Source organism: Artibeus jamaicensis, unplaced genomic scaffold (genome assembly GCF_021234435.1).
Source record: "Artibeus jamaicensis isolate MK-2021 breed Jamaican fruit bat unplaced genomic scaffold, CSHL_Jam_final contig_332, whole genome shotgun sequence".
NCBI classification, from domain to species: domain Eukaryota; kingdom Metazoa; phylum Chordata; class Mammalia; order Chiroptera; family Phyllostomidae; genus Artibeus; species Artibeus jamaicensis.
In genome coordinates this window covers 20,644,486-20,754,343 of record NW_026521788.1, presented here as the reverse complement: position 1 = coordinate 20,754,343, position 109,858 = coordinate 20,644,486, and the positions used below count along the sequence as shown (strand labels likewise).

General features: G+C 37.3%; 1 protein-coding gene across 6 annotated transcripts; it reads right to left on the bottom strand.

Annotated features, from left to right (window-relative positions):
- Positions 1-23,449: 23,449 nt before the first annotated feature.
- Positions 23,450-109,244, bottom strand: TET1 (tet methylcytosine dioxygenase 1). Of its 6 annotated transcripts, none has more exons than XM_053664044.1 (12): positions 107,370-109,244; positions 92,492-92,545; positions 53,435-55,739; positions 49,830-49,920; positions 49,145-49,238; positions 40,921-41,132; positions 39,119-39,269; positions 38,701-38,787; positions 35,011-35,100; positions 33,309-33,446; positions 29,577-29,925; positions 23,450-25,078 (listed from the first exon to the last, which is right to left on the bottom strand). In XM_053664044.1, the coding sequence occupies exons 1-12, from the start codon at positions 109,242-109,244 to the stop codon at positions 24,084-24,086; spliced, it is 6,441 nt and encodes a 2,146-aa protein (XP_053520019.1). In that variant the 3' UTR covers positions 23,450-24,083. The 6 variants fall into 6 exon arrangements, with proteins under 6 accessions (XP_053520019.1, XP_053520021.1, XP_036986561.2 ...); XM_053664046.1 differs by lacking the exon at positions 107,370-109,244 and adding an exon at positions 92,763-93,035; XM_037130666.2 differs by lacking the exon at positions 38,701-38,787.
- Positions 109,245-109,858: the final 614 nt, after the last annotated feature.

The following is a 109,858-nucleotide window of genomic DNA, read 5'->3' as shown; positions in this document are numbered from 1 at the left end:
TGCCAGTACTACACTCTTTATAATTTTCGTAGCCTTGTAGAAAGTCTTGAGAAGTGAATCTTCCAAGTTTGTTGTTCTTTTTCAAGATTGCTTTGTTTTTTCAGGGTTTCCTGCAATTCCATAAGAATTTTTGGATCAGGTTGTAAAGTTCTGCAAAAGTGGCAGTTGAAATTTTAATGAGTTATTTGAAGCTGTAGATCAATTTGTGGAGTATTGCCATCTTTACAATATTAAGTATCGATTCCATGAATGTCGATGTCTTTACATTTATTTATCTTCTTTTATTTCTTTCAGCATGTTTTATAAGTTTCCGAGTTGAATTTTTGTACATAAATTAAATTTATTTTCCAACTACTCTATTTTTTGGATGGTATTGTAAATGGACTTGTTTTAATACCATTTTTGGATTGTTTATTACTAGTGTAAAGGAATAGAATTGATATTAGTCTATTGATCGTTTTGCAACGTTGTTGAATTAGTTTATTAGCTCTAATAGTTTGGGTGTCTGTGTGCATCTGTGTATTCGTCAAAGTTTTCTTTATTTAATATCATGTCACATGTCATCTGTTAATCGACATAGCTTTCCTTCTTTCTTTCCAATCTGAGCATGTTTTACTTTTTTTTTTTTTCCTGCCTAATTGCCCTGGCTAGAACCTCTAATCCAATGATGAGAAATGATGAGATCAGATTCTTGTCTTGTTTCTGAATTTAAAAGAAAACTTAAGTCTTTCACCATTAGTTTAGTCTGACTTTAGCTGTGGGCTTTTCAGAGATGCCCCCTATCAGATAAAGAAGGTTCTCTGCTATTCCTAGTTTATTGACTGTTTTCACCATTAAAGGATTTGATTATTTTCAAATGATTGTTCCTCATCAATTGAGATTATCATGAGCATTTTTCTTTTATTTGTATTAAAATGGTATATTATATTGCTTGAACTTTGCATGTTTAGTCATCCTTGCATTCCTGGGATAAATCTCACTTAGTTGTGGTATATAATCTTTTAAATATGCAGCTGTATTTGGTTTGATAGTATTTCGTTTCGAATTTTTGTATGTACATATATATGGTCCATATTTTCTTGTGATGTTTATGACCAACTTTGGTATCTGGTAAATACCAGTCTCATAGAATAAGTTAGAAAGTTTTCCTTCCTTCTTTTTTAAAACTGTTTGACCCTAGCTGTTTGGTGTGGCTCAGTGGATTGAGTGCTGGCCTGTGAACCAAAGGATGTCTGATTCGATTCTCAGTCAGGGCACATGCGTGGTTTGCAGGGGCCAGGTCCCCAGTATGGGGTGTGTGAGAGGCAACCACACATTGATGTTTCTTTCCCTTTCTTTCTCCTTCCCTTCCCCTCCGTCTAAAAATAAAAATAAATAAAATCTTTATAAACAATAAAAGTGTTTGAAAAGAATTGGTGTTAATTTTTTTAAATATTTGATCAAATTAAACAGGGAAGCTACCTTGTAACAGACTTTTTTTTTCTTACTTGATTGTATTTTTATTACAAATTCAAAATTTTACTTGTTATAGCTCTATTCAGATTTTAATATTTCCATAGGTGCTTGGAAAGCTCAGAAATTATGGGTGCTTAGATGTGGCCCCAAATGTAAGGAGCTTATTCCTTCCACAAAATGGAAGGAGCTTATTTAAATAACCATTTTCAAAATGGCTGTGACTAAAAGGAGAAAGAAACAGTAGCCCTAATTAAGGGATGTGGATTGAAGGGCAGTTTTTTGTTTGTTTTATAATACCAGAGTTCAGACTTTCTTAAAATACTGATAGGGAGGATCTAGTGTTGAGACTGAAGTTAAAAGAGAAAAAAGGAGTAAGTTTTCCCTAAAGATATGAAGCTCCTGAGGAGGAGTTGGTACAGAAACCAGAGTACACATGGAGGGAATTTGCCTTTGATTGCAGGAAGGACATTTTTTAATTGTAGTAATGGGAAGCAGAAGATGGGTACAGGTTGAGGTAGATTTATGAGGTACAGACGGGAAAAGGAGAGGATTTTCAGTCTGTGGTTTCTACTTCTCTGAAAAGAAAAGGCAGTCAACATTTGAGAACAAGTAGATTTCAAAGGTGCACAGAGACTGAGTGGATTAGATAAACAGTATTGTAGGCTCCGTTTTTCTAAAATATATTTTATTGATTATGCAATTACAGTTGTCTCAATTTTTCCCCTTTTGCCCCCCTCCACCTGGTAACCCCATTCACTCCAACAATCTCCCCCCCCCACCTTTTATTCATGTCCATATGTTGTGCATATATGACCTTTAGTGTTTCCATTTTCTATACTATTATTAACATCCCCCTCTCTATTTTGTACCTACGATTTATGCTTCTTAATCCCTACACCTTCTCCCTATTCTCCCCCTTCCCCCTCCCACCTGACAACACTCCAAATGATCTCCACAGCTATGATTCTGTTCCTGATTTGGTTGTTTGCTTAGTTTGTTTTTTTAGATTCAGTTGTTGATAGTTGTGAATTTGTTGCTTTTTACGGTTTATAGTTTTGATCTTCCTTTTCTTAAATAAGTCCCTTTAACATTTCATGTAATAATGGCTTGGTAATGATGAACTCCTTTGGTTTTTACCTTGTCCGGGAATTACTTTATCTGTCTTTCCATTCTAAATGATAGCTTTCCTGGATAGAGTAATCTAGGTTGTATGTTCTTCCTTTGCATCCTTTTGAATACTTCTCACCAGTCCCTTCTTGCCTCCAGTGTTTCTTTTGAGAAATCAGCTGATAGTTTTAGGTAACTCTGCTTTTCTTTAGTTGCTTTTATGATTCTCTCTTTATCTTTAACCTTTGGCATTTCAAAGATGATGTGTCTTGGAGTGGGCCTCTTTGCAACCATCTTGTTTGGGACTCTGTGCTTCCTGGGCTTGTATGTCTATTTTCTTCACCAAATTAGGGAAATTTTCTTTAATTTTTTCAAATAAGTTTTCAATTTCTTGCTCTTCTTCTTCTCTCTCTAGCATCCCTATGATTTGGATGTTGGCATGTTTGGAGATGTCCCAGAGTCCTCTTATACCATCCTCATTTTTTTCTTTCTGTTCTGGTTGATTATTTATTTCTTCCTTATGTTCCAAATTGTTTATTTGAATCCCAGCTCCATCCTCTCCATCGTTGGTTCCCTGAAGACTTTTTTTTTTAGATTTTATTTATTTACTTTTAGAGAGGTGAAGGGAGGGTGGAAGCAAGGGAGAGAAGCATTGATGTGTGGTTACCTCTCTCATTCCCCCTACTGGGGACCTGGCCCACAAGCCAGGCATGTGCTCTACACTGGGAATTGAACCAGTGACCCTTTGGTTCACAGGCCGGCCCTCAATCCACTGAGCCACATCAGCCAGGGCCCCTGTAGAGTTTTCTTTATTTCACTTAGTATAACCTTCATTTCCTCCTGGATCTTTTTTATATTGTTGCTGTATGAAATTAGTTCTTTGAGGGTCCTAATAACCAGTGTCTTGAACTCCGCCTCTGATAGGTTGCTTATCTCCATTTCATTGAGTTCTTTTTCTAGGGCTTAGTTCTGTTTTTTCATCTGGGCCATATTTCTTTGTCTCCTCAGTTTGACAGACTCCCTGTGTTTGTTTCTGTGTATTAGGTAGAGCTGCTTTGACTCCTTGTTTTAGTAGCATGGCCTACTATACAAAATCGCACTTGTAATTTGTGTGGGGTGAAGTCTTAGGTGGTGAACCAGGGCAGGGCAACCCGCTTTACCATTTTCTGGCTCTGTATGGGGGCATAGCTCAGAGAGGGGGCAATGCAGCTGCCTGGCTTCTGGAGGTTTCTCCCACACTTGACCTGTTTTCAGTTACTTCACTTATTCCCCATATGCAACTGGTGCCTTTCTAGCTGATGCCCTGGGGCTTAATCCCAGAAGTAATGGGTCTGTACTTGTTCTAAATCCAAGAAGGCCCTTTAAGCAGAGTCTCCTGAAACTCCAGCAGTTTCTTCCACTACCCTAAACCACTGGATTTTACAGCCAGAAGTTATGGGGATTTATCTTCCTTGCACTAGAACCCTGGACTGTGCAGTTTGGCTTGGGGCTGGGATTGCTTGTTTCCAAGGTATCCCCACCCTGATTTTTATTCACCACATGTGAATGTGAGAATGCCCTTTCCGTTGCTGTTGCCTCCTCTTCCAGCCACACCACATCCCCATGCCTGTCTGCCAACCTCCACATCTCCGCGCATCCAACCTGTCTGCATGAATGTGGTTTCTTTAAATCCTTGGTTGTTGGACTTCCATACAGCTCAGTTTCCTGATGGTTTGGGGTGTTATTTGACTCAACATCTAGTTGTAATTCTTTCTGTGGTTGTGTGAGGCAGCAAACTATGTCCACCTACAATTCCATCTTGACCGGAAGTGCAGGCTCTGTTGAAACTGTTAATTGTGACCATGTGACTATGAGAGTTGGGATTTTGCCAGCTAGGCAGGAATCTTTGGATAACCCAACTTTAGTACATAAAAAAGTCTTCTTGGCCATATGCCATGTGACTGTGCTTTCTTCTATTATATGCAATATGTTCATATGCAATAAACAAGTTGTCTCTAGGACTCCTGGAAAAGATGGTGGTGTAGATAAATGTGGTACTTGAACCCTCCCACTACCACATCCAAATTACAACTAAACTACAAAACAACTATCAGTCAGGTCCACCTGAAATCTAGCTGAATGGAAATTCTACAACTAGGGATTTTAAGAAGAAGCCACGTTGCCCTTGCCAGACAGTTCAGTTGGTTACAGCATTGTCCCCACTAAGTTTGTAGGTTTGGTCAGGGCACACAAAAGTATCAACCAATGAATGCATATATATATGCAGAACAACAAATCTGTCTCTGTCTCTCTCTCAAGTCAATAAAATTTTAAAAATAATATAAAAGGATGAAGAAGCCACACTGAGGCTTCTAGGAGGAGTAGAGATGCTGAACAAGACGGTCCCACATTCACATGTGGTGGATAAAAATCAGGAGGGCTGTGGATGTGCCCCTTGAGGAGTAAGGAGTCCCAGCCCTAAGCCAGGCTCCCAGCCCAGGGTTCCAGTTGTAAAAGCCAGCAAAGATTGTAGGTGAGTGAGAGAGAAATTTGCTCAGGTGTTCCTCATTTCTTTTAAAGGACCTGTACATTGACATATCTGGACTCACTTCCTCTGAGCTCCAGTGCTGGGGCAGCAGCTTGAAAGTAAGCAAGAACATACAGGGAAAAATGAAACGTCTGGTATCGGGATGAGTGCTGTTGGTGGGGGGCAGCTTTTGTGCCAGACTAAAGTTCTAGCAGAGGCCATTGTTTCCCTTCTGAGGTTCTCTCCCCTGCGTCCCACAGAGCCAGTAGGCTGGTACCATATCTGAGTCTCCATCAACCTGGCTCACACTATTCACCCTGCCATGGTGATTCCCTCACACCCTGCCCCACCCAAGATGTTTCCAGTGGCTTTTCCATATGAATGACCTATCTTGCTCATCGTTCAGACTTTCTTAAAATCACTCAAGCAAGCAACATCTGGCCTCAGTGAACCCTGTACTTCTTGCTAAGTGGTCCCAGGCCTGGCAGCAGCAGGAGACCTTCACCTGGGCAACTCCAAACCCAGCAAAAGTAGCAGCCATCAGCAGATTACTTTGTAGCTCCTGCTGGGTGAACTAGGCAGAACACAGATGGTGGCTGGCCTTCGCCTGCACCTCGCTAGAGGCCCCAGAGACAGCGCACCCAAAGGACTGCTTCGCAAAATACCTCCAAAGCAACATACATAAGGGGTAGACTCAGATGGCACTAGAGCCACATAAAAAAGTCCTGCTCTGTGGTGTGGACCCCTGCACAAATGATCCTCTAGAGAGAGGTTGGTGGAGAGTGGTTGCAGCCAGTCCTTCTAGCTAATTAATTTCAGATCAGTCTTTCCCACTGATGTGCCAATATTAATCAAGGATCAACTACAACAGGAGGGTGTACACAGCTCACGTGGGATATAAAGCGGGTGGCAGACCTGGAATGAACAGCTTGGGTGATAGGGGAGGCTGTGCCACTGAACCCTACAGAACACCTACTACATTAGGCCACACTACGAAGTCTGAAACACATAGCGGCTCTAACAGATACAAATAAACACAAGGAGGCTGCCAAAATGAGAAGACAGAGAAACATGGCCCAAAACTCTAGAAAAAGAACTAAACAAAATGGAGACAAGCAATTTATCAGATGCAGAGTTCAAAACACTGGTTATAAGGATGCTCAGGGATCTTAATGAGAACTTCAGTGGCATAAAAAAGGACATGGAGCCCATAAAAAAGAACCAGTCAGTAAGATGGTGGCATAGCCGTACATGGCTCACCTCTTTGCACAACCACATCAAAATTACAACTAAAATATAGAAAAACAGTCACTCAGAACCATCAGAAATCGAGTTGAATAGAAGTCTGACAACTAAGGAATTAAACCATATCCATCCAGACAGGAAGGAGGGGCACAGACACAGAATGGGCTGGTCCCACACACACGTGTAATAGATAAAAATTCAGGAGGGATATCTTGAAAGCAAGGAGTCCCATCCTCACACCAGGCCCTCCATCTTAGAGTTTCAGTGCCAGGAAGATAAATCCCCAGAAATTCTGGCTGCAAAACCCAGCAGGGATTGAGTTGGTGGAAGAAACTGTTAGAGCACCAAGCAGGTCCTCTTAAGGAAACCACACACGGATTCACCTACTCAGACTCATTCCCTCTGAGCCCCAGCACCAGGGAAACAGCTTGAAAGGCACCAGTGGCATATTGGGAGAAACTGGAGTGTCTGTCATCAAGGCAAGCAGATGCCATTGTTCCTGTTCTGAGCTCATTCCTCACAGAGCCACAGAGCTGCCAAGCTGGTTCCATACCTGAGACTGGCAAACATCAACCTGGGTAACACTGTGCAACTTACCTTGGAGATCCCCAGAGATTCCACCCCACCCAACTTACTGGCCCACCCAAGCTGCTTTTCCATATGAATGTCTGGTGTTGGCTCATGCTTCACAATTTCCTAAATCCTGTCAAATAAGCAACAAGCTTGCCTTAGGTCCAGGCCCAGAACTAGCAGCAGCCAGCCTAGATTCATATCTGGCCTCCCTGGGGATCTCCACATCCAGCACAAGTACCAGTCATCTCAAACAGCTTTATAGCTCAGGCAGGATGGCTCCATAAAAAAAACAAGTTGGGGCTGATTTTGACCTGCAATACCTGGGAAACCCCAGAGCCAGTGCACCTAGTGGACAGTTGCAGATCATGTTGATATACCATAACTTTAACTCTGTACAGATGATCCTCCACAGAATGCTGAAGTTGGTGGTCAGTGGTCATAGCCAAGCCTTGCAGCTGACTGGCCTAGGTAAATCCCTCCCATTGATCTGCCAACAGCAACCAAGGCTAAATTACAAGAGGAGGGTATACTCATTCCAAAGGAAGGGAGCATATTGAGTACTCGGTTCAGGTTATAGAGGAGGCTGTGCTACTGGATCCTTCAGGACAGCTATTACATTATTCCACACTACCAAGACACAGAATCAAAGCAGCTCTACCTAATACATAGAAACAAGCACAGGGAGGCTGCCAAAATGAGGAGACAAAGAAACATGGCCCAGATGAAAGAACAGATCAAAACTACAGAAAAAGAGCTTAACAAAATGGAGATAAGCAATCTACTAGATGCAGAGTTCAAAACATTGGTTATAAGGGTGCTCAAGGAACTTAGTGAGACCTCAGCAACATAAAAAAAGGGCCAGTCAGAAATGAAGGATACACTAATTGAAATAAAGAACAATTTACAGGGAAACAATAGTAGAATGGATGAAGCCAAGAATCAAATCAATAATTTGAAACATAAGGAAGCAAAAAACAACCAATCAGAACAACAAAAAGAAAAAAAAAAACAAAATAATGAGAATAGAATAAGCAGACTCTGGGACAACTTAATAGGTCCATGATTTGCATCATAGGGGTGCCAGAAGGAAAAGAGAAAGAGCAAGAAATTGGAATTCTAGTAAAAAAAAAGTGAAAGAAAACTTCTTTAATTTGGTAAAGGAAGTAGACATGCAAGTGCAGGAAGCACAGAAAGTCCCAAAAAACATGGATGCAAAAAGGCCCACTCCAGACACATCATCATTAAAATGCCAAAGATTAAAGATAAAGAGAATCCTAAAAGCAGCAAAAGAAAAGCAACTAGTTACCTATAGGGAATTTCCCATAAGAATGTCAGCTGATTTCTCAAAGGCAATTTGTAACCTAGAAGGGATTGGCCAGAAATAGTCAAAGTCATGAAGAGTTTTTAAAACCTACATAAAAAACTAATGACAGCAAACTTCCCTAACCTAGTGAAGTAAGTAGACACACTAATCCAGGAAGTGCAGAAAGTCCCAAACAAGGTGAACCCAAATAGGCCCACAGTAAGACACATCATAATTAAAATGCAAAATGTTAAAGACAAAGAGAAAATTTAAAAAGCAACAAAAGAAAAGCAGTTAGTTACCCACTAGGAAATTCCCATAAGACTGTCAACTGACTTCTCAATAGAAACTTTGTGGGCAGAGGGAGTGGCAAGAAATAGTTAAAGTGATAAAAAGCAAGGACCTACAACCAAGATTACTCTACCCAGCAAAGCTATCATTTAGAATCAAAGTGCAGATAAAGAGCTTTCCAGACAAGAAAAAAACTAAAGGAGATTATCACCACCAAACCAGTATTATATGATACGTTCAAGGGTCTTCTTTAAGAAAGAATATATATATATATATATATATATATATATATATATATATATAAAATAGCAATAAATATATTTCTAGCAACAACTGAACCTAACTAAACAAAACAAACCAGTAGAACAGAAACAGACTCACAGATACAGAGAACATTTTGACAATTGCCAGATGGAAGCAGATTTGGGGAGGTGGGGATGTCGGTGTAAAAGGTGAAGGGATTAAAAAGTACTACTTGGTTGTTACAAATTAGTCATGGGGATGTAAATTACAGCAGCATAAGGAATATAGTCATTAATAGTCCAATAATTATGTATGGTGTCAGATGGGTATGAGATTTATCAGGATGATCACTTATTAAGTTATATAATGTCTAATCACTAGGGTGTACACTTGAAACTAATATAATACTGTATATAAATTATGATTGAAAAGTAAAAAATGATTACAAAACTGAACTAAAAAAATAAATTGTCTCTAGCCGAGCAAGGCTATTTCACCTAGTTGAGCAAGGCTATTTATTCAAGAGAAATAAACTATAATTTTCTCAGACTTCATATTCCGCACTAAGTCATGAAAATTGTAGCATACTAACTTCTATGTATTACTTTGTTACAGAATAGAGAAATTCCACCACTATCAGTCCTGACCATCAAAGAGGGAGGCCATAACAAAGTGGAGAGGTAGTGACCAAATCATCACCTGAAGATAGAGCAGGGATGGGTGGAGGAAAGTAGGGGTTAAAAACAAGCTGTAAAGCCAGACTACCTAGGTTCAAATCATGGTTCTCCTTAACACCTGTGCTAATGCTGGGCATGCTACTTATGTTTTCTGTGTCTATTTCCTGATTGAGAATTACATGACTATTAAGCATGTAATGGTTTATACACTTGGAATAGTGTTGGCATAAAGTATTACAATTGTTATTCTGTTTTTCCTCAGATACATGAAAAGGATATATCAAGAAAAGCAATCTCATTGTTGGAGGCCTGGGAAACTGGTACAGATAACATCTGATTATTACCTAAGGTTACTTTAGTAGAAAATGAAAAGTCTTGGTGTTATGTTGAGATTTCCATTGGATCTTAGAAAAAAGGAAAACAAAATGTCTTAACTTGGATGAATTTCAAAAGCTAAATGAAATAGCTTAATTGTTCTATTTTCATAACATTCTGTGAAAGGCAAAAACTAAATGAAAGAAATCTGATCAGTCATTACCATGGGCTACCATGTGGGTAGTCAACTGAGGGAAAGGATACCAGGGAACTTTAGAGGACTGATGGAAACATGCTGTAATATGAGCCATCCAAACACAGGGGAAACTAACTAAGCATGGCTATTGAATACTTCAAACATGACTAATGCGACCAAGGAATGGAACTTTAAATTTTATTCAATTACTCAAAATTTAGACTTAAAATGATAATTGATTTAGTTTTGGAAAACTTTTAATGTTTGAAATAACTTGGGTATGTGTATCTACTTTTTTCATTGTAAATTTCATGAAACAGTTCAAATATTTCATATAAAAATGTAACATCTGAATTGACATGTACCATAAATACAAAATACACACTAAATTTCAAGGATTTCGTATAAAAAAGGGGAAAAAGATCTCATTGGTTCATTCCATATTAAAGTGATAATATTTTGAATATATTGAGTTAAACAGAAGTGCAATTAAAATTAATTTCACCTTTCATTCTGAAAATGTCTATATTAGAAATTTTTAAATTATAAACGTAACTGTCACTAGATTTCTGTTAGACAGTGCTACTCTACATCTTGACTATCTTGGTGGTTACATAACTGTATACATTTACCAAAACTGTTATCACTCAAGACAAATACCATATGATCTCACTCAAATGTGGAATGTAATGAACAAAATATAGCGATGAACAAAATAAAACCAAAAGCATGGATACGCAGAACAGACTGACAGATCTCTGAGGGGAGGATGGAGGTGCGACTGGAAGAAATTAGCTAAAGAACATATATGCATAGCCCATGGACACAGACAACAATGTAGTGAAGGTGAGGGTGGGAATGGGTGGAGCCAGGCAAAGAAGGGGAAATGGGGGTCAAATGTAATAGTGCCAACAGTTAAAAATTTAAAAAAACAAACAAAGGCCCTCATAGCACTCATGTAAAGGATGAATTCTACTATATGTAAATTATACTTCATAAGTATAACTTCAAAAAATGTTTTAAAGAAAATGGAAGGTTTTTGTTGAAAAATGCTACTCAATGATGTCTGTCTCTGAAGTTCTAGTGAAATGACCACACTGTAAGTTATAAAAATGTTGAGAAGTGCAGAGAAACAGATCTGTAACTCTGATGACATTGCACTGCTGAATTTATTAATCTGGAATCACTTATCTCTGGATTTCTTCTTTTAAAAAAAGATTTTATTTCTTTGTAGAGAGGGGAAGGTAGAAAGGGAGAAAAACATCAATGTATGGTTGCCTCTTATGCTGCCCCTACTGGGGACCTGGCCTGCAACCCAGGCATGTGCCCTGACTGGAAATCAAACTGGTGACCCTCTAGGAACTGGTTCCTAGACTGGCACTCAATCCCCTGAACCACATCAACCGAGGCTATCTCTGGATTTCTCATTATGTCAGAAAATAAATTTTCCATTGTTTAAGCCATTTTTAGTTGTAGCCCAGAGCATCCTAAATATAACTAGTGGACAACAGAGGTAGAAAGGTCATATTTTTCTCCACTAATGTCTTAGTACTTTTTGAATTTTGTACCATATGACATATCTTAATTACTAATTTTTTTTAAAAATTAGGGTCATTCTCTTTAATCTAGTATTTTAGTGTTTATAATAGAAAAAAGTCGGAAAAAATAAAATATTCAGTAATAGGAGTGATAAAATAATGGGACATCAACATGTTTGAACACTATGCAGGTATTAAAAACAATGTGACATTTGAGCTGATACAGGAACTACAGGAAGGAGCTACCCATATGAGGATCTGAAAGTAGAATCAGGGACAGGTACAAAGGCTTTGAGTCAGAGAAGAGGTTGGCCTTTCTAAGGAGCTACAGAATTCACGGTGGCCGGAGCAAGGTAAACGAGATCACACAGGTTGGCCTATCTTATCGTGGTAAATCAGATCAGCCAGGTCACCCAGAGCCTTATAGACTATGTAGTTTGGTGTCCTACTAAGTACAGTGGGAAGTCATTGGACTATCATTTTAAGCAGGGGAATGTCATCATCCTCCATCTGTTTTTAAAAGATTACTCTGGCTGTTGCCTAGAGACCATTAACATATAGGACCTAGAAATCATATCACTAGAGGAACATTGAAGAAACTGCAATTTGGCCCAATACTTAAAAAAATGATAGTTGTCTTGGATGGTGAATGTTTAGTTAGGGTTTTGACTGAGCTATTTAACAGAGAGTAAAATAATAGAAATGAAGACTTCTTTTTTCTCATGTAAAAAAAAAAAGTTCATAGTGTTATCAAGGGTGTTGGTCACCCAAGGACCCAAGTTCCTTCTTATTTTTTTTTAAGATTTAATTTATTTATTCATTTTTTTTTAGAGAGAGGGGATGGGAGGAAGAGAGGGAGAAAAACATCCATGTGGAAGAGAAAATTGTTGGGTTTGCCTCTCACAGTCCCAACCAGGGACCTGGTCTGCGACCAAGGTTTGTGCTTGACAGGGAGTCGAACCAGCGACCTTTTTGTTTTCTAGTGGGATGACGCCCAATCGACTTAGCCACACCAGTCAGGGCTTGAGTTCCTTCTGCTCTGCTCTTCTGCTGTGTCCTATAGTGGTGCCCATGTCTGTGTGGTCAGCCAACTCATGTGTTTCCCTGGTAAGCAGTCAGGAAGGAGGTAGAAAACATAGTCTCTAGCTGCTCACCTCTACCCGGGGAGGGGGCGCAGCAGGGGGATAATAAGTTGTTTCTGTTAGTAGGATTTACCAGGATACTGTAGTAGGGGAGTTAGGTTTCAAATTAAATGAATTTAAAGTAGCTTATTATCCTGTGATATTTGCTGTAATATCACTAAAAGCCTATTGTCAATATTATTTTTTTCATTTCAGGTTTTATTTTAAAGATTTTATTTATTTCTTTTAGAGAGCAGGGGAGGGCAGGAGAAAGACAGGGAGAGAAACATTGATGTGCAAGAGAAACATCAATGGGTTGCCTCTTGCATAAGCTCAACCAGGGACCTAGCTGGCAACCTAGCTGGCATATGCCCTGACCAGGAATTGAATCAGCAACCTTTCATTTACAGGATGAGACCCAACCACTGAGATACAACAGTCAGTGCCACTTCAGGTTTTTAAAAAAATATATTTTATTTATCTACTTATTTATTTGCTTGTTTATTCATTTATTTACATACTTATTAGAGAGAGGGGAAGGGAAGGTTAAAGAGTGGGAGAGAAACATCAATGTGTGGTTGCCTCTCACGTGTCCCCCACTGGGGACCTGGCTTGCAACCCAGGCATGGGCCCTGACTGGGAATCGAATTGGCGACCCTTTGATTCACAGACCCGAGCTCATTCCACTGAGCTACACCAGCCAGGTCCCACTTCAGATTTTAATAAACACTTTAGCATACTGTGTTCAGGATTAAGTTTATAAAAATAATGATAAACCCAAGGGAGAGCATGAATCAGTCTAGACCCAAGATTACCACCTTTGCCAGTTACTAGAGCTGTAACCATAACTGCTTAAGCTTCAGAACAAATCTATAAAATGGGATTACTAGGAGCTCATACTTAATATCATTACTGTGAGAATTAAAATAAAACAAAATGCAAGGTTCCCGGGACATAATTAGGATTCCAAAATGTAACTATCTTGAGTTTGGGAACTCAATCCATACATCTGGTCATCTTCAAGCATTAAATTCTAAAAAATACTATTTTGTAGAGGAAATAAAAATTAGACTACCAGGTGCAAAATAGAAGTATAAAATTTATTTTAAACCACCCACAAAGTTTTGTATAATCAGGAATGATACAATTTGCAATAATTTTTTTAAAAAATCATGACAAAGATTTAAAATATAATTTTGATTACAGTATTTATTTAGCCTTCTCCTTTAAAACAATTTTAAAAAAAGAAATTTTATGCTCTAAATAAATGAGACACAAGGAAAATATAATAGACAATTTCCACAACTATCTTTACATGTATGTTTCAGTACTAGTACATTTCAATGCATTTTGCTACATAAACATGAAGTCATGTACAACTGCTGTGCACCAAAATTTAGCTTAATTCAATCTTTCAAGTAACATGCAATTTCAACTCACAAGTCTTCAAGTACTACTAGTAAGTGTTCCCTTGTATATAAAGCACTACATGTTGTTCCTGAATTGAAATAATCATAATGATGATTATCTTTTTCCCTTTTACATGATGAAGTGCTTTTTCTTTAACCTGTTTCTCCCATATGTTAAGAACCAAAAATGGATATTGTGGAGTTTTTAAATCTTTTCCTTGCTGTTATATAGGGTATTTAATACAGTAGGACGGCAGTAGGTAAAAATAAAGTCCCCCAAAGTAGGAAATTAAAGGTGCAAAATAAATAGTAAATCCACTCCAAAGAGAGGAAGTCACCTTGAGACAGGAACAGTAACTAGTGAAATTGATGACTCTGTTGGGAATTTAGTGCTATTCTATCTATTTCACCGTGGTTTTGGATGCACGAGTTTTACTCCCACTAATGTCAAGCACTCAGTCTTCTCTGAACCAAGTATTGAAATGCATGCAAACCTACTGGTGGGTCATCATATAGCATTAGAGAAAATGAAGAAACTAGAAATCAACTCCTTTTCTTCTTTTAAGTAACTTTATGAGTTTCTCTTTAGGGAACACTTCATTTCTTAGTAACCTAAAGATGACCATCCACCCGTATGTCATAATGCAAAAGCTACCTTTCATTTTTACTATAAAACCATTCCTGAAAAAATATTTCTCTTGAAGCACCTATCACATTGTTATTTCATAAAAATTAAAAAAAATATGACCGTACCTAGCAATAAAAAATATTTAATCTTTTTCTAAAGAGCTGCTTTTGTAAAGTCCTATGCAGTCAGTCATTTTGTAATATCACAAACAGGCATTTGTTGGGATAGGCAGTTCCTGAACTGAGTCACCAAAAGTGGAATTTCACTATCCAGGGCAGTTTGGCTGGTTTGTTCATTAGTACCCTATAATGTAGTGATGGAGTAGCCAAAATATCTGACCTGTTTGTACCAATGAAGAGCTTACTAATTTTTTTACAAAGACATCTCAGTTTTCTTAACTCTCTGTGCAAAGGTATGTTTAATCTTTGAGACACTGTTCGTAGTTAGAAACAAAATGGAACAAAAAACCCAAACAAAACCAATTCAGATAAGTGGGAGACAATACTATCTTTTAGAGATGCTGACAATTTTATATTTTTACCATGAGGCCTGGGAACTAGAATAGTTTGCCCAGTATATTCTTCAAGAAACCTGGATTGCAATATAACAAATACATTAAATTTTGATTATGAACTGCTGACTGTAGTCTTTTAAAAATATTTTTTAAACAAATATTACTTAGGATGTTTCTCTCCCTTTAAGGAATATTATAGTCTTTCTTTACAAAAGTGTTTTTATAGGGGAAAATAAAACTCAATCTAAGCCCTGATGCAGAAGACCTGGGAATCTGGGGAGACTGTAACACACAAGAAAATAGCAGGTGAAGTGAAGTGGAGCTGTCCCCTCAGACTCACTCAGGCGTGCATGCCCGGGCCCTTCTGGCCCTCTGGTGTGGCCTGTGGGGCCCTGAAATTGGTTCGTCTCTGTTTAGGCAAGATAATAACTAAAAAGGATGCAATGGTCTGTGAAAGATTTCAAAATTTCTAGTCCTGGTTTTTCTTTTAGTTTAAATGTTTACAGTAAAAGTTATTAAAGGTTGTAGAACTTAAAAAACTGATCCTCAAAAAAATTTGCCTACATTATTTTGGATTATTTGTATTTGAGGTTCTTCTTTGACAAAATACTAAAGATGTAATTACTTAGAAAATAAATAGTGGAAAGAAAACACTTCAGAAGCATGTTTTGCATACAAGTAGGCTTTATGTTATTTTTATATCAGGTCTGACAAAATTTTTAATTCATAATGCTAAGTCACAGTTTATAGTGCAGAAATGCATTCAGCAGCCTGCAGATCATACAGATGGGTTGACTAGCTGTGTGACTTGGAGCAAGCCACTAGCTATTCTTGCCAATGCACAAGTTCCTCACCAATAAGATGGGAACATCCTTTGTCCAAACCTCAGTGCTGGAGAGAAAAAAATTAGCACATAATAAAGCAGTTTGATAGCCTAAGACATTACAAGGTACAAATATTAATTATGATTTTCTAACTATCATATTTGCTTTCCAAATGGATTCTCATTTTGAGCTGCTGTGTTTTCAGAGAAAACTGGTTCACAGTGGGGAAAAGAAACATGGAAAGTGTTTCTTGGTGTTGAGCTGGTAGAGTACTCCTGCAGGTTGCTGATAAGAACACAATTCTCTCTCATTTCTGCCCCTTAATTTCCCCCACTGAATTTAAAAGAGCTTCTAATGGCTGATGTTTCCCATCTTTTTTTTTAATTTAAGACTTTATTTATTTATCTTTAGAGGGGAAGGGAAGGGAAGGAGAGAGGGAGAGAAATATCAATGTATGGTTGCCTTCCGTGCGTCCCCCGCTGGAAGTTGGCCTGCAACCCAGGCATGTGCTCTGACTAGGAATCGAACTGTGGTTGTTTGGTTCGCAGGCTCGTGCTCAATCCACTGAGCTACACCAGCCAGGGCTGATGTTTCCCGTCTTTAAGAACTCTTTATTTAATTATTAACACATGTCACCCCAATAAATTCAATAAAGTTTAATAAAAATAAGATATTTTTAAAACTCTTCATATTACTTTATTTTTTAACCTTTCTCATCCAGATTATAGAATAATTCCTATTATTGTTTACAAACACATTCCAATGGGGTAAACTTTTAATTTTATTTTATTTATTCATTTTTAGAGAGAGGGGAAGAGAAGGAGGAAGAGAGGGAAAAATATCACTATGTGGTTGCCTCTTATGTACCTCATACTGGAGACCTGGCTTGCGACCCAGGCATGCGCCCTGACTGGGAATTGAACTTGTGACCCTTTGGTTCACAGCTGGCACTCAAACCACTGAGCAACACCAGCCAGGGCCTGATGGGGTAAATTTACATTAGAAAATAAGTACCATTCACAAAATTGGGCTGGGAGATAAGGAGAAAAACAATAAAAATACTGTCTCTTCTGTAGATCAGATCCATTACTAAAAAGTTACTGGTCAATTAGTAAGATGCATTATACAAAAATAAGAAAGCCATATAGATGCAGTGGTAGAATATTTAACTTCTTGTACAACTGTTTGTAAAACATCCCAACACTAAGTCTGGAGTCAAATACTGTCGGGACTGGGAAAGAGAACGCTCGAGGCTAACCTGTGGTCTTGTGATTGCACCTGTGCTTAAAAATGGAATTTGCCTCTAACTGAAGAGGACTGAATAAAAGCTCTTGATTTTGACCTTTTGATACTATTCCAAAAAAATTTTTGGAAACATATTTTAAAAGACAAATGACCAAGTCACTGCTATTCTGAAAATGAACCATGTGCATTTATTTGTGTAGGGGACTTGGAAAACGGAGGACAGAGACAGGGGGAAGCAATGGTTTTAAAACAAGTCAGAAGAATACAAACTGCAAAAAAGAATTAGAGTCCATTCAGAGACACTGTACCTTCAATAAAACTAGAATAAAAATAATAACAGAGTTTCTGGTCAGACTAAGTTTACATCTAGCCAAATTAGGAAATCAAATTACTTTCCAATATTGTTTTTCCAAAAATGCAAATGTTTCTGACAGCTGCAAGGTTTTGTTCTGGTGAACAAGAGAAAATGCCTTTCATAAAAGCAGATAGGGACAAAAGGCTTATTTTTAGAAAAACTATCTTTCTGGTGTTAATCAAGAGTTTCCAAAGTTGCACTGAAACACGGATGGAATAAATCAGCTAATACATTTAACATCTCATACCATTCCTGCCTTAGACTAAGTTTTGCTTTAATTTAGGGGACACCTATGGCTGAACAAACTAGAAAAATACTTGGGACCAAGGCAGGATGATGGGGTATCACAGTAAGGATGGGAAAGGACAGCCAACAAAGGAAACATATGTTGGACCTTTTTCTTCAGATTTTATTTACTTATTTTTATGTATTTTTAGACAGAGGGGAAGGGAGGGACAAAGAGAGGGAGAGAAACATCATTGTGTGAAAGAGAAACAGTTGCCTCTCGCGTGCCCCAAACCAGGGACCCGGCCTGCAACTCAGGCACGTGGCCTGACTGGGAACCAAACCAGTGACCCTTTGGCTTGCAGGTGAGCTCTCAATCCACTGAGCCACACCAGCCAGGGCGATATGTTGGACTTTTCTTTTTTTCTTAAGCTGTCTTTTAAATGTATTTTTATTTATTTATTTGTCGTTCAAGTACAGTTTTCTGTCTTTTACCCCCATCCCAGCCCCCCATACATTGAACCATTTTTTAAAGATTTTTATTTATTTATTTTAGAGAAATGAAGAAGGGAGGGAGAAAGAGAGGGAGTAAAATTCAATGTATGGTTGCTTCTAGCACACCTCATATTGAGGATATGGCCTGCAACCCAGGCATGTGCCCTGACTGGGAATTGAAACAGCGATGCTTTGGTTCACAGGCCTGCACCCAATCCACTGAGCTACACCAGCCAGGGCCATATGTTGAACTTTTTTTTTTTATTTTAAGATTTTATTTATTTATCTTTAGAGGGGGAGGGGAGAGAGAGAGAAATATCAATGTATGGTTGCCTCTCGTGTGTCCCCTGCTGGGAACTGGCCTGCAACCTAGGCATGTGCCCTGACTGGGACTCGAACCGCGATACTCTGATTCACAGGCCCATGCTAAATCCACTGAGCCACACCAGCCAGGGCCATATGTTGAACTTTTAAAGCTAGAAATACTAAAGATTGCAGGCTACCACAAAAGAAAAGCATTGTGGAGCCCTTAAAAAAGTGAAAAATAGGAGCGGCAAAAAAAGGAATACTTTTGGATTACCTGAAGGGACAAAATACAAGCCTTTCAAAACAACCAATGGTATTTGAACAGGTATCCATAAGAAGCAGGAACCGAGAAAAACTCATCTAGATATTGGAATGCAGAGAATTAGTTTGGAGAGTTCAATGTGGACAAAAAGAATGAATTCCTGGGTACAAGCTAGTTTCACCATCTCCAAAATTAAAAGAGGAATATAGTCTCTGTATATTCTAAGGAAACTCACACATTCAGCTTCTGATAAAGGACACACTGATTCTTTCTGAATCAAATTCCAGAGCCTTGGGTGGCATCATTTCCTAATCCTATTAGATGGCAGCTCAACATAGAGCATACTTTGATTTGGATAAATCCAGACTCTTTGAGGAATCAGGGCACTGAATATATCACTGGTTAAGGGTGCCATACTACTGATGTTGAGGTTACAGACTCAATACACGTGTGGGCAAGTTTAGTAGCTGTGCACAATAAGACAGTTTTATATTATGTTGACAGCCACATTAAAGTAAACTATGCAGGGACTTAATTGTGAGGCCAACTAGACAAGACATGTGGATAGACATGTGGATAGACAATGGCTACATAGTATATACAATGGAAATATAATTTCCCCAATCATTTCAACCATTCAATTTTTAAAAAAAGATTTTATTTACTTTTGGGGAGAGGGGAAGGGAGGGAGAAAGGGAGAGAAACATCACTGTGTGGTTGCCTCTCGCACACTCCCTGCTGGGGACCTGGCCCCAAACCCAGGCATGTGCCGTGGCTGGGAATGGAACCAGTGACTCTTTGGTTTGCAGGCGGGCACTCAGTACACAGAGTGACACTAGCCAGGGCTCAACCATTCAAGTTTTCATGACTCCTCTTGTATGCCTAATACTTGTTCCAGGGTGAATAAAAGCCTGTCCTGTATACTTGATATTTATTGAAATAGCAAACAAGACTATTGCCACATTTTATAGGATGTCTTAACAGGCTGCCTTGATGGATAAGTGCACACTGAATTTTCCATGCAAGTTCCAAGAAGCTATGAAGGGAGAGGAATCTTGAAGCTCCCAGAAAAAGAACCCAGAGCCATTTTGTTTTTGACTTGTACCAAAAAAAAAAGGTTATTTCCCATTAATAAAATACCTTATGGGTGATCAAATCAAGTGTTTTCCTATAGTCATTTTAACCACGAAGTGATCTTCATTTGACTCTTTGAATTCTAATTACAAAAATAGTTACACACTGACATTCAGGTCAGTTCTCTGGGGCCCAGCGATCGAACATTAGGATGTCCAAAAGTGTCTTCCAGGGCTGTGGGAGGCCACTGCTGTATTACCTTATTTCACAATTGTTGTCATAAATTTCTACAGAAGATCAGAACTCACAATTGAACTAAAACTAAACAAACAAACAAAAAAACGAAACCAGATTTCCATGCATTAAAAAGCTGTGAAATAGAAGGTAGCTATATATTATCAAAGGTCACATACAGCTACTGATATACTTGGCACATTCCAAAGAAATGCTGTGCCCACTATAGGGAGGTATTGTCATGGTTATCATGCAATGTCAAATTTTGCCCCAGATAAAAGATTTCAATATGATGTTTAAACAACTAAACTTAAATAGTTTGAGGTTTTTTTCATACATGCTATTGTGAAATAAATGATAATCAGTAGGAATCCATGGAAGTATCAACATTAGAAAGTAGCTTACTTCATATGAATTAAGTCAGTGTCTCATTTACACAAGGATGCATTCAACTAAGTATGTATTGGGGTTATGTCTTAAGCCAATTGCTTATGGATCTAATCTAGTAAAATTCTATATATAACAAATGAAATAATTTTGTCCACATGCAGATTGCATAGAGATGTTGGAAGGTTAAGATGCAAACTTTTTGCCAATGTCGCAAAAATGAACCTACAGCTATACGTTTTCAGTTAGGGTCACTTCCCAATAATAATAATTCAGTGATTTTCAGCCTTTTTCACCTCATGGCACACATAAACTAATTATTAAAATTCCACAGCACACCAAACAATATATATTTTTTGCCAATCTAACAAAAAATAGTTATAATTTTGATTTATTCACACCAGACGGCTATTGTTGTGTTGGGTGTTGTCATTTTTTAATTTGACAAGGTAAGGGAAAAGATGTCAGGTATTAAAGGTTTTAAACGTTCTTGCTGTGGCACACCAGTTGAAAATCGCTGATATATTTCAATTAGGTTTATGACGATGTATTTGGTACTTTGTGGATGAACTGGAGACAATGTAGTTGAGGCTGACAAGCACAAGAAAATTTCCCATGATAGCCTAGGAGCCATTAGAAACGGGATTTTCAAAGGCAGTATATTTTGCAGGCTTCTGCAATAGGCAGGAGTTATTCCATCATGGTTAAATTTGTAACATATTATGAACAGGTTGAGCTAACCTGGGAGTCATGTCTCAATGAATTCAATTATCATACCATGAACAAAGTCAGAAGACTGAAAACCCAATTTGAGTGCTACAAAAAAAAAGGTCAAACAAAAGTGATTACTATAGTAAAATATAATAGAGGTGGAGAAATGTTAGATAACCAGTTTTCTGAGTGAAAATGTCATTTCAAACAAATTTATTTCCTCGCTTCATGAAAAAGAACATTGTAACAGCAGTGTAGCCAGCAGACAATCACAATGGGGTAGAACATCACATAAGCAAGAGCTGTTAAAAAATTACAGGGCACACAATGGGATGGTTAAACTTATGAAAGAGTCCAACAATGCAGGAATCGTGTGTGATTCCCATCATCGGGTCATCAGCTGAGCAGGGCATTCATGGTGTTAATTACAGTAAGTGAATGGAGACATTTTTAGTTGAGACTAGATATTTTCATGTACTTGTTTTGGTTAACTGCAACTAATTAAAAAATACCAACATTCCCTATATCGACATTGGTGCTTCAAATTTAGATTGTTTAGGAATGTGTTTAAAGTTGGCGACCAGACCTGAATTGCTGCAGATATATCACATGGGTTGTTTTGAAGGCAATGTGCTACTTCTTTGAAAAATACGTGTGAGAGTGTTTTCTAAGACTTTATTTTTTCAAGTTTACTGTCATGGGTGGTGATTCAAAGAAAAAAGAAGCTAACACTTAAATTTTGCAGAAATTCAATAAGTGTTGAGTGGAAGGATGGATAGATGGGTGGATGGATAAAGGATCTTAAAGCTTTATCCATTAAATATGGTGAGAAAACAATTTCTAGTGGGAGCTAAGGCCTAAAACTAAAACAAAATATCACAAGGGTGTATTCTTGATAGTCTAATACTAGTAATATCTTATTTAAGCAGCTGAAACAATAAACAACCACTCGTTTATATACTTATGTGTATAAGAAACCTTAGGCTCACAAAAATAGACATGTTTTAAAACAGAAATCTAAGGCACACAAATTACTAAAATAAGTCAATGAATTACCCAAATAGGTACACATTCAAAAGCAGAAATCTACTTGTACAAGATGATGGTCTACCAATGAACATTTGTTATTTACAATCCCTTCATATTCCTTTACTTTGATTAGTCAAAGCTTGAAACTAACATTTTGCACCATATATTATTTTAATAGGTTATAATTTGTTTTTCTTTAGAGAGCTTGCTGGAACTGTTTGCTTTTGCACCAAAATTGTGAGTGTTAGCGGTTGTGGGCTTCCTATGGCATTTCCAGGGGAGAAGCACCATTAGCTTTTCCATACTCCCGAGGAATCTGAGACTTTAAATGTTGTAGCACCTCTGCATTTTAACAGAATCAAGTATTTCATTGTAATTTCTTCTTGTTCTAAATGTTTACTTTGGGCAATCCCATTTGTTTTGCTAAGAATCAATAAAGTAACAGAAAAATTAATGAAGGGACTAAAATAAATGGGATGCCTAGGTTCCTGTTACCTAGAACATAGCAGATTATCACAGAAGATGAGTTATCAGTTTCCGAAAACTAATATACTTAGAACTACGTTGGATTAGCTCTTTTGACTAGAACTTTATTTATAATATCATTCTGACTATTTGTTTGGGGTGTGTGATGATAATAAGGATTTGTTTTCAAAATATTTCCACAAAAATTTTATTCTTATTCTGTACCAGAATGACTTTCAGAACAAATAAAGCAATTTGGGATGGGTAGGGTACTTACTACTTAATTTTTATATTTTATCACCTTGAAACTTTAGAAGCATTTGACTCTTCTAAATCCTATTATATCCCGTCTCCTTTTGGAAACACCTTTCATGGATTATATTAAGAAAGCTACAGTGAGCATAAATTTGGGTCAATGTTGCTTAATAAATCAGAAGAGACCACTATTACTTAGTTCTCAAGAAAATGTTAATCAATATTGGTGATATGCTTTCAAATTCCAATTTTAGAGATAATTAACAATTTTTGCACGATCTATTTTATGTAAGTAGTTAATATTTGCATGAGAAAAAACACATTAAAACCACAAACCATATGCATGATTAAAATACATATTGCAGTTAATAAGATGGAACTCTACACAGCAAGAATAAATGATTTCTCTTGTATGCAAATATGCACAAACAATAGACAATAGGATTCTTATACTACGCTATTTCAAGTTACTTTTAAAAATAGAAAGTGCTTTTAAAATATATATGTACAATTTATGAACAGCCTCCAACCATTACTAACAATAATGAATTATTTTATACAGGAGAGAGAACTTCAAGAGAGAAAATATTTCATTGGTTTATTTCAAAGGAATATGCGTATTTTCTAGCAATGATTGGAAGATGTTGGAACAATGGCACCATGAAATAATAATTCAGCTTATTTTTAACTGTGTTGATGTGGTTAAGCACCAGGAGCTGTGTAGAGTTAACACTGTGAATCTTGATTTTACATCATAGCACATTACCTATTAAAATCCTCTAAAACTGACTCTTGTTTCATAGTAAACAGACTTAATTTAAAGCACCAAACTGAGTGATTCTATCAAGATTAACACCTACCCAAAACATTTCTTTATGTATTTAAAACTATAAAACTTTTATTTTCGCTTAAAATGTGCACCTTCTACCAATTGTCAAAATATAGTCACAGTTAAGAAATACCCACCCTTTTTTAAACCTCAGCCTTCAAATGGGTGAGATGAAGATAGAGTAAACGACAACATGACTTTCTTTTAACAGCACCTTGAAAAAATACACTGCACTAGCAAAGGCATTAAAAAGAGAAGAAAAGCCTTCAGGCCCAGTGGCTATAGGGCCCTGCAACAGTTGTGCCAGTGTAACAGGTCATAGTGATAATATTATCGTGGGTTAATGTTACTACTCTATGACAGGGAATTAGGATTAATTCATTAAATTCAGGAAAAAGCTGAGGACCCTCGTTTTTAGCTGCTAAATTTTTCAGCTCAGGGAAGTTTTTTTTTTTTTTATCCTTAGCTTCTTTAGCCTCATATTTAATCTTGTTTAATTCAAAACCATGTTGGGGCTCATTTAGGTTTTTGTGCTGGTAGAAGACAAGGGACAGGCGTGTAGGACGATTCCGGTTTGGGTGTCTGACCGGAGTTGTGGCGTGAAGCTCTCGCCGGGCACACTCAATCAAAACAGAGCCATGAGTGGGTGCTATCGCCACCCCACCAATGTTGGCATCCAAGAAGATGTGCTCACTATCTGACCAATACTCCTCAATTTGGGGAAATTTCTCCTTAGCGGGTGACAGGGGGTCATCTGACAGGGGGTCATCTGACAGAGGCTCATCTGCTTCAGAATGCTGCTCATCTTCTTCCACCACAGAGGAAGCAGGTTCAGGAGGAGAGGTGATGAGTGGGGGCTGCTGGTTTGGCTGGTTGGAAGTTAGCTGCTCAGGTGGACCAGTGGGAGGCTCAGCACAAGCCCGGAAATCTGACATGGGAGTAGACAAGGTGGGAAGAGGACTCGCTTCATGAGGCTGTGCGATTCCAGCGCCTTCCCCAGCAGCAGCACTAGCACCACTGGGTCCTGCAGACGGCATTGTGCAGTGGGGATCACTACCTCTTTCTGAAAACTCGCTCGAAACTGATGCATCATTCGAAGCAGTCTTAGGGGCACATGAGAAACCTGGAGTTAAGTTTGCCTCTTTCACTGGCTGAGGAATGGATGGGGTCAGTGAGTAGGTTTTAATGTTGTCTGAACCTTTGAAGATAAAATTGGGTTCAGTTTCACTTGTTTCAGGTTGCAAGGTCTCAGTTTTATTCCCTAAACAGAGAAAAGGACACCAAATGTGAAGGTAAGTACAAACTACTTTTGGTAATCGCTGTTTTTAAAGAGTATTTTTAAAGAGTACAAAGAATAATATAATAAAACACTGATAATGGCAATGTTGGCCAGTTAGGTTCTATTTACTTTAAGTCAAACACACATTAAAAATTGGATGTAGTTTGGTAGCTTTTTCACCCAACAATTTTTTAAAGAATTTCTTCACTGTCTAAATAATCATAAGTAAGTACACAGATTTTTGCCAGAAGGATATCCACTGTGTAAAACAGGAAGATACTAGAAATGACCTAATTGGCTCTGAAGTAAATATTAAAACCATACATTGGAATATATATAATGCAGGCGATAATATGATGACATATTTAACTACAGAAGGATATGTTTAGATGGATTTTAGATATTGCATGCTCTCATTTTTGGAATAGTAAAAGTGGTATTAGTTTATAAGTATTTCTGGGCAATGAAAAGGGTCATAAACTGGCAAAGTTAATAATTACTGAAGGGAAGTTACATAAAAATGTTAGCTGAAAAATAAGTCATTTGCAACCCTTAAAAACCCATGTGTTTCAAACTTGTTTCTTTCTGACTCAATAGAGTAAATCATTGTTATCACACTGGCCAATGTGGGCGACTGCTCTGAAATACCCGCACAAACATCACATCAAATGGAAATATTCTTGTTGAGGACATTCTCCCTGTTTGAAGTTTTAGAAAATTTTTGGAAGTGCAAAAACAGTAAATTTTACGAGCAATAAATAGAAAAAGTAAAGTGGCTATGTTTTAAAATAATTAACAATGTATAGCAAACGTCTAATTCAGAAGATCTGCAATCCACCCTCACACCCTGGCAATAGGACTTAGAGACACATTGGTTCTTGTTTCTAAAGAGCATTTATACATAGGACCCAGAGAGTGGCACGTCAGAAAGCCCACGCTACTGTCTGTTGCTTCATCTATTATTATACAGGTTAGGTTGTCAACAAATATAAATCCTGGGAAGGGAAGATTAAAGTAGTGATTCATCAAGTTGAATAAAATTGGTAAAAGATTTTATCGGTAAGATTACCTAGAGGTCAAGAGGTTATGGGCCAAAAATTGTACATATGGCTACTGACAAGCTATATATTATTTAAAAACTAGTACATAAAGATGCTATCTACTCGGGAATGCCACAAAGATGAAAATGATATAATTGTTATTTATAAGTAGCATGTAACCAGTTATATGAATCTTAAAACAAGATTTCAATATATGCCTATAAAATGAAGCTACAGGCAAATAGGAATAATTCCCTCTGCCTTCCTTCTTCACTGTTGCTTCACTGAATCTTTTCCATCATTACATAAATGTCTGCATTGTCACTTCTCTCATCTCAAACAATAACAACAACAACAACAAAAACAAATAAACAACATTTCTTACAAATATAAAGACCAAAGAAGGTAAGGAATACGCTCTAATTCTACATTTGAGTGTCAGTATAAATCCATGGTGTATTTTTTTTCTTTAGGTTCCTTGGAGAAATAGCTGATTTTAGATGTGGAGCAGGATTATATAAGATGAGCCAGGAACATCTTGTCAGAAAAGAAGCAATCAAAGATATTTGGGGCCATGAAAAAAAAACAAAACTCAGAAGCCAGCTTGGTAGGTTTCTACTGACTAAAGACAGAACAATTTGAGGATTGTTTTCAGAAAGCATTTTCAAATTTAGTTGGTAAAAACCTATTTAATATGCAATGTAATATAAACTATGTTTTTTTAAAAAACCACAAGATCAAAATGATACTAAATTAAAAAGAAAATGACCACATTAGAAGATGCTTGGGAACTGACTTGCATTCTGCAAACTGATGAATAAAGACAAACAGCTAAGCATCTACTCTGACTTTCCTATACGAACCATTCCTCAGAATGAACGAGTATTGATAAGGGCAATATTTCTTTTTAAAAGAAGATGAACTAACAAATGGAAAAAGAATAATAGACTTTGTTACTCTTAATGAAATAAACAACACAGAATATAAATTTACTAAAATCACTAGGTAAAAAGCTGATAGGGAACAATATAATCAGTGAATTAGGATGACAACACTTTACTTATAAATCAGGCTCAATATCAAAACAATATATACCATCAGACACTATGCATATCCTAATGTGAAGGAACAGAAATGTAAGAATCACAGATGGTGCTCTTGCCATACTAATTTTCAAAGAAAAAAACTGAAGTTGAATTAGTCTCTACAGGACAATCGTTTCTGCTATGATGAATAAAAGGAATGAGAGAGAAAAAGAGGAAAAAGTAAGCTGTAAATAGAAAAAAGGTATAAGAGACATATCAACTAAATATAGCGTGTGACCTTTTTTGGATACTGATTTACACTAACCAAATGTGAAAAGCAAAAAAGCAACTAGGAGACAAATGAAATAATTTGAACACTGATCAATATTAATGCATTCTTTGATTTTCTGGTTTTAGGTATTGTGGTTATAAAAATTCCTTATCTTTCATTGACACAGGTGAATCAATGGTTCATAGGATATGACCCCTGCAATTTCTTATAAAACTTTTTTAAGGGGTGTAGTCTGGGTAATGGTATAGGTGAAATAAGAATGGCTATGTATTGAAAAAATTTTAAGCTGGGGGCATATGAGGGACATGGGATTTGTTATGTAATTCAATCACTTTGTACATTAAAAAAAATTTTCTGTTTAAGGAAGAACCACAACTGTATAACCTTCACTTCATTCACTTCATCTTCCTTATAGCCAACCACAAAAAGCTCTCCCATTTTTTCGGTAAGTCTACTTTTTTCATTGTCACCCCACCCTATTGAAATAAACTCTGCCCTAGCAGTATCTCTAATAATAACCTGCGAATCTAATGGTGAGATAAGCTCAATCTTCATCTCACTTGACCCAGGAGCAGCAGTCTTTGATCTATCTGACCACTCCCTCCTTAAAACCCAGTACTCTCTGATTTCACTCTTACCTTACCAGACACACCAAATCTCTTTGCTGGTTCTTCCTCATCTCTAAAGCCTCTACAAATTGAGTATTCTCAGGATTTGTCCTTGATTAAACTTCTTTCCTATCTCCTTTACCTTCTCTGTAATTTCATTCATTCTCATGGCTTGAAAGGCTATCTCTATAAAAATGACTTCCTAAGTTGTATGCCCAGCTCGAAGCTTCGGTCAGAAACGCACTCTTCTTCAATTGCTTACCTAACATCTTAGCCTCGGTGTCTGACAGCCGTGAGCTCATCTTCCTCTATATCTTGAAAAATCATTTTTTCTCTCCCCATTAATCATGACATGTTAGTAGCTTCTCCAGGCCAATAACATCAGAGTAAACTGTGACACATTTTTTTGGTCCAGACTCCAAACAATCTATCAGAAATCCCATTGACTTTACCTCTGAACCATATCCAGAATCAGACATTTCCAATATCCTTATTAGCCACACTGGTCCAAACTCCATCACCTCATCTCTCTCCTGCGTTGTTAGGATAGCCTCTTTATGATCATGGTACTTTTCTATTCATTCCCTGCTCCACTTTAGTCTAGTTTTACCTAGTAACCAGAATGCTAGGTTTGAGCCCCATCATAACCCTTTTCTCTCCTGAAATCTCCAGTAAACGTCCTCTTACAATAAAGACTGAAGTCTATCAGCCACCTAGAACACCTGAGATGAGCTGCTCAGATCCCCTCTTACTGCTCTGATCTCATCTCCAACTAGTCTCATCTCACACTTGCTCTGGCCATACTGGCCTCCCTGCTTGCATCAAGAATTCAAGGGAAACTCCTGCCTCCTGACTTTTACATTTGCCATTTTCTGTTTAGAATGCTATTTCTCCAAATAAAAGCACTGCAGATTCTCATTTCCTGTAGGACTTCGCACAAATGCATCACTCTTAGTGAATCCTTTGGACAATCCTGTCCAAAATGAAATAATTTCACAGCACCATCTCCCTTCTTTTTCACAGCTACATTTCCAATATCTAGGCTACTTCAAAGTGGTGCTCAGTAATATTTGTTGCGTAGGTTGCTTAAATTGATGCTAAAGGTGATCAACGCAGACTTCAAGGAAGTGGTGTTACTTTATGTATGCCAAGGAGTAGGTCTTCAAAATGGATGTAGACCAAAAAAAAAAAAGGTATTTTTAAGCATTAATGGAAGAAAATATTAAGAAATACACAAGTCACTTTTTTGTTGACTTTTGGTTTTGTTAAGTATAAAGAAATATGTTTAGTGTCTTATATGTAGTTGAACAGTCTATATTAAGAACAAATGGCATATAAGAATAATTAGCTACCTTAATTGATTAATTAATATCTGACATAAAGATTTTCTTTCATAATGCCTAATTCCTAAGAGTAACAATGATAAAGGAGAGGAAGAATGCAGTGCAAAGGAAACTCCCAACATCTGCCAATGAAAGCTGTGCATAGAAAATTAGCACCCTCTATAGACCTTACCTAAAAGCAACGGTGATGAAGCCTTACTGTTGTTCGTTGTCAAATTATTCTTCCGCTTGTTTCGAGGAATGACTTTCTTCTCCACAACCCTTAGCTTATGTGCAAGGGCCTGTGTTATCACTGCTGCTCTTTTCTTCCCACATCGAGGAACCGGCTGACTGAAACAGGTTTTTTTCTTAGGGCAGGGTTTGAGGACCTCAATAGCCCCAGATTTGATCTTTGCTTCCATGCCTTCCCTTGAGCCAAACTCATCTGTGTCTGCAAGCTTATAAAGGGGTAGCACATGCAGCTGCTCATCCTCAGGAATAACACCAAATGAGCGGTTATCTTCTCGTGTTAAAGTACAGACCTGATAGGAAGAAAACAAGAAATGGAAGATATAGGTCCTGCACATTCACCTTTTTATTGTTGCTATACAACAAGGGATCTATTCTCTGATTTTTAATTGGTTACTACTGGAATATTAATTTTGATTAAGTGTCTTTTATATAAAGCCACCCAACATTGTTCAATTGTACTAATTTATTGTTTGTAACCAGACCATTATAATTTTGAGTTGATTTTGTAAGTAAATGACATTTTATATTTTATGTCTTTTATAATATTTTAAGTATTAAGCCTTCTTTATGTTCCATTTCATCTTAACTGCCTAAGTTAAGGAACAGTTACTGAACTCTTCACCAACTTCATATTAAATATTAACTATTAAGAAGATATTGCTTTAAAAAAAGATATTACTTGAGCCTATTTATACCCTATTTCTTAACATTTGGATAATGTCGCATTTCTTGAAGTAGAGGGAGCTAAATTATAATGAATTTCCTAATCTGCTATGTTTTCCTGTAGAATATTTTCACACCTATCTACAAGTGAAATCGATAGATTTTTCCCCTGCTTTTTTTTTTAAGAGTGATTTTTTAAAAGATTTTATTTATTTATCTTTAGAGAGATGGGAAGGTAGGGAGAAAAAAAAGGAGAAAAACATTGATGTGTGACAGATATATCAACTGGTTACCTCTTGCACACCCCCAATCAGAGACCTGGCCTCCAACCCAGTCATGTGCCCTGACTGGGAACTGAACCGGTGACCTTTCCAGTCACAGGGCAGAGCTCAATCCACTGAGCAACACCAAGCATGGCGCAGGGTGATTTTTAAAAAAATATTTTATTTATTTATCTATTTTTAAAGAGATGGGAAGGGAGAGAGAAAGAGTGAGAAACATCAATCAGTTGCCTCTTGCAGGCCCCCAACTGGGGACCTGACTGGAAGCCCAGTCATGTGCTCTAGACTGGGAATCCAATGGAGGACTTTTTCTTTGTAGAATAATGTTCAATCCACCGAGTGATACTGGTCAGGGCCAGGATGAATTTATTTCTTCAATAAATAAATTGACAGATATTAATGAAACAAGAAAAGAAGCACAAAAGATTACCTTTTCTAGTAGGATTTATATTATACCTGTTTTAAAGAAACAACTAAAATATTTTATCTGGATCAATTTTCTCTTTCTGTTCCATTTTGCTTCTATTATAGTTAGGAGCATATCAATAACTTTGCCAGACTTTATTTTGGATGTGAGATTGGACAAATTAAGAAAACTCTCTTTTACATAACCTATTTCTCAACTCTTTTCCTTATTTTATTCATTGTAGAGAAATGAAAATACAGAACTATAATATAAAAAATTCCTGATCTTTAGTCCTAATAATATTGTTTATATACTATTTTTATAATTTTCAAATGTCATTAAAGATTCATTAAAGGCACAACCAATGGTTTCATTATTTTTTATTGAAAACATTTTCCTAGTGTTGAGAGCTCTTTCTAAGATGGCAGAGATGTTATAAAAATGGAAATAAATAACATGGTCAGATTTGATTTACAACATTGCTAAGATTGGATGGATACAAGTGATAAAGTCAAGTAGGTTTGAAGTTTTAAAAAATCTTACTATTTTCTCAATGTTTATGGTTACATTTACCAGCAAGGCCTGAAAATACTGAAATCCAGAGGTCAATATTTAATTTTATTTTTTCTTTTTTAAAATAATGTATTTTATTGCTTATGCCATTACAGTTGTCTCCTTTCCCCCCTTCATTCCCCTATAAGGTCCACATTTTAAAATTTAATAACTTTAAATTTTTTATGTTAAAAATTCTAATCTTTCACTAGTAAAAGTATACTTCAATCTATTTCTTCGAACAGAGGGAGATGAAGGAGGGGCAAGGATAAGACATGAACAACCTAATAAGAAAGGTCAGAGAAACAGGGTAGAAGAACAATTGACAGTAGCATTTTAAGAATTCAGGTTCTTAAAGATGGGGAAATTTGGAATTATGCCATGTTCTAGGTACCAAGCTCACAGCATGAATAATGAAAGCGGTGGAGAAGAGCGAGCACTGCATGACATGGAAGAAGCACAAGCAAAGAGGAACCAAAATTTAGTTTGACTGTGACCTAGTACAGCCTGACTACAGATATTCCAGAATGAGGCAATTCAGGTAAAATGTACTAGCCAGGGGATGATCATAAATCACTCTTTTGCTAAGAGTCACCTGGGCAGATTCATAAAATTTCCATATTTGAAAATAACACCACTCTCAAATACTATAGTCATAATCAGTGCAGAGGAGTCATATGCAAAAAAGTTATTTGGGCTCCTTTGTCTATCTCCGACAGACTCCACTGAGCAGTGATGAATCTGACTGTGCATTTCAAATAACAGTAAGAGCCTGTAGATATTTCTGATACTGGGCAAACTGAAAAAATTGGCATTTCACAAAAACAGAGACAATTACTCTCCATTAATCTGTATCACAAGGTTAGAAGAATATAATTACTTGAAGCGAACTCATTTCCCGTACCAAAAAACTATTGCAAGAGTTTACCCTGGGTGTTTCACCTAATTTAAGTATCTCTTGATTGACTTCACACTTATAGGCATATGATTCTTTTCATGGCTATAAACACTGTATGCACACATAAATGCAAATATTCTAATAATTTTTGAATATTCATGTAACTTTATATACACTGGAATTAAGAACCAATTAAAAGCATTAAATAAATGATAAATTTGGCACAGTTTCCTCCTAAAAACACTAAAGTACATATGAAAAAAAGAAATATTAAGTTATTTAACTTCTTCACTACCAATTTAATAGCATAGAATAGTTGCTAAGTTACTTAACTTCTTCACTACCAGTTTGATAGCACAGAACAGTTGCTTTGAATAAACATGTCATTTCTACCTCCCAACGTACATCTCTTTAGTTATATATTAATTAAATATATAACTCAAAAGTTTCAACAAAATATATGTTGAAGGCACGTTCTCTTTTTTGTTTTCTTTTTTATCCTCACCAGAGGCGGGGGGGGGGAGAATTCTTCAGATTTTATTTAGTTCTAGAAAATGGGAAGGGAGGGAGAAAGAGAAACATCTTCGTATGATGGAACAATGATTGATTGCTTCTTGCATGCCCCCAACTGGGGACCTGGCCCACTACCCAGACATGTGCCCAGACCAGGAATAGACCCAGCAACCCTTCTGTTTGTGGGATGATGACCCACCCAATGAGCTACACCAGTTAGGGTGATTCTATAACATTTTAAAGTACTTCAGTAATAATGAACAGAACATACAATATGATTTGTTACCAGTCATATTTAAGGACCTCAGCCTAAGCAAATAGCAATGGATCTTTAGAATCCAAAGCCACCCAGGTACATACCACAGTGCTTCCATTATTCATGTTGTGAATGTCCCTGTGGGGATGAGCACAGAAGTCTAGGCAAGCAGTGACCCCAGAGAAAGGACGACCTTCTTTGTTGCCAAGCCGACAATCTCGGGCGACATGTTCATATTTCACCTAAAAAAATGCACAACACACAGTTTAAGAGATAGAATCAATTTCAGTGAAGAGTAAACATAGCGTCCTGACAAAGTTCTTAAATTATTTATGGTTTGTAATTTCAGAGATTTCTGAAACAAGTGTGCTATGGTACTGACTGTGTAGTTTTAATGACATTCAGGAGAGAGTCTGAGAACACAGGAGAGAAATGGTCATTACTGTGACTGAAGGCAGGGTGAGGACACTAACAACCACTGGTGATAGACACCACCCACTGGCGCAGCCTACATCATTCCATTAAGGACAGAGACTAATACAGTGCATGAATCGTGTATATAGAGTTTTAATGTGTATAGAAAGTAAATATATATGTATGTATGTGTGTATACATACATACATATATATACATATTTATGAGCCAGTACAGAAAGTGAATTTATAAAAATTTTAAATTAAAAACTGGAGTTTAATAGCATGTTATTCATAATACAAACACACTAAAGATTTAAAAAAATAGGAAATTATACTTATGTTTAAAACTTAAATATATTTTTATAAAAATGAATTCATAAGTGGAAAAACAAATTGATATTTCTCTTTTTCTCTCTCTAAAAAAAAAAATCCATGAATTACCCAAAAAGGCTACACTTATTTTCTATTTTGATACATGATTTATAAAAATTTTCTCCCATCCTGTAGTTGTCTTTAAGTCTGCCCCTCCCATTTTATCGAGATATTACTGACATATATCATATAAGTTTAAGGTGTGCAGTAAATGTATGTATTGCCAAATAATTACCACAATAAGGTTAGTTAACTTTTCAACGCCTTTGTGTAGTCGTAATATTTAAAATCTCTTAAAAACTTTAAAGTATATAATACAGTACTGTTAATTCACATGCATTATATCCCAGATTTTATGTATTTTATAGCTGGGAATATCTATTCTTTGATTAACATCTCACTATCTCCGCCCAACCCAATTATTACTTGATGATGTTTTTGAAGCACAAATTTTTTAAATTTTAGTGATTTTTTTTCTTAATTTTTTTCTGTATGGTCCATTGCTAGTGTATAGAAGTGCAATGATCTTTGCATATTGAGCTTGCATCCAAAAACCTTGGTGAACTCACTAATTACTTTTAACTGTGTGTGTGTGCACACATGCCACAGTATTTTCTACAGACAGGATCATACTACTGGCAACTATTGTTAGTTTTTGAGTGCCTTTATTATCAAAGAGAGCTGGACTACTCACATCCTTTTCTGCATCTATAGAGGTATTATATGGGTTTTGCCCTTTGTTCTACCAATATGGTATGTTACCATATATTGATTAATTTTCATGCGTTGAACCAATCACACATTCTTGTTTTTGTGTTTTAGAAATAATCATAATTCTGTCATGAGTGTTAATTAATTTACCATAATAGTACTTTAAAAATATTAGATAATTTTAAAGCTGTTCAATTAAAATAAACACACATCAACGTTCAAATTGTAAAGGTTTTCTGTAACAATAATTTTGTTTAAATAGCAATTCCAACCACATGTAAGAGTACCATAAGGTCCCAAAACATACCTGGTTCTGGTAAGCAACTGGAGCATACTGCTTATAAATTGGAGCTAATTCTGTGGCCAAACTTTGTAAATTCTCTTCAAGGTTTTTTTCCTGTAGGAAAAGAGAGTCCATAAAAGTTATTTCTTAACAACTTTTTTAGAGTGGATTTAAGGGTAAGGAAATGATACGTAATCAATGCACAGTTCATACTTACCCTAATGAAAGAGCTACCATAGAAAATAGCATGAATTATAGTTAAAGAAAATATATACTATTAGTGATTGTTAGGCTTTAGTTTTTTGAAACTAAAATTCTATGTTATAAGCTAATTAGACATCTAGGTGGTGTTAGTATTAAGTTGCAAAACTGTTCATGCTGCTAAAAATGAGAACATATTTTGTATGCATTTACTCAATGATACTAGTCACTTTAGGTAAATGAAGACAAAGTTGCTGCTGGCAAAGGGAGATGCCCAAGCAAAGAATTCTGACACAGTGCAACCACTTTCTGTAACAGAGATAGGAGAGCAACGTACCTAGGGCTCACACCATATATCAGATTCTGCACTAAGAGCGTCAAATGTAGTAAGTGGGCAACTGGTTGTCTAAAACCAGTGTTTTCTTTTCTACACCATAAAGGCTACAGGTTGAGGAAGATTTTGTGGGATGGTGAGGAACGTTAACATCATTATGAAAATCTGGATTGCTAGCCCTAGTTGGGTAGCTCTGTTGGTTAGAGCATTACCCCAATAAGCCAAGGTTGCATGTTTGATCCCTGGCCAGGGCACATACCAGAATTAACCAATGAATGCAAAACTAAGTGGAACAACAAATCAGATGTTTCTCTCTCTCTCTAAAATTGGTAAACAATTAAAAACAAGAATCTGAGATACTACTAATAACATTGTAGAAAAATAGAATTTTTCAAAGGAAAAGGGTCAGGACAAGAGACTATTAAAAATGTCTCTGCTGACAATATGAGGTCTGAGGCAGAGAACAAAGATTTCAGAAACAATAGTTGAAAGACCACTGTGATAGTTTTTCAGGCATAATTATAATCTGAAATCAAGTCAAGGACTTGGTAAACATTATCAGTCACATCAAAGGAAGACGGTTGAGGGGGAACAAAACAAGAATGAAGGAGGAATTTAAGAAGGTTTGCACCTTTGGTGTCACGTGAAATTTGGTGGATACCAACCAAGAACATAGAAAGACAACTTTCGCACAGAGCAGTCCCAATCTGATACTCATCAGATTATCATAAAAGCCAAAGCCATACAGCAATGCAAACATAAAAAGTTAGTTCTTGAGTGCTTCTAATGAGCCTCAGTGTTGATCATTGTAAACCATCAGTGATCATCCTTTTGGTTTCCTACTGATTTATGCTGATGCTTTCATTGAAAAAGAAATTTATATACATAGGGTCTATATCTAAATTACTCTGTTTCACTCATCTGTATACTTCATTATGTGTTACTTAATGTAGCTTAATAAATACAATCAGAGAGAGTTAGGATCCGACTCTAAAAATACTTCCTATCAATACACACATTAATTATTTTATTTATTTGAGGAAAACTGTAGAATTCTGATTTAAATGCCTATTAAAATATTTTTATTGTTTTCTAACACTTGAAATATTGGGTGGGGGGTGGTTTAATGGTGTTTTACTGCCAATAGAATATTATTAACTATCTAGTGTCACAAATCAGACTGTCATAAAATGTCTACATTTTTTAGTGGAAATGTTGGGGAAAAAAGAAGGCAAATAAAAACAAATCAAATAAAGATTGTATAGCTGACTATTGGTATAATTTTATGAATGTAAAGCTCATTCATATTGTAAAAACCCTGACTTTCTAATTGCTTCATTAGAATAAATGTGTTCAGATATAAAGGCTTCTTCTTATCAGAACTTTACCTCTGGGGCCTTAAGCCAACATCCCTCTACTCTTCTTACCTATAGCTGATCTGCAGGACCATCAAATCCACATCCTTGTCTACATGTACCACAGATTACTCCTTGAGCATCAGGATTTTTATTGACCTGATAATCCCCACTTAGAATTCCCCTAGGGAATCTCCAATGCATTGTGTAAAAACTAAATTCATAATACGTCATCTACCAACCTGGTAGTATTTCTGCGTACCCTTTTATCAAGAAATACCACCACTATCTAATTTTTTAAAATCTTCCCAGACCAACCACTGCTTATCAATTCCTCTGTCACAACCATAATCCAAGTTACTACTAACCCTTCCCTGGTCTATTTTCATAGCTAGCTCATTTAGCTAAACCTACTCTGGGCCAACTGCAATCCATTATTCAAAGAGCAGCCATAGGAAGGTCTTTAAAAGACAAGTGTAATTGTATTACCCTCCTTAAAACCCTTCAATGATCCTCCAAAATCCTGACATGGCTTACAAGAGTGAGACTGCATACATCTTACTCTCTCTTGCCTCATACTAGCCTCCTCTCACTTCCAGGAATGATCACTGATTCATCCTGTATCATAAGCCCTAGATAAATGTTACTCATTATGAATAATATCCATAAGCAAAAATTGATGTGGCATTTATTAATTATAAGAGTATCATTATAAATAAAAATTTAAGTCATGTCAATATTACTAATATATTTCTTTATACACTAACAGTTTCATCATATAATGTCTCGAAAGAAAAAACAATAGGTTAATTTTAAGGGAGAACTGACATTACATTATCAAGTGTTTTATATGTTTCTTATTAATTTTTTATACTTTTTCCCCCTAAAGGTTTAACGCACTTCTTGTTAGACTTCTGTGGTATTGTATAATCCTTTATATACAAAGGATGCTTCTCTCTCAGGTCTTTCCCTTGTTTTATTGCAATAGATAAAAATTCTAGAAAATACTAAATCATTTTAAGTACCTCTTTAAAGGGATCATTATTTATTTCATTATAAGCTTTTTTGAAAGATGTTATATTCATTATATTACAGATATAGTTGAATTAATTCCTGTTGTTTGTTTTCTCTTTTCTTTATTCTGTATCCCTAAGATTTCATAAATGGATTGCTTGCTTCTTAAATGTTTCCTTACAACTACTTCAGAGCTATAAATTCTACTTCTATTCATCTAAAAAAAACTTAAACATGCACTTTATTAAGTACGCTTTTCTGACTAGAGCAGTGTTTTCCAAGCTGTGGGTCATGACTAATTAGTGGGCCAAAAAGAAGGCAGTTTAGTAGGTCACAACTACTATTTTAAAAAGAAATGAAATTTTAGTAAAAATAGTAAACTACATCATAGAGATCCTTAGTAATAACTATATTGGATATTAACTTTTAATTTTTTAAATACTTTCTTTTGTTACATGTATTAGGACTAAGTCATCTTTTCTGATAATTTTGCTTAAATTATGTACTTGTATATATCTGACTATATAGTGACATGTACGATAAAATATGTTTACTCTTGGTCACAGCTCAAAGTTTGAAAAACACTGATCTTAGAGTTAATTGGTATCTAAATACTTCCCATTCCAAACAAAGCATAAAACATCACCACGCTTAGCTCTTGTACGTGCCCCACCCCCTCCCACTACCTATCCACCCCTAAGTTGTTAAGAGAATGGAATTATATTCATAGGTTGTTATTTTTTTATTTCAAAATGTACGTGCTCAACTTATTCAAACTTAACAGTAAGGTTGACTGATTTCTTTGCTCACCATGGCCTCGTGTCCCGGACACATTGCTTCCGGTTTCACGTATCTTCTTTCTGGAAAACGTCCTTTAGTAATTCTTTCATAGTAGCTCTGTGGGTAGTAAACTTACTGAGTCTTTGAGATGTTTGCAAATGCCTTTATTTACTCTTCCTACTTAGGCTGGGTATAAAATTCTAGACTCTTCTAACAATCATTCTCTCCGAGAAGAGGGGAGAAGGAGGAAGGAGCCAGGGACCACTGGAATTTGGGTTAACGAAGACTTAACCTAGTTTATTTAGAATTCTAATTTATTTACATAAGTATATATGTTTATTGTTTTGCCATTACTTTTAATACTTAATTTTTTACTATTTCGAAACATTTTCAAGAAATGCACTTACACATTCATTTGTATAAATTCAAAAGTTAAAAAGGCACTTACATGTAAGGGAGAGCTTGGATCAATTCTAAATCTTCTAGGGCTTGGGCTTCTACCAAATTTGCAGCCATTGAAATACATACTCCATGAACAGCCAAAGGAGAACGAAGCTCCACAAGTCTCTGGATCAATTCCTTGACATGTGCAGGTGCGACTGTAGGATGGTAATTGCAAGAGAATGAACTGATAAAGCAGGACAGTACTCCAGCCAGAACATTTCAGGACAGTATATAACTTTTGAAGTAGATGGCTAATAAACTGACTTTAAGACATCTGTTTTATTGCTTATTATAGCTAAAGTACTGTTAATAACACAAAGCTAAGTGGATGTGAAAAGAACTAATTTTTAAACTACAATGTTCGTTCAAGATTGTAAATTCAAATAAATGGTAGTAAAAGATACAGATCGGAAATGCTCATAACCTTGTTTAATTTGATGATGGTCTCAGGAGGGAATATAAATGGCTTAGATTTTACATCCTAGATCTGTTCCCTATCAGCAATGAAAACTACAGCATCTCATGTCCTCTTTGGACTGACCTTCTACTCATGAAGGACACACAAGTAAACTTGAACAAATGAAAAGAAAAACCATGTTATGGAATAGGAAGGTTCAATATCATAAAGATGTTCATTTATACTTTAATGCAATCCCATGAGAAATATCATTAGATTTATCTTAAAACTATATAAATATAGTACGAAGCCTATTTGGAACCACAAAGGAATAAAAGAATAATGAAGAAAGCCTTGAAAAAGAGTAAGAATGGCAAGCTGGCACTACCAAATATTAAAATATAAAGCCTCTATGATGTAAGAAATGTGGTACTCAGTACCTGAAAGGGCAGGACAACAATACAGCATTCTAATGTGTTTAACCAGCATTTCAAATTAAGGAGAAAAGTAGTACTCTTTAGAAAGTAGTGCTGGGATAAATGGAAAAAATATGATAGAAATGAGTCTCTTCTTCCTACCATTGAGTGGCATAAATTTTTAAAGACATGAGAGATTTGTGTTTTAAAGTATTCATGATTTCAATGTTTGAAAAGAAAACATTGGGTGAATTACTCTATAAGTTGAGAAATAAAAAATGTCCATAAATACCATTCAAAATTGAGACATAACATGGTGAAAGATAGATTAAAAATTTTTTGCAAAAGATGGCATTACAAAAGTAAAAAAGACAAGTGGTAAGCTGTTAAAAGCATTCACTAATTATACCACAAAGGGTTTATAGTCCCAGTATGTAAGAGTAGATTTCTATTAAGTGGACAATCCTTTCAAAATATGGGCTGGAATAATTATCAAGATGGTGGACAAAAAAACAAATAAAAATGGTAAATAGCTCTTAACAATATGAAGAAATTCTCCCATTCATAATATGAAAAGCGCAAAATCAAATATAAACTGATTAAATGGGCAAAAACTCAAGGGTGACAACATACTCATGGGCAAAACCATAGGGAAACAGTTATCCTCGGACATGGCTAGAGGAAAGGAAAATGGGACAATTCCCTGTGGACGATTTCCCTTTACGGGGAAAAAAAGAGGTCTCCTCCAGATTCTTGTGGTGAGTGGGATAAGATATTAAAGAAAGAAGGAATAAAATATTCTAATGAAGAATATCCTAAAATTGTCTTAACTCGCTAAGAAATCATGTCTCTCTTTAAAGAAATGGTCGTTCCTTTTAGTTGCACAATATTTAAAATCTTGTTCTCCCATATGCATAGTTGGTAATTAATTAACAATTTAACATTATAAATAGAGGTCTGAGTGTCAAAACAGTACAAAACACATATGATTACTTTTCATTGAGAGTGCATCTCCGGTCTGTGGGATGGCCATTGTATGACTTTAGGTTTTCGGTAAGCTCCGTATACAATCTGTCTGCCATGGGAAGAGGAATGCCTTCCCACACCATGATGAGTACCACAATCACAGCTGTGGAACAATGATGGCCTGGCCGCTGCTGAACCAAACAGAGAACTTTCTCTTCCTCGCTGCTTCTTCTTAAAACCTGCAGAAGCAGAATACATTCATTTATGGAAAAAGAAAACCTAAAGTCAAATGCAATGTATATTGCTTTCATAGCTCTGCAATACTGCATTTTATCTTTTAAAATCACTATTTCCCGAAGTGTCGAAGCCTAGAGGACCTTCAGTTGCCTTCCTGCACATAGCTCATCACAGAGTATCCCCGGTTACTTCACTAAGAACAGGCAGACCAGAAACCTGTGATATGTGGTTATTATTTGTAAAAGCAGGCCAAAGCAGTCTGGGTTTATTTCATTGTTGGTACAGTTTTGCAAAACAGGTATCAGAGGATCCTGGGGAAAAGAGTCAGTTGCTTTTATACAAATGTCACAACAGGACAAATCGAGCTAGATGAAAATAAACAAGGATTCCCAACATGGAAAATAAATGTGAGCAATCACATTTAGCATCTGAGGAAAGTTATGGATCTTTTCCTTGAGTGAATGGCTTACTAAATAGAATAATGAACATGTAAATCAATGTTCCTGTGATTCCTTTCCATGCCATTGCCAGGATTTATCATACCCATTTTATCATGAGATTAAAGAGTCCAGCTGACACGGTGAAAGTAAAGCACAACAATCAATTTTGAATATTTATCCATGTAACATGCACTACGTCATACCCACAGAGTGCTAAAAAGTTGTCAAAAGTATTTAAAATATTGCTCAGTGGTCCTAGTGCTATAAAAACAATTACATAAAAATGTTGACACAACATGAAATCATCCACCTGTATTTAAACCTCCCTCCCTGTAAAACAAGTTTATAAGGAAGACATTGGCCACATTAATTAGTAAGTAATTAGTAACGATAAAACTGCCAGTTCCTGGGAACAAAATTGAGCAACCAATAGCATAAAATTCCACTTTTGTGGCTAAAATAATATTATATGAACTGGAGATGAAACTTCTGAACTGAAGATGTTAGTTACCCAGCAGAACTTCCTTCTGTCACTGCAGACAGTAACAACCACCGCTACCAAGGAAGCCCCTGAGTAGAGTTTGTTTTAGGACCTTCCCCTTGAACACAATTATTAAATTAACATTTTAAACCTATATTTATATATCCTTCAGAGGCAAATAAGAATACATTTGCTTTTTTTAAAAAAGCTTCAATGGACAATGATGTATATTGTATCAAACAAAATTATAACAAAAAGAAAAAAAACAAAAAAACAAGGACTTCACTTCATAAGGGTGCCAGAAGGAAAAGATTGAGAAGTTGGAAATCTATTTGAAAAAATAATGAAAGAAGCCTTCCCTAATCTGGTGCAGGGTTTAGACATGCAAGTCCAGAAAGCACAGCGAGTCCTGAATAAGATGGATGTAAGGAGGCCCACACCAAGACACATCATCATTAAAATGCCAGGTGTTAAAGATAAAGAATCTTAAAACAGCAAGAGAAAAATCAGTTAACTACAGGGGAATCCTAATAAGACTGTCAGCTGATTTTTCAAAAGAAACTTTGCAAGCTAGAAGGGATTGGCAAGAAATATTCAAAGTTATGAAGAGCAGGGACTTATATCCAAGATTGCTCTACCCATCAAAGCTATAATTTACCATGGAAGAGCAGATAAATGCCTTTCCATCCAGACAAGAAAAAACAAAGGGAGTTTATCATCACCAAACAATATATGAAATTTTAAAAGGGACTTATTTAAGAAAGAGAAGATCAATACTAGGAATGATAAAATGCCAAAAATACAAATCTCTTAACAACTGAATCTAAAAAACAAACTAAACAAACAAAAGGAACAAAGACAGAATCATGGCTAGGGAGAGCATTTTGATGGTTCTCAGATGAGAGACAGGCATTGGGTGAATGGGTGAAGAGGTGAGGGTATTAAGAAGAGTAAATAGGTCCTTACAGAATAGCCATGGGGATATAAAGTACAATACAGGAAATGGAGTAGCAAAAGAACTTATAGGCATTACCCATGAACATCAGCAATGGTCAGGGGATTGCCTGAGGGAGCTGGGGGTGCTGGGTGGAGGTGGGGAGGTCAAAGTGGGAAAAATCAGGACAAGTGTAATAGCATTATCAATAAAATATTAAAAAAAGAAATTCCCTTAAAAAGGAATGAAGCAGGTAAGCAAACTTAAAAGTAGTTCTAATGGTACATTAGCAGACAACAGGTTTAAGTGAAGAAAAATGTTTTATTATAACAAAAACAGTCAGTGAAAAAGGTAAGTCAATTAAACATCTACAGACTGCATCAACTTCTTGGCTTCTGTCTAATTTTCATCACTAAAACATAGATCGGTTTTCTCACATCAGCAAGATACCACAGCCACCAAAGCAAACAAGTAAGCCACTCCCTTTATTACACTGACATGGTAATATACAAAGAGGTGCCAAATCTGGGCACAGAAAAAGGCAGCCCCATGGTACAGGCCAAAAGCCAAAAACAACCAAGTCAGCTATTAGGCAGAACCTTGGAGCAATGGAAAGGAACTGTCTTTGAAGATGACATTGTATGAATCCACATACAATGGTTTGAAACTATTTGGATACCTTGACTTCCTTTACACTTCACCCCAAAACTCTGGTCCAACATCTGACCAGACCAGGCTAAACATATTCAGTTGTATGTGATCCTACAGAGGGGACCCATCAACTGGTGCCTGATGTGAACTGCTCTGGCATAGTGGCTGTCAGGGCAGCCTGTCTGAATTCTCCTTCCTGCTCCTGCCATGGCTCCAAAGGCTCCACTGGGAAGAGGAGAGTGAATAGGGCATAATGTATGCAGGGAATTATATCACTCCTTCCACCAAAGTCTGCGTAACAAGATAACTAGACCCTGACAAATATAAGATTACAAGAAAAAGAGTAAAGCACTGTTAAGAGTAAAGGCAAAACGATGTGGGGGAATGGCTCAGAAAGTTGTGCTGCCCAATCAGAATTTGCTGTTTGCCATTTTGTGTCCAGCTATTTAAAAAGAGAAGCCAGCCCTGGCAGAGTAGCTCAGTTGGTTAAAGTGTTGTCCAGACATACCAAGGTTACAGGTTCAATCCCTAGTCAGAGCATGTTCAAGAATCAACCAATGAATGAGTAAATAAGTGGAACAAAACAAATCTGCCTCTCTCCCCCCACTCCCACTTTCTTCTCTCTCTCTCTCTCTCAAATCAATAAATAAAAATAAAGAGAAACAATAAACCTCTCCTTCAAGAAAAAAGGGCAAATGAAGCACAAAAAATTAGAAAAGAATTCAACCACTATCTTTTTTTCAACCATTATTAACAAAGAAAGTCTGCACAGAGAGACGAAAAATGAACATAAAGTCACACAATGTTTGAGTTTGGTATTAATTATATAGCAAATGTACACTATGGAAAAAGAAAAGTAAATTTGGGGCAATGCAATCCACTAGTTGAATGTTTATGAGATTCCTTAGTTTAAAATAATTGATCTTCATTTCCTCTTACCCCTTTTCTAATTTCATTCCTCCATAAAGCATCCATATGTAAGGCTTAATTGCCCAGGTATTGTTGAAAATAATCTGCTTCTAAGGTCCTAAAAACTATGCACACTATTGAGATAACTAATCCTTCCATTCTTTTCCATTTAACTCCTATCAAAAGTTCAAGTTTAGGGTGAACAACTTCAGTGGACTATTACTTGTAATGATTAAAAGTTTTTCATGCCTCAGAAAAAAGCTAGTAACGGATACCACAACAACACTATTTCTAGATACCAATTCAAATTTAAAATATACTAAAATATTCCTATTTAAGTTCCATATCCACTCACTCAACAAAAATTTATTAAGTATTAGCTATGCACTGGGCATTACTCTAGACACTAACAATGAACAATACAAGTATTTTAAGTAAGACCATTTGCAAAAAATAAATTTGATTAACATCATGATTTTTCAAGCATATATAATCACTCTAGGCCCATTTCATTCCTTTTCACAGACATATGGAATGAATTTTTGTTTTTGTTATCAGAATTATACTTTTGAATTGTCATTAGTAGATACCAAAATGTTCAATAAGTTGCTTAGCAACTGTGCTTTATTTAGTTCCTTATCACTGGATTTTTTTGTATTTGTGAAAGCTGCCAGATATATATCACTATATATCAAAATATTCTATTTAATATGAATATTGCAAAAGGGAAAATAAGAAAGTAATTTTGTTGCAGTTGCTGCATGGAAAATGCTAAATACTCTTCTTTGTACCCAAGAACCCTGGAAGAGGAGTTGAACCAAAAGACGAATTAAACAGAAAGTTGTTACCAAAATCTTTAAGCTTCAGACTTCATACATATTTTCATAAAATATAGTAGTATAATCCAAAATTCTAACAGTGAAATGATTGTTATTACATTAGAGGAGGTTTGAAAGAATAGAACGTTCATCCAAAGTCCCAACACTTAATCCACCTACCTTGTTCTTTTACATTTATATTTCATGAACTTTTCTGTTAATATATTCTATGAAAAAACGATGTTAATGTTTAATAGCATTATTTTGTAAAATAAGATTCACAAGATGTAATAGGTATGAGGTATATTGAATAGGACTAAGATAGATATATTTTACTAAATCAATGCAGTGTCTTACACATGGTGATATTTAGAGCAGAAGACATATATCGCGAGTCTCCAAGATGTCCACCATCTGCTTTTTATAGCCTTGCACAGTCCCCTTCTACATGGAATAGGACTTATTTGTGTAACAACTTCACACATGTCACAAAAGAAATTGTGGCTTCGTCCATGTTACCTTTTGATTGACTCTCTCTGGGAGGAAACCAAGCTGCCATGACATGAGAAAGCCCTGTAAGAAGCCTTTTAAGAAAGTGAGGCCTCTAGCACACAGCCATCCAAGAACTACAGGCTCCTGCCTGTAGAAGAACTTTTTAGAATATTCTTTTTAAAACACAAATCAATAGATACCATACCACTAATTAAAATATATTACAGGTTTCATGTTGTTTGTAAACTAAAACCCAAGCTCCTCATGACGACTCGTGAAACCAGCCATACATACTCTGGTTTCTAGCTGCTTTTTACTCCCCCCCCCGTTCCAATCTCAACCTCCTCAACTTCAAGGCTCCCCTTAGATTATTAAAAATGTACTCTCTCCCATGACCTCTGCACTGTTTTCTTTGTTCAGGAATACTCCTTACAATTTTGGAGGCATTCTTCTTGCATACTCAGCTCCTTTTTCATCACTCAGATCTCAGCTTAAATGTTCCCTTTTCAAAAAAAAAAACCCGGAAAAAAAAAAAACCCAAAAAACAAACAAACAAAAACAACAACAAACAAACTTCCCTTTCCAGATCACCCTTCCCTGATGATCCCATTCCTATTAAAGACAGAAGCAAGATAAGGACACCACATATAAACCAATAGAAAGTTGGAGTTAGTTTGGTAGACTATAAGTGTATTAAATGAGATAAATTAAAGGTATAAAATTTGGAAAGGAAAATAGATTACATAATTGTATATCTCAGATACACAAAAGAAATAAATTGGAAAACAAGAAATATGTAAACAGGATGGAAACAAAATTTTTAAAGACTCTGAAGGACAAAAATCATTAACAAATTAAAAGGCGTAACAAGTATGATGGGGAGACTAAATATCAACAAAATACAAATTGCCCTGGCTGGTGTAGCTCAGTAGCTTGAGCACGGGCTGCAAACCTAAGGGTCACCAGTTCAATTCCCAGCCAGGGCACATGCCTGAGTTGCAGGCCAGGTCCCCAGTACAGGGCACATTAGAAGCAATCACACATCTGTCCCTCTCTTTCTCCTTCTCTTCCTTACTCTCTAAAAATTAATAAATAAAAATATTTTTTAAAAAACAAAAAAAATCACCAAATTTTTTTGTGTAATATGATTCAAATAAAAATACCAGTAGGACTTTATTCTTGCAATGAGACAAGGTGATTACAAAATCATATGGAAAAATAAATAAGGCAATAGTAGTCGATAAATTTCTGAAATTTTAAAATGAGGAATTATTTCCGTTGCATATGAAAACATATTATAAAACCTAAATACTTAGAGCAGTTTGATGTAGATACAGGAGAGACTCAACACTGATGTAACAGATAAAAAATCTTCTAATATAAACAAATACAAATCAGTAGGAAAAAACAGACAAGATAACTGGGTAGTCAACTGGAAAAATATAAGTTGCTATTAACGAGCCACACACAAAAGATACAATATACTATAGCCAAAGAAGAAAAGATGAAAGAACTCTTAATCTTTTCAATTTAATTTAAATAACATGAAAGTTAAAAAATAATGACAAACCGAGGAAATCCATTTACAACTTTTATCACTAATGGTCAATTTCCTAAAGGAGTTCCTATCAAATCAATGGAACACTAATGGGGAGTCCATATATTATTTCTTACTTTAAATATTTTCAATCATCTTTGTTACCTTTTCAAAAATAGTGAATAAAATAAAATGAAGATCACTGTAGCTAATAGATTCACCAAAACTCTTACTCATGGAGGTTGACTTGTATGAGTGAGTGTGTTGAGGAAATTGAGAGGGTGCTTAACTTTCATAGCTGAGTTGAAAATAATGTGAAAATCAGTGCATAGCATGAACAGGCCAATCTACAAAGTGAGGAAATATTAGTTTACACCCACCAACCTCTACCCCTACCCCAATCATTCTCAGAGATTTTAGGGGAAGTTTTTAGACTTCTAGGGGGGCAGTTTACAAAATTTTATTCACCAAGCCTAGTCTCAAAACGTGTTAGTGATGGCTGGTGTGACTTTGGGCCAGTGCCTTCCTGTCTAATGACTGGTAGAACTTACAATTTTAAAAAATCTCTCTCATGGTAAAGAAATCCAGATTTAAGACGGCCTGGGGTGGTAGAGTAGCTTCAATGGTATCATCAGGGACGCAGTTATCTGTCTTTCCCCCACCATCCTTGGACAAACCTTCCACTATCAAGTCAATTAGAGGTTCCAAATGGCTGTTCGACCTCAAACCATTAAATCCACATTTTATAAATGTTGAGGGGAAAGAGATACACACAAGAGGGCATACTATATGATTCTTGTTCTATGGAGTTAACTTCTTTAAGAGCTCTTTATAGTGATACAGGTCAAAATAGTAGTTGTCTTCATGAGGAGTTGTTGACCCGGAGAGAATATACAGAAGCCTTCTGGGATGCTAGAATGATTTATATCATTACCTGGATAGCTGTTATGCAATAGAACTCCTGTACACTTAAGATCTTTACATTTTATCAAATGTAAGATAAGTGTCTAAACAAGGTGTATTCAACTTCTCTGAGCTTATCTGTATTTTACTAAGACTATGCTCTTCAAATAGATTGAAGCAACACAGTATCTGGTGGTCAGTGCCCAACTCTTGTTCTATTTTCAAAATGGAACAATCCATTTTGAAAAGTATGTAAATACAAAATACCCAGTTAGTGACTGGGCACCCATGAGAGCTTTGCCCTTCTTTTCTGGTACACACTACTATTTCTGTCCTTATTGTGCTTCCTTTTTGCTCATACCTGAGTACACTGATTGTCACCACTACTACCTTCAAAGGTTGAAAAGTAACCAAACCACAGTCTAATGGAGTAGGTAAAATTGTGGCCATTATCTTACTTTAGGAATACCTGGGCTCAAACCCTATCTTCAGTTTGCATTTAATGTTTCTCTTTGAAGGGATATAAAAATAATGGCTTTCACCTACTCCTTTTCTAATTCCTAACAGAGTCCCTCTGTGAGTATTTATGAGGCAATGTGTCATGTTCTTTATATAGTGTCTGATGTGTAATATAAGGTAGTAGTAATTTTTATTATTTATTATTTATTGCTATCATCATCATCAAATTAGAGCACAGGGATATTAAATGATTCTATGGCTAAGAATTCCAAATACACTGGTTAATATCCTTATGGATGTGAATATCCTACTAAGAATGTTCATTTGGCCATGAACAGTTTTTCAATTGAGAACTTCTTAAAGAAGCTGAATCCAATACAAAATACTTACCCACTTAGCGACTGGGCACCCATGAGAGCTTTTCCCTTCTTTTCCGGTATACACTATTTTTTCTATCCTTATTGCTTTTCCTTTTTCCCCATACCTGAGTACAAAACACAGTGAAATGGAAATAATTGCACTACACACTTTTAACATCTTAATATACACAAGATAACATTTACAGAAGTATAAAAATCAAACATTCCTCATCATTTATTTTTGTTAAACATTTAGTTTTCTGTGGCAGATATTTTGTTAACCAGTTGTTTGTTTACTTCTCCTTAAAATAGCCTCACTGCAAGATGGACAAAAAGGATGTATATAGTATAGATAGAGGTCATTTGAACTATTCTACCATTATTACACAATTATATATATATATATATATATATATATATATATATATATATATATATATATATATATCTTAATTTAGTACAGACAGTCTTGCATTGTCAGTGTCTTGTTGAGTGCCCAATGGCTCATATGGTAGCTGGTTCAACAGGGACCCCAGGAAACTATTCTTTCCCTGGGCCGTAAGAAACATCCAACTCATACTCCTCCAGGTTCTCCGTTCCCCTCATACTCCTCCAGGTTCTCCGTTCCCCTCGTGCTGGTGCGAAGAGAGAACTTCTCTGCCTTGAGCCAGGTCCATAGTAACGAATGGTTTTAACAGGGAAGTACATTTTCTCACCTATTCTCCATGATTTCCCTGACAGCAGCCACAGTTGGTCCTGCCCCAAGGTGTGTATAATATGGGCCTTTTTCTTTTTGTGTAACTCGATCTGTGGAAGGAAAAAGATTATGAGACCCAAGGTTTTACAGAGCTGTGTAGGGGCAAGGAAGAGGTGTTTTTACTTCCCCCCCCCCCCCAATTCAGAACAATGAATTTTGACAAGGTTTTGGCAAGCTTTCATAATTAAAGTTTAGGGCAATAGAACCTGGAATTTAGCTTGTTACTGTTCCCTTCTGCTCCTAATTTTTTCTTCCCCAGAAAAACAGAGGGGCAAGAATATTTTAAGATGTGGGTCATATTTATTCTCTTATCTCCTGCTTTAAAAAACTTATTAATAATTGCAGTGCAAAGTTAAAATTTATCCGAGTGATATATTTTTAAAGCATGGCCTCAGACTCCTATTGAGCCCCAAAATTGCACTGCTAAGAATTTATTCTACTCTTTGCTTACACATTATATAGTTATAAATTGAATGTACACAAGAATGTTCCTCATTACAAATATTTGAAATACCAAAACAGAGAGAGAGAGAAACACCCTTAACATCTGTCAGTAAGTCAAAGTTAAATAAATCAGGAGATGTTTATATAGTAGAAAACACTGAAGGTATTAAAGCAATGATATTTAAAAACATTGAAAAATCTAAGAAATGTATAAATTTTTATTTTTAATTTTTTTCAATTACAGTTGACATTCAATATTATTTTGTATTAGTTTCAGGTGTATTAACAAATTTAAGAATTCTTAAGATAAAAAAGCAAAATCCCTAAAATAGTGTTCTAAAGGACTTATGTTTTGTAAAATTTCAAACAAAATTAAAATCAGTATAATATTGCCCTGGCTGGTGTGGCTCAATGGATTGAGCACTGGCCTATGAACTGGAAGGTTGCAGGTTTGTTTCCCAGTCACAGCACATGCCTGGGTTGTGGGCCAGGTTCCCAGTTAAGGGTGTGTGAGAGGCAACCAATTGATATTTCTTTTGTACATGCTTCTCTTCCTCTCTTTTTCCTTCCCTTCCTCTATCTCCAAAAATAAATAAAATCTTCTTAACAATCAGTATAAGGTTAATTCATATAGAAAAACTGTACCAGAAGTTATGTCTTTAGAGAAGGAGACCTATTAGATGTTTGCATCATACTTCTGTACCATTTAAATTTTTACGAATGCGAATTACGCATATCTTAGAAAACAGTACTCTTAACTTGGTCTCTTAAAATCATGTCTAACTAGGATCACTGCAGAATGCATTTCTGGCCATGGGGTATCCAGCTACACCAAAAGTCATTATTGAACCATTTTAATTGGCCATCAAATATAACTTGGGATTAAGATCTGTACCTTCTTAAGCAACATACAATGAATAGATTTTAACTTATTGCTGGTGATCTGGAACCATAGTTCTTAACCGGGTGATTTTTTCTGAGGGAACATTTGACAGTATTTTTGGTTATGACAACTGGGTAGGGGTGTGTGTGTGTGTGTGTGTGTGTGTGTGTGTGTGTGTATGTGTGTGTGTGTGTAAAGGCCAGGAGTACCACTAAACTGCCTGCAATGCATAAGACAATCTCCCTACGACAAAGAAGTATTCTGTCTAGGTGTGGCTCAGTAGATGGAGCACTGGCTGGCCTGTGAACCAAAGGGTTGCAGGCCAGGTCCCCAGTAGGGGGCCTTCAAACCGCTGATCCTTTGGTTCACAGGCCAGAGCTCAACCCACTGACCCACACCAGCCAGGGCTAATGGCATTTTAAATTAGAGATCTTTTTCCCATTTATCATGATATTCAGAAAATCATTTTTACTTTTTTACTTCATATTTTTGAAACAACAGATGGTGAAAGTTACCAACACATGCTCTGGAGTTGGGACTGCCTGTCTCTGAATTACAGCTTAGTTATCTACTGGTGAAAACTTCTCTGTGTCAGTTTTCCTCATTTGTAAGACGGGGATAATAAGCTTTTTTTCTTTTTTTGTAAGGTTGTTGAAAACACAAATCCAGGGCATGGCACAGTGTCAGACTTGCAATAAATGATCTGGAATGGGTGTCATCACTATACCCTTCTGTCCTTGATCCTGGAACTTCTCAGTCTCCAGGTTCAGCCGTACCCAGACAGTACTGCCACCCTTTCCAGACTGTGAGATCCTTCTCAGAGGAGCCTATCCTTGGTGCCTGGCACATGGAAGGCTGTCAAAACTATGTGTTGAATTATAATTAGAAATGGAAGGATTCATTTCCCCAAATCAATGTACTTTGGATCATCAAGAACTGTAAGTCATTGCTATACTTCTCAATTTTTTCTACAGTGGTTAAAAAGTAACCAGAATAATATACTTTATCTCACCAAACAATCCTTTAACTACGCAGTTTGGAATAAACTACCTTTTTCTAATAAAAAGCCTTAGTATGTGATTTGGGGCACATTTTAAGAAAAAAACATATAATTAAACCTAGATGGGTTCAAAACAGGATATTTTACAAATTGTCCTATCATAAGTTGTATAAAAGCAGAAATAATGGGCTGCAAACAGCCAAACAAACTTTAACGACACAATCTCTTTAATCTCCTTACTTTTCAGCTACATTTAAGTAAATAAATTTCTTCTCATATTTAAGCACTTACATGAAACTTGACCATAAGGCACTGACTAATACTACAGGCTTAAAATTAAGCTTGCATCTGTTTCACATATCGAGCAAATTCTCATAAGACCTGTCTGAAAATCTTTACTCTAGCAAGATTTTCTCAGGGCTTTTAAAACACTGATCAAACTTTCTAAGGGCTTTTAAAACACTGATCAAACTAACTATTTGTTAGTTTCTGTATATTCTCTTTTAGTGATTCCTAAGGCACAATATATACAAACACATTAATTAGAAATTGGTCCACAACTCAGCTATTTCCACAAAACTATTTACTATTGTTGCTTGAAATAAGAAATCAATTATTTGTTTAAACATTTAAATATATTTTAAAACTGCGAAGGGTTTGCAAATTTTTCAACTGGCCAGAATTACAAATTTGTTTATATGTAGGCATCCCCTTTATATTGCAGATCATAAAAGCACTAGGTACTGAAAAAGAGATAAACCAGTTGGCTGGGGTTATCGGTGACACAGATACTTTCTACGGTGTTAAGTTGTACATATATTTTACATTCTCTGTGTGCATGTTATATATCACAACAGAAAAAATTTTTAAGCAAAAAACTTAGAGGTTAAAATTCTTTTGAATATAAGAAGAATGAACTGTAATAAAGTATTAAGGGAATTTACTCTTTTAATACGACAATAAACAACTGGAGAGACATTTAGCCTTGAGAGAAATCAGCAAACTTTCCACTTGAGAAAGTTTCCTAATTGTGAGTTGACTTTACAGTTTATCTGAGCAGAATCAATAAAGGTCCCATGGAAAAATGAGTATAGAATTATGTAGTCCATCTTAGCTAGAATAGGAGTAGGGCAAAAATGCCATATGTAAAATATAAACCAAATTTGACTTGGTCATGACTTAAAGCAATTCATGCAGGTAATGAAGAATAACACACACACCATACACAGGAACTTACCAATACAGTTGCAGGTCGGCAATTCAGTATCTTTTGTTTTGGATACCAGGTTTTTTGTAGAATTAGTAAAAAGGTTCATGGCATAATTATGACCATTATTCTGTGCATTGACTACTGGGGGACATTCTGATGCTCCAGCACTAGATAAACTGACGTCTTCATCACTTTTGGTAGAAACCACTGCAATTCCACCTGAATATGCTACATTTACATTCCTGAGAATTTGCACTGGGTCCAGTAAGGTCATATGAGATGGGCCAGGCCATACTAGCAGTCTCTGAGGATTGAGTTGGTCATTAACATCTTGCTGCAACTGTGTTTGGTCATTGTCAGCCATCACATTAGCACACTGATTAGTTGGAGAGGAGGGCTGGAGTAAAAGATGAGCATTCTGATTGACATTCACTGTTGGCTGTACCTGAGAAGTATAAACTTTTTCTGTAAACGACTGTCCATTGGATTCTGTTTGTAATAGGGATACGGGGAGAGAATCCAATGAATCAACCACCATCGTTGTTTCCTGTTGTGATTCAGGATTGTTTCGATGAAATTTTATCTGAGCTAGTGGAGGAAATAATTTTTTCTCTTCTGATGCTGAGCTTGTTTGAGTCAGTGGTTTGCATACTTTGGTTGTAGAAGGAATTGTTCCCAACAGAACAGGAAAATCACGAGTACAAAATTGACCAAATCTTTGAAATTTAGATGCCACCCAAATGTCATGTAACTTACTATACTCGTTTGACAACTGTTCCTGCTTTTTCTGGTCATTTTCTTGACAACTTGCGGCTTCAGGCTTCTTTTTCCGCCGATCTCTTGGTGGGGCAGGTTTTGTCTTTTTCTGGGTTGTGTTCTTCTGCTTTGTTAGGGGTGGGCTCTGATTATTTTGTACATTGGAAGGTGCTCTCTGTTGCATTGTTCCCTTCTCCTGACTGTGTGTGTGCTGTACATTACATTCAACAAGGTTTGTTGTTGTACTTTCCACATTATTTTCATTTGGTTTTATGTAATTGCATTTAATTATTGATGCAAGTTGTGTTAACTGTGTTGCGACATCTTCCTCTATTTTGCTATGAACTGTATCTTGACATAACAGATCGTCCTTTGAGTCCAGCTCTTCACTTCCACCCAGTGACTGGTTGCAGAGTCCTGGTTTACTACTTGTTGATGGCAACTGGAGATCAATTCTACTTGGAGCTACACTTTTATTGGTGTCAGTTATAGCTGAATTTGAATTTGGTATAATAAGAAATATTGGATTTTCCACTGTTGAGTATTCCTGTGACTTTGTGGATGCTTGGTTAGTAGCTGAGCTGCTATTAGACATGGAAATGATATTTTGGCCATTGAATACCACTGTGTTAAATGAACTTTGCTCTTCCAAAGATGGACACTGATTAAGGGTTTGAGGCTCCCCTTGTAAATTTGGTTCTTGGAGGTCGTCTCTCACCGAACAGAGGATAGCTTTACAGCTATTAAGCAAACTCGTGGTCTTCTGCCCTGTTTCTTCATCCTTCTCTGACTTCGATGGCGAGGAATTTTCTGAAGGGGCTTCTGAAAGCTGAGTCAAGGCTTCTATAGCAACCACTTGTTCTAGCGTTAATCTCCTGTCTTTTATTAGGAATTGAAGACTTGGTTGAACTGGAGATTCAAGTCTTGGTTCTTCACTTGGTAAATTTTCTAGAGATTTTGGTCGATCACTTTCATTGGGTGTACTGGTATGACTATACACATAGAAGTTTGCAGAACCTGGACAAGTCTTGGAGGTACAGCCAGGCTTCTGGAAGACGGAAGCATTACCCTTCCCCTTCAGATGATCACAGCTTGCAGTAGTGGCAATGGAGCTCATGGCATTGTTATGGTTTGCAGTATCTTTCAGGAGTTTATAGGAATTGTTTTCAAATGCCTTGCCAAATTCTTCAATGTTGAATTTTTGAAAAGACACACTGGTTTCAGTTGGTAAATAGTATACATTTTTAATGCCATTTCTTACAGCTTGTGGAAACAATTCTTGAGGTTCAAGGAGTTCAGTAAGTAGGACTGTGTTCCTGTCATCTTCAGAGGTTTCCGGTTTTTCAGCTTCTGTCACAATGGCCTTAACCTCTCTTTTGACTTGATCAGTTAAACGTGTTTTCTTGTTCTGCGCCCACTTCTCCACTTCAATGCCTGTCATACCTTCTTCATTCCCAGTTACATTTTCAGGGGGATGTACGTTCAATTCCAATTTTCTTTTTTCCCCCTGACCATGTCTACTGTATTCCATGGAATCTGACTTGGGGCCATTTACTGGTTTGTTGTTAAACTCTCCCTGTAAGACAAAAAAAGCAAATATTCATATTACCCATTTAAATATCTGAATAAGAGTCATAGGGATCTTACAATTTAAAAAAAAGTACATATAAAGCCCTAGAGAAAATACTATCACTTTCACGTGTTCAGAGAAATCATAAAATACCAATAAGAGGTGTGTAGAGAGAAAGAAAAAAGTGTAAACTATCATAATCACATGACTGTTAGTTAATAACTAGGTGTTTTTGGTATGTTTTTCTAAATAAATTTTTAAATAATTTTAAATTTGTATGATTCAATGGGCAATATTTGTATTGTGATGCAAAGTATACTAAAGTAGAACACACAGAAAGAAAATGTGTAAGTCATAAGTATATACCTTGTTTGGTTACCACAAAATGAACACCTATGTGCCTAGATTCTAACCAAGAAACTTCCATCTAGTCATCACTCCACTGTGAAAGGGTGCCCACTGCTTTGGATAGGGATGAAAGTTGGAAATTTTTACTTTAAAGTAATAGCTAACAAGCTTAGTCATTGATACACGTAATAAGCTGTTGTTTCAGCAACTGAAGGTAGGACCCACCCTGACTTTGGGAGACCATAAGCAGTTTCACCTTCATGCCTCAGGAGGACTGCAAGCCATCACGATGGTATCTGAGCCATCGTCCCCCAGGGTGAGACACCTGGGCACCCAGGACAAGATAAAGACTATCACCAGGAGCATCTGTGCACCCTGAGAGACTTTGCTGCAGTTTCAAAATCCAACTAACTTTTCCCTGAATTCCAAACCTTTTGCCTACACTTTGTTCTCCTTATAAAAAGGGCCACTTTAAAATGGAATGTAGAATGGTCTGTAAGGGTATAAACCCACTGTCTTCTCAGATTGCCTGAGATCTGAGTAAAGTGCCCATAAAGATTCAATCACTGTCTCTGCTTATGGGGTCTGGTAGGTGACAGGCAGCAAGAACACTGGCTTTTCTGTTTACACTTTGACATCTACATTGGCTTCTTTTGCTTATTCTTGAATTTTATACAACTGACATCCTTTCATTCAAAATTATATTTGTGAGAGTCACCCATGTTGTTAACTATATTTGTAATTCCTTAATGCTTATTGCTGTATAGTAGTTTGCTTAACATACTACAATGTATTTATCTATTCTAATGTAGATGGACATTTAAGTAATTTCTAGTTTTGGGTTACTACAAGTATATGACTATACTATTTTTTAAAAGAGTTTATTTATTTTTAGAGAGATGGAAAAAGGGAGAGAAACACCAACATGAGAGGAAAACATCTACCAGTTGCCTTTCGCACTCCCCCAACCAAGGACAGAGCCAGCAAATCAGGCCTGTGCTCTGACTAGGAATCGAACCTGTAACCTCTCACTTTATGGGATGATGCCCAACCCGCTGAGCCACACCAGTCAGATAATGCCTATACTTTTATTATTACTGTTATCTTTTGGTGTACACATACATATATGGAGCAGAGTGAAAATGTTGGATCATTGAGTGTGTAAATATATCTGTACATCTTCAGCCATAGTGGGTAGTGCCAAATTTTCTAAATGGTTACCAATACACACTCCCACCAGTGATTATGAGAGCTCCAATTGCACGACATTATTATTAACCACCAGTGTTTTTTGCCTTTTCATTTTGATCATTCTGGTGAATTGGTAGCCATGTAATCCCTTTAAAAATTTTTTTAAGATCAAGTTCCCATAAGATAAAATTCCATCTCACCATTTAAAATTGTATGTTTCGGTGGCTTTTAGTATATTGACAATGTGGTGCAAAACCCAACTCTTCTAACTGCAGAACATTTTCATCATCCTCAGAGAAATCTTGTACCCATTAAGCAGTAACTCTCTACTCTCCCCTCTTATATTTATTTTTTAAAATCTTGAAACAGCTCATCCAAAATTAAACCACAAGAATTGAGAGAGTAGGGGCATTTCCATTGACGTCAGGAACAAATAGAAAGAGAACTTCTATACTATGAACATTGGAACATGGCACTAGATGTTGTAGTCAATGGAGTGCTTTGTGACAATTTTTTTAATAGGATAAAAATGAGTACACTATACTTAGGAAAGATCATTACCATGTGAGTCTTCTGTGTGTGTGTGTCAGTGTGCAGAACCATGCTGCAAAATGTATTTGTTGATATGTATACCTGTCAAAACAGGTAGGTGCTATATTGCAATAAAAATTCAGAAGTCAAATGATAGACCGTGAAAATATTCACATGTTTAAAAATTTACTGTGACTTTTTTATATGTATAAAATGTTTTAGTCAGGTTTATTACATTATAATTTGTATACAATACAATGATCCTTTTCTGACCTGGCCTGGTTGTGGGTGAGGTGCCTGGTCAGGACACATGCAAGAATCAACCAGTGAAGGCATAAATAAGTGAAACAACAAATCAGTGTGTGCACGTCTCTCACATCAATAAATAAAATATTAAAAATAAATATTAAAATTCATATAAAACCATCCTTTTTCTGAGCACAGCTCTGTAGTTGTTAACAAACGCACAGTCGTGCAACTACCAGCACAACCAACACAGTGAACAGCAGCACCACCCGTCAGGCTACCACGTGCCTCCTTCAATGTCAGTTTAATGGTTTCTGTTCTCGATGTAAAAGAGCTCCAAGATATTAATAAAAAAAGGAAAATGACTCGATATCATAGTGAGTAGAGTGGGAATACACAACTCACTTAAGTGGAAATTAAAAGGAGCAAAACCTATTTGATTTTACTAGAAGATAAGCAAGTAAAAAGAACTTTTTCATCTGTCCAAGAAACAATAATAAAAAAGCAGAACTGCCCTAGCTGGTGTAGCTCAGTGGATTGAGCATAGGCCTGTGAACCAAGGGATCGTGGTTTGATTCCCAGTCAGGGCACATGCCTGTGTTGTGGGCCAGGTCCCCAGTGGAGAGCATGTGAGAGGCACCACACAATGATGTTTCTGTCCCACTTTCCTTCCCTTGCCCTCTAAAGAGAAATAAATAAAATCTTTAAAAGATAATAATAATAAAGCAGAAATGTATGCAAGCAAATTATAATGTAAGTCTTTGTATATTCATATTGTGAAATAATGTGCAGCCAATTACTCTATCAGCCTAGTGATTGTATGGCAAGACGTCTATAATATATCAGCAAGATATCTATAATATATCAGCACAAATATTTGTCTAGCACTACAAAGCCAGTCTGATAAACCTACAATGTTAATAGCACTTCCCACTATGGAACATTTTTTTTACTTGATGCTTGAAACACTATAGATATACATAGCCAAGTACACTGGAACTTCGATGTACACATTCCTTTACAAAAAATATCCTAAGGTCCTTTAAGATTTAAGTGCCCAAATTATAAGACATTCTCATTAACTAATGAGCTTAATTAAAAATGTGACCTTTATTATTTAACTGTATATCATATGGCTTCTTACAAACACAAATCTGTAATTACATGAAAACATGCTTTACACACTGCCAAATACTAAACCTAGACTCTAAGAAAACAATTGAACAGATTATACTTTATTAGCGGATAATAAGATTTTCTGTTCTGTATCCTCAATAATTACCTCTGACCTCTTGCAAACACATCCTATTAAATTTAATAGTGTGTGTGTGTGCATGCACACACGCTAACAAGATGGTTACCCTTGCTCTTCCTGCTCATAGTAGTAGAACTGAGTTTTCATAGTGAAATTTCCCCTTCACTGTGAAACTTAGTGCCAGAGTGAACACTACTGGGGGTAAAATACAAGTTGAGGCCATGTCAAAAGTGAATTGGCCAAACATGAATTGTATGGTATATGAAACGTATCTTAATAAAGCTGTTATTCCCCCCGCCACGAAAAAGTGAACCAGCACAGATGAGCGAAAAAGCAATTGTAAACATCTGTAAGGAGCCCTCAGTACAAAGGACCCAGTGCAGCTCTCTCTCTAGCAGCCCCTGCACGGTCCCTCCAGGCCTGTCTCTGCTGTCTTTCTCCTTCGCTCAGAGAGACCATCTTTTCTCTGCAACTTGTTTCCTGAACCCCTGCAGCCCAGCTCACTCTTCTGCTCCTGGAACCTTCTAAATCAACTTTTGCTTGTATTTGAAAAAAAAGTAACATGATCTTACTTAAAAATACAACTAAATAATGTATAAACATGTATTTGTAAATATAAGTGTTGTAAAGAACAGAAACCAGTAAGTGCTATGAATGGCTAATCTGGAATAGTAAGGTTGAGAAGAGAGCAATCCTGAGGAATTGTCGCCTAGGCAACGATACTGCTTGTTTACTTCTTATAAGTGATCACATAAATAGTGATGGACAACAGATGACAAAACATGACTAAAATGAGGTCTACTGACCTCACAATTCAAAGAATGTTAGCTGTTTTACAATACATTCATATACAATTCTCACTGCAACCCGAGCTAAACACTGAAAGCTGCTCAACTAGAAAAATGAAAATTAAAAGGACACTAAAATAATGTTTTTTCCTTATCGGAAGAGCAAACATCAAAAAGTTTGACTACCTAGGCTCTTGGGGGACCTGTGGGGATTACACTCTCAAACAGCAACTGGTTGGATCAAAAACTGGTACAACTTTATGGAGCACAATCTGTCAATAATCCTCAAAATCATAGATGCATGAGTGTGGAGGTATAAGAAGTTATAAGGGGGATAAATGGTAATAAAAATACAATAAAAACAAACTATTAAAAAATTATAAACAGTTTGATTCCCAGTCAGGCTACCTGACTGTGTTGTGGGCCAGGTCTCCGGTTTAGGAAATGTGAGAGGCAACCGATCTCTTTCTCTCCCACATCCATGTTTCTCTTCCCCTTTCCCCCTCCTTTCCCCTCCCTCTAAAAATAAATAAATAAAATATTTAAAAATTATATAATTCCACCCATCCCTTGACATAGCACTTTTACATTTGGAAATGTATTCTAATTATTTAAAAACAGAATTGCGTATGTTTGACAGCTTTGTGTATTTTAACAAATAACTGAAAATATCCAAGTGCCCATTTGTGGTAGACTAATTCAGCTGTGATACAACTACATAAAACCTTGCAGCTAAAAGAATGAAAAAAATAAATGCCATTACTAATAGGTAGGATATTCACAATACATTATTAAAAATAACATAGAACCTATATATGGAATAATTAATTTATATGAAAAGCATAGGGAGCCTTGGGGGCTGGCGTCATTCAGTGGATGAAAGTGGGGCTGTGAACCAAAAGGTTGCCAGTTAGGGTTAGGGCATCAACCCATAAAATAAGAGATCACAGTTTTGGTTCTCAGTCAGGTCAGGGCACATGCCTGGGTAGCTGGCCAGGTATCTGGTTGGGGGGTGTGTGAAAAGCAACTGATAGATGTTTCTCTCCCTCTCTTCGTCTCTCTCTATAAACACAAATAGAATCTTTTAAAAATTTTTAAAGCATAGGGGAACTATATATATGTTCATATTTATATAAATAATCTCAAAAAGGATATGAAAGAAACCAATACGAATGTTGGGTAGGAAAAAAGAAGCAATACTTAATACTAAGGAAACAGAAAAAGCTTGGGAACCATCAGACCCAGATCTGATTATATACTGTTTTGATATTTTGATGTCTCCTTTGACATTAATCCAAATCTGATGAGGCTCTCTGTGGGAAGACTTCTAGGGTATATTAAGTGAAGAAGAGATGAATGCAGAATATTTTCTGTAGGATCAAATTGTAAACCAAGTGGAGCACGAGGAGATGGGCGCAGAACACATGCAACATGCATTTCCTAGTTTAAAATACTTCAGGAAGACTATGTACAACTGTCAGCATTTGCCTCGTACATACTGTATACTCAGCGGTGTGCTGGTAAATGTTTAACAATCAGCTTGGGAAGTGGGGTGGGGGGTCTCTGTTATATGGTTGGCCGATTTTTGTGGTGTGAATATGCCCTCCATGGTGGACTGTAAACTATCCATGTGACCGACCATCTGAGCAAGAGTTGGTTAGAAATGTGCATGATCGGTGGCCTGGAATCCAAACTACTATTTGAAATAGGCTCCACTAGCTACAATAGAATGTTTTTACATGCAGATTTTCTTGGCATTTAATATGCCTGGATATAGCATCTCCCCAAACATCCATCTTGAATCTCAAAATATTTAACATCTAGTATCTCTAAAAGAGAAGCCAATTCTCTGAAGGAAATGCTTTCAGACTATTGGAAGAGTGACTGCTTTACATCAGCAATTTCCATGTACATTCTAGGAACACGAAACTCATGCCACCGACACTCCTTTGTCTTTTCTCCTCTCCTCTCTCCCCCTGCCCCCACCATTTTCCCCCTCCCATCTTCTACTTTGCCCCAAAGAGTTCAAGAGCACAGTTTAACAGACAGTGAGTAACTCAAAGGCCTCTAGTTCTTTGCCTTCTCCTCTACACTCATGTTAAGATTTATAGGTTGTGCAGGGTTGCTCCTGCCCACTCTCAACCAACAGTAATGGTGGGCTTCTCAGATCAGATCTGGATCCAATACTTCTGAAGTTCCCTCCATTTTCTCCTTTCTCTACATTCCTATCACCATACTACTCTTATACACTACTCCTGAAGGAGCTCAAATGGCATCAAGCAAAGAGGTATTTTAGTCTGAAATAATTTTGCCCTGTGGACGGATCTGATTGTAGCCCCTCCCAACACACGCTCACACTCCATACATGCTGTATTTCCTGTTCCAAGAAACAGGTGCTCAGATCATGAGGAAAAATAATGCCTTTTAAAATACATTCACAGCCGTGGTCCAACAAGGATGGACTTTTATGTCAGTGTTTCTCAGGCTGCTATTTTTTTCACTCCCACCCTGGGGCTCTTTTAAAATATTTTTCTCTCTAGTAGTTTTCCCCATGAAATTTTAATACAGAAAATATAGTATCCGTTTATGTACTGTGGCCCCCGTGTAATATCCAGTATTGTTTTACCCACCCTCACAAGAACCAATTCTTACTCATTTGAGGAAAAAGCAATCTCAAAACATAACATGTGGACCACAAGGAGCAGCCCACAAAGTATTCACACCTACTCAGAAGTGACACTCCCAGGATCTATGTTCTCAGCCTGAGAACTGAGTGTTCGAAAAGATATTGGGAGGACCACTGGTGCCTCCATTAATGTTGGCTTTGAGAGATGAAACTGCCCTGACAGGTGTGGGTCAGTGGGTTGGGCATCATCCCACAATCCGATAAGTTACCAATTCAATTCCTGGTCGGGGCACATGTCTGGTTGTGGGTGTGCAAGAGGCGGCAATTCAATGTTTCTCTCTCACATCGATGTTTTTCTTTCTCTCTCCTACCCTGCCCCTCTCTATACAAATAAATAAATAAAATCTTTAAAAAAAACATGGCACAATCATGCCCAATACTGTATTTTACCTCCTACATTCCAGAGTGAGAAGCTTGGAGCAAAGCCCCTGCTTTGCAACTGACCACTGTACAGTGCTCACCAAAAACACTGGCTTGCTAACAAAACCAAATTTACATCAAGAGGACAGATGAACTGGCTGCTCACCAAATATCCGCCCAAAGAGACTCTAAAGTAAAATTTTAACACACACATAAAAGAAGTTCCCCTTTAAGGGATACCTGCAAAACAGCTACCTTGTTTTGCTAGAGATCGTCTACTTCAGAATTCCAGTTGTTAAATTCTCTTTTTAGGCATAAAAAAGATGTATGGTCTACTATAGTCCTTGAGTTTACCTAGGATTTCTGTTTCTCCCATTTGTCTGTAGCCACCTGGCGAGGGGTTCAAAGGCCATAGGAAGGCGGGACCTGATTGGCCTGAGGCAGGGAGGAGGGGGTCTAAGGGAGTGGGTTGGCACTCTTTCTCACCTGCCCCACCTTAGTGCCGTAAGGCCTCATGTCCTTGTCCCGCCTGGACCAAACAGAAGCCATGACAGAGATTTCAGAAGTTTTCTGCTTCCCAGCACCAGATCCAGACTTCTTTTCTATTCTAATTTTTAAATTCCTATCATAAACAAAAACTCCAACCTCTTTGACCATGGGGTCTTATAATCCAAAGTAAAATTTTTAACTTGGGGTAGGGCAAAAGAGGAGGGGACACAAGGTACTAATGTCTAATTAATTAAATCAGATCACTTCTAATAAATTAAAAAAAAACACAAGATTGGTTCCAGCTATGTGGAAAGCATGGCTGACCTAAGAAGGGCAAAACCTCTCCAGTCACGGCTGCCCTGGTCTCTGGACCTCCTTCTCTGGAGTTATGAGATAGTACGTAGTATGTCCAATCAAAAAGACAATAACCTTTCTGACCCCAAACCTGGCTACCATCCTATCAAATTTCCCCCTCACTCAGATACCTTAAATGTCTACACCGCCAGGTTATGAATTCCCAGTTGCCAAATTCAAATCACTCCTTCAATACCATAGACTGAATCTGCTGTTCTACAGGCCCCCAAGAAGATTTTCAACAGGATCTCCATCTGTCCTGGGCCTCCCTTACCACCCGTCGCCATCCCTCTCGCCAGACTGTGGCTGTGCGACCCTGAGCCTGCCCCTTCAAGGGCTCTGAATTGAAGCCTGCTGCCTTTTCATGAATGATCCTGTCCATGCCTCAAGGTAATAACCTTCTACTCTGGTGTTCAATGAATCATTTCTTATAGTTCTTGCATACCTTCATTTTTTCATTTTTTAAAAACAATGTGTGTTGCCTGGACTGTTGTGACTCAGTGGGTTGGATGTTGTCCTGCAAAGCAAAGGGTTGAAGGTTCGCTGGTTAAATTACCAGTCGGGGCACATGCCTGAGTTGTGGGTCCCTGGTTGGGGGCATATAAGGGGCAACTGATGTTTTCTCTCTCATATCCATGTTTCTCTCCTTCTCTTTCTCCCTCCCTTCCTCTGTTGCTAAAAATAAATAAGTAAAACCTTTAAAAAGAGAGAAAAAAAAAGAATGCAGGCTTTACTGGCATCAGACCAACCTTGGCTACTTGCCCAGCTCCTTATTTTACCAACCACGTGGCCTACAGCAAGGGCCTGCTCTGTGAAACCTCTCTGAGTGTTTCCTCAACCTAAACCGCGAGTGGTAACAGCACTTACTGAACAGGTTTACTGTAAGGAATAAATGAAACCATGTATTTACACAGATTATTAGACCTTAATATGTGTGGAAAAGAACCGTCAAGTAAAACTACACGTTAGGTATGCTCTTTTCTACTTGTCCTTCAGCATATAAGACAAACCTAGTTATTCTATGCTCAAATCCAGGATTAAGAAAAGAATTTTTATTAATGGATAGCCCTGGCTGGTATGGCTCAGTGGATTGAGCACGGGCCTGCGAACCAAAGGATTGTGGTTCAATTCCCAGTCAGGGCACAAATGAGAGGCAACCACACATTGATATTTCTCTCCCTCTCTCCTTCCCTTCCCCAGGAAGGAAGGAAGGAAGGAAGGAAGGAAGGAAGGAAGGAAGGAAGGAAGGAAGGAAGGAAGGAAGGAAGGAAGGAAGGAAGGAAAAGGATACTCATTAATAGCTATTAGTTTTATAGTGAGCATTTTCTACCTGCCACACATCATGACCACTTTATGGGAACTACCTCTTTTGCTTTGACTACTAAGATTAGCCACCTAAATGTCTCCATTTTTTGATAAGAAACTTTCTGACAAGGTTTTAGAAAGGTTAGTCAATGTCAAATCAATGCTCTCAGTGCCAGGACTTGGACCAGAGGTATAACAATATTCTAATTTTAACTCCAAGGCAGTGATCTACAAATACTAATTTCAGTAGCAAGTAAGAAATATTATAATGAAGTCCATTAGTCACTAATACTTACTAATGTTACTGAACTAAGATGAACACAGATACTTAGAATTTGCCAGAACAACACAGTTCCTATGGTAGTTCCTTTTCTCAGCTGGTGGGAACTATTGTCTTTGTGAACCCAGTGGTCTATTTTTATTTATCTGCTTGTGAGTTGAGTTATAGCAACACAGTATTGCTATTCAAAATATTTTCACCTTAGGTCAAATTCAGTATCTGCACACTGGCTGGATCCACACAAAGTTACTAAGGAAAGTGGATAAAATCAGAACCAAACTTAAAATCTACTTCTTGAAGATGTGGTCAGAAGTCGCTGCCCATTTCCTCTCAAATGTTCCTTGGACATCAACACTCCTAATTTCTGGAGAGCCTCGATATGTTCTACCTTTTACCTAACTTTTTTTCTCAAAATTTTCAGTTCCATATAATTAGGAGACTATGATTCAGTGAAATCTTATTGACATTAAATAATACCCCTGTACGAATTCCCTCATTAATAAAAAAATCAGCCCTGGCTGGTGATTCAGTCACACTAGTTCTTCAAATATGGTGTATATACACTTATACTGACAAGGCTCGTGATACAGGGCAAGCTCCAAATTGTTTTTTTTTAAATGACATTTAAATGCTGAAAGATTTCAGATTTGTCCCATGACAAATCTCATTATCAAGTCATGTCTGGAATGTTCCCTATTATGATGAAACATTGGAGGAACTTGCGTCACCTAATTCCATCCAACAGGCAATAGATGACTGGTTCTTTCATGATCCTGCAAGACACCAGTGAAAGTTCGGATTTCCAGTTCCTTCCATATTGCCCATTGGCCTTGGTTCACCGGTTTGTTCCTCCCATTTCCCCCCTGTCTAGGCTTTCTAAAAACATGAGCTCCAAGAATACTAAGAATTTTATTCAGCACTTAGCTGGTGGTGATGAGCACAGAAGTAATTACACATTCTTAAATGAAACAGAGTATTCCACAAAGTTTTAAGATGTACAACATTTTTCCTTCCCCATTAGCTATACCCTTGCTTTCAGCCTACACTTGCTGATGACTCCCATAGCAAAACAAGATCTTTCTCCTAAACTTCAGACTCAGTCATCCGGCAACTGGACATCTTCACGCAGCAATCAAAACTCAGTCATGTCCAAAATGAACACTGCTTTTCTAAACCTATTTTAACCTGACAACCTACCTAATAAGCCATAAGTCTTCTGAGGTGCCTCATATGTTCTAGATGCAAGCTCAGCCTCGAACTTCAGCCATGTCTTTCTTAAATCCTCTCCCATTTAATCTGCATTCTCCATCCCTACTGCTTCATCCTCAGTACATTTATTCAACAAATGTTTAAAGGTACCGTAGTCTGCTACAGGCATGGTTAACAGCAGAGAAAAGGTACCGACTCTCATGGACAACGCGTTCTAATGGTTGTTAAGAGAAATTTTAATGTATTTCTATTGAAACCATCTTGACAAAAATACTATTCCAACACATAATTAATATAAAAAGGTATCTGAGATATTTAACTTTTACAATAAAGTCTATGAAATTCAATGTATATTTCACACATAATAAATCTCAGTTCAAGCTAAATTTTGGGTGGTAACCATGTAAAATGTAGTGACACCAAAATGAATTTGTATTTAATCTTCAAATGTTCCTTTTTTACTTCAGTTTTAAATTTTGAATTAGAATAAAATAAAATCACAAAGTCAGTTTCTAGTTGCACACCCAAAAGTCAAGTATTAAACAATGCAGTATTTAAGGTGTTCTTTTTAAATGCAAATCTCGTTGCTTTAGGCTGTATTCCACACTGCACCTGGCTAAACATCCAGATCACTTTAGAAGGATTTTGGATAACCAAGATTCTAAACTAACCCTAGGTCTGGAGGTAAAAATTCTATAAAGATTCAAAGAGCAGCCTGGTAAGGAAACCTAGGAACCATAAATTCCTACAGCAAAAATCACATTTTTTCAGCCCAGCAAGCAGGGCCTCTAGTTCCTTGCCTTGGCCAAATTTTGCAGAATGTTTCTTGCAATAACAGTATGCCCGCATTAGCCTTGCTTCTCCTAGCATGCGTTTAGCAGCCAGTCTTGTCTCAGGTAGAAACTTGAACAAAGAATGACTTTTGGTCATTGAACTGCCCCCAAAATACAGAGAACTAGAAGAAAGGTAATCTGTGGAATGACGTGTTTCTTAACCATCCCACATGGTAGAGTCAAGTATTTCTTATCCCACAGCCTTCCTCAGATAAAACTGAACATTCCTTCCTTTACTATTGCTGTACAGATATTTATCATGCCAACTGCACATTATGTCCAATGCTATCTCCTTCTCCTGGACTCTGATCTTAGTGGTTGTCCTCGGGGGTCAAATATGTATTTTGTTCTGGGGACGATTGAGTCTATCTAAGTATAGACTAGGTATCAGAAAATACTAGGGAATTCTAATAATGGTATTATGATGGTGTGGAATTGTCTTAAATGTATTATTCAGTGACAAAACTTTAGTGATGACACCTATAGCTTTCCAAGGGACCATACACATTAAAGAGAAAGGGAACTACCAAATTAAGATCACAGGTATAGTGGTGTTCATTGCATCATTCTCTCAAATTGTCTGATGCTTGAAATTTTTCCTCGACAAAGTTTCATGTTTACCTTAAGAATAAAAATGAGTCAACACATAAATTAAAAAATTAAAGATTTCATTTATTTATTTCTAGAGAGATGAGAAGGGAGAGAGAAAGAGAGGGAGACAAACATCAATGAGTGGTTGCCTCTCACAGGCCCCAACTGGGAACCTGGCTGTAACCCAGGCATGTGCCCTGACTGGGAATCGAACCAGAGACCTTTTGGTTCACAGGCCAGCACTCAATCCACTGAGCCACGCCAGCCAGGGCTATACACACTATTTTAAAAAGAAACACAGGTTGCCTTGAGAAGTGTGGCTCATTGGGTTGGGAGCCCTCAACCTGCACATAGGAGAGGCAACCAACTGGTCGTAGTTTCTCGCACATTGATGTTCCTCTCCCTCTCTGTCTCCCTCCCTTTCTCTCTCTCTAAAAATAAACAAACAAAGTATTTTTTAAGAAGAAACACAAGTCTTACATGGGGAATTTATTTGGAGAGATTTTCCAATGCTGCTGTATTCATTTGTAAACATTATTTTAGAATAAAGTAATAGAGTCCTCTTCCTATCTAAATGCCAGTTTTTCCCATACTTGTTTTCACAAGCTAGCTCTTCTAGACCAAGGTACTTTAAATGTCAGGATTCTGTATGAAGGTTATGTTAGGTGCATTCATATTTTCTTGCCTCCTGCAAAACAGTCTGTAGGACCTAGCGTCACTGACTCAGTGTCAACCTAAAAAAGCCCCTGTCTTAACCAGCCCTTGGATCTCTTGGTTGGGGGGGTTGTTTTTTAATCTAAGTCCCTTTACTACATTAATCTTAGGAAGTCAGGAAGAGAAGCCAAGAGAAGCACTTATAGGCACAGTCATGAAGCTCAGACGCACTGCACGCCAATGCAACAATGTGACGGATTTAGTCCTTTTTCCTTCCTTTTATTTCCATAGATAACTACAATGATGGGCATTTCTCCTTATCTTTTCCTTCTTAATAAAATAACTTAAAAATACTTTTAGATTTAGAGTTTTCTTTAATAAAAAAGGAATAAAAATAGATACAAGAATGTTTATGGAAGGTCTGTTGGAGCTTCATTGAACAGTAATTCAAAAATTTTTTTAGTGCAAGAGCTTTTACTGATATTTTAAGAGTTTATTTATTTATATTTGGTGAGAGGGGAAGGGAAGGAGAGAGAGACAGAGAGGGAAAGAAACATCAATGTGTGGTTGCCTCTCACATGCCTCTACAGGGGACCTGGCCTGCAACCCAGGCATGTGCCCAGACTGGGAACCGTGACCTTTTGGTTCACAGGCTTGCGCTCAATCCACTGAACTATACCGGCCAGGGCAAATGTTTCAAAATTATGCAGGACTCGGTGAATTAAATACAGAATAATATGTCTGTAACAGTGGAATCCTAAGGAGCCATTAAAATAACATTTACTGAAATGGCAAAAAGAACATGAAATGGTGCTCATTACCATTAATCATCAGAAAAATGCAAATCAAACACAATGAAATATTATCTTAATGAAGCACCAGTATCATTCTTAATAGCAGAGGTAAGGAAACAACTTAAGAAGTGCCTGTCTGTACACAGGAAAATGGGTTAAAAATGTGAAACATACTGAAATATTATTCAACTTTTTAAAAATAGGAAATTTTGTCATTTTCAACAGGGTGGATGAACCTGACAAGCATTGTAATAAGCAAAATATGTCGGACAAATATAGTTACTGCAGGGTATCCCTGTGTGTGCAATCTTTAAAAATAAGTAAATATCAAACACATAGAACCAGAGAGTAGAAGAGTGATTGCTAGGGGAGTCAGGGAAATAGGGAGAGGTTAGTAACTCGGTACATACAACTTGCAACTATAAGATGAATAAACTCTGAGGATCTCATATATACCATGGTGACAATGCACTTGGTAACATTGTTCTGTAGAGCTGAAATTTGCTAAGAGTAGAATTTAAATGTTCTTACAAAAAAGAAAGGTTAAGTCAACACATGAGGCGATAGGTGTCTTCATTAACTTGATGACGGGGACCCGTTATAATGCACGTATAGATATGCCAGATCACGAATGTCACTCCTAGAAGTATATTTTATTTCTGTGTACATTTTCCTGGAATATTGTTGCCCATTCTTGGGATTTGAATTCCCTTTGCTTTACAAGTGACCTTTATGGACAATATGACAATTTAGACTTTGTTTTATTTATACAATCTGAGGCATTTCTTTTAGATGGTGACTATTCTATAGACATTTATCAAGATAAGAAACATTTGGTGCTGGCAGGTCTTTTGCTATTAGGTCATTTTTCTTTTTCAATCTCTTTTCCTATTCATTTAAATGACATATTCTATTTAAAACTTACTACTGATTCCTTTTATGTCTTTAAAGTAGTATCTTTAAATCAATATTTCTCAATCACAATGAATTTCCATTGTGATTCACTTTGGACTTCCCATTGAATCCACTGATCCAAAAAGAAGCAAACAATAAATTAATATGAAAAGAACCAAGCTGCAGAGAATATAGCACAATCTAATTTTTATAAAATAATAAATGTTACTATAGTCATAGGAACATAAATCAATGTATGTTATTTAGTATGGGGTTAGTTACTTTCACTTTTGGTATCACAAACGTGTAACTAATTTGTATAGTAAGCTCAAATACTTGTATAATAAGCATGATTATTTTTAAAGTCAAAATAAAAGTAAAAAATTTTTATGCCAATGGAAAAAATGTTTTCACTACATGCTCATCACTGAATCTCGCTCCTAGGAATTTATCCTTAAGAACTATATTATGGCTTCGGTCAAAGATGGCAGCATAGGAAGACCCTGAAGTCACCTCCTCCCAGCAATACAAAGAATTTACACCTACAGAAAGCGCTTCCTCCTGAAAAAGAACTGAGGGCTGACTGAGAAGGAAAGAGACCACACGGAAACAGGTCTCCCTGCAGATTGCGCTAGCCCCAGCTTCCAGTAGTCTAACTTGCCCAGGGATTCCCCTTGGTACTCCCCTCAACTTTCCCCTCAGCTTGCACAGCCTTAGGTACAGTGAGAGCCCAATTGTGGCTTGTCCCCAGGACTTCTGCAGACTATACCTGCTTCAGCTACAGCCTCAGTGGCTTACCTCTGGGAATGCCTACAGCTCACATCAGCTCCATCTTCAGTTTTAGGTTCCCGTGTGCCCCGTCCCCACTCAGCTATAGGTCTAGCCTTGCCCCTCCCCACTCCCTGTGTCTCAGGCACACTACAGCTTCAGCTGGCCTACCAAAGATACCCAGGACACACAGTCCAAAGGGATAGCTACTACACAAGGGCTCTCCTTCAAGACTAGGAGAGGCTGCTACTTCATCTAATTCATATAAACAAACACAGAGAGACAGCCAAAATGAGGAAACAGAGATATATCTCCCAAACAAAAGACCAGAACAAAACCCCAGAAAAAGAACTAAATGAAACAAGACATAAGCAATCTATCAGATAAACAGTTCAAATCACTGGTTATAATGCTGCTCACTGATCTCAATGAGAACTTTAACAAAGAGAAAGGAAACATAAACAAGGAAATAGAAAACATAAAAAAGAACCAGCCAGAAATGAAGAATACATTAGATGGAATCAACAGCAGATTAAGTGAAGCAGAGAATCCAATTACTGACTTGGAAGACAAGCTCCCTGAAAAAACCCAAATGGAACAATAGAAAGAAAAGGGAATTTTTTAAAATGAGGAGAGTGTTAGGGACCTCTGGGAAAATGTCAAGACTACCAAATTTTGAATCATAGGGGTTGCAGAAGAGAGAGAAAGAGAAAAGGACACAAAACCTATTTAAAGAAATAATGGCTCAAAACTTTTGTAACCTGGTGAAGGCAGTTCCAGGAAGCATAGAGAGTCCCACACAACATGAAAGCAAAGAGGCCCAAACCAAGACACATCATAATGAAAATGCCAAAAGCTGAATCAACAAGGACTTCTTTTTTAACTTCAAATCTGGAAACAAACAGAAACAAATCAAGTTACCTATATACCAAGTGCGTAACAACTATATTAAAGTGGAAAAGAAAGAATCCAAGTATTTTTAGCTATAGTACTTTCACTTCTCAGTCTAAAGATACAGGGACCAAAAAGAACTATAAAGAAAACTTAAATTTGACTTCATATATTAGTAGTCTTGTTGTTAATAATAATATGGATATAGTAATTCTAAAACAAGTTTATGTGTACTGTAGAATTGAGCAAAGCAGTATATATATTTACTTTATTTTTTAAAAAACATCTTTATTTATTTCTTTTTGGAGAAAGGGGAAGGGAGGAAGAGAGGGAGGTGTGGGACAGAAACTAATCGGTTGCCTCTCAAACACCTCCACGGGGGACCTGGCTCACAAACCCAGGCGTGTGCCCTGACTGAGAATCAAACTGGCGATCTTTCTGTTCACAAGACCAGGACTCAATCTAGAGCCACTCCAGTCAGGGCAGGACTACATACTTTTTAAAGGTTAAAGTTGCTTTCTTCTGTTTTCATGATCTTTTATCCCCTTATCCCCTCTTCTATCTCCACCCACCCCTCCCTGCCCGCACCACCATCACCACGCTGGTATCTGTGTCCTTAAGTTCTTTCTCCCCTTTTTTCCTTTTTTGCTCAATCCCTCCACCCTCTCAGTTGCCACCCCCCGCCCCAGGCTGTCAACCTGCTGTCTGTGTCTGTTTGTATTTTGCTAGTTCAGTTTATCTTGATTTGGGGGGGGGGAACAAATTTCTCTTGGTCAGAGAATGGAGCTACAAATATAAGATGGTGAAAGGCAAGAATGATATGAAATGGCTGTTTCCACCAGTCTGTCTACTGGAAGGGCACAGGCAATGATGACCTTCATGAGATGAGCATGCTTAGCTTCCAGGTGTTAGGTTTTAATATCATTCCCCACTAAAAAGAACCCGAGGTCTTTAGCAAAATACCTGAGTCCAGGGCTGGGGCTGGGAGAGTAAGCCTGGACCATCTTGTGCCCAAAGAATGACAGGGGCATAAGCCTGTCACAAGCCAGCTTGAAGGGCCTCCCACTGGCCAAATCTGGGACAGTCAGACCATCAAAATAAGTAATAATGGTAATAAATTATAACCCACCGAGTAAAAATCAGAATCCATACATCCATATTGACAGAAGTAGATAAAGTTGGTAAGATGTTTACTAAGAAATATAGAAGAACTGATAGAATTTTAAAAATCACTATCGGGATGGAGCGTCAGCCCTTACACCAAAAAGTTGCCGGTTTGACTGCAGTCAGGACACATACCCAGGTTGCAGGTTTAATTCCTGGTTGGGGCACCAGTGGGAGGCAGTTAATGGGCATTTCTCTGTCTGTCTCTCAGTCTCTCTCTCTTCCTCTCTTTCATATCGATAAATATATCCCCAGGTGAGGATTCAAAAAATCACCATCTGGCAACCATTCCAGCAATTTGATCCAGGCAAGAGCCTTCAATGTACTATAAGGAATAGGGTATTCACGCAACTCGAAGTAACTGCCCCACAAGTTAGTTCTTTATTACAAAGGGTAAAATAGTAACTTTACAGTAGAAACACTTGGAGGACATGTCCAGTACTTGGTGATCAAAGTTACCAGAGTCACAATCACCCGCAACCTTATAGGATCACCTGAAGAACACAGTATCACTTCTGAGATATTCCCACCACCGATGAATAACCTGAGTCTAATGAAGTACCAGACAAACCGAAATCGAGGGACAATCCACAAATAACTGGCCCTGTCTCTTCAAAGTGGCAAAGTTGAGAGGGCAAAGACTAGTGGTCCAGATGAAGGAACAAACACACAAGAGACACGGCAACTGAATGTAACAGGTGCTCTTAGAATGGATAGGGGAATTGAAAAATTCTAACTACAAAGGACAAGTAGGACAATGGGTAAACTCTGAATGAGGTCTGTGGGTTGTATTTAAAAAAACAACTATAGTATTAAGGATGCATAAGGAAGTGGTAAAACTTTATATAGAAGAGCAAGGAAATGATTACTCTAACTTCAGGAAAGAAATTTCCTCTCAGGGGCTGGGAGGACAATGAGGTGGCAGAGGGACACACGTACAGATGTTTACAGCGCTGGCGATGTTCTATTTCCACACCAATTGACTGGTGACTCAGAGTGTTTTTGTCGCCATTCTGAACTACACAAACCCCTTACACAATCTCTTATATCTATTAACTTATTATAGAACTCTGAAGAAGTTTAAAAGACAATTATAGCATGATACAATTTTGTATATTTACTTATATTATTAATAAAAATAGTTTGAAAAAATATAAGAAAATTATTAATACTAGGTCTATCTGGTGAGTCGGGGAAATGAGTTGTCCACTATCAAAATTTTCACAGTTAAAGAGACAATGATTAAGTGTCTAGAATGTCATTTGCTTGGACTCACTCATTATATGAAATGAAACACCAGCACATATGTGGCCACCACTGTTTCATGTATTTCCTGGTGTAAATAAAAATATGCAAGATGAAAATGAAAGCATTATATTGAATTTAAAAATTGATTAAAGGTGTAAATCATTACAAACATGCAGAAGAGGGCACTGTACTTTCCCACTTCCTCTTAGGAATGCCTCTGAGTGTTATAAAAAGACAAATTCAGATCTAGGACTGTATTGCCTTTAATTCCTTATAAGCATCTTAAATATGATGGAATATAAATCCAATGAAGGAAAAGGAAGACAATAAAAACAGAAATCAGAAAGAAGAAACAAGATTTTGAATCTCACAGCCCCCAAAAGCTTATTGTTATGTAAGAAAATAGAAAAAAATCACCAAATTCTTCCACAGTTGAGGATGGGAGAGACTGATATAGATGGGAGTAAGGTTTTTAATAAAAATCACCAAAAATAACATCTAAAAATCATGTTCTAGTCTGTGAACACTGAGGATTTTCAGCTCTGGTTCGATTTTTCTCACCTCTCCCTGATGAATTACAACAGTTACAGTCTGATGGTAGAATCCCTCTACTCTATACCTCTCTGGAAAGTTGCCAGGTAGACTCATGTGGCCTGTTTGTAAACTATTTTGATGCTTGCGGAAAAAATGAGATGGCAGCTGTGGAATCCGAGTTTTGAGAACACAAGGCTCAGACATGAAGAAGCCTCAGCAGATGTTATACATTTGAACAGTAATAATGAAGCAATTCCTATGAAGCCTATTGATACTTTACTCACAAACCTGATTCAAACAAATCAGTTTGAGAAAGAGCAATCAGAGGGACTAAAAGCTGGATTAAATATGTACACAAAGGACCCTTGCCAGGAGTGAGCAGTACTTGGGTGGTAGAGATTCAAGTAACGTCTAAGACCTTCTAACTCTAACAATTAATTGAAAAACACAGAAATCAGAAATTGGGGGCCAGTAATAAATGAGACCAATGCTACAAGCTACTAAAAGGAAAAGAAATTTTTCAGAGACATTCTATGAAAACATAAAAATATATAAAATAATCATTTCACGGTATATACATTTATCAGATTATCAATATCCTACATGCTAAATGTATAGTGTGATGGCATATATCAATCATATCTCAATAAAATTAGGAAAAAATCCATTTAAAAAAATGTTTCAATAAGACCCGGCTCCTGTTGCTCAGTGGACTGAGTGCCTGCCTGAGAAACGAAAGGTCGTTGGTTCGATTCCTAGGCAGGTCACATGCCTGGGTTGCAGGTCCCTGGTTGGTGATGTGCAAGAGGCAACCAATCTACCTTTCTCCTGCACATCGATGTTTCCCTCTTTCTTCTTACCTTCCACAATCTCTCAAAAATAAATAAATAAAAAGACTCCAAAAAATATTTAAAAAGTAAAAATAGAAAAAAGTTTTAATAACAATAAAGTTTGCTATTTCAGGTGTACTAAAATAAATTTTAAAACAAAAAACCAAAATAAATTTGCCAAAACTATTATGTAGCTTCACTGAAAACCAGAAATCATGGAAATAAAAATAAGTATAAAATTCATTTTTAAAAGTGTGGATGTCTGGGGGGAAATAAATCAAGGCTGAAATTCTAAGAAAAAAGTGGTGAAAAGGAACTAAGTGGCAGTAGGCAAAAAATTATAAAACAATGTACTTGGTATTAGAAAACAACACAATTGTATCAGCAAATACAATAACCTCCTTTGTACATTCCAAGAAAAAGTCACCTGGAGCTAAACTTTTACATCATTATGTTCAGTCTTAAGAAGTGAGAATTCAGCTATTTGAAACGGTGGAATCTTTCAGCTCTGGTATTTTTAGATTATTTGCATTTAAACTCCATACGCCTTACTTTCTGTCTTGGGTTACGGCTTGGTTTTACTAATCATGAGTCAGACACACCAGAGGCTAAAGAATACAGGCATAAAACCCTTACTACACAAGCTTTGTAGCTAAGTAGTTATGAAGTGGCCATCTGTGTTTTTCTGCTTAAGCTGCTGAGAGAATCTCAAGGTTAAAAAAGACCTTTAAAAGCATGGAGTTCATCTACTGCTGCAAGGCATGAACTATTTCTGCATTGTCTATATTAACAGTGATTCATCAACCTTTGCTTAGGTATCCGAAGCAATAACAATCTAATTACCCCCAAGCAATCCAGTATATGCTGTATCTCCCTTCCCTCACCCATCAGTCCCACTTTTCCAAGCCTTGGAACTGACAGGGCAAGTTTTCCCTTCAGCTATTGGTGATAGGTTACAGCCCACAGAATAATGAACTCGGCGTGTGAGTCCACGCTGATCTAATAAATAATCAAGAGTGGGAGAAGACGGTTGGTGCCTTCTTAAAAATTCCCACTTGTAGACAGAAGTGGTAGAAATAGAAAACCACCATTTGGTAAGCACCACATTAATAATTATTGGAAGTAAAAATAATAATTATTGGAAGTAAGAATTATCTATGTATGCTCAACTTGGTGGGTAAAAATATGATGAAAACAGGATATGTACATAGTATCCAAGTATCTCTCCACAAAGGACTTGTTCATCACAAAGGAAAACAATCATTTTATAGACAAGCATTCCAGCAGACACTTAAGGCAAGTGATCAAGGTTAATTCGGTAATGAGACCTGACATGATACACCGAGAAGAGTGTATTGCTTCTGTGGATTCTTGCCAAACATGCATATCTTAAGTTTAGTCATAAGGGAGCATCACACAAACTCAACCCGAGATACAGTCTACAAACTGCCAATATTTCCCTGGCTGAGTAGCCCAGTTGGTTAGAACATTGTCCCAATACCCCGAGGCTGCAGATTCAATCTCCAGTCAGGACACACAGTAGTCAGCCAATGAACACATAACTAAGTGGAACAACAAACTGATGTTTTTCTCTCTCCCTTCCTCACTCTAATATGAATAGTAAGTGAAACATTTTTAAGCTTTTAAAAATGCAAATGTCATGAAAGACTTTTGAAACACTGGAGAGCTATTGCATTTTGGAAACTAAGGAGACGGAACACTTGCACATGACGAGGGATCCTAGATTGAATCCTACACCACACCCCAAGGAGTTCTAGTGGGAAAATTGGCCAAATTGAAATTAGGTCTTTAGAACAGTAATTATTACAGTATCAATGTTAGTGTCCTGATTTTGAATGCAGTACAACAGTTACATAAAATGTTAACATTTAGAGATGTTAGGTAAACTGTATAAGGAAATTGTTTGCATTAGTTTTGCAAGATTTTCCTAAATTAGAGTTTACAATAAATAAAGAGTTATCCATATTATAGCTTACAGCCCATTCCCCTTTCCCAAAGGCCCTTCGCTCACCTAAGACTTAACTGGAACTTTCAAACAGAAGGAATGGTTTTCACTATTTTCAATGTGAGGCCCGTTTTCTCCTTATTGTATTTTATATTATTTTTCAATTACAGTTTCCATTCAATATTATTTTTTACTAGGTTCAGGTGTACAGCATAGTGGTTAGACAGGCTGTACTTTGCAAAGTATTCCCCTCGATATTTCCAGTATTCACCTGGCACCACACAGTTATTACAATATTGTTGACTATATTCCCTATGCTGTTCTTCGCTCACTCTGCTCTTTAATTATGTTACGGTTTGCAGTTTTAATTTTAATTAGATTTTTTTTGCCTTATTACATTAACATTACAGAAAAATAAAAACAACAAAGAAAATAGTAAATACACACAAAGAAAAGCAGAGGAAAAACTCTGAGTCATCTAATCCTGGGAAACTAGAATGCAATCTGCCACGTGCCTTTTTATGTACATAAACATATTATATTTGGTGCATTGTAGTTTTAAAACAAAAATGAGATCTATACCATATGTCATTTTGTAAACTATTTTTTCACTTAAAAATACATTGTTAAGTCTCCCTTTCTTTAGAATGTAGTAGGTATACATAAAATATTTTCAAGACTATCCAAATGGCTCTCCAGAAAGATGGTACCAGCTCATGTTCTCAGAGCAATGAAGGCTATCCCATTTGAACTCAGATATCCTCATTTACTATCCTTGTTCTTTTACCTTTCAAAATTCACGTGGAAAAAGTGGAGTCTTATAATAATATGTTTTTCAAATTATTATACAGACTGACCATTTCAACATTGTTTCTTCTTTTGTGAAGTTGACCACTTAGTAATAAACTCAGTAAGCTTTTCCCTTTACTTAAATTTCCAGACACGTCTTTCATTCTCCTCACTGATTAACATCACTGATTATATTTATGTTCTTATTCCCAAGTATGTCAGTATTATGGGATGTTCATTACAAAGTTGAACTCTCTTCAGGTCAACTAGGAGATTTTGTGCACTATTGTTAAACATCCTGAAATTCAATTTCTCCTCTCGATGTTCTATCATCCATTAATCCAAAGATTAAAGGCAAAGGGTAAAACTACCAGATAGATACAATTACTAAAAGTCACCATCAAACCCTAGAATAACCCTAGAATATAAACCCTAGAATATAAATAGGAGCAATAAAACCCACCCACCTCACTTTAAAATTTATTCATTTTCATGCTGTTATTACAAGCTCAATGCTACATGATGTGCAGACCACACAACATTTTCCCAAATCTGTGTTCAGTGAAGTGTGTTTACTTTAATACTAGTTATAATGAAGAAAAACTAGAAACCAATTAATTCTCTCGAACAATACTGTTGTTCCAAAGATCTTACTTCAATTTAATGCTATTACTATTTAGAATGTAAGATATATAATATTATTCAAAAATAAATTAAAGCAGTACAATAACTGCTTTAATGATGGGTGACAATGAGCAAGACTGCAGCTGGCCCTAGAATGACTAAATGAAAAAACTGCCAAACCAGATGTTGAAGATATGGAACAACTGAAATTCTCATAACAGCAGTGAGGTCATAAAAAGGTAATGCACTTTAGAAAACTGTCAGATTCTTAAAGTATTAAACAGATACCTACTCTACGACTGAGCAGTTCAACTCCTACTTGGATAACTCTCTTATCCAAGAGAAATGAAAATGTGTACCTATTTTTAAAAAAAAACACTTTGTTTAAGAATGTTCATAGCAGCTTCATTTATAATAGCCTAAACTGGAATCAATCTTTATATCTCCATGGCAAATGGATAAAGTGTGATCTATTCTTACAATGGAATAGTACTCAGCAATAAAAAGGAGTAAGTAACTCACATATGAAACAACACGAATGAAACTCAAAAATTGTGATGAGTTCTAACTTCCAGCCAAGATGTAGGCATAAGTACATATACTTTGATTCTTCACACCAACCAAAAAAAGGACAACAACCAATTTAAGAAAAACAACAAGAATTATCAGACAACCGAACTGTGTGGAAGTCTGACAACCAAGGAGTTAAAGAAGAAACACTCATCCAGAATGGCAGGAAGGGAAGAAAGAGACAGAGAGCTGGGCAGAGACAATGCAAGGAAAGGCTGTGGCTGGGGGACCTGTGGTTCCACATTGACAGGTGGATAAACTGGGAGGAACTGCGGAGTGAGACAGACCACACTACCCAGTTTGGGTTAGTGCACAATAGCTCACAGAGTCCCAAAGAAACTGGATCCAAGGAGGAACATACCAAGATGCATCATAATTACATAACTCAAGTTTAAAGATAAGGACAGAATCTTAAAAGTGACAAGAGAAAAGGAGAGAGTTACCTACAAAGGAGTTCCCATAAGACCATTAGCTGGTTTCTCAGAAGAAACCTTGCAGGCAAGGGGCTTGGAAGAAGTATTCCAAGTCATGACAAGCAAGGACCTACATCCAAGATTACTCTGTCCAGCAAAGCTATCATTTACAATGGAAGGGCAGATAAAGTGCTTCCCAGATAAAGTCAAGTTAAAGGAGTTCATCATCACCAATCCCTTATTATATGAAATGTTAAAGGGACTTATTTAACAAAAAGAAGATCAAAACTATGAACATTAAAATGGCAACAAACTCACGGCTATGAACAACTGAACCTAAACAAAAATAAAAACAAAGTAAGCAAACAACTAGAATAGGAACAGAATCACAGAAATGGAGATCACATGGAGGGTTATCAGCGAGGAGAGAAAGAAGTTAGAATGGTGTAAACATTTAAAGAAAAGGCCATGTATCCTAAGGTGACAGAAATAAGATTAATTGCGTGGAGTGGGAGTGGTGGACGGACTAGGAAGAGGCCCAAGGGGATTGGCTAGGGTGACAGAAATGGGTGATGAATGTATAGGGTGTCTTCCTATACATTCATCATAGCTGGTTGAATTATAGATTTAAGATGTGAATATTTGATTGTACATAAAATATATTTCAAAAAACAAGCCACCATAAAAAGAATGGGTTGATACATCTGTATATACATACATATCACACATGTAACTATATGTAACTACAGACACACTTGTATATAGAGAGACTATCTTGAAAGAATACCCACAAGAGTTTTAAGTACCTTCAATGTGACAGAAAAGAGGTTGGAAAGAGTGACTATATATGACCATATAGGAGAACTTTTACCTCTTCTTCATACACTTGTTTGAAGTTCAAGATGGGCTTTTTAAAAATTTAATACTTATTAAGTGAGTTTATTGAATTTGTATTTACATCATGCTTGTTTGCATTTACTTCCTTAACAAAAATAATTTTGAGTACACTCTGATGTTTCCCTCCCACTGTTCCTCGTACAGAGGATTGTAGATACTCTTGCTGCCATTATGATCAGCTATAAACTTCACCCAGAGGTAATTTGGTAAGTTTTGTTTTGTTCATTTATCCTGAAGGATATTTAATGTAATCTGTTGCCTATCAGGTTCATAAACAAATCTTTTTGTTTTTTCTTCAAAGCTACTTGGTCTTAAATTAAGGAAGTTGTTACTGATTATTTTCCATTTTACTTCATCTCTACTGAGCTTCTCTGAGTTGGATTTCTTTCTTTTGTATTAAGTTCTTGACAAGAGTGGGTTGTGTGGAAGATAAAAGCCAGAAAGAGCAAGATAAAGGAGTGAAGTCTATGTCACATTTCCTTGGCATTCATGCCTGTTGAGCTGCATCATCCTAATTATCTGCTTTTTCTTTCAACATCCCAAGTACTATACCCACATCTTACCATACAGTAACCTGGGTCCAACTTTCTCAATCAAAGTTAAGCATTTTGCTATGTGCAAATGGACATTAAATAGTCCCTTAGGAATTATTTGATTATTACTTGAAAAGTTTCATTCATTTTATCTTTGAAATTTAAGACATGTGCCATTTATAAAGTCAAGGTGCCTTAAAGGTAACAACATACAACACAGAAAAGTTAGGTTAAAATGGAGGACATTATAGTATTTCATTCAGGCAAGAATCATGAATGGACAACGAACACCAAGGAGAAGTAACAGAAATCATATGAAGTATTTCCACAGAAGATACTTAAATACAAAAGGAAAAAGTACATTAGTACTGCAGAAACTTGGCAGATATCACCTTAACAAAGTGATCAATGTTAAAAGCATATTAATGGAACAAATTGATCTGATGTACCTCTAGATGTGATTCACTAAAAAACCACAAACTTGTTTCTGTGGCATTCTTGTGGACATCATAACGGAAACTTTCAAAGAATTCAGGGGGAAAATATATTTAGAGAGACAGAGATGAAACAAACCAGGAAAATGTTAACATTTGGGTAAATTAGGTGAGTGGTGTATGACAATACTTTGTGATGCTCTTATACAGCTTTTCTGTCCTTTAATATTGTTGTTTGTGAAAAAATTTTAATGATGTCCCAAAGAAATAAGTAAAAAGATATTTTCTCATTTCACCATTGAGCATATTATACTGCTTGACCAATATATCTGGCAACATATTGTACCTGAAGTCAAAATAGGAAAACACGTGGTTTATATATTTTTTCTGACCATGGGCAGCACATAAATTAATCTTCACAGACATTAATTAACTTTGAATTTTTCAATTAAAAATTTCCCTAGACATTATAGTAGTAGGCAGAAGGGAGCCAGTCAGGCCGTATATAACTTCATCATGTGTCATAATGCAAAGTGTCTTAGCGAGTGTGGCCCAGGTAACTCGGCTTTCTGGTGGGCCTAACTTGTATTAGTGAACTGATCAACTATCAAAGACTTTAAATAAACCCTGGAAAGCTGGATTAAATTTGATGAAATGGTCTAACTTGCAGTGCAACTATTTTTCTTTTCTTAGAATATTTAAATTATTGATTTGAGGGAGGAAAAGGAAACATCCATTTGCTGTTCCACTTATTCATGCATTCATTGGTTGTTTCTTGGATGTACCCTGGCCAGGGATAGAACCCACAACCTTGGTGTATTGGGACGATGCCTTAACCAACTGAGCTACCTAACCAGGGTTACAGCTAGCGGTTTTATACTATCCATTAACTGAGAGCATAGACTATGTTTCATGGCGGAATGACAAAATTAACATTTTGAAATAGGTTTAGGTTCTCACTATTATAATCAGCAAATAATCTTCAGAGTTTTATAAGGTTCATCACAACCCTTACTTTAAGCCAATACTTTTATGTTTCCCCATAGCTCTATAAATACCACTATTTCATCTTTTTTCATTTCTTTATTTCAGTGGGGCAATAATTAAGGATGCTCTCACCCATTCCCTGCTACCAACTGGTGTATATAGCAGGCATTTGAATTTCTGAGTCTACTCAACTACTTTTTCTTTTTTCAGTGTCCTAATCTCTTTCAACTCCAAATTTAGGACTCAATACAGGAAGTAATGGGCAGTTTCCAACAAAGACCCCCATCGCTAAATGTGGGCTGGACGATGTACCTGAAACCTTACTGTTTTGGGTAAACCTCACTGTTTACCTGAAATTTTACTGATACTCAGATTTCTGGATCTTCAAATGAAAGGATTTTACAAAAATGTAATCAAAAACAAGTATTGCTCAAAATTATCAGTCAAGAAACATACTCAGAAATGGTGGGAAGACCAGGTAAAAGGAGACCAAAAGGATGTGACAACCAAATGCAAGACATGATTTAAGGCTGGACTGGAAGCTAGAGGAAGAGGAAAACAGCTACAAGGGATCAGAGTGAGAGACGGGCAGGAGAAATGACAACGGAGAAGATTTTTACACGGACAATGTCTCAGGTTAGATTGGGCTGAATCCATGGCAGGAGATGCCTACACTGCGATCCTTGCACTGGGCTTGTGCAGAACATTCTTTCCTTAGGGAGGGTACGCTGAAGCATTTACAGATAAAATTTAAAAAAAAACATATATAAATGAATGTGTTTAAGGTTTTGTTTTTTCAAATAGTAGGAAAAAACTAATCCAATTAAATGTACCCTGACATTTGTACTGGTTTCTATAGCAATTCATTACAGAGACTAGTCAAGGCTGGCCTGATGATCTGAAAAAGCGGGTAAGTTTTCATTATCCACCCAGATGTCATTATAGTAATTTCTACACTGGAGACCTAACTGACTAAAGTTAACCATTGACATGCATTAATTCAATTATTATTATACAGGCATGTAAGATATTTATGTGAACATACTATGCAAAATAAAGTTGAATGCTATTCTAAACTGAAAAGTATTATAATCTAGTTACAGAGTAATGAGAACAACTTAAAATCTAAATACATTAATATTTTAATAAAGGATTTTATATTAATTATAATGAAAATATTAATGATAGCTATCATTAATTGAATACCTACAATATATATAATGTGTATATATATACATTATATATAATGATGATAGCTATCATTAATTGAATACCTACCATATATATATAATGTATATGTATATATATACATTATATATATAATGATGATAGCTATCAATTGAATACCTACTATATATATATATATAACTATATATATATAAAACTACATATATATATGATAAAGTCAGTCAATTAAAACTTATGTATCCTGGCTGAGGTAGCTCAGTTGGTAAGAGAATCATTCTAATACACCAACGATGTGGGTTCAATCCCCGGTGAGGGAACATACAAGAAGCAACTAATAAATGAATAAATAAGTAGAAAAACAAACCATTTTTTCTGTCTCTCTCCTTCTCCCCCCAAAATCAATAAATCAATTTTTTAAATTAAGTAACCCACTAAACAACCCTGCGAATTAATTACTGTTCTTCTTTTACAGAAAGTGAAAATAGCGCTCAAAATGTTCAGTTAAACTTCCTTAGGTCACAGTTTGCACACGAGAGTGGCAGGGCTTGGTGGCAGAGCTGCGTGGCACTGAAGGTCACGCACCTTCCCCTGGGCACTGCTGATGCCACAGAGACACCCATGGTTCAAATTTAACATGAAACGTAATCAAAGGCACTGTAATATCAAAATGTAAGGGCTCAAAAATTTTTCAGATATAGTTTTCCAGAGGGAATTCATATCTGAAGTAACTTCAAATGTATTTGAAGAAACACTCACTTATTAGATGAATTTTTTCCTTTTCTACAGTAGAATGAATACACAAGATAGTAAGTGAAAACATTTCTAAGACACAAAAAACACTTTCCGATATTTAAGATAATTTTGAGAATTTCCTGACATGATTCTTACCTTAAATAAACCATGTTTAATGTATAATAACATTACTCTATCTTGTATCCCATCTCCAATGTGTTCATACCAATCTACCATTATCTTTGTGAGTTCTAGAATTCAAACTATCAACTGTGAAATTTCTTTCATGAGTACACTGATTTAAAAATACACATTTTCTGAAAGTACACTTAATATTTTAGGAACATATATTATACCTTTAAATAAAATATAGCTAATTGAGATAATATAACTAATTACTGTCCTAAGCACTTCATGTGTACTTTTTAAAAGATTTTATTTGTTTTCTTAGAGAGAGGAGGGAGGGAGAAACAGAGGCAGAGAAACAACGATATGAGAGGGAGACATCAACAAGTTGTCTCTTGCACGCCCCAAACAGGGAGCCGGCCCACAGCCCAGGCAGGTGCCCTCAATGTTAATGGAATAAGGGCCTTTCATTTTACAGGACAATGCCCAACCTACTGAGCTACACCAGTCAGGGTGCACTTTACATGTAATAAGTTTATTTAACTCCATAACATTCCTGCAATCTTATGTGGCTATCTGTAAGTGTATACTATATTGAAAAATCACACAACTTAATACTTAAAATAAATAATTTAAAGTTCCTAAAATAAGTTGATGGTTTAATACCTGGTTCCTTAGAAGCATGAAAAGAATCTATGGTTTAATCAAATTCACATGACATCACTGTTTTCAGCATAGTTGATTAAAATGTGGCATCTCTTAAAATCTGCCACATACAAAATGATGTATTTCCCACTGAAAAAGGACTAAAGGAGTTAGTATTTAAAACTATAATGTAAATTAAAACCACCATGAGATATCACCTCATACCAGTCAACATAACTATCATCAATAAATCAACAAACAAGTGCTGGTGAGGATGTGGAGAAAGGGGGACCCTTTTGCACTGTTGGTGGGGGGAATGCAGCCTGGTGCAGCCACTGTGGAGAGCAGTATGGAGTTACCTCAAAAAATTAAAAATGGAACTTCCTTATAACTTAGTGATTCTACTTCTGGGAATGTATCCAAAGAAACCCAAAACACTGATTCGAAAGAATCTAAGCACCCCTATATTCACTGCAGCATTATTTACAATCACTGAGATTTGGAAGCAACCTTGAAATTTACACCATTAATATTGTTCAGCTGTTAAAAAGAAGACACTTTTACCCTTTGAGACAGAGTAGATGGACCTGGAGAATATTATGCTAAGTGAAATAAGCCACTCAAACAAAGACAAATACCACATGATTTCATTTGTATGTGGAATCTAAATAACAAATTGAACTAACAAGCAAAATAGAGACAGACTCATAGATGGAGAGCATCCTGACAGCTCTGGGGAGGAGGGGTGAGGGTGTGGAGGGATTCAGCAAAAAAGCAACAAGACTCAAGAACATAGACAATAGTGTGGTGACTGTGGGGGCGGGGAGGAGGTAGAAGAGGGCATAAGGGGATAAATGGTAATGAGACAAAAATATAATAAAAGTGACCAAAAACTATAAAGCATCAGAACAGGCTTAAAACAAGATACTGTAATCTCAGTCTCTTGCATAGATGGTGGTCAAAATCTTGCCATCAAATCTTTAAAAATATTATTTTAAGGACATTATGAACACTGAAAAGCATGATTAAGTGAATTATAAATTGAAAATGAATTAAGATTTTGTAAGGTTTTGTAAGTATTGGAGAGTTATATAGTAAGGAAGGTAGTCCTCAGAAAACAGTAAAAATCCAGCACTATCAAGACACAAACACAGTGTCAGATGAGCACAAGTATTCAGGAGGTAAGGCATATGTTCTTTTCTGCTCTAGAAAGAATTCAACAGACTTGTTTTGTGGCCTAAATGAAATTTCCCTCGAGCCCATTCACACCACTTGGCTTTCATTCATTCTAATTTTCTATTTGGGATCATTCCTAGAAATTACAAAAAAGAGTCTTGAGTCACTGGAAATGTACATGCTCCAATGATAAATGATTCGACTGTGTGTGAGCTGGATTAGTGACAACCCAGCCCTGAAATCAGTCTGATCATCTCCGGGCAAAATGCTATCTTACAATTTGTTCGTATGCAAACCAGAAGCCCCATGCGTGCCTTTGAGCGTGTGAATAAACACTGATGGATGAACACGCTGCTTTGACAGTTTTTGCCAGCTTATGACATAATGAGGAAAATAAGGACCATATGTTGAATCGTAAGTCTAAATTATTAAATTTATGTGAGCATCCTGTATTGAGATTATTTTCCCATCATATGGCCCTGATTTGCATGACATGGTTTACCTGACATAATATTAATATATATACTTATAAGGACCTTAAATATTTATATATATTAAGTTGGTGTCTCGTTATAAATATTCTCACCACCAACTCTGAACTTTCCTACCCAATCTGTTATATTCAGAAGCCTGAAATTCATTGCCTAGGACTATGAAGGACACTATCAAAAGGCATGTTTTATGTCCTGAGTAATGATCAAGCTCAGTGTTTGACCTACCACTTAAACCTCCAACATGTTGGTACAAGTCATGGAATGTTACATTATAACCAGAGTTAAGAAAAGTGTATCATTTTCCCAATGATTTCTGTTACTAACTGAAACAAAGTTGCAGATAAGTGCTGCAGAGAAAAATCTTTAGTAACTGTTATGTTCCTTTTTTGTAGTTTAATGGATTTTAAAAATAAACAAGGTAACTCAATGACAGTGAATTCGGTACTTTTAAATAGCATTAGTATGTATAACAATTTATAAATGAAGGGAATAATTCTCAGACATATCAAGTAAATTTCCCTAGATCTTTTCCCTATCTCTGCACATTTTTAGTTTCCTTCAATGCATATATGTATAGATACATTCACACACATACACAATGATGTACATATCATAATTTGTAATTTACCTATTTGTCTTTTATTTATTTTTGCCCACCTTTCCTCACAACCATTTAATCTCCTTAAAGGCAAAAACCACTGTAGCTCTAGCATTTGGTATGTGCTAAAAATACATTTAATGACTGTTAATAATAATGGTGTTCAGTAAAGAACATTTCTTAAGCATTTACTATGTGCCAGGCAATGACGCCTTGAGTGTAACTATGCTATGCAAATCAGGACCGTGCATCAATGTGATTAATGTATGATTTGATTGCCATTTTGAAACATAACTCATTGTATTCTGTATTACCACTTATCTCCCTTATCCTCTCTTCCACCTCCACCCAAAACATATTTCAAAAAGACATATAAGCATGCCAGTGTCCTCTCTGAGTGAAACGCACATCTGATGCCCCCCACTCCCCGCCCCTCCATCCTCACTTGGTGTTCTCCTTCATCACCACCATCAAGGAAGGAGGGATGCCGTGCAGAGCAGGGCATCAGCGGGAAGATCACTTAGTTTTTATCTTTTCTTTTCCACATCAACTGTAGACAGTTTCTTGGTTTAATGCTCACTGACATTTCTTTATATTTGTTCACTCAGTCTTCCAAATACTACTTGAAGGTATTTTATAACCAAACAGCTAGAAAATGTCCCTTACCATCCTAGAAAGAGTATACAATCACAGAATGTATAAATGGGGCCCCCACTCAGGGATGCCCTCACTTTTTAGTTTGATCTGATTTTAGATTCACAGATTAGTTGCAAAAAATTATGGAATTCTACATATTTCACCAAGCCTTGCCTAATGTTACCTTCTTACGTAATCATGATTCTGACCCTACCATACTGCCCCTACGGTCACTAGGGATGCTGACTGTCTTTTTCCCCTTGGGGACCACATTCTATCTTCCACACCCTCTTATGTGCCACAGAAGGCTGATCAAGATATATCTCATCAGTGGGCTCCTTGTTCTTTTCACTTCTTATTGGGCTCAACCAATGAAAGCACAAGGAACTGAAGGGCTGGCGATTTATTTCCATACCCCCTTCTCTGACCTCCTCTTTACAGAAAGATCCCTTTACCAAATGGCCACAACAAAAGCTTCGGCTCCCTCTATTCAGCTATAACTCTTCTACCTGGGTTTCTGCTCCCAATCCCTTGCCCCTTCAGACCTAGGAGTGGCAATAGCTCTGTGATGTCATTAGACTCATCATTCTTCCTTAGCCTACCCACACCTTTCAAACAATCCCTTTATTACCTTTTCTTCAACACCCCCAAGTTGACCGTGCAATCTGATTTTCTCCAGAGACAAAGACTGACAATCTAACCCAAGTGCTATTACAGCGAAATTGACTTTCTGTAAGGGAATACATCCTTTTACCCCAACACACAAAGTAAAGATTTTTACATAAATGTTTTTACTAAGGGAAGTCCAAAACAAAGCAACTCAGGAGTACAATGTCAAGAATCAAGGCTTGAAATTATTTCACGCCTTTATCTCATTCGAGAGTCATGGGAAGTGGCTCTCTACATATGAAAATAACTCTAGTATTCATTAACAGTTTGGGCAGCAACCTGGTTTTAGCACCAGTAGGGGCAGAAATTTGTGTTGACCGGCTACCCCCGCCCCTCAATCATTTGATTCTAAGAAACTATCACTTCAGCTAGAGGAAAATGGTCTCTTTGGTCAAAAATTTGAGATCACTATTGTCTTAAATTTTTATTTACAGTACAATGAATATAGGTTATTGACAGACAATAAATTGTTCAAGGGTAAGAAGTGTGAGATACACCAGGCAATTTTAGTCCCACAAGTGGATTTAGTATTTATTAGTTAGGAGGTTTAGCATTGGATGAGACAAGCTTCAGTTCAATACCCAATTTCCTTGATCAGACTCTCTTATCTATCCAACTACTTCCTCACTGATGAGGATGAAAATGAAAGTTAGTCAAGATACATGCAACATGTACCCTGACAAAGAGCAAAGAACCCAGGATAGCTGAAGATTTAAGAGGCCAGACAGAAGAAGTTGACTAATTCTCTGGTACAATGCCAAAGACAACAAGAGAATTATGCCGCTTCCAGCGGCACAGGAAGTCCTCATTCATAAAACCTCAACCTGTTAGTTGGACTCTCCCTCACTCTCTCTTCCAAAACGTGGCTTTAGTTTTCTTAACATCTCCTTCAGGGTTACATAATATTCTACATTTGTTCTAACTGTATCTTACAGGATCAAGATAAAAATCTCCAAGTATTTTAGTGTTTCCTCTATGGAGCAGAGAAACAAAGCTTTCTCAGGAGAACAAGAGATATGATGCTCAACAGAACATTAAATAAAATATTTTGAAATGCCAACATCATGGCAAAATTCCTTTTTTTCTTTTAGAGCATTTTCCTATTCTTTTTTAAAAAACAATGTTATTTATTTATCCCTAGAGAGAGGGAGAGAAATGTTGATGTGTGAGAGAAACATCGATTGGTTGCCTCTTGCACATGCCCCCAACCACCTGTAACCCAGGAGTGTGCCCTGACCAGGAAGCAAACAGGTGACCTTTCACTCTGCAGATGATGCTCAGCCAACTGAGCCACACTAGTCAGAGTGCATTTTCCTCCTCTGGTACAACAGTTGATAACTACAGAGGAGAGTGAGCGAGAATTTGGTTCTGCTTGCTGTGGTACATGAAATTCAACCACCCATGGGTACTTACTCTTTTAAAAAGGGAGAGTCTATTGCCATGATTCAAAAAAGCAACACACTGTATATTTATTTCTGAAATTTATTTCAGGTGACAGGACACCTACAGACTAACAAAATAAATATAGAATTAAATAGTACTCCCAAAGCCCAATGCCACTTCCTAGCGAAGGCTGGTGATTTAAGCTACCAAACTTTGTCCATGCTTCTATCTTATGCCCTCATCCCTGCCTCCCACAAACTTGAGAGTCTTTTATAATAGTAGAACTGAAACTACTTCTCTCTTGACTATTTTAAGACAAAACACCTAAGTAGGACTTTAGGTGATATACTTGTATAGTTGAAGGGGACAGTCATAGAGGGTGGGTAGATTAATATGCAGGAAAAGAAACAGAAAAGAGTTTAATTTACCTTGAAAATAATCAGTATTCTATCTGTCCAGACCAAGTGAGAATCTGTGCCAAGCAATTACATTCACTTACAGTGTCTAGTACACAGATGACTATATGGTAAATATTAAATAAGTGCTTGCTGGATGATGGAAATTGTACATGGCAATGTTGTGTGCACACAGGAAACAGAAACTTGAGGAGATCAGACAAATTAGAAGGCAATACAAGGTTTGGTTCTCCAGGTCAATAACACTTTCAAGATACACCCTGGGAAACAAGTGACATAAACATTTGCCACATTCATAGTCCAACATGTTTCTCTTTAAATGCTAAAACTTTATTTGCAAATGAAGAGCTATAGGTTAGAATATTATATTGTAAGTGCACGATATAATTTGCAAGGCCAGTAGTTTTATTGCTTAATATGTCTTCTTGAATTTAAAAGGTTGGTTGCTCAGGTTGGTTACATTTATAATAGCAATATACCACTTGAAATCTTTTAACACATAGGCACTTATTTGCTAGACCAAAGCTAGCCTCGAACTTTTAGCAATGCCCTATGCTTTTAAATTAACCCTTTTCAATACTGTACGAAGCTCATAACATGAATCACCAGCTTATAATCAAATTAGCTTTCCACTAAATACTCATTAGGCAAACTATTGAAAATAAAGAAAACATGCATATTCCTGTAGCTCAATGAATGTCAACATTAAAGATGGTCTAATAAAAATTTGGGATTCAGCAATTGTCATTGGGCTCTAAGATTTCAATGGCTTATACATTTTAAGATGAACTGAAATCTTCGAGGACCCTTTCTTTTAGAAAGAAAAATTGCACGTTTTAAAATGGTATCTAATGGAAAGTCTATTTAAATCATAATGGACCATAGCTGTCAACTTCAAACAGTGGCTTTCTTCTTAGGAGCTCAAGTTTACACACTGGAGCAACACCACAAATGCAGATGCTACAAAGGAGGCTATGAAGAAAAATAAATTTTATTCACAGCACTTTGCACATGAACTTTTGCTTCTGCTAATCTGTGTGGAGTGGAAAATAAAGGATGCTAACATGCACACTGTGCAGCACATCTGAAAAAGAGAAACCACTGTACTTGAGTGGAAATTCATTTACTGAGAATCTGGGAAAATGCACATCCTCTATGCTCCAAATTTACTTCTAAGTGACAGAAAAATACTATATGAAATGGAAAAAATTAAATATGATTTAATCAATAGCTGATTACCTTTAAAACTTTGGGCTTCTTTTCCCTCTGGGGCCTCTTGTTTTCCTTTATAACCTAAAAAAAATCAAATTGCAAAATGAGCCTCCATTTAAGAGAAAAATTAACTCCCATCCCCTAAAAAATTTTGGCTATTTCTCTATAAAACTACTTATACCATTTAAAATCATCAACATGTTTGCTAAGCAGAACCTACAGAGCTTATGTAAAATGTATACTTTAAAAGTCACTGAAAAAAAAAAAAGCCTTGCATAAAGATGAAGTAGGGAAATACCCTTTTTTCCCCTTAAAGTCTGTCTTAATTAGCCTCTGCATTCTTCACGGCGAAGCCCACGAGGTAGCCATCTTGCTTGCTTCTGCAGAGGAAGCCTCTACAGTGGAACAGTTCTGCAAACTGCTTTTTGGTATTATTATCATGGTGTTTAAAGGCAGCCCTGGCCTGCCAGCACTGTAGAAGTGCTGGGCATGCCTTTTGCAAAAACAGCCCCACAAAGAGTGCAGCCAATGGCAATGCAGAGCTTAGCAACTCCAAAGTGATCTTCTCTGCCTAGCCTTCCTAGACAAAGGATCTCCTGTGCAGCTCTGCTCTCACCACAGGACACAGGCAGCCACAAGCTGCGACATGGAGTTCGCTGCAGAGGATCTGGTCGCAATGAATTCACAGGAGGCTTCAGCAAAAACAATGCACACAAATCCCCCAGGTCTCCACCATCGGATCGATGGCGGAGTCTCCCTGATTAGTAACCTCTTGGTGGCTCCGAGGGCAGGTCCACAGTGGGGGGAGAAGGGGGGGCTGTGCAGCACTGCCTCCAACATACAGAAGATATAACTGAGCTCTGGTGCCGGGGACAGTATTTGGACTTGATGAAATTCTGGAAGGTATTGTGCATTTTTACTTTATAAGGCAAGGCTAAATATTGGCGATATTTAAGGCAGGGAGGTTATGTGAGGACAGTGTAGGCTCAGCTGTTGGGCTGCGTGTCTCATTCCTCCGGAACCACACCTCTCCGCGGCGGGCGCTTTGCCCAGAAACACAGCAATTTGATTTCTGTCAATAAATGTCCAATGACAAAGGCGGGTTTAAAAAAAAAAAATGAAGCCACTTAAAAGGAAAAGGACAGGATAAAGACATGAAGTAGGGGGGTGGAGTTTTCAAAATACACTTGCCACTCTGTGGCTGGAGAGAAAATCCAGTTTTGCTCTCCCTCTTGCTCTGGACATTTCTGGTGACCTTCATTTCCCAGTGAAATCTCTCCCTCATAACTTTGGGACAAAGAAGCACCTTTGGCTTTGACCCCTCTGTCTATCAAGATCAACTGTCACTGAGCATCTCTCCGTAGAGATGCTCAGTAGGTTAGCTCCACGTGGACCCTGTCTGCACATCGGACTGATGCTCAGACAGCTACCCACTTCCTGGGGACTGAAACCTGAGCCAGAGGTGGAACAGGCAGCCACCCACACTCACACACCTGAACTGTCCCTATGTCCAGTGGCTGGTGGGTGCTGGGAGGGCTTGGCACCATAGCTGGAACTTGAGAGATCCTGGGAATGGCAGACCCAGAGGATGTAGCTCCCTCCCTGTAACTCTCTGGCTATGCAATAGTGGCAGTAGAGCAAGAACCAGTACGGCTGCTATGAGCTGGTAAGTCTCAAGGTCACTGCCAAAATCCAGTGCTGAAGCCGGTCACAGCTCCATCACAGCCACCTTGACAGCTGCACGGATCTTGGAAAGAGAGTCCCAGCTCCACCCCCTACCGCCAAACTTCCAGCAGCACATTTGCGGGAGTGGTGGGTGGACCCCCCTGGCTGCTCAGCCAAAGATGGGTTTTCCACTTACAGTGGGATTCAGAACAGATTCCCACAACCAGAAACCAGGATGGCCCGGGGGTCTGCCTTTCATCACCCTGGATTCCTAGCCTTTCGGGTTGCCCCAAAAGCATGCTTTCCAATGTGGGATGGGGACTCCAACATGCATTGCTTTTCCATTTTAAACTATCTCTCCCTCACCGACCCATTCACCCTCAAAAATTTTAACAAATACAAGAAGCAAGCCTACTGTAGCAAAGCCAGGGGATTCTGACCTAACACACCCACCAGGGCAACATGCGGCACACACAGCCCGCACTGAGAAGCTCTCTCGGGACTGACTGAAGCAACCGTGACACTGGCAGGAAACCAGCACCAAACACAGCAAGATATGGAAATGCGTGCAAAACATTTTCTTAAAAATTAATGCAAACTCTACATTTCTTTTTCTTTGGAGATATTTTTGTGATAAAATATGATAAAATTTGCCATTTTGCCATTTCTAAAATATTTTTATCTGTCCCAAACTAACAATAATTCCTCATTTGTCTTCTCCTAGCCATTACTAACTCCTAATTTTCACTTCTATCAACTTGCCTATTCTAGGTACCTCATGTAAGTGGTATCTATCACACACAGTATTTTTTCTATCATGTCTAGCTTGTTTCACTTAGCCTCATGTTCTTAAGATTTAACCATGTTGTAAGATGTATCAGAATTTTATTCCTTTTCAAGGAGGAGTAATATTTCATTGGGTGTATATCTACCCCATTTCATTTATATATTCTTCTGTTGATGTACATTGGGTTGCTTCCACTTTTTGACGACTGTAAATACTGCTATGCAAAGTGGTGCGCAGTCCTGGCAGGTGGCTCAGCTGGTTGGAACAGCACCCTGCACATCAGAAGGTTGAGGGTTCCATCCAGGTCAGGGCACACACCTAGGCTGTGGGTTCGACACCCTGTCAGGGCAGGCTTTCTCTCTTTCTCAAATTAAGAAACACATTCTCAGGTGAAGTATGTATTTGGGTCTCTGCTTTAAATTCTTTTGAGTATACATCTGGGAATAGAGGTGCTAGATAATAATTTTGTTTAATTTATGAGGAATTGCCAAATTATTGTTTTAATCCTCACCCAAGGACTTTTTTTTTTTTTATTGCTTTTAGAGAGAGAGGAAGGGAGTGAGAGAAGCACTGATGCCAGAGAGAAGCATGGATTGCTTGCCTCCCACACAAGCCCTGACTGGGGATGACCCACAAATGTAGGCATGTGTGTGTCCTGTCTGGAAATCGAACCTACAAACTTTCAGTTACAGGACCATGCTCCAACCAACTGAGTCACACTGACCAGGGCCCAAAACATTTTCTAAAGCAGGTACATCATTTTACATTCCCATCAGCAATGCACTCAAGGCAGCTCTGTATTTCTTAAAGTGCCATGCATTTCAGTTACAAATTATGCCTACTACTCCAATACTCAAACATAATTTTTAAAAACCATTTGCTTTTTTATTTATTAATTTTAGAGAGATAGAGGAAAGAGGGAGAAAGAGAAACATTGATATGGTGTGCCACTTACTTGTGTATTAAAGTATCTTTTCTCTTAGAAAAATCACACCATTAGAACTAAAAAAATCAGAGAATATTTAGTCTAACTACTACCTTATTTCATAAACAAGCTAAGGCCTGTGTGTGCAGTATTCCTAAAGAAATAATGTTCCTTATCTCAGTCACACAGCAAATTAGAACTTGACTGAGTCTGGTTCTTCCTAAGCTGCTCTCTCTACAGTTTCTCTTGGTTTTCAATGCCCAGTGATAGACATTTGTAAATATCCCAAAATGATCTTAAAAGAAATGTCTCCAGGGGAAACACTTTGTGAAGTATATCATAATCTAACCACTATGCTGTACACCGGAAACTATTGCCAAATACCATTGAATATAAGGTATAACTAAAAAGAAACCAGACATACAAAGTGACTAGGAGGCATCTTCTAAATTCATCTCAAATAATTCACTCTTCTTTAAAATGATACCTCTGTGGCACAAAATTCTTCTAATATTAGTCACACTCTCCCATGAACTTCTTCTATATTTCTTCTCCCCTCTGGTCTGTTGCAGGGAGCAGGGTCATAGTTTTTGCAGTGGTAAACACATAAAGATATTCTAGGTACCATCTTTTGTAAAATTCTCATAAGTTTACAAAAGGAAATAAGAATAAGGAAAAGCTAGCTCACACTTTTCATAATTCTAACAGAGATCTTAAAGTTAGTTTGGGTTATTTATCATCATCACATACAGGAACCTGAAATACTAACGCTGGACATATTCCTAGTTGAGTGGGTCAAGTGCTGTATTTTACCATGTATAATGTACACCCATGTTTTTGGCCCAGACCTTCAGGGGGAAAAAAATCTTCTGTTTTAATTTAATTTTTAACTTATTTATATTTAAATACTTGTTTTTTGTATTATACAGGAATTTTAGCATTTATTTTTGAACATTATGGTTCAAGAAATTTTATGTAAGAAATAATTACAAAACAAGGACAGATACAAGGTATTTCAAGTTCTACCCATATATAATGAGCATTTTTACTTTTCCCTCAGAAATCTGGGCAAAACAGTGAGTATCATAATGGCAAATTTTGGTGATAACAGTCTGGACATAGCCAGCTAATCCCCTCCCACAGCCTTGCCCTGGCCTCGCCTTCCCCATTTCTTCCCTAAGGCGGCTCTACAGTAGTGCTTTACCCTCTGGGAGCCAGGTCTGCCTCTCGAGTCCCCGCCCCCCCTTCCTCCAACAGTCCTGCTTGCTGCAGGTGAAAATAACTGCTCTTCACCAGCAAGAATTAAGGAACACTGGAAGGGAAGTTCCTCGGCGGTTGCCAAGTGCGAATCACTGACAATGAGGCGAAACATAGATAACCCTAGAGACTAATGGGGCTAGGATATCACTTCTTCCCAATTTCAAAACAATTCTTAGTACTAACTTGAAATTGACAAGCCCAATCCCTCGGTTTAAAGTCTAGACCCATTAATTTGGAGAGAAATTCCGTAACAGCATATATGTGGTTTTCGTCAATTACAAAGAAATCACAGATGATGCTGTTTCGAAAAATTTCCCCTATGAAAAGCACGTTATGGCACCTGAACTGCACCAGCTGGTTTATTGCAGCAGTGGAGAATGGTGGCTGTCACTAACAGAAAACTATGTCCAAATAAACCATGCAACAAGCAATTAAAACTCATTTAATATAAAAATTGGAGGTATTCAAGTGCAAAATATTTTGGGACATTGAAACCTCTCCCAAATAAATATATTAACAAGATTTCTGCTAGAGTTGGGGCATGCTATTCCCACCATACCATCAATACATAATTTTACATTGATTAATTAAAAAGAATATAAAACTTTCACTTCCAGTGAGGAAAGAAACAATAACTTGGAACCACCCTCCTACTGAAGACAATGAGAAAAGCTACATAAAATATAAAAATATCTTGGAGCCAGGCATAGAAGAGTGAAAATTACCATGACAGTATAGGGTTACCAGAGCAGGATTCAGAGCAGAATGAGGTCCAGAGATGGGAAAGAGGTTTTAAGTAAAAATTAAAACTGGAGAGAAAAAGTTAAAAAGATGGTTAAAGAGAAACATAACCTTGAAATTAAAATAGAGAAGCAGTGAAAGTGAATGCTCAGAAGTGTGTAATTTACTTTCAAAGTGAACCTATAAAATCCTTACACATCTCTCTCCGAGTGTCACGGGTGTGAAACATAGCGACAGAAACCTTAGCATGACTATCCTACCTCTTGGTCCCACACCCTTCCACCCATCAGGTCCTTCACATTTTGCTGTTGCCCCAGCTCAGAGATTTGGTGGTTAAAATGAGCACATATCATCCAAGCCAAAGGTTCTAATCCCAGGTCAACTGTGTGGTTTTAGACCAATTATGTGGCCTCTCTAACCCTCAGTGTCATACTTTATACACTGGGGAAAGAATATCTAATTCATAGGATTGTTGTAAGGATTAAATGAGACAATGAGCATGTTAGTGTTTGAAACAGTACTGGGTAATTAAGTAAGTACTCAATATGTGATAGTTGTTATTAACTCCTTCTGTTATCAATGTCTATGACATACCAGTTCCATATGTATGATGATCAGTGTTACTCAATTCAACCGACATTTGTTTGGCCTCTACCAAATGATGGGCGTTACATAGAAAGGGAAATGAAGGGCAAGGGTAAAAATTCTAGCTCCTTCAGGCAAGCCAGTGAAGTTTCCACATTGTAAAAAGTAAACTTCACTTGTAACTTTGAAAAACTTTTAAAAAAGATTAAACACAGACACCAAAGAATAGATAAAATAGAATTCATCAAAACTGAAGACTTTTGTTTCAAAAATTACAAGAGTGAAAAGACAACTCTTAGAGAGACAATGTTTGTAAAACACATTTAACAGAGGTCTAATATCCAGAACATATAAAGAATGAAAAGACAAGTAACCAAAATTTAAGATGAGCAAAGGACTTTGCTGAAGTCTGAGTGTTCGCATCCCCACAAAACTCCTGTTAAAATTCTAGCATCCAATGTGATGCCATTATAAGGGGGGCCTTGCAAGGCGCTTAAGTCATTAGGATGGAGTCCCGCTGAACAGGATTAGTGCCTTATACTAAAAAGTTTCATGGAGATCCTAGCTTCTTTCATCATGTGAGGACACTGTGAGAAGAAGCAGGCTATGCACTGGGGAGAAAATCTTCACCAGAACTTGACCATGCTGGCATCTTACTCTTGGACTTCCCAGACTCCAGAACATTGAACCAAGTACTGTTACATGCCACAACAGGGATGAGCCTTGAAAACATTATGCCAAGTGAGCCAGACGGCAAAGACCAATTACTGTCTGATTCCATGTATATGAAATGTCCAGAAAAGGCAAATCCACAAAGACAAAAGCAGATAGATAGCTGTTGCCAGAACTAGAGGAGGAAGAACAACAAACATTTTAAAGCACTCTACATCTTCCTAAAAACCTTATACTCAAGACTTCTCTCTGAATTTCTGTTACAGATATCCTGTGATTCTAATGTCTTTAGTACTTGAAAGTGACATGTACAGAATAAACTCCAAAATGTTTTAGGGTACTAGCTGCTAAGATGAGATATTAACTACGTAGGGGATGTAATGTTTTTAAGATCCTATTTATTTTTCAGAGAGAGGGGAAGGGAGGAAAAAACTGGGGGAGAGAAACATTGATATGATGAGAGAGAAATATTGGTTGGCTGCTTCTCGCAGGTCCCCAAACAGGGACCTGGCCCACAACCCTGGCATGTGCCCTGACCAAGAATCAAACCAGTGACCTTTCAGTTTGTGGGACAACACCCAACCCAATGAGCCACACGTCGGGAGTGGGATACACTTTTTTGAAGAGACATTGGTATGTGAGAAATAGACTGAATCTTACGTTTTTGATAGGATTTCATTAATTCCTTCGGTCAGTCAGTCATTCCTTCAACAAACATCTGTTGAGCCCATATGATGGGCTAGCACCCTGTAAATCCTGGGAAAAGGCTCTAGAAGCCATTTAAACACCTCATTTCTAATTACTGTTTTTTCTGCAGAGTACTATACCCTTCTTTTTTTTTTTTTTTTTTTTTTTTTTTAATGTATGGTTGCCTTTCGTGCGTTCCCTGCTGGGAACTGGCCTGCAGGGAACCTGCCTGCAACCCTGGCATGTGCCCTGACTGGGAATCGAACCGTGATTGTCTGGTTCGCAGGCCCGCGCTCAATCCACTGAGCTACACCAGCCAGGGCTATACCCTTCTTTTTAAAAGTAACTATTAACGGGACATAATTTAATCAGAAAAGAGAAAGATTTCTATTTTTTTGCTTTTATAACAGACCTGACGAGCCAATGGTAACTAGCCAAGACTTTCTGGATATTCATCACTTGACCACTGAGTCTCAATTAGTTTGATTTATTTGCTAGTTCTATCTTATTTTATTATGATAATAACACAAAAAGACAAGACCCCTCTTCTCCTTCCTGGTAACAATTGCATGGCATCCATCACAGAGCCACAGATACTGACTATTTTATAAAAAGAACGAGTTTTGAAGCTTTGAAACCAAATTCCCGAAACACTACTTGGGAGTGAAAACCCTAGAGGCTGAGCAGCAATGAGACATGTGGAATTAAGCTCCATACTGAAATAAACATGTAGCATACTACCGTGCTCACTATTACATAATAATACAACTTGGATTATGCTGGTGCTCAACAAAGGTGTTAGCCCAGTTCACACATGTATTTCCTGAATGAGATGATGTACACAAAATGGCAAGGTAAGATTAGAACCACAGTAACAAGATTCCAGAAATTAACACCCATAGGTAAGAATCAATAAAGATCAGCATATAAATTATTGCTGACATGCTTGGGATTTATGGATGCAGGGATCCCAGACTCCAAAGGCCCCTTTTTTTCCTTATGGTCAGCTCTGTGGTTAGGTATGCTACTGAAGTCTCAGTAGTGATCCAAAGAGATTCCTTAAAGGCATATTTAAGGACATATAACATCTGCCCTCAATTGAAGGAGTTGGTAGCAAAAATTTGTTCCATATGCCATATACAACATATGCCAAAATGAGATCCGGCTTTGAGAAAACACCCAGTAAAGCTGTGGCTCAGAGGGGCTTGGCCCACCCCTACTCCCACTAAAATGGATAAAGTAAAATGTGTGTCAACCAGTTCTAAAATGACATATCTGGAATGAGACTGTTATCACATACATTATCCATAAGTTAGTGGGTAGTGAGTGGTTCAATTTGTATCACACAATATTACTTTCAGCTTTTCAAGCACAACAGAAGTAGCTACTACTATTTTTCAGGTGGAATTTGCATTAGCTGAGAAGACAGCTTGGTAGTAAAACAGCATACTTCACAGTGTGACCTAGGACTCTGCTATTTAATGTAACCAAACATATAATAACACTTTAATATTTCTGGGGAGGAATCACATTCACTAGAATAAATTTAGGACAGACTTTCACTTGGACAACAAGCTGCTCATTTAGTCACTCAATTAATGTTAAGTGAATGTGTTATACTATACCAAAACATAAGCCTAAAGATATATAATGCAATCTCCCACCCTCAAAAGCATACTATAAAAAGCTAGATTTTATTTTCTTTTGTCAGTACATAGTAAAAATCATTTGTGGAAGGGTAGTCTAGCCAAAGCATCTACTGTCTGTGTCTTTGAAAAGCAATCCCCTCTTGCTTCACTTCTATCACTATTTAAAAAATAGGGTAATGCATGTTTCAAAATACTAGATTACAAATACACATGAGGAATACATAGCCAAGAGCAAATTCCTAGATGACTCTGAGTTATAAAGTCAGTGTTTTAATTATCTGTATTTCTAAATGTGGGGAATGTTGAAATAAGCTTGGCAGAAAAATAACATTTTATTTCTTGGCCAAAAGATATCTCTGGAAAGACTATCTAGCCACCTTGTTGTACAATTAAAAGAAATTCAATCTTATTGTGAGAGACAAAAATGCAATTCATGACCCAAAAACTAAGTCAAAACTGTTTTTACTCTCCAGGGGATTAGTAGTTAACACTTTGAGAAACAGCATATGCCTTAAGGGACTAAGTACATTTTACAGAAAAAAACTCTAACAGCTCTAAGCACTACAAAAAACTACAAAATATTAGCATTTAAAACTATAAATGTATTCTCTCTTTCTCCAACTTTCAATAAGTAAATTTTAATGTGAAGAACAAACAAATACATAAATATATTTGCTTGCCAATTCTTAGGTATCAAAACAAAAGGTCTTCAATCATCAATAATACGATCAAATAGATATAAAAATATTATATAAAATATCAAAAACCTAGAAATAAAATAAATAAAAAGATGCCACTTTGAAAATTATAAGACATTGAAAAATTCAATAAGGCTTACACAAACAAAAACATAGCATGTTTGTTAATCAACTATACTTCAATTTAAAATTAGTTAATTGAAAAATTTAAAAATATATATGCAACAGTCATCAACTGGAAGGTTCAATATTGTAAAAATGTCAAGCTCTCCAAATTAATGTATAGATTCAATGTAATTACAAGAAAAATCTCAGCAAGGTATTTTGGTGAAAATTTACAAACTGAAAATTTTTAATTGAAATGCAAAGAACAACAAAAACAAAACCAAATCAGTATAGAAAAATAAACCTGAAGGACCAGTTTGTAAGACCAGGTAAACAAAGACAATTTAGACATAAGGGCAAACAAAATGGTCAGTAAAGCAGAGTCTAGAAAAGATCCAGAAATAATTAGTCACCTAATTTATGACCAAGGTGACCCTATAGTAGTATCAGGAAAAGGATGGTCATTTCAGTAGTGGTACTGGGCAGGCCACATGTGAAAAAGAATGAATCTTGTCTCCTATCTCACACCATACATAAAAGTCAATTCCAGATATATTGTACATCAAAATGTGAAAAGTTTTAAAAGGTAATTTTTAAAGAAGAAAACAAACAAGAACACCTTCATGACCTGAAATTGGCCAAAAAAGAAAAAATTTTCTTAAAGAGAACAAAAAAGATATCATAAAGGACAGGACTGGTAAATTGGACTACATTAAGGTTAAGAATTTCTGTTAATTAAAAAGTATAATTAAGAGAGTGAAATAGATAAAGGTATCAGTAATTATATATTCAACAAAGGATTTATAGCAACAAATCATAATGAATTCATAAATCAAAAATAAAAAGGCATCCCTCACTGTGATCTTTTGAAAGTCTGCCCTCAAGACAAGGATTTGAAAAGAAAATAAATACATATTTTAGAAAGAAAACAAAAAGCAGAAGAACCAACTTAAAAACAAGCAAGAGACTTACCAGGCACTTCAAAGACAATATCTAAATGACTAACACACATGAGAAGTAGCTCAGTATCATTAGACATCAAGGAAATACAATGTAGTGATGCTACTACATACCCAACAAAATTATTAAAGTAAAACAAGCAAAAAAAAAAATAGAGTTGGTAAGGAGGGGGAGCAATGGAAGTCTCAAAACCTCTGATCAGAGCCATAACTGGAACAACTACAGCTGTCTGCTGATATCTACAAAAACTAAACCGTGCATCGTGTATGACCCAGAAATTCTACTCCTAGGAATATACTCAACAGAATGCATACAAATACTCACCAAAGTCATTACGATAATGTTCATAACAGCACTACTATTAGCAGTATGTACTGTGCCATCTACATGCAATGGAATTCTATTCTACAATGACAATGAAGTTCTATAACTTAATAAGCAACATTATAGATAAATCTCACAAGCATAATTAATATTAAGAAAAAAAGGATTGTCAACTATTTCTTGCTCTCCTGGAATGAAGTCCCTCTGACAGCCTGTGTGCACTGCTCCCAATCGGTGGGTACATCTCCTGCCAGAGTCCAGTAAAAGCACAACCTAGTACAAGCTTCAGAACCAGCTTTGTGGGGCAGGAGGAGAGCCAGAGTGAGAGAATATGAGTATCATCAAGTAGAGGGAAACTCTGAAGTAGAAAATAAATGATGTTTTATTTATATATTTAATTTTCACCAGAGTTTAACAGTAATATATTAAAATTGTATCTGATATGAAGCACATAGCCATTTTGAAGGGTGAGGATGGTGTGAGTGTGAGAAAGACAGAGAGAACCACTTTAAGTCAATTTTGAACATATCACTGACATTCCAATAACTATGATCACATCTATTATTAGCTTTCTATAGATAATGATCTGGCTTTCTGCCCTGGCTGGTGTGTCTCAGTGGACTGAGTGCTGGCCTGCCAACCAAAAGAGTCACCTGTTCAAATCCCAGTCAGGGCACATGCCTGGGTTGCAGGCCAGGGCCTCAGTTGGGGGGTATGGGAGAGGCAACCACCCATTGACATCTCTCTTCTTTCTCCCTCCCTTCCTTTCTTCCTAAAAATAAATAAATAGAATCTTTAAAAAAAAATCTTGCTTTCTAAGTATCATTCTCCACTAAAAGGAACTCCCTGGGTAAGTAGCTGACTTCAGGTCTGGAGGAGGACAAAAAACAGAAAAGCCTAGAACACTTGTTTCAGAAAATAAAGACAATGGTTGGTTGAGGAGCTCCTTGAACAAACTTGGGAAATTTTCAACATTGAAATGAATCATGATAGCCCTGTCTGGTGTGGCTCAGTGGATTGAGCCTGGGCTGTGAACCAAGGGTCCTCAGTTCCATTCCCAGTCAGGGCACATGCCTGGGTTGTGGGCCAGGTCCTCAGTTGGGGGAGCTTAAGGAGAAACCACACATTGATGTTTCTCTCCCTCTTTTTCTCCCCCCCCCTTCCCCTCTCTCTAAAAAATAAATAAATAAAAGCTTTAGAAAATAAAAAGTACTGTATTTTTCAGACTATAAGATGTATTTTTACCACATTTTTTCATTTAACTAACAAGTATTTGAGTCCTTCTCATTGTCCCAGCCTAAACGGGCAGTAGGGAAGGAAACACAGCATCCTGGTATGAAACTTGGGGAACACAGATATACAGTTATGGCACAGGGAGAGGATGAGTGAATGCATGGAGTCTTGTCAGACAGGGAGAGAAAGCTGTACCATGAGCCTGAGCACTGAGGAAAGAAGATGCCTGCTGACCTGGGGTAACCACAAGGAGCCAGACCCTGCTGAAACTTCAGCTACAATGAGGGGACAGTAGACAAGGAAGAGGAGGTCAGTTGTGCCAAGATCTAACAGGTCTTCTGTTCCATGCTAACAAATCTAGGTTTCATCTATAATTGAAGGGCAGTAAAAGTTTTGACCTATATTCTTTTGTTTTGTGACATATGTCACACACATAGGAGAACACTGAGTGTGTTTAAGCAGGATCTTGGGTTCAGGAAAAAAAACTGAACTGCTCTGAGGAGAACTTGTTCAACATACTGACTTCCCTGCTGGCTGATTGATGCAAAACTATATCCCCAGTGCACGATTCTAAGTAGAAGTGCAATAAATACTTGCTGATAAAAAAGATAACACTGAAATTGTTCCAATAAGAGACAAAGACCTAGAGTCGTGGCCTGGAAAATGGAGAGGTAGAAGAGCTCAGATCTTGTAGAACAAGAAAATCTAGAAGAATGAGTAGAAGGCATGAAAGATGACTAAATTTTCCATTTTGGGTGACCATGTGATTATGGGTAAGCCACTAAACCAACTAGCAAGGTGGGTTTCTATTTTTTTGTGGGGGAGGGGGCTGAGAAAGAGCGAGAGAAACATAGATTTGTTGTTTGACTTATCCATGCACTCACTTGTTTCCTGTAAGTGCCCAGACCAGGGAATGAACCTGTAACCTTGGCACCTAAGGACCAACTGAGCCACCTGGCCAGAGCATGAATAGCAAGTTTAGAAAAGAACAGAACAAATTTGTTTATACCTATTAGAGATGCAGAGTCTATATTTGGCAATGATGTCACTTGGCAATATTACAAAACAGGAGCTTACAAGGGAGGTATCTCTTCAAAGACATTGCTACTAAGTGTTTCAGATGTATGTTTACAAACCTTAAATTACTGGCAACATTGCGATCAATTCTCACGTGAAGTTCCTTGAGTAAAGGCTTATTCATTGCAATAAGGTTTGCAATGACAAAATGTTTTAGAAACACCTTACATTCCCATCAATATATTTGGTTAAATGTCTGATCTTTTGTTTTCAAAGGATCAATCAAATAGAAGGTATTTGGGGGCAGATAATTTAAGTCAAGAATGAAATAGAGCCCTGGCTGGTGTGGCTCAGTGGATTAAGTGCTGGCCTATAAAACAAATGGTCACAGTTCTATTCCCAGTCAGGGCATGCGTCTGGGTTGTGGGCCAGGTCCCCAGTGGGGAGCCCATGAGAGGCAACCACACTTTATGTCTCTCTCCCTCTCTTTCTCCTTCCCTTCCACTCTGCCTAAAAATAAACAAAATCTTTAAAAAAAAGAATGAAATAGAAAAGGTTGATTGAATTTAAGTTCTCAACCCTTTTAATCTCTTCTACCATACCCGTGTCATAATAAACGCAAAATAAATATTAAGTTTGAGCGACCACCAATCACAAAACACCAGAACTGACAGATATTTTATAAGATCTGAAAAGCAAATTTGAGCATTATCCAAGCTGCATAAAAGTTCTTTACATGAAGTCTAAGTCAACCAATACTTTCATTACCTCAGGTTCACAAAATATAATTATGAGGACTAATGTTTAGGTAGCATAAGGAATATTGGGAGACATAGGATTCCCTAAATCAGGGAGGGGCAGGAGATGCCGTCTCTCTTTGTTGCCCAGGCTAGTGCACAGCCATTCACAGCTGCAATCCCTCTACTGGTCAGCAACAGAGTTTTGACCTAGTCCTTTCTGCCCCGGACTGATTCACCTCTCCTTAGGCAACCTGGTGGTCCCCCGCTCCTGGGTGTCACCACACTGATGCCGAACTTAGTGCAGGCACTACAACCCAGCACTACCAGGCTCAAGAGATCCTCCTGCCTCAGCCTCCAGAGAGGCTGGAGTTACAGGTGTACCAACTGTTTCAGGTTCCACTTCTAATTACCCTTTAACCACAACAACCATGTGAGATAAGTACAGGAGAGAGAAATCACCTGCCAAGAATTGAGAGGGAAGCTGCAAGGACGTTAATGAGTTTGTTCCACTCATATTCTTTTTTAATCTGTAACTTCCAAAAAAGATACATACTTACCCAAAATGAGGTATGATGAAAATATTTGCAAAATCACATTTCATACAATTTCCCTTTATCTCCATCAGTGCTATAGTGAAAACACTATTAGTTTCAGTTTCTAAGGCAAATTGTAAAAATAAGCTCATGTCAATGAACAAGAAATATTGCAGGTAGGTGCACAAATCTTTATAGATAATTTTAAGCAACATTTTACACCACAGTAAAAAGAGCGTGATTGACACTGCAGCAAACTGCCCCCCTCACAGACCACTCCCCCAAGTCCCACAGGTGTCTCCCGACCCTGGTGTATTTACTCACCTTCACAGGCACAGTGACACGTGGTCTTTTTTTCAACTCCTCGCATTTCCTCTTCTTACAGATCTGGTGGCTATACTGTCTGTTCTGGCAGTAAGTACATTCACCACAGTTTTTCTTCAGCTGGCACGGCTCGCAGACTCCACATGGTTTTCGTTTCTTCTTTTCCAAAGTAGGTGGCAAAGTTGTGCAGGCAGAAGTGGACGCACTGGCAGACGACCCTGGCCTAGACACCACTTCAATGTCGCTCTGGGAGCTCCCTTCTTCCGGTTTGTCGGGACCAGCCTGGGAGTATTGGACAGTTCCCTGTGAGGCATGGCAGAGTCCTCTCTCAGGGGCTAATGTAAATCCCTGAGGGTTAGCTGATAGAAAGCCTATATGTATTGGCTTTTCATTTTCTATATCGCTGATAGCTATTATTGCAGCTCCTGAATCTATCTCTGAGTCTGATGATGGTTGTGGAATGTAACCTGAGCCCAAAGGCAGAATCTGCATAGTGCCCTGGGGCCCGAGCACGTATGAAACAGTGTTTTGGGTAGCAGGCCATTCTGGGAGAGCATTACAGGGAGCAACTGAGCTTAGAGTAGCAGGAATAAAGACAGGTGGGTCTGAGGTAGCACCCCCACTCGTACCAAGAGTTTGCTGATTTAGGATAGCATCAAAGACCTCTCCTTGGACGGACTCAGCACCAGAGGTCTCTGGTGGGTCTGAGGTCTCATCCAGAGCCTCTCCATGAACTGGGCTAGCACAAGAAGCTTCCCACTGCTGCGGGGAAGCGCTCCCAGCCTGTCCTGAGACAGGGGTGTCGTTAGGAACTTCCTGCTGATCTGGGGTAGCTTCAACTACCTCCATACAATCTGGTTTAGTACCAGGGGTTTCTTCTTCTGAGTCGGCCAAGATAAATTTTAATAACGAGGTAGGATATACAGACCCACCCACAGACAAGCACTCTCTAAGGTCTGATTCAGATATAAACTTATTAAAGCCAGAGGTAGGGCAACAATCACTTTCACTTTGGATGAGATCCAGGTTAGAATCAGATAGATTAAGACATTCTACTTTTGAACCCAACTCTTCTACCTCAATGTTGTTGTTCTCCTCCGCGGTAACCTTGAGGGCTGCTCTTTGGAGCAAAGGACCATACAGAGTGTCCTGAGCAAATATGCCAGATGGATCACTGGTATCATCTGATGTCTCTTCAGGGGGTAGTTCTTCATCGAGTGTCCCTTCCAGTGCCCCAGAAAGGCTCTCTGCTGCAGGGTCACTGTGAGTAGGAACATCTACTTTGGAATCCTCAGCACTTTGGGGCCAGGACTCGGTTGTTCCTTGGCTCTCCCCTGTCACTAAAGAAGTATTTTGTATGTCAGTTAGATTCTCTGCGTTGGGACCATCTACGAGGTCTTGGGTTGGGACCAAACCTTTTGCTGAGCGCTTGACTCTGGTGTGAGTCAGCACCTTAGTATCGCACTTTTGTTGCTTTCCTGAATTCTTAGGAGGTGCCATTTTCTTAGGTTTGGCTACATCCACTGGCGACTGGGAGAGTCGCCTGGTAAGAGAGCTTCTTCGGAGAGTCATCGTGAACCCACTGCAAGCTACGGACTCAGGGTTCTGAAGAACCCCGGTCCCCTCTAAATTCATTTGAGCTGCTGCAGCTCTTGTCAGAAGGCTTCTGCCTGGTGCGGGTGGTGTGGGTTCCGTCTTCGTTTTAACGTCTCCTTTTTTAACTAATTGCTGCCTTTTGCTAGCACTCTCTGTCTTGATCGGTGGTATATTTTTCTTGGCTGGCTTGGTTGTCTTCTTCGATTTTTGGCCTTTCTTTTTCTTTAAACCTCCCCTCTTCACTACTCTGGAAGACCTTGTGTTGCGATGTCGAGCCATAGCTGTGGAATAGAAAAAACAAAAGAGCATGGGAAACAGAGTCATGGGTCTGTGGGGAAGTCTCACTTCTGAGGAGGATCTGGATGTGCCATGATCGGGCTTGCTTGCACAGGGTTTGGTCTGAAACAATAACATAAAAACATGGGGAGTGAGACTTTCCCCAGTGCATTATCTCATTTGAAACAGAATATTTACCACTGATTATTATTTCATATTGGGGAAGTGAGAATTTTTACTGTGAAAGAAAAATATAGTAAATAAGAAAAACCTAAGGTATTCTTTAAACCCTGTATTCACAATGACGCTCCTTTAATTACTTGTGAGAACTGCTTAAAGTTGATGAAGTTCTCTGAGAAAAGGGGTTTCTTGGTATTAGAAAACCACACTGTCGTCGTGACATGGAGTGTAAAGCTCAAATCTCAATCTTCACAAATGCGGGTACTGAAAAAATTATTTCTTAGTCTCGTTCAACAGCATATCACCACGCAGGCAAAGGTATTGCTTGTTTGACTGCAAAGCTGGTCTAAAGCCAGAGGAAGAGGAGACTTACATAATCCAAGAAGCTCTACTTCTTGGAGATCTAATATATTAAAACCACATTCCAGCTAACAAAT

Coding starts and splice junctions, on each gene's coding strand:
- TET1 (XM_053664044.1), bottom strand. CDS start 109,244: ATGGCTCGACATCGCAACACAAGGTCTTCCAGAGTAGTGAAGAGGGGA. Junction 92,546..107,369: donor GTGTCACTGTGCCTGTGAAG/GTGAGTAAATAC, acceptor GATTTTTTTTAG/GTTATAAAGGAAAACAAGAG. Junction 55,740..92,491: donor AGAAGCCCAAAGTTTTAAAG/GTAATCAGCTAT, acceptor TTTGTCTTACAG/GGAGAGTTTAACAACAAACC.